Source organism: Solea solea, chromosome 7 (assembly GCF_958295425.1).
Source record: "Solea solea chromosome 7, fSolSol10.1, whole genome shotgun sequence".
In the NCBI taxonomy this organism is placed as follows: domain Eukaryota; kingdom Metazoa; phylum Chordata; class Actinopteri; order Pleuronectiformes; family Soleidae; genus Solea; species Solea solea.
The window spans coordinates 26,042,580-26,164,475 of record NC_081140.1 but is presented as its reverse complement, the minus strand read 5'-3'; the positions used below and the strand labels follow the sequence as shown (position 1 = coordinate 26,164,475).

At 39.3% G+C, this 121,896-nt stretch overlaps 7 protein-coding genes across 16 annotated transcripts; 4 read left to right on the top strand and 3 right to left on the bottom strand.

Annotated features, from left to right (window-relative positions):
- Positions 1–2,038: 2,038 nt before the first annotated feature.
- LOC131462276 (olfactory receptor 52B2-like) lies at positions 2,039–2,977 on the bottom strand. Its single transcript, XM_058633332.1, has one exon. The coding sequence runs from the start codon at positions 2,975–2,977 to the stop codon at positions 2,039–2,041; it is 939 nt and encodes a 312-aa protein (XP_058489315.1).
- A 6,284-nt stretch (positions 2,978–9,261) lies between these two features.
- LOC131462971 (olfactory receptor 4F4-like) lies at positions 9,262–10,238 on the bottom strand. The gene has a single exon (XM_058634566.1). It carries the CDS (start codon positions 10,220–10,222, stop codon positions 9,287–9,289), a length of 936 nt encoding a protein of 311 aa, XP_058490549.1. The 5' UTR covers positions 10,223–10,238; the 3' UTR covers positions 9,262–9,286.
- Positions 10,239–12,605: 2,367 nt separating this feature from the next.
- On the bottom strand, positions 12,606–20,775 carry chrna10a (cholinergic receptor, nicotinic, alpha 10a). The gene is made up of 5 exons (XM_058633266.1): positions 20,564–20,775; positions 17,834–17,979; positions 17,475–17,629; positions 15,133–15,665; positions 12,606–14,862 (listed from the first exon to the last, which is right to left on the bottom strand). The coding sequence occupies exons 1-5, from the start codon at positions 20,616–20,618 to the stop codon at positions 14,171–14,173; spliced, it is 1,581 nt and encodes a 526-aa protein (XP_058489249.1). The 5' UTR covers positions 20,619–20,775; the 3' UTR covers positions 12,606–14,170.
- Positions 20,776–21,767: 992 nt separating this feature from the next.
- On the top strand, positions 21,768–27,436 carry LOC131462179 (post-GPI attachment to proteins factor 2-like). 8 transcript variants are annotated; one of them, XM_058633185.1, is made up of 9 exons: positions 21,768–22,158; positions 22,667–22,778; positions 23,104–23,167; positions 23,940–23,975; positions 24,909–25,088; positions 25,179–25,428; positions 25,661–25,767; positions 26,616–26,724; positions 26,958–27,436. In XM_058633185.1, the coding sequence occupies exons 2-9, from the start codon at positions 22,771–22,773 to the stop codon at positions 27,086–27,088; spliced, it is 885 nt and encodes a 294-aa protein (XP_058489168.1). In that variant the 5' UTR covers positions 21,768–22,158; positions 22,667–22,770; the 3' UTR covers positions 27,089–27,436. The 8 variants fall into 8 exon arrangements, with proteins under 8 accessions (XP_058489168.1, XP_058489169.1, XP_058489171.1 ...); XM_058633186.1 differs by having other exon boundaries at positions 21,770–22,158; positions 22,504–23,167; XM_058633188.1 differs by lacking the exon at positions 23,104–23,167 and having other exon boundaries at positions 21,777–22,158; positions 22,667–22,774.
- A 705-nt stretch (positions 27,437–28,141) lies between these two features.
- stim1a (stromal interaction molecule 1a) lies at positions 28,142–61,075 on the top strand. 3 transcript variants are annotated; one of them, XM_058633564.1, is made up of 14 exons: positions 28,142–28,389; positions 30,703–30,836; positions 36,315–36,445; positions 39,690–39,804; positions 41,619–41,730; positions 42,412–42,527; positions 46,374–46,551; positions 53,702–53,879; positions 53,987–54,154; positions 54,511–54,611; positions 55,971–56,200; positions 57,036–57,116; positions 58,494–58,896; positions 59,287–61,075. In XM_058633564.1, exons 2-14 carry the CDS (start codon positions 30,716–30,718, stop codon positions 59,795–59,797), a joined length of 2,445 nt encoding a protein of 814 aa, XP_058489547.1. In that variant the 5' UTR covers positions 28,142–28,389; positions 30,703–30,715; the 3' UTR covers positions 59,798–61,075. The 3 variants fall into 3 exon arrangements, with proteins under 3 accessions (XP_058489547.1, XP_058489544.1, XP_058489545.1); XM_058633561.1 differs by lacking the exon at positions 57,036–57,116 and having other exon boundaries at positions 28,143–28,389; XM_058633562.1 differs by lacking the exon at positions 57,036–57,116 and having other exon boundaries at positions 28,145–28,389; positions 58,494–58,557.
- A 3,906-nt stretch (positions 61,076–64,981) lies between these two features.
- On the top strand, positions 64,982–79,838 carry si:dkey-24p1.6 (protein sel-1 homolog 3). Its single transcript, XM_058633471.1, has 23 exons — positions 64,982–65,123; positions 66,637–67,123; positions 68,100–68,226; positions 68,313–68,434; positions 68,536–68,651; positions 68,747–68,808; positions 68,889–69,021; positions 69,112–69,238; positions 70,468–70,605; positions 71,174–71,370; positions 72,628–72,807; positions 72,927–73,046; positions 73,949–74,089; positions 75,012–75,074; positions 75,174–75,347; positions 76,494–76,621; positions 76,882–76,965; positions 77,067–77,157; positions 77,695–77,782; positions 77,887–77,996; positions 78,749–78,876; positions 78,970–79,072; positions 79,541–79,838. Exons 1-23 carry the CDS (start codon positions 65,067–65,069, stop codon positions 79,634–79,636), a joined length of 3,072 nt encoding a protein of 1,023 aa, XP_058489454.1. The 5' UTR covers positions 64,982–65,066; the 3' UTR covers positions 79,637–79,838.
- Positions 79,839–87,116: 7,278 nt separating this feature from the next.
- Positions 87,117–101,946, top strand: apbb1 (amyloid beta (A4) precursor protein-binding, family B, member 1 (Fe65)). The gene is made up of 14 exons (XM_058633472.1): positions 87,117–87,271; positions 88,838–89,508; positions 91,863–92,068; positions 92,155–92,211; positions 93,031–93,116; positions 93,208–93,274; positions 93,601–93,747; positions 94,452–94,579; positions 95,592–95,706; positions 95,817–95,895; positions 95,975–96,055; positions 96,159–96,274; positions 97,029–97,205; positions 98,448–101,946. Exons 2-14 carry the CDS (start codon positions 88,860–88,862, stop codon positions 98,601–98,603), a joined length of 2,064 nt encoding a protein of 687 aa, XP_058489455.1. The 5' UTR covers positions 87,117–87,271; positions 88,838–88,859; the 3' UTR covers positions 98,604–101,946.
- The last annotated feature ends 19,950 nt before the right edge of the window (positions 101,947–121,896 follow it).

The window sequence follows — 121,896 nt, the reverse complement described above, 5'->3', positions numbered from 1 at the left end:
AATAACAAGCAAAAATACGACAATTACCAGACAAAAATATAATATTAAGCAAAAATACGACAGTTATCAGACAAAAATATAATAATAAGCAAAAATACGACAATTACCAGACAAAAATATAATAACAAGCCAAAATGATGAGAAATGATGTGTGTGTGTGTGCTTGTATTTGTTACCTCTTTAGGACCATGCAGAAACATTGGCCTTGTCCGGACCAGTTGCATGATCATTTATTTCTTTATTCCTCAATAAATTGAGCAATATTTTTTTTTTATTGTTGGTGCATTTGGTTTGTGTTTATATTTGATCCCTTGTTCTCTTTACAGCTGTGGTTTATATCCTATAATATTATTTTTCCCACTTAATTAGAATTTGCTCATAAAACAACTTCTGCCCTCTCTTCATATTCTCACAGATTTTTTTTTATTATTTCAAACCCTGAAATGAACAGCTGCAGATAACTCACAAAAACAACGTAACGATGAACATCTTGTAACTTGAACAACGCGGTCTTCTCAGATGTTACCAGTGGAGGGTGCTAGATGGATAGATAGATAGATAGATAGATAGATAGATAGATAGATAGATAGATAGATAGATAGATAGATAGATAGATAGATAGATAGAATTATAGAATGATTGATAGATAGATAGATAGATAGATAGATAGATAGATAGATAGATAGATAGATAGATAGATAGATAGATAGATAGATAGATAGATAGATAGAATTATAGAATGATAGATAGATAGATAGATAGATAGATAGAATTATAGAATGATTGATCGATAGATAGATAGATAGATAGATAGATAGATAGATAGATAGATAGATAGATAGATAGATAGATAGATAGATAAAGTATAGACATAGATAGACAGACATACAGATAAATAGCTAGCTAGACTGAGTGACTGACAGATAGGACCAATATGACCATGTCATTACTACCTCAGACTCACATTTGATGTGCCTGTGTCAGTTTAAAACAAATTACAAGGGAAATAAATTGTCAAAACATTTTTTCAGCTACTGCTTATTGGATTTGGGAAAAGGTCTAGATACATTTCCCAACCTGAGTTTGTAATGGAAGTTTCCAGCATTACAGTACCATAGACATGGAGTCAGTAAATGTTGAATGGTTTATTTTGATCAGTGACTCAGTCATCTGTCATCCATATCATTGATCCTGCAGAAATTCTTCTTCCTTTTAAGCTTTATTTAAAAGAGACGAAACGACCCAAGGCTGATGACTTTCATTCTGCAGTTCATTCTGAGTTTTTAAACAAAACAAACATTTCTATGAACACTGGATACAAACACTTACAACATATTCAAACCAACAAGATAATAAATCAAACGGCCAACTTTGGGTCATAATCTGTCAATAACCTCACACAACCATATTAAAAAAAAAAAAACTGAACTATCCCTTTATTAATGTAGAGTCTACACAAAATACGGAGATGGATGGAGCCTTTTAAGAATTTACGATGATGGACGAAACAGAGCAACACCACCAGAAATCATGGGGGCAGTGTAGAGTCAATTGTCCAATCAATCAGGAAAAAGACAAAGCAAGTTGTCAAAGGTCATCGTGGACGTAGATACGCATTTTGTAATCAATCTGTCCATTTTGGATCACGCACAATAAAATAACCTCTTCAATGGTCGCCATGTTTGTTGAAGCCTGCAACTTGCCACTACACACTGCCCTCTAGAGGAGAAGTATTGTGTAATGTCCATAATGTCAGAACCCCTGGATTTAATCCAGGCGGTCTTAATTTGGACAGTTGTTTTAGGACTTTTTTTTAATCTTAGGCCAAATAATCAAAAACCCAAGACAAGGAAAACAGAAAAAGCAACAGAAAGTACAAAGACATCGGTCCAAACCAAGAGAGCTTGGATTAAATCCAGGGGTTGTGACTCAAAAGACGCATGGACGGGTGCAGTGTTAGTGACAGAGACAACGTTTGGGACGTAAAACTCATGAAAATGGAGAATAAATGGGCCTTTAAAGGTGGCTTCTTTTTTTTTTACAACTTGACACCCACTACGTTTCTTTTTAGGAACATTCTAAGGCTCTGCTTCAGTTCTGCTGATTTCAGTCCGTAAATGATTGGATCCAAAAAAGGTGGGAACACGAGGATGGACACACCGAGGAGCCTCCTCACGTACGGGTTTGCGTTCACAATGCGATGAGAGATGAGCGTCGTGACCGAGTTGATCTGAAAGATCAAGAAGACGATTAAGTGCGTGCCGCACGTCTGGATGGCTTTCCTGCGAGTGTCGGTCTGGCTCGTGACGAAGCACACGTGCAAGATCTTCACGTACGAGTACATGACGACAGCCAGCGACCCGCCCTGAACCACGCACATCATCATTAACCCGTAGATGTTGTTGACGGTCGTGTCCTCGCAGACCATTTTCAGGAGCGACGGATTGTTGCAGAACAAATCGACCACATTCCTCCGGCAGACTTTCAAACGCATGAGCAGAAAGAACAACACGCCGATGACCAAGAAGGTAATCAGCCACACGGTGGTGATAATCCTCACCAGGTTGGGTGGCGACATGATGGTGTTGTATCTCAAGGGGCAGCACACAGCGACGTAGCGGTCGTAAGCCATGGCGGTCAAGATCAACATGTTTCCCGTGCCGTAGAAGTGGATCAGGAAAGCCTGGATGATGCATGCAGGCTTGTTGATGAGTCTGTCTTGTGTCATGATGCTGTAAATGAAGTGAGGGAAAAACGCCGTGGCGCACACCATGTCGCTGAGCGGCAGGTTGAACAGCAGGATGAACATGGGCTTGTGTAGCTTCTTGTTCAGAGCGATGGTGGTCAACAAGAGCACGTTGAAGAACGTGAGCAACACGTACGTCAAAGTCCCCAAGAAGAACATCGGGTAAATGCTGGCGTCGGGTAAAGCCAGTGTCTCCAGCGTATAAACAAGAGGAGAAGAATTTGTGGACATAACTTCTGCTTGTCCTCTTGAATCACAGATGAGGGGATAATTTGCACCTGGAAAGAAGGAGGATAAAAATGGTCAGTGACATCCAACAAACACCAGAGACTCTCCCTGAGATAACTCAGAAATCTGGTTTCTCTGGATCATTCTGAAGGACTTCATCAGCCTGTCACTGCTTTTAGCTTTCTGTCGTTTGATTCTCTAGTGTCTGTTATTGTTTTATTCAACTTTTCCTGTTGATTCAGAGTTTTCCTGTTGATGTGTGTGCTGCCTCTTGGCCAGGACGCTTTTTGAAAAGAGAGTTGCAATCCCAATGAGATTATCCTGGTAAAATAAAGGTTGCGAAAGATTAAAAATAGAAAATCCGAGTTTACATACAAAGTCAATGCACTGTTGTTGTGCTGCCTTCTTGGCCAAAGGTCAAAGGAGATAATGGACCAAAGTGTTTAATACAGAATAATAAATAAAAGGCATAAAAGCTCAATACATCTTAAAAAAACAACTGAGAAATAAAACATGGGTAAAACAAAAGTAGCAGATAATAATCCACAATAGAATCTGATGAAATAACGTCAGCAACTTCAATGGTGTCAAAGGCCAATGAAAAGAGAGGAGATTTAAAAACAAACAGGGAGGAAAACATCCAAAAATAACTGAATAATCTGAATCAATACCTCTGTGTGTGTGTGTGTGTGTGTCTGCATGTGTGTGTGTCTGTGCATGTGTGTGTGTCCACCTGCAGGACAAAACAAACGTGTAATGACATATTAATGACAATATATTGGTTTGTTTGCAAATGCATGAATAACACATCAGAGAAATATAATAAATTAAACTAATAGTGCAGTTGAGTTAGAAATAATATCAGGTACAAACATTACAAGAGGAAAAAAAATGTATAACTTAAATACAAAACAAAATAAAGAAATTCATAAAATGTATGTATAATGATGTCATCAAATCATCGGAGAATTCTTCTTCTCAAAAGAATGTTCATATTTTTTTCAGTAAAATACTGAGACATTTCTGGAAATGTGCCCAATTTTGTTTTTTTTCATTCAGCAGAATTACACATAGAAGAATTTCCTCTATTTTAGATTTAAAATCCTCAGTTACAGAGAAACTCAAGGGCAGGCACCTTTACATTTTATAATTTCACATATTTTATCAAACTTTTAGTTTTTTTCCGTCTCCTATTATTATTCTGTACGCTGTTTCATTTATGGATGGGTTTTGTTTGAGTTGTACATTTTTAACGTTTCTGACTTTAAAATGTTATTTTGTTTAGATTTTGTGTCGGAAATGTGCCGTACAAATAAAGCTGCCTGACATCATGACAGCATTTTTAAATTCAGTTCAGTTTTTGGTTGTTAATTATTCATTGAATGTATACATATGTATATAAGGTGATATGTATCAAAGATTCTAAATTGATTCAAAAGTTCCAAAAGATCAAATTCTTAAATGTAGCTTGAATAAATCCTTATGTTTACATTGTCTTTTTCTAAATATAAAAACTACATAATCCAAACACTTAACTCTGATTTGAGCTCAATCAACTCAATGAGCAGCTCGATATTCTGATTTTGAATCAAAAATCGATGTTACCCTAGGAATTGGAATCAGAATCAGAATTGTGAGGTTTTGTAAGATTTACACCTCTAATAATCAACATCAACACATCACACAATATTCAGAATTCTTCATCAATTCTACAAGAGAAATCCCTTAAAACTAAATGTGTCCTATAAAACTAAATAATAAAGACTATAGGTGCAGGACAGAAGCAGATAAATAATGAAAAACAAGAAGTGTCCACACTCTACTTTTGTACAGTTATAATATATGGCCAAAGATTTTTTTAACTCTGTATCTCAAATATTAATAAACATTTACATTATTATTTTAATGTACAAAATAAGCGTATACTGTAAGTGTGTGTGAGGATACGTGTGTGTAAGTGTGTGTGCTCACCTGCAGCTGAACTTGTGGCGTGACTCAAAACCCACGTTTGAATTTAAGCACACGATAGAAAAAACACTGACACGTCACTCGAGAGGAATGACGCACAAGAGTTGTGGAAAAAAAACCTTATATGTTGTAATTATATTTTCAAACAGTTGTTATTAAGAATTTCAGACTAAATGTTAGGATTAAACAAACTGTACTTTTTACCCTTCAGCTGGTTTCCGTGTAGATTAAGATCTACAAATAAAGATACTGGATGTGTAATGTTTTATTTTTTATGAATATTAATAACAACAACAATTGTCAAAGGAAACATTTACTCATACCTATACACACAAATAAATACATTTTCAAAAATGTATAATTTAATCCCAGTCTTTAATCTGTCTTTTTATTCTTTCCAGCATCCTTTTCTAGAAGCCACTCATATTTCAAGATTCTACAACAATTGTGGACTTTTTGCAGCTTTAAATATAAAAGCTTTTCACAACATCATCATCATCTCTCAACAAAATAAAAACGTTAACCCCTTAACACCTAAGCCTCAAAATGTCCATCTGGACTTTTTTTAAGTACCATAAAAGGGCCAGAAAATGAATTCTCTAGTGTCTGTTATTGTTTTATTCAACTTTTCCTGTTGATTCAGAGTTTCCTGTTGATTCAGAGTTTTCCTGTTGATTCAGAGTGTTCCTGTTGATGTGTGTGCTGCCTCTTGGCCAGGACATGAGATTATCCTGGTAAAATAAAGGTTGAGAAAGATTAAAAATAGAAAATCCGAGTTTACATACAAAGTCAATGCACGACGATGCTTCTGTCGCTCCAAGAATTCGCATTGAGACAATGATGTGATGACCAATCAGTGTTGAGATTCTCAACTGGTTAGATGCTGTGTTTAATTAATCTGTTGTGTATGATAGTATAGAATATAGATAGTATATGTCTGTGTTGTTGTAATCTGTGACTGTTGTTGTGCTGTTGTTGTGCAGAAAATGTCCTGTGAGTCAGTGCTTTTTGCCCATTTTTCCAGAATAACTTTCAATATCTGGCAGATATTTACAATTTACTGCATGTTAAAATAGTGTAAACTGTAGTTGTACATGAACACCAGATTTTATGTATTAAATTTGAAATGTGAAAAGTATAAAAACATATTTAAGTTCAAGTTCAAGTTCAAGTAGTTTATTTGTCAAATGTACTATATGTACGACATACAGCACAGATGAAATTGCAGTCCTCTCAGACCCACGGTGCAAACAGGCAGTTACATAAGTAAACATAAATAAACAATCAACAGACATAAACTAAACAATCAACATGAAGAGAATCTTCTAAGAGAAGATAAGTTGTTTAAAATAACATTTGTATGAGTTTTTGTCTCAATGTTGCAAAAACAGGACAAAAAAAAGGAAAATATGTACAGGCAGTTTTTCCAACTCTCTCCTCTCTGGCGAAAAAAGTTGAGATTCTCCGGCTTCCTGCAACAGCGCGAGTGTATACCATAATAACCACACGTTGACTTTGACGTGCAACTTCTCAGTCTTCACAATCGTTTTTCCGAGAGCACAAACCGTCGCGTAATTACAGTCGCGTACATTTTGCTTGTGCAGAACGTTTTCTTCTACGCTCGATGTTCAAGGGTTAATAAAAATGTATCTTCAAAATTCAAATTTTTACACAGACATTTATAAAGACATTAAAAAAATGTTCTTTTCTTTTATTTTCCTAATTTTCTTCTGTACCAAATAATATAGTTAGAGTGCAGTTGTATAGAAATGAACACCATTCACATTAATATAATAATCACATCATACTTTATCTAAAAGCTCTGTACATAATTAACATCAGAGAAACCCAACAGTTCACACAACGAGCAAACACTAGGCATCAATGGAGAGAAAAAAAAGAAAGGACAAGAAAGAGATGAGGTACGGACAGAATAATAAATATAAGTCTTCCTCTTGATAAAACCCATTTCCTCAATGCTTCATCTCAGCTAAGATTGGATGGATGGATGGAATTCTAATGGAAAAGTTCTCACGTTTGGCTGAAATATTCCTTTGTTTATTTTTTTATTTATTAAACTTTTACACTTGTGGTTCTCAAACTGTGGTGCGTGTACCACCAGTGGTACGTGCGCTTCCTCTGGCGGTACTTGGAGTGAAAAACCAGAAATACTGTTCTATTGTATGGACCAGGGTATGTGATTAGGAAATGACACAAATAACAACAAAACAATGATTTACAGTCACTTTATCTCTCGCTCCATCTTAATCTAATCTCACTTTACCAGTGTGTGAAGTATATGTGAGGAAGAGGAGGATGATGTGGGAACAAATCTGCCTCCTGCTCGACTTATTCTTTGTACCGCTGTATTTTAACCTTGGTGATAATGGTGTCACTGGGAGAGAGAGAGATCCATATTTTTTATATCACATACAAGAAAGGTTAAAAAAAAAAAGTTGGTACTAGAAAGTTTGAGAAACCACTTGTTTAGACAAACTTTTTTAAAATTATACAATATTTTTGAATTGAATTGCTTAAAAAAGCATAAAAACAAGCTCATTATGGTGTGATGATCATAAGGTAAAAGGAACTAAATGCTGACGATGCACAACTTTATTTGAAGAGGCTGAAAAATAGTCATTATTGGTTAATCAATTCAATTAAATAAGCAGTTATTGTCAGGAAAGACCAAACAATGCTTAGTCTTTCACTGTGTGTGTGTGTGTTTATGAACAAATTTGCTTTATTCAAAATTGTGATACTGTTAATTTACGAGAATATTAGTTTACTATACTAAGGAAATATGCTGTTTCTTAATTTAAGTTTATTTTAAATAAATCAAATGTGTATCAAAATGTGTTTCAGAATGTCAGTATTTTATTTGTGCGTCACACTTATATTCTTCAAAATATACACATTTTACACTTGAATAAATTGCAGCACGATGTATTTACGTTGTACACATGAGGTGCATTTATTTACAGGAAAACAACAAAGACAGGAAAATGGGATTAAGAGAGGAAAATTCACATTCTTAGAGAGTTTAACATGTATATATAAAAGTGTTATAATGTAAGAAAAGGTTAAACACCAGAAGAGTGAAGCGTCAACACACATTAATTAGTGCATATATATTAGGATATATCTGATATAACTCAGAATTATTCACCACTGAACTTAAAATCAACAATTTACACACCAACAGTAACGTGAGAGAGGAAAACACACGATAACCTATTAAAAGTTTCATCTTTACAACAATACAACAATCTTAAATTTCATTTTAATTGTATTTTCAAACAGGGTTTTGAATTTTTTTTTACTTCATTTCAAATAAAATGAGGAAATGATGTGTTTCTAAAATCAGAGTTATTAAAGTTATTAAACCAGATTTTGTTTGATTTCCTTTAACTTTGATTGTTTTCTTTGGTTGGTGTCATTTTTTTCTTTTTGTTCTTTTTTTAAAAAAAAAGAAAAGAAAGAAACTGATGATTAAAGACAACATATAGAAAATAAAGTAACATTTGTGCTCTCTTTTGTGTTGAAACAGGTCAATTATTTTGTGTCGAACATTATTTTATTTTAACTTTATTGTATTTGCGTTTTCTTTATTTATGACTTGGCGCAGATGATATCAGATTATTCTTATCAACATTTTCGATTTCAGTTCTGAAACAAACCAGATATGTTTTTTCTTTCAAATGTCAGAATTGTTGAGTTTTGCTGAAATAAACCTTGACTAGGTTCTGTCTTCGTAATCTCAGTGGGATTTAACTGAGAAAAGACTAAATTACAGGTTAAAAGTGTATAAACTTCAGGTAGAATTATTCTTGATTTGGCCTGAAATTGAAGATACAATTGTTATACTTCCTCAGGTTTTGTGAATTGGTGTTTTCTGTGTTTTACACATTAGATTTTTGTACTGTTAATTTCTTGACACACACTCCAAATTCTTACATTAAAAGTTGTATCGGTTTAAATCCTGTTCATTATGAGAGCGTCAGACAACTTAAATCATAAACACTCCCGGCTTTGTTAACACTTTGTTAATATCACATGTTTTTCATATCTGACGTGCATTTGAGGACAGAAAAACAACAAAAACAAAAGTTGAGATTTTGATCATCCAGTCACTTGGTTTGAGTGTTTTTTTCAAATAATTCAAACAAATTCTCTGACTGTTCAGTGAATTTTCAGAGGAAAAAATCATTAAAAGTGATTCATTTTGGTTTGTGGACATTATTTCAAGGTTTGTGAGATGTTTCTTCAACATCTTCTGACATTGTGCACACACACACACACACACACACAGTACATGCTCAGTTCATGTGCTTCGGCACAGATTTAAAGGGACACTCTGTTTTTCATGACTCTCAGCAGAGTCTGCCTGATTTCGCTCGTGTACAGCCCGTACACGATGGGATTCAGGAGCGGCGGCACGAGGAATATCAACATGCCCATGATCTTCTGCAGGTCAGCAGAGACGTTCTTGAACCTGTGCGACAGGATGGTAAACATCGCCACCACCTCGAATATGACCAGGATGAGCAGCTGCGCCACGCACGTGTTCACCGCCTTCATCTTGGCCTCGGACCTGCCACTCAGCACGCACGTGAGCAGGATCTTCACGTAGGAGAACGCCTGCACGGACAGACTCACGGCCTGCATGACGGCCGTGTTGAAGAGGCCGATGATGTTGTTGACCGCCGTGCTCTCGCACGTGAGCTTCAGCAGCGACGGGTTGTCGCAGAACACGTTCATCACCCGCGTCCTGCACCGCGGCAGCCTCGTCTGCAGCGAGAACAGGGACACGTTCAGGACAAAGTCCAGGCCCCAGACCAGGGCCACGATGCAGACCAGGACGCGGGGCGTCATGACGGAGCTGTAATGCAGCGGCATGCAGATGGCGACGTAGCGGTCGAAGGACATGGCGGCGAGGATGAAGAGGATGCCGCCGCCGTACATGTGGAGCAAGAACGCTTGGAGAACGCAGAGAGGGTACTGCACCGTGTTTGTCTCCGTCAGAATGTCGGACAGCACTTTGGGCAACATGGCGGAGATACCGATCAGGTCGTTGAGGGGCAGACTGAAGAGGATGAAGTACATGGGTTTGTGGAGGTTCCTCCTCGAAACGATCAGCGTCAACAGCACCAGGTTGCAGATGATGCTGAAGACATAGATCGTGATGCCGAGAAGGAATATGGGATACTTCGCGCCAGGTGGAATCAGAAATGGATCCAGGTTCAACTCTGAGATGAACCACAAAGATTTGTTGTCCATGTTTTTGGTTTTTTTTCTCTTTTCAGATTAGTGAGCAGACATTAACACAATCATTAGATATGACAGGAGAAACACACAAATACAAACACGTGACTGACTGCAGCCCTGAGTGAAGAGCTGAGATCGGCTCTGCCCTTCCTTTATTTAACGTCACCACGAGCTCGAGCTGTTTACGTCACCGGCTGCCTCAGGGACAGTGAGATGAATGATGGATGAGAAGGTGATGGATGTCAGGATCAATGAAAATAACAATAATAACAATAAATGATGTTATAGTGATAAAAATCTGGATATTAAAAGAAATGTGGAGTTACTGATGGTTGTAGTAACAACCATCAGCTGAAGCCCAGTTTTTTGATTTTGTTTAACCCTTTAAGACCTAAGCCTCAAAATGTCCGTCTGGACTCTTTTTTTTTTTTTTTTTTTACCAGAAAATGTCCTGTAACTAAGTGCTTTTTGCCAATTTTTCCAGAATAACTTTCAATATCTGGCAGTTATTTAGAATGTACTGCATGTTAAAATAGTGTATTAACAATTTTAAATGAAGAGAAACAAAAACAGTACATTTAAAACAGTTTTTGTCTCAATGCTCAAGATGCTGATGTGCAACAGCGTGAGTGAAATTACCGTAATAGCCACATCTTGTGCTTTGACGTGCAACTTCTCAGATTTCTGAAGCGGTCAGAATTTCTACGATAGCACAAACCGCCGTGTAATTACGGTAATGCAAAGTCAGCCTGTTAGCGACTTTCATACTTATCTTTGATTTGATGTTATAACTTGGCTGTTTTTTAATTACATGTCATATTTAGGAATATGACGTGCCATGGGGCCACATGGTGGAATAGTGGTGGGTTTTCTCAGGTTGTTTGGTTTCCTTGGACTCTATAAACTGCCAATGGATATGAGTAAGTGTGAGAGTGGACGGTTGTTTGTCTCGATGTGGGACTGGTAAACTGTCCAGGGTGTGACGCCACCTTTCGCCCTTAGTCAGCTGGGATTGGCACCAGCCGCCCCCCGACACTCATACGACACACGGTAGACAATGAATGGATGGACGCGTGCCCTTGTACAAAAACTCACATCAAGATCTTTGGAAACTGCGATCTGACCAAGTTTCAGCGGCGTAATAATAATAATAATAATGATATAGTTAAAACCACATTTTCACATTTTGTGTTCCCACTAGCCCCACAGACAGACGCCACTCACACCTTCCTTTTACCAGTATGCAGGTTAGCGCATCAACCATGGCAGTGGCCCAAACTATTTATGTTTGCAGGAAGAGCATGCAGCAGGTTTTTGTCCCGTCTCTATTCTTTTTTTCATCTTCTTTTTTATGGTCAATCGCTCCACGAAGATAACCTGCAAAGCCAGACATCCTCACAGTGACAAATGACAATTGTTCTTCCGAAACAATTTCAAATTTTATCCCTAAACGTGTGTGAAAATGGACGAAAGTTGGCACGCTAATCAGAACTGGCGCAAATTTTTATAAAATAATGGAATTGTGAAAAACCAATGCAAAATGACTCAGCAACACCCCCTCATGTCAAACACCTATGGAGCGGGCCGAAACTTAGTTTCGCCAAATTTGGTAATGTTGTTCAGCCTTCGACTTAATAGGAAGTTGACCATTTTGAATTTGGTGTCAATCTCAGTGTTTTGCAAATTTCGTAACTGAACAAACTCTTCTGAGGGTGTTTATTGTAGCGTGTAGAGGGTGTTAATTTATTAATTAATTCATGCACCGTTTTTTATTGTAGCTCTGTAAATCAAGTCAAAATTAGAAGTCACATTTTCAGACCGCAATGTATTATCACTTTCCTTTATAATAATAATAATAATATGATACTTTCTCTAAATGAAACATCGCCGTTAAAGGGCCACTGCAACAATATTATGTAACTGTTACAGTTACATCAGCTATAGATGCATCATTATTTTACTACAAAAAATATTAATGAGTTCCACCGGGGTGTGACTTAATAATATGTTATTAACTGTCTCACAGTCTAATTAATCCCTGGACAATTAGCAAACCTCTGGCTGATAATGAAGATAACTTGTTTTTTCCCTCGTGAAGAGTGTGTTTTTAAACGACACCCACAGGAGGCCGGTGATGTGACTTCCCATATCCTCACTTTGATGAAATGTTTAATGATATAAAACATTTTAATGTCCATATATTAAACCACAGTTACTGCGACAACATGGTCTTTGCTGAGAGTGTGTCCCCTCTTAACAGCTGCTTTGTTTTATACATAATTAGATTTCTGAAATGCATCATTAAATTAAAAACAGTATGTTAATGTGGTAATGCTTTTTCAGATTTCTTTTCAGAGGAAAAAATAATAAGCGAAACAGCTGAAGTGGCCACATCAGGCCTTTGGGAACAAGGACGTTGTTTATATTCACACAAAGGCCTTGAGGACATTTGGACATTACAACTAATCATCTCCCCCAAGAGAAACGGACGTAATGGACCCTTGAGTGAATTAGTTAATTGATTTGACCCTTCAGGCCACACTGTTGGTGTAGTGGCTAGCACTCTTGCCTTTTCAGCAAGAAGACACAGCGTTCGTCTGTTTGCATGTTTGTGTTTTCTCCAGGTTCTCTGGTTTCCTCCCACAGTCCAAAAACATGCTGATTTGAGATTTTTGTTCAGATGCGGATTGGATCCACAAACCCAAGAAATTCTTGCATTCATGCAGCGCTAATATTCAGTAGCACAGCGCACTTTCTGGTGAGTTATTGCTCGAATCTTGAATCTCGAATCATCAATGCAATCATTCCATGCTTTAAGAACCAGGATGTGGCACAAAACAAAAATGAGATTTTATTCACACAACTTTCTCGCCATGTTGTTACTCAACATAAGGATTTTCCACAGATCGTCTTTTCAGGTCCATTGGTCTGATTCAGTTGTCCTAATGTGATAGTAATAGTATTATATAAGATAATACGTTTACCAAACAGTCTGAAAAGCGATTGAAAATACAGTCTTGCTGATTTATTTAAGCATTATTGTTAAAAAGTCCATTTTGCAGCATAAAGGATAACACAGAGAGAGAGAGAGAGAGAGAGAGAGAGGGAGAGATACGCAAATGCTTGTAATCCAGGGGATTTAAGAGATAATCCATGTCAGTCACACTGAGACCACACATACAGCTGTTCCCTGGTTGTACAGTATTTCTCAACAATGACTCTTCTCTAAAGCTGTGCTTCTTTCACTGATTATTGTCATGACAGAGTAATTGCACAGCATTTTCCACCTCAAAATATACATGTTCAAATCATTAACACCCACACTCACAACCTGTTGAGAATATTCAAAATAAAAGCTCAGAATTATACAAAAAGTATTCAATTAATACAGAGTTTCATGGCTGAGCCTTATGACAAGAATTCAACTAAACTCAAACAAGACAGTTATTGAAGACTTAATCTACTCAGGACTGCAGTTGTGAAGTTGGGGACATGTCCTCTAGAAAAGGGCTGCCCTTACTTTTTCCCTTGGAGAGGCAATGCATTGTATTAAAATCCAGGCAAGTACCTGAATCCCAGGTTAAATAACAACTTTACATTGTATGTTCCAGAAAAAAACCTGTATTAATCTACTTTTGGGTACATTTTCAATGTAAAAATGTATCGTTTTTAATGATACACCAAATTAGAGAGATCACAATTTTGTACAATTTCTTACAAAACCAAACAAAATTGGTACGGAAACTGAAACATCTCTAAATTAATTTATTTCCAATTGAATCAAATCTGTACCTTGTGAATCTGAATTAAATTGATTCAGGAAATCAGTAGCGAAACCTAGCCCAGATGGCTTTACACAAATTAAGTATTGAATAAATAAAAGCATTTGAAATAACTTAAATTAAGCATCAATTGCATTTGTGGTTATCTTTAAAGACTCACCTCTCAACAGCTCTAGCGTTAAATTGCTTTACCCATGATAAGAAGGCTCATGAAAAACACCATGATGAAAAATATCCACATAAAGAAGCGATCTAAAACTTTGGCGACCTTTTTCCACTCCCCGGTTCTCTTCTGCGTGGCCCTCTGATCCCTGTAGCAGTTGGCAATGTACTCAACGTTGCGCAGCAGCAGTCTTTCATTGCTTTGAGTGTTGCACGATGCCTCTCTTTCTTTCAACTCTCCGTCACTCACGCCTCCCTTCCCGCACCTCCTCTGACCTGCCGAATCGCCGCAGTCCATGCTCATGAAAATGCCATTTTTCCAAGTGCCGTAGTGGTCGGTGGGATTTTTCCCCATTGACCCTATCGGACTGATCATCTGCTCCATGTCCTCCCTCTCCTCCGCGGGCTCCGTCTCTTGTCCTCTGTCTATTTTGAAGACACAGTCCTCTCTGCCTGGTCCTGCCTGTCCATTCATGGTGACATTGGTGTTCTTCAAGGGTGAAGCCTTCTGTTTTTCTGGCTGCGGTGACATGCAGTTTTCTCCAACTTCATAAACGAAGCACATCCTGGCCATGTACTGCAGAATGACAGTCTTGGCCCACTTGGGAACAGGCTTGGCATCTGGACCACAGTGGTGTATGTTCATGATGAAGATTGTCAGGGCAGTAGAGGCGGTGATCATAGTCATCGTAGCAATGTAGTACTTTCCTGCAGAAGAAGATACATTTATTCGCAGAAAAGGACAATGGTAAGAACAAATTGTGCAGGACAGATGAGAAGATGCCTTCCACAGATAAAAAGTACACAATCATACTTCTACAACTACAGCAAATGACAGATTAGGAGTTTCAGATCAGAACATAACACAATCTGTACACAATCTGATCACCTATAATGTTATGGAAGTTAATACTTGGTCTGAACAGGGTCAGCAAAGTCAACACATGTTGGGATTCCACCCCAGTTCATTACCCTTACCGATCAAAGGTACATTCTCAGAAGGCGGCATGATCTCTGCCACCAACAGCTGAAAGACCGTGAGGGCCAACATGACGGTGACTCCCAAAGACACCTTCTCTCCAGAGTCAGCGGGCAGGTAGAAGCCCAGTGGAGCCAGAAAAGAGATCATCACGCATGGTATGAGCAAGTTGAAGACATAAAAGGAAGCTTTTCTCTTCAGTATTAGTATGTAGGTCACATCCGGGTAAGGGTCAGCGCAGCAACCGTACACAATCACATTCTTCTTAGCCGGCATACCCAACACCTCCCACTCTACATTTTCCACCAGGTCGGAGAGGTCAGCGCTGTCCATTGCGTTCAGGATATCCAGCTGGTTTCCATTGTAGGTCCAGGAGCCATAGGTGAACCTGCACTGCTGAGAGTCAAAGGGGAAGAAAGACACGTCCACTTTGCACGAGCTCTTGGTGATCGCGGGAGAATCCCACATGATCTGGCCATCGTGTTGAATTACCACATTGGTGTCCATGGGGCCAGTGAAACGATCATCTGCACTGAAAGGCAAAGCAAACTCATCTAGAAAAAGACATTAGAACAGCTTTGTTCTCAGTGATACTAGTCTCTGGATACCAGTCATACAGGGATCGTCATCCCTGTACAATCCAGAATCAAATTTATACTTACAAAGCACTTAATAATCAGGCCCCATCATACCTTAGTGAGCTGATCACTTTGCTCCTAAAATGTAGGCTTTCTTGTGGCTCCCAGAATCGTTAAGAGTGGAATAAATGGGAGGCAGAGCCTTCGGTTACCAGGCTCCTCTCCTGTGGAACCAAGCTGTCAGTTCGGGAGGTGAACACCCTCTCTTTATTTTAAGTAAGACTTAAGTAAGACTATTTTTTGATAAAGCTCATAGTGAGTGCTGAGTCTGGGGAACCTGAACTAGTCTATAGGCGTAGTCTGCTGGGGGAACTTTGTCTGTGCATATCACATTATGACTGAACTGTGCCTCCTCATTTAGGGCTCATCAGGGCTGCGGGATCCAGATCCAGACCTGATGCTATATTTTTATTAGTAGTAGTATTAGTAGTAGTAGTAGTAGTAGTAATAGTAGTAGTTGCCTGTGAGTCCTAGGCTGCAGGATCCAGATCAAGTTGCAAGGATATTACTAGTAGTAGTATTGTTATTTCTACATGACATTATAATACTATTCATATATAATAATACATATAATATAATATAATATAATATAATATAATATAATATAATATAATATAATCTTTCCACGAATGTCAAATGTTTGCTGTTACATGTCAGCAGATTTGTTAGCTATGTTTGTTTTGGGAGTCACGTTTTTGTCATTTCCCGTTTTATTTTGGTGAGGGTTTAGGGTTTTCCTGTTGGTCTGCACTTCGTCTACCTTGTCCTTGTCTTGTCTGATTACCTTGAGTGGTTGCACCTGGTCCCCTTTCCCCTTCTTAAGTCACTCATTTCCCTTTGTCCTTTGTCAGTGTGTTTTTCGTCTCCATGTTCTTCGCTACCTTGTTCATGCTTAGAGTGTAGAATCCAGTTGATCTAGTTTATGTTTCCATGTTTATAGTTACGATCCAAGTTGATCTAGTTTTTGTTTTCTGGTTATAGGTTTGTTTTTTCGCCTTTTTCTCTTGCCTTCAGCATTCTTTTTTGTTCATGTTATTGAGGGAGCAATAAAGCCTCATTTTTGATTTCTCATGCATATTGGATCCAAGCTCTGTAGGACAAACCCTGACATTTTCTCATTGTGGGAAGTGTTGGGTTTCTATTTTTCTCTATTGTAAGGTTTCTGCTTTACCATGTAAAGTGCCTTGAGATAATGTATGTTGTGATTTGTTGCTATACAACTAAAGTTTGATTTGATGTGATATAATAGGAGGTGGAGAATGATTCAAGGGAGTGGCAGAATCAGGATACAAAGGCACAAGTTCACCAACTGAGGGAGGAATCAACACCTTTTGTAGAGTTGAACTCTTACCTCAGCGTTTTGTCTGCATTTTATATATTTCCAATAATGATAAATGCTTTTACTTACATATTGTAATACTATACCAAAGAAGTTATGGTGTTGGTCACTTTTTTCTTTTTACGAACTCTTCTTCTTTTATATGTGTGTGTATGTATGTATGTATGTATATATATATATATATATATATATATATATATATATATACATACATATAAATGTATATAAAATGCGGACAGAGACCTGGACACTCCCATGAACAATGACTTCAAGGACTGTCCAGCTTGTGCCTGGTACACTGACCCATCAGAGCCACACACCATGACCATAATGAAATGATTAACCCAATACCAGTCCGACCTACTTGTTATATAGGACTATATCAGGTCTCCATACATAACTACTAGGTATACGGATGGTATCGAGTCCATCATAATCGTCTTTGTCCCATGTGAGGTGTGCATCAACCCACACTTGCCGTATCCATAAATATGCGGTCAAAATTTGGTTTCGCTCATCCTGTAAAAAAATTGATAAAAAATAGATATTAGACGTGAACAGAAATACAATTAAATAGCATAGAGGCATTAATGATGTAATGCCACCGTGTGGGTATCAGCAACAGGACATACAACATTTTCATAACTACAGGGACTACAGGTGGAAAATAGCAATCTGAACATAAAAACATAAAGTCTGGTGTCATCTGCGTATGTGATTTACCATGTCGATAATTTGTGAGAGCGTAACCTGCAGCGTTACGTTCAGGATGGTGTTGGTGTCCTCCGCGGGCCTCAGTGCACTTGTGTAGTTGGTGAATAAATCGTTCAGGAGCTTCTGGGCATATTTGCCATGGGCACACAAACATGCTAAGATAAGGGAGGAAAAAAGAAAATCCACATCCATGACATCACAAATCATCCATGTCAATTATTTAGATTAAATGTACATTTTAAGGAAAAAAATGATGATATAAATAATAATAAAATTACCATAATGTGTCATCAGAGCTTAAGGAAACACAATGTCATTTTTCATCAGTTGGCTGCAAACTCAGTTTACGGACATAAGTACATGAAACTTCCTAAACAGGACTAAAATGTTGTTGTTATTATGCATATTTGAAATGTTACTGGTGGTGTTAACTGCCTGCAGTATACAGTTTTTTACAAGACTGCTTGGGGTTGTTCTTGTAAATAACGTGATAATTCTCCGCTGCTGTTTTGGAGCAGATGATGAAGTGTTCATGTGATGAAGTCACAAGAACACTGTAAATAAACATTGTTATAGTAGTAGTTTTGGTTGTTGTTTTAGTAGTAGTTTAGTTGTGGTTTTAGTTATTGTTTTAGTAGTAGTTTTGGTAGTTGTTTTAGTAGTAGTTTAGTCATAGATCTGGTAGTTGTTTTGGTAGTAGTTTTGGTAGTTGTTTTAGTAGTAGTTTTGGTAGTTGTTTTAGTAGTAGTTTAGTCATAGATCTGGTAGTTGTTTTGGTAGTTGTTTTGGTAGTAGTTTTGGTAGTTGTTTTAGTAGTAGTTTAGTCATAGATCTGGTAGTTGTTTTCGTAGTAGTTTTGGTAGTTGTTTTAGTAGTAGTTTTGGTAGTTGTTTTAGTAGTAGTGTTGGTTGTTGTTTTAGTAGTAGTTTAACAGTGGTTTTGGTAGTTGTTTTAGTAGTAGTTTAGTAGTAATTTGGTAGTTTTAGTAGTAGTTTTGGTAGTTGCTTTAGTAGTAGTTTAGTCGTAGATCTGGTAGTTGTTTTCGTAGTAGTTTTGGTTGTTGTTTTAGTAGTAGTTTAGTAGTAGTTTTAGTACTTGTTTTAGTAGTAGTGTTGGTTGTTGTTTTAGTAATAGTTTAACAGTGGTTTTGGTAGTTGTTTTAGTAGTAGTTTAGTAGTAATTTGGTAGTTGTTTTGTAGTTTTGGTAGTTGTTTTAGTAGTAGTTTTGGTAGTTGTTTCATAGTTTTAGTAGTAGTTTAGTAGTAGTTTTGGTAGTTTTTTCGTAGTTTTGGTAGTTGTTTTAGTAGTAGTTTTGGTAGTTGTTTAGTAGTAGGGAATTTCCAGTTGGCCACACACAGATGGTGCACTGACTGATCCTTTCAGCTCAATAATCCCTTCTGGAAAGGGCAACCAGAACAGGTATGGTGGTAACAACTCGAGTGTCTTTATTAAGATTTATTTCACACACACACACAGTTAGTGGTAGTTAGACAGCAGGTCGTACAGGTTCTGATGATTAGTAGTAGATGATTAGTAGTTACTAGTTTGACAAAGACACATACGAAGGTTAACGTATAACAAAAGAGCTTTGATGATGCACTTTGATGACAACAATGCTTTGATACCAATTATAATAATAAATAGATAAATAGAGTGATAGTTTTGCCTGCTGCTGGAAAGTTCTACACTGATATTTTATTCCTCTGCACAATCCATACTCATCACCTTTTGTCCCTTATTTCATAGTGACAAAGTTGGCAACCCTCGCTGGGCTTCTTCATGATGATTGGACAAACTGTCTGAAAGGCGGAGTCAGTTGTTGATTGATTGCGTTGCAGAAACAGACACAACAGCGGAGCATTTTTCTGCCTCAGTCCTGTGTGGATTTTGTGATGAAGTCTGCAGACAAACAGCTGCTCGTTGTGCGATAGAGGCCATTTTCATTTGTACATACGCACTGTAAATAAAAAACACTTTTTAAGAATCTATGTACAGAATAACTGGGCCTGAAATGACCTTCCCCTGTTTCAAAGACCTGCAAGTGTAACACAGTATAACATCAGGTATAAAGTCACCTCTTGTTTCCTTGTTTTAAATTTCTTTGGTCACCACATTCTCCAATGTTCTAAATTAACTATACGCCTGTACATGCATGTACATGTATATTTCCTTTAAATTTTACTATTTCTTCCTGGGATTTTCTACAGTCAGCTGTAAAAAAAAAAGATCCTTCTGGATTATGTGTATGTGATGTGATAAAGTTCAGAGGGCGAGTGGAACGAGAGGCAGAGCATGTGGCAGGCGTGACAGATGGTGAACCAGGATGAAGAGGATGTCAGGGTTGATTGCCCGTCTATAAACCTCTGGAAAGAGATCATCAGGCAAATCTGACATCATTCACCAGCAGCAGTGACTTCCTCTGACATGTGTTGCTTGAATACTTAATCCACTGATCATACCATAACATGTGAGTGAGGAGTAAAATGAGCCTGAGCAGGGAGCTTACACATTCACATACTATGAAGAGGACAATAAAGGTGTTTTTTATGTTGTACATGGGAATTAAACATATATAACTTAAAATTTACGTTCAGAGAACATGATGGGATAAATTTAGACACTATACGATGAAACTGGATTAGATTTCGGAGAGAAATTCATTGCATTTTGGGGAAAAGAGAAGGTAAGAAGTTACAGTTTGAAAACAAATAAGGATAAAAAAATGAAATGCCAACTTACTTGGTAAAACACTGACACACAAAAGCAAAAGACACAGAGTGTGGATTCTCATCATCTTCTCCGTCCACAGAGCATCTGAGCTGCAAGTTCAATTCAAAACATATTTTTAAAAAGAAAAGAAAAGAAAAAAAATAGGACAATTTTAATAAAATTAAAGTTTGATTAATTTTCTTTGTATAAATCAGTCAGATTGAGCAGTGACCCGGCCACTAATGCAGTAATATGTCTGTGATCGAGTCTCATCTGAACAGAAGAACAAGAGATTAATGTGGGAGGCGGGGCAACACACACACACACAGTCTGGATTTCATGATTTAAGAGACATTACATTGACTTACACTCCACATGTCTTCACAGTACAATGTAACCATTTACATTATGGGGACTTGATCTTTGTCTGTGACTGCGTAAACAGATGTACAACATGAGTAATACCAGAAACACACACACACAAACTTGTTTTTATGTTTTAGTGAGGACACCTAGCCCTTTACCCTTAACCTTTACCATCACAACTACCCTTTAATCCAGGTCTTAACCCTTAAAAAGACAAAATGTCCTCACAAAGATATATTTGTAAGTTTTTTGGACCTCACAAAGATATAAATGCAAGTACACACACACTTGGTTATATTTAATGGCGATAATACGAATAAGAACCTATTAGCTTTATTTATTTATAATGACGATGATGTTTTCTTTCCCTTAAATGACATTATTCATGTTCCTAAAAATATTGAATGTGCGTATATAAATTATATAGAGATGTATAATTGAGGGAGGCTAAGTCATCTTTTCATTCTGTGTGTGTATAGGGATATTATTTATCTCTATATTATTCCTGGTTTGTGCCATTGTTACAATTTGTATTTGTTATTATTTCATAAACAAACGTTTAAATATTAATATTATTCGTCTGTTTGTGTACATGCATGAGTTTTTATTTTCCATTTGACCTACAACTTTGATTGAGGCTGGTTCTCTTAATATGGAGCTTCTCATGTCATTCTCTAATTATTACGGAAGGGGATTGGGATTTTGAAAACAATATTTACATTTAGAATAAATACATTTATTTATTCTCTTTATTCTCAGAATTCAGGTTTTTTTTTACATTTGGCCCTAATCCTCTTCCGTAGATTATTGACTGGTGGCCAATAATATTTATTGAATTTGAATTTTCGATATTTCTGGTAAAGAGACAGCATTTATTGACGCACAAACGCAGCAGCAGTAGCGTGCGTCCTTCTCTTCCGGCTGCTGATGCTGAAGTGTCCTCTTGTCTCGCTGTCTGTCTGTCTGTCTCTCCTCTCTCTGTCTCACACGGAGGAGGAGGGAGAGGAGGAGGAGGAGGAGGAGGATGAATCGCTCTGATTACCAAGATGTCGAAGGAATCTTTTGTTGGAGCCGGAATTTTATCCCCAACCACCACCATCATCATCATCATCAGCAGCAGGAACTAACTGACATCATTATTTAATGTCGTAATTTTATTGTCGTAACACCGCTGTTACCATGAGGCCAGTGGCGGTCGTTTGCGGCAGCAGCTGCTTGTAAACAACAACAATAATCAAATAAAAACAAAAGGACTGCAGGTAGGTGGATTGTCTTATCTTTTGAAGCCACTAAGAGATATGTTTTCGCTATTTTTTGTCTAAATTGGATTATTGGCATAATAGATGTACTGTACACATGCATGCTAGCTGTATATCTACACTTTATGTATACGTAGGCCTACGACGCACATTTTTGGCCCGGCCCAAAAAAAAAACAATATACATATTAATATATATATTTTTTATAAATCATTTGTATCGCCCACGACGGTAATTGAGACACGAAACGCGGCTCATTGGTTGAATTTCTTGAAGGACGTTGCGCTAGTCCATTGAAAGCTCTCAGCCCTCATCTCCCTCCACGTCCCCCTCCCTCCTTCCCAGGTAATTTGCTGTTTGAGTAACGGCGGAGTTGGAGCGAACGAACGAATTATGGCTAAAAAGCGCAAGGGGGCGCAGCGAAACTCAGGGAAAAAAGGCTCAAACGCATAAAAGTTGACGCCACAATATGCACTAAAACTACGTCTCTATTTGCCGCTACAACAAGTTCCACCGCTGCAGCGGGTGCAGGACCGTCGACGACGGCGTCATCATCATCATCCAGTGCAGAAGCAGTCCCATCGAGTGCACCGGGGGCTGTCGGAGTGGCACATGTGCAAGTACCTTTTTAAATAATACTATGAGTCGACTTGGTGTCCAACTTACAGTTTTATTTTAGCTTGCCATAAAGTTATAATTTGCATGTGTTACAGCTTACAGTTATTATTATGTAATATTAGTGAAACATTGCTGTGCAGAAATTGATGATTAATCATTGTTAGGTGTATGTTCTTGATCTTTATCTTGAGGGTTATGTTCTTGAATGGGGGGCCATTCAAAAAATTCACAAGCAGGCTGTTGTCTAGCTCTATTTCTTTATTTTAGTCATTAGTCCAGTTATAATGCAATTGATGTGTATCACTCATTTGTTTTCTTCTCTTTAAGGCTGCCCTGTCCCCCAGGGATGTGCCTTTCAGTGGTGTGCACTTCACAGGCATTTGTCACATGTGTGAGTTACTATACTGTATACCAGGGGTCTCAAACTCAAATGACCTGTGGGCCACTGACTGTCTCGTCTGGCCCAACTTTTTGGGGAAAAGCAACAGTTGCGGTGGACGATATGAGCTCAAATTTACATATCAATATGCCGCGTTGATTCCTTTTTTTTATATGTACTCTATTGCCTCGTGTGAGCTTTTCTGTCTTTTATTCATTATTCTGTACAGCACTTTGGTCCACTATGTTTGTTTTAAAGTGCTTTACAAATAAAGTTGGATTGGATAATTTCAAAATATATGTGCTTGTTTTAATATGGAACAACATTCGCAATAAAAAAACAAAATATTTATGATGCAAAATTAATCTATTAAAAAAAAAAACATACAGAAAGGACTTGTTACAACTTGATATTGTTTGGAGGGCCACATGAAATCGATTGGAGGGCCACATGTGGCCCCCGGGCCGCAACTTTGAGACCACTGCTGTATACTGTTATTATGTGTTCTTGCTGACATCCACCTGGATGGTCATATAGCCTTCTACGTTTACAGAGTGACTGTAATGAATGCAACCATCTATCTATAACTATTATTGCATTATTTTGAAGATACCAATACTGTGAATATAAATGATGCTGTCTCATTCTCACTGTTCTATTGATCCACCTGGCCTCTCTTTCTCTCCCCTTAGGGCACATTTGGAGTGATCCTTGATGTGGAGTTTATTAAATAGTTCTTATTTTAAGCATATCTGACCTCACCTCTGCTTTCTGTCTCCCTCAGAGCACAAAGGTCCATGCAGCCTTGGTCTCAGCATATGTGAGTCCAAAATAAGCTATTATCTCTCTGTTCACCTAAATAATATTTAAACTTAACTGATCCCTGTTCTCTTTCTTTCCTTTGTCTGCCTGTCTCTGCGTCTCTCTCCCATTCTCTCTCTCTTTTTCATACTTTCATACTTTAAGGTGCCATTTTGAGGAGGTCTTTATTGTATGTATGGCCTTAATGTAGGCCTAATTGTCTTATTTGTTTGTATAAACAGTATATTTCATTAAAAAACGAAAAGACATTTCTCGCAGTGTTTCTTTGACAACCACTTTTCACTTCAAGATGGGAATTTTTTTTTGAAACAACACAATGTGCGCATATATCCTCTAGTATGTCATGCAAAAAGGCCGAAAACATGACATACCAAAAAGAGACAACTTTGAGGCTTTATTTCTCAAAAATTATACAGTAAAATAGTTTGATAATGGGTGAGGGAGTAGTCAGCATGCTCCTAAGGTCAACTGTGTCAACCACTGTCAGAACGTATGGGCCATTGTGTTGTTATTGTACAGTAAAAACCAATGTCTTAAAATCAGCTCGATTGATTGCGCTTGTATCAGCAACGTCTTATTTTGAAAACCGGAAGTGATCTTGCTCGGTATCAAACTAGCGATGATTCTCAGTCGACTCCCAGCATTCACCGTAAGTTCGTCTACATGGGCGCGCTTAAAAACGTTGATGCGGATGGCTTGACCACGCGAAGACGAATGACGGCTCACTTGACCGCAGTTAATAAACGGTCTTACAGTTTTCGTCAAATACACATTTGTGTGCCAAACAAACTCAAGGCAAATTATGAATGACATTTACAGAACTAAAGTCTCTTGATTCTTGATTGTTAATCATTATTCCATGTTATTGTATTATAAAGACAGAGGTACAGATATTTAAATGTTGTTTTTTTAATACATATTTCTCCTTCAGATTGAGAACAAGATGCTCCAAGGTTCAAACATCTTGGGGTACGAGAGGCCTCTGGTCATCCGAGTGTCCTTCTCCACCTGTGTGCTGTCCACCGTGTTCCTGCCTCTGCTTGGACTCATCACGTGTCTCTTCATCTCCTCCGTGTTTCACTTTGATGACTCCACTGTCACACACTGCCAGGTAATGTCCTTGGTTGTTTTTTTTATCATAACGAGTTTTGTGATGTAAGAAAGGAGTTAAAAAAAATCGTTCCTGTGCTTTTCCTCACAGGTTCCAAACTACCTGCCGTCCATCAGTGCCTCGATAAGCCTGAGTCCCGAGGGCCACATATGGCGCTTCTGCATCGGGCTGCACTCGGCACCGCGGCTCCTGGTGACATTTACATACTTCAAGCTCTACAAGGCGCGTTTCGCCTCCAAGTTCCCCGAGAGTCCGCTCAGCTGCCTGAACCTGGTCTTCTCCATGCTTGAAAACCTTGGCCTTTTGCTCCTCACATACGTGTCGTCCAGTGAGACATACTGTGAGTCGTCCGTGTGTTGTTTTATGTAGTTTTACCGTCCACTGTAGAGACGTTTGGAATCAAAACCTGAACACGTGTCTGGTATTTTTTGGGCATATTTTATTTGAGAAAATGCAATAGGACAGTGTGTAGCACAAGGTTAAGAAACATAAGGCATTCTCAATTGTTTCTATTTTTCTATCCTGGCTTGGGACCTCATGGTCCCTCTCACCTGTCTGTTTTTGTTCCTCAGTCATTCATAAGGAAGGATTTTTGCTGTTCATCATCAGCTCCCTGATCTACATGCTGATCACCTGCCGTCTGTGGAAAAGTATCAAGAGGAATTCACTGTCTCCTGAGGTAACGTGATGTTTAAAACTTTGTCTACGTATACGGTATATGTATATGTGTATATATATGTATATACCATATATACTGTATACGTAGACAAAGTGCATTAAAACGTTAAATTTGAAATCTTTGACATACTTGAACTTGGTGTACTAGATGTCACAGTGGCTAGCATTGTTGCCTCACAGCAAGAAGAATCTAGGGCCTTTCTGTGTGGAGTTTGCTCGTGGGTTTTCTTCAGGTTCTCTGCAGGTTTATTGGATGCTCTAAATTGACCACAGTGTAGGTGTGAATGTGAGCGTGAATCCAGGGTCGCCTGTTCATTGAAAATATCATTTTGGTCAAAGAGCTTCTACATACTGGTGTTTTAATCATTACAGAAACAAATTAATTTAAGGCAGCTGTGGCTTTGTGGAGTGGTCTAATTCATTTGTCTAACACTGTATATAAACATGGGACCATTTGAAAGACTGAAACACTTTGTTCTGGAAGTGTTGAAGCCATTGAAATGAACTTAAATTGTAACAAAATGTAAGATGAATTGTGAAGTAATGTGTCAAGGCCAACATTGACTTGATCATTTATGGAATTTGATATATTTTGACTTTTTTGACACCAGGTTACCTAAATTTTCTCTATATGGAGCAAAAAAATGTTTGAGAACTTACTTTATGTTTGAGGTTTATGCTGGAATTTTTTGTCAAATTACATCTTTTCCCAGAAATCCCTACAGGATGAGCGTTTGAGTGTGTTTCATGCCATAATTTTAACAAATATAATTGAATATTGTTCATAAAATCCGTGAAAATCTTTGTCTTTCTGTCGGTTAAATAGATGTTTTTTTGTTTTTTTTACAGGATGCCAAGTCTCACCGGTGGAAAGTGCGTTTTCTACTTCTCAACGTTTCCTGCTGTGCTTTCGCTGGATTCTTTTACTGGAAACACAACATGTACTGTGAGTCAGGGAGTAAGTATCAAAAAAGTTTACAGTCATTTTATGCAAATTATTTTTGCAAATTATGATTGTAGTAAAAGTACACAATTTATTTAGGAAATGTAGTAAGAGTACACAATTTAGTTATGAAATGTAGTAAAAGTACACAATTTATGTAGGAAATGTAGTGGAGTAAAAGTAAAAATTGCTAGCAATATAAATAACAAAGTACAAAATACAAACCCTGTTTCTTCTCCCTGTCACAGGTTACACACTCTTCGCCCTCTTTGAGTATCTCATCGTCTTCACCAACATGGCCTTCCACCTCACGGCCGTGTGGGACTTTAAGAGCCGTGAGGTCATGGTCATTTCCTCCTCTGAAGATAAAACCTTCTGACTAGAAACACAAGTACTCAGTGTTAACTGTACGACCACTCGACCTCCTGGTGATAACAGCCTTCATTCCACTGCTCACGAGGTCGAGTGGGACCAAGGACTGTTCCATATTTTCCCCTGATGACGGCTCTCGAGTCCTCAAAGTGTAAACGTCAGATTTACAAACGTTCTACCGGAGAGTTTGTTTCCGTTTTGTTCAATTTAAGTGCTTTGTTTTTAAAGCCACTGTGTCTCATCTGTTGATGCCTTCACCAGGACACTGTGTGTTCAACTTTCAACTTTTGTTCAACTTTCAACTTTCGTATCAAACACAACATGTGTATGCCAAAATAAAGTGACAGTTCTTTCACATGTGCTTGGTTTTATTTTGAAAAACATTAAAACAATGCAGGAAGTGAACAACAATGAAAAAATATGAGTTTTAACATCTAGATTAATAAACATTGTATGTAAAAATCTCTTAACATATGGAAAAAAAAGTTAAAAATAAAAGGTTAATGTGCAAAAAAACCAAGCAATTTTACCAAGCAACATACTGCACAGGTGCAGTATAATTTATTCACCCACTAGATGGCAGACTTCAGCAATTTGTGTGGCACCCAGTACACACTCCAGACGCTAGAGGGCGACACGTGCCGATCATCTAAGGGCCACAGTGATGCAGAAAAGAGCTTCTCCCAGCGTTCTGTGCCCTCTGTTGGGTGGAGGAGTCGACACTTATCTATCTATCTATCTATCTATCTTGTAATATTATTAGAAATCAATAAAACAAAGGTTCAGTAAATATCAATATTATGTTTATATGATTAATTTTTGCATCATAAATACGTTTATATTGTGCACTTCTCTCAAAACAAACACTCTCATTTTGAAATTGTGTGAAATATCATCCTACATATTGTGATTTCGATGTATTTTTAATCAAAAAGTGGATCTTTTTTATCCACTTGACTGGCCCTTATTTGGTCATTACTGCATCCAGACTGAGGGGGGGCGGTAGAGTGCACCGTGGAAAGGTGCAGTCGTAGGCTGCCACATTAAAGGAGCAAAAGAAGAGCGTCCCTCTTGTCTCGTCGTCCACATTCTGCGGTTGTTTCGGTTCAGTCTCTTCTCGGTCGCTGGGAACGAGACGAGTCTTTTTCTCTCACTCGCTCTCTCTCTTCGTCCATCGTCGGGAGGAGGAGGAGGAGGAGGAGGAGGTGGAGTTCACTGTGTGCTTCAACTCCGGGGGAACCAGGCATCTGCTGCAATGTTGACACGCAGCTGAAAGGACACAATCTGCTGGCACCGATTACATGACAGGTGAACTTAATTTTCCTTGTCGTTATTTTGCGTCTGTCATTATGTTATTATTACGTGACACAACTACAGTAAACGTGCATTGCTTGACTTGCTAACGTCCGCGGTGGCTAACATACGTGTGTCGACACAAACGGATTAAACATGACAGTGTGAATGTGAATGTTTTCTTTCAATTTTTATGATTACAGCGTTGTTATTCTCACATTTTTGTGATTTTTTGATCACCTCGTTTCGTAGTTATGTAGCCCGACATAGTTAAGCTAGGTGGCTACTAGCTAGCCGGGGCTTGTCACACAGACATAGACGCAGGACAAACCAGACCAGGCTGCTCTTTACTTTTTCATAATCTAATCCGTGTTTTTTTTCTTATAGAAGACAAACAGTATATATCACATAGTGGTTGTCTGATTTTGGGGCTGTTAATGTAAAACATCTGTTTCTGGCAGAATGCTGCTCGGGAGTCAATGCAGGGCTGGACGACATATGGAAAACAGTACTATTACAATAAAAGAAGATATGAACAGACGATATATGTATCGCGATACATGTCAGGCAAAATAATATCGTTTTGTTTTTTGGATCTGAGCTAAAGTTAAATTAACAAACGCTAGATAATTGTTTTAAACATCTTTATGGACAGAAAACAGTAAACACCTGTTAAATTAGGGGTTCTCAAACTCAAATGACCTGGGGGCCACTGATCAAGTGAAAAGAAAAGTCAAAAATCTTTTTGTTTTGCTTAAAATTATATTAAGATTTTCCATCCTGATATCACAATAAGAATATCATATTTGAGATTTTCAAAATAAAAGTGTTTGTGTTGCTATGGAACAATGTGTTTTTCACGATAAAAATTAATCTACTAATAAAAAACCCAATTTAAATGCCTCCATTATAACTCAATAATAAGTGAGTTAAGACACATTTCACACATATGGAGTAAAACTTTTGCAGAATTTTTTTAAGCATAAACATTATATTTATATTAACAAAACCTTTGTTTTATTGATTTATGATGGTATTATAATAGATATAGTTATTGAGGTGGTGCCTAGCTTTACTGCAGTGTTCTGTATCTTACCAATTTATCCACAAATATATATTTTTTTTTCATTGGAAAAATATGACTCCAATGTACTTTTAATACTTTTAAGTTTAAAAAAAACACTGCTCAAACACACTTTGACATCTTGCACACATGTACAACTAAATGTTTTTCTTCAAATGTGTGTGATGTTTCTGTTTGTCACTTCCTGTCCACATAGAAGTTTAAAACCCCACATTTAACTGGTTTCTTCAAATTTCACACAGGCGCAAATCTTATTCTTGAATAAGTTGTTACATATTATGATTATTACTCTCACCAACACATTTCAAATTGTGATGTTTTTGTCCCCACCGCCAAGCAAACTACATAGTTATTATGGTCAGATTTCTGCTTTGACACAGGATTGTATTGAAATTATGAAAGAAATGTGGGAAATGTGTGGCATTGAGAAACTGAGCTTGTTGGTTAAGTTGCATTTTTAGTAATTTCCACTTATTTTGGAGTAAGTTGACACAACTGCTGACATGCAACTAGGATTCTTCAGTAGGTTTGTTGTGAAAGGTTGAGCTTCGAGCATTTGTTGCATAACTCTTTCTCTGTTTTAATGTTGAATGATGGGTTATTCATTCATGAAATGTCTCTGGATTCTATAGTTTGTCCTGGCTCAAATTAGTAATACACTCTTGATTTTATAATTTTATTTATTAGTTTGTTTTTGTTATTATTTATTTCAATGTAATATTTTTTTAATATCCAGATCTGTATCTGTACAGCACCTTTCACAACAAACCTAATGTGGTCAATAAGAGGAAAATTGAAATATGTTGTTGTGCAATAAAAAAATAAAATTTACTACAGAAGACAAATAAAATAGTTTATTCATAGTTTTCAATAAAAGTATTATAAGTCACATTATCTGGTTAAATACAGGTTCCACAAACTTTCTCAGCCTAAAGGCAGCATTAGTGAGCTCATGACTGTGTATGTTTATCCGTTCAGGACGTGGAGGCAACATTTGAGAGGTGACGGCATGTGTCTGCGGCTGCTGCAGAAAAAATCTTTTATGTAACAAACCGGGTCCCCATGTGCTCCAAGCCTATTAATGCTGTTTCTTCTCCCTGCGAGGATGTCATATGTTTAAGAGACAAAGGAGCCGCATTGTTTTTCAGTCGTTTTAATTGATCAAACTGACCAGAAACGCAGCATTTCTGTCATGCTACACTTTGGCAGGAATCCTGAGTAGCTCTGTTGTCTTTTCTTTACAGCACACCATCAGTCATGGAGTCTATCAAATCTGTGACCCTGTGGATATTTTGCTTGTGTCTCTTTGGGAAAAGTTTGACTGAAAAACCAAGTTCGCCCATGCCGGACAGTCCAGTCGTAGAGAATGGGATGTCAGGTGAGTGATCAGTCATGCCACTAAATTGTTGCATAATTTTTATTTTATACACCTCTCGCTCGGTTGACCCACAGACACACTACAGGTTGGCAGTGAGGGTACTAATGTTGGTGCCACATCTTTGTGGTTGTGCAGGCACTAAATGTAGCCGTGCTGAGAATAGTACAGCTGGCATTCTTCAATAAGACCTGTCCTCCAACTTTCATCAACCCCCTCCCCCCTCCCCCAGTCAAACAGAGGATAATTTGTCTAATGGTCTGTGAAACAAATGAGTAAGTGTGTAAATAGTTTGTAGTCAAGATGTTGGATTTAGGTTAGTATATTGTAGCGCAGCAACGATGACTCGATTACTAATTAATTGCCAAGTATTTTGATTATTGATTAATTGCATAGGAGTTTTTTTTTTTTATATATATATATATGTATATATATATATATATATATATACATATATATATACATATATATAATCAAAACAAGTTCTCAGATTTTGCTTCTTAAATGTGAATATTTTCTGGTTTCTTTGCTCCATTTAACAAAGTTAACAAACATTGAAACTGAACCATTTTTGGATTTGAGAACATCATTATTTACATTTTTTTGCAAACTTTCTGACATTTTATAGACCAAACAACTAATCGATTAATCAATAAAATAATTGATCAATTATGAAAATACTTGTTAGTTGTGGCCCTTTAGCAGTGGTTCCCAAACATTCTACATGGTGACCCACATTTAAAGATGGCAAACAGTTGTGACCCGAATCATAATACCAATTGTCACAAGTTTCGCCAAGAGATGTTTGTTGCTTCTCAGTTTTAGAGCATTGTTATCGACTGGTATTGCTAACAGTGGCTTGCTCAGGATATGTTTGAGTCTAGGTTTTTTTTACCGACTTATCTCTGGAACGTGGTGAGTTCAGACGCGACGTCACTCCCAGCTCCGACTTCCAATGTTGTCTGACTCTTGGTACTGAAGGTGGCTAGCCGAGGTTAGCAAAGCATTGTCTGTGAAAGTTAACTACGTAGTAAGCTCTATCCAGGGTCTACCCCACCTTTTGCCCTATGTCAGCTGAGATTGGTACCATCGGCCCCCGGGACCCTTATGTGGAGGATAAAGTAGCAGAAGATGAGTGAGTGAATACTTTCATTGGTTAGCATCTGTGCTGGGAGGTTGCATAGCGTGATTTGATCGGATGATGTTTGGAAAGTTGAACATTTCTCAACTTGTGCCACACTCAACACAGAGCAAAGCAAAGCCACAGACTCGCAGTGCAGTTAGGCATGCAAATCCAGCATTAATGAACAGTTGTGTGCTCCTACATTGTGGATTTACACTTCTAAACTTATCATATGAATCTCCAAAATTCTTAACTACATCACCGAGTGTTGATGCTTTATAGCGCTGAACTCCCCAGCTGACTGCTTACACAGTTACAGTTACTGACAGTAGATGCAATTAGGCAGGCATGTCTTGAGCTTCCAGTCAGTCTGTAAATTATATAACCTCCATCTCTGTGGGAACATATGACCCAGTTAAGACTATGACTCAAGATTTTTTTTAAGGTTTCTAGTGAAGTTGTACCTGTTTACACGTTTTAGTTTACTTTATTAACTGCACTGTCGACGAAACCCCCTCAATACTGCAAACTTGTGCGGTTGTCATCCCTTGTTGGTTCTGCCACAGAGTAGTTTTTAACAGGCAAGACATTGTCCAAGTTGCACAAACATTTTCTGCAGTTAAAGCAGTTTTATTATCGTGTCGCAACAGTCCAAAGAGGCCACAGTGTGTGGGATAGAAAAGATTCTTGACAGTGATTTTCAAAGCCTTGTGTGTATTTATTTATTTTTATGATAAATGGACATAGTAATGGAGCAGTAATGAAGTTGAAAAGTTAAGGAGTTTGGTCCTCATCTAAGTTGAGGAACAAAGAATGACTTGTATAACTTTTAGCTCTTAAAAAAAAAAGCAAAAAAAAAAAAAAGTAGGCAGACTGGTATGTAAATATCTTATCTTGTGTCTCTGGAGGTTTGCAAGCCAAATGAGAAAAGGGGCCAGTGGGTGTGTGAGCGTTGCAGGTGGTTTGCTTTCACAAGGTTAACTGTCACTCTTTGTTGAATGTGAATGAGTGAGTGCGCGTGCGCGTGTGTGTGTGTGTGTGTGTGTGTGTGTGTGTGTGTGTGTGTGTGTGTGTGTGTGTGTGTGTGTGTGTGTGTGTGTGTGTGTGTGTGTGTGTGTGTGTGTGTGTGTGTGTGTGTGTGTGAGTGAGAAAGTAGTTGCCATTTTGGTATGTGGCTTTGCAGGTTCTATGAAACTGAATTGTTTTGCTTGTGTGACTTAGAGATGTGGAAAACCTCACTATGCGGAAGTTGGGCATCCATGCGTCTCACTTCTGGTTTCATGTTTTCATGTGAGCTATAGAAATAGTAGCTATTGTCAAAGCGTGTTTTACATTTTCTACTTTGTCTCGCTAAGTCGACCTGTCATTGCTATAAGAATGCGTGGATTGAAATTTAGTTGATCAGTGGGAGGGGGAATTATGCCATAAATGTCAGCACAATGCAAACAGGATGCTTGCAACTGAATATACATTGTTTGGTGAGTGATGACTAGTTAGTGATGACGCAGTATTAGTTCAGATGCACAGAATGGAGCTTGTAGTGTTTTTTTTTTTTAATTAGTTAAAAGGTGGCACAGTAATTTAACAATTTTAGACTAACCTATCAAAATAAAGTACTCAACTGTTTTACTTTTTCATAAAACAGTGTTATTTCAACAATATGTGCATAAAATAAACATGGTTGTTAGTGGTTTGTTTAGAAACCAAGTTTACATCCTGTTGGGAAGTGCAAATAATTCTCCCACGCTGCTGAGCAAAGACTGTCCTCATTAACCATTACCTTTCCTTTCTGTGGGTGTAACCCTCTGAAACTAGTATAACAAAGTATACAGTGTTTGACAGATGCTTTGTGCAATATTTTATTTCTTTAGAAAAATAGTCTGTTTGATTAATAATCACAAATTTCCAAGTTGTGTCCTGGCAAAGGTATGAATAACACGCGATATAGACTTGGCAAGTCCAAAAATATGGTCGCAAGACAAGATTTTCAAATCAATCGATTAGGAGTCAAATTTTGTCTTTATTTATTTATTTATAGTATAGTATAGTGTAGTATAGTATAGTATATTTAGTGGTACCCCTACAATCCTTATTTGTTGCTTGTATCTTGATAAATAACTAAATTTGCAGTTGGACAGAAATTGTTTTTCTTTTACTTTTCTCAGATTTTATATTTTCTGGTTTCTTTGCTCCACATAACAAAGAAATCAAGAAAACACCATTATTTTGGTTTGTGAACAAAACAAAATATTTGAGAACATCATCAATCCAAGATTTAGGAAACACTGATCAACATTTTCTGTCATTTTATTGGCCTAAACTAATTGATTAATCGTGAAAATAATGGACAGAGTAATCTATTATGAAAATAGTCGTTAGTTGCAGCCCACCAGACAGAAAACGATAAGCACTCATTCAACAGAGAAATTAACAAAATAAATGTGTAGACAGATTTATATTGATTTTGAATAAACTACACTACGCTACTCTTGAGTTTACACCGATCACATAGTTTGAATGGAAGCTCACAGTAAACCTTGTGCTGCAGTTAACAGGTAGCCCCGTCATGCCCTGTCACACAGCTCCTCGTAGCGTCTTCAAAACAGCATGACAAACAAGTATTCCCTCTGATTGGGATTGGCAGCATTATCTGTGATCTGTGACAGAGGATGTGTAATCCCTCAGGAAGGAGAGGGAACACAGAGGGCAGACGGCTTGTACTAGATAAGTCTAGTACTTACCAAAATTCTCCCACACTACACCGCTCCTCCGCTCCCTTCACTGGCTTCCTGTAGCTGCTCACATCCGCTTCAAGACTCTAGTGCTTGTGTTCCATGCTACAAATGGATCCGGTCCAGCCTACATCCAGGACATGATCACTCCGCTCTGCATCGGCAAACCGGCTTGCTCCCCCCTAGAACCAAACCCTAACCCAGTGGTTCTCTATTATTTTTTTGTCATGCACCCCCCAGAGGACAGAAATGTTTTCACACCCCCAGATTTGAAATACTATTGAGAACCTGATCATTTTTATTTATTTATCTGTATAAACCACTGTATGAGTTGTCCTGCCCTGTCCATAGTGTTTCTGATAATATGATATGATATGATTTGATATATAGTTAAATAATTTCAGTTGATTAACTGGCATCTTAATTAAGTAATCGGGGTACGTGGACCCTGGCTCTGACAGTGGTTGACGGCTCCACGGCATGGTTTTAGCGTTGTGGTTTTTTAATAATTAAAACAAGCTTTCTGATTTTTCGGCTTCTTAAATGTCAATATTTTCTGGTTTAGTTGCTCCATTTTAAAAAGAAGTACAAACTGAAATATCTCAAAACAACACGTCTGAGAACATCATCAGCACCAATCAACATTTTCTGATAGACCAAGCAATTGCTCGATTAATCGAGAAAATAATCTACAGATTAATGGTGTACTAAAATAAACGTTAGTTTTCTTTCTCCTGAGAATGGGGGTTTATGTGGCTAATTAATCAGAATTCATAGCAGGTTCATGCGTCTAACTATCAGCCTTCAAAAATCCGCTATCTTCCATCGATAGACCTGTAGACCACCGTATCTGGCTTCTTGATACCATTCCCACATTGACAGAAAGACCTAATATTAAACTTGCAGCCAAGAAATGTTACAGTTTAGTAATCTTAGTGAGAGAGCGCGAGTGTGTGGGCAATGCAACCCAGACAGAGGACTTTGCATCTTAACTTTTCACCAAGAAGCACAAAAGGTCAAAAGACATGACCCTTTGTAGCCATCACATGATTAGTGGACAATAAGAGAGCTATAGTAGCATTGACCCAACACCACTACTTTTATTGAAATTGTTTGTTTCCAAAGCTGTAAATACATAGAAATTAAAAGGAAACAGCTTACATTATAACTAGATTAGTTACTGTGGTTGTTGGAGCTGATGATGTTGTGGTTGTTGTTCTTGTATGATATAACTACACATGGTACGATATAAGCATTCCCCGTCACGATTACCTTGTCAAAAATAATCAAAAAAATAACTGAGATTCATGATATTGTTGTGACGACTGAATTTTTTTTTTTATTCTGTCGTTACCATCTGTCTGCACAGAAACATGGCAGGCAGGTTACCTATTTTTAGTGAATAAATCACAAGGACTGTATGCTGTTGAGTTAGACGTGAAATATTAAGGTTTTTCTCTATTCATGGTCATCTAGATATCAGTAATTCACCACAGTTAACTCATTGTAAGTGTTTTTTATCATGATAAGCGATGACATCCAGATAATACTGACCATACTGTGGTGAGCCATGAGTTTCAAACCTTTCTTGACACGCTTGTGGTATGATTGTGTTTTTCTCACCAGATTTTTGTCGCATCGATGACTCACTGTGCAAGGATGACAACGCACTCCTCAGCTTCGAGGCCATCCGTAGTATCCACAAGCAGATGGACGATGACGCCAACGGCAATGTAGACGTGGCGGAGACGGATGGCGTAAGTACCAGCCTAGAAATTCAGCATCAGCACGAACCCGATGCTCTATTGGTTTGCAGTCAGCGAGGTGGTCAGAAGAGGCTTACAAGAATCATCCTTGTAAATCGTTTGTCATCGGACATGTCATTGCATTTGCTGCCAAGATGGCAAGTGAATCATAGCCCTGCTAAAGCTGGCGTTGGGCTAAATGGGATTCACCACAACTGGCAACTGTGTGGTGGACTAAGTGATGTTGCCACATGACGTTTGCTTTTTTAAAATGCTTGAAAAATAGTGTCAGGTACTTGTCTTTACAGTACACGGTTTCTTTCAAAGACACAGGCTGTAGTCCTTGAGGAGGCCTTTTCCTCTTGATCCTAGTCTCGATGTTGTTCACTCCATGGCATGTGGTTGAGGCCACACCAAAGCCAGCAGCGTCATGGCTGCAGCCTTCTCTCTGCTTTTAGAAGAGGCACTTGGCATGCAAATAGCCCCAAGGCAAAGAATCAAATGAAATACACTCATATCTGAAGTGGCTTTCATCTGAGAAATGTAATCAAGGCCACGTCCATACAGGAGTCCTGTTTCCTGCCATTATATGGAGAATAAAGTGCATTGTTGATTTCTTTACAGCAAAGATCAATGTGTATCCCCCAGCTTTTAAGAAGGATCTTTAGGCCTTAGTCATATTATACAGGTCCAGTTATACACTAGAGCTGCAACTACCCATAATTAATTAACTTTATCATTAGTTTGGTCCAAAAAAATACGAAAATGGTAGCCTGTCTAAAGGAAACCAATAATAAGACGCAGTTACTTGTTTTTATTTATTAAAAAAATAGCTCTTGATTCATTTATGATTCATTTATTTCATAATTGCAGCCCTAATGTACAGTTTTTTCAGGAGTGTGATCTACTCGACCTGCAACTCAGACCAACTTCCTGTAGTGAAATCTTACCACACAACTAAGAAAGACATCATGACCTAATATTGTCTTCCACACGTTGCGTGAGTTGTCTCTTGTAGGAGGGCAAAATGTGTAGTTTTTTTTTTTCTTCGTTTTGTTAGTTGGAACGGAATTAGCCTACAACATGGTGGGTGATGTACCGTGTGGGCCCTTGGTGACTCGTACTTGACTTACTGCTACTCCAGTTGGGGCAGGAATGGAATCTAGAGCAGCACACTATGTCAATTTAATGTGCTATGGTGTCTAGTGTATGGAGAAATTTCATAAATTTGTCTGAATGAGGTTTTGGTTTCAGGGGACGGGGGCCTTGTGATGGTACTCAGCTTCTTAGTTGTTAGTTTGGGGCCTGTATACACGACAACTGTACATAGAACGTGGTAGTTTGGTCAGTTAGGGCCACCATGAAGTTAGAAAATTGAATTCTATGTCATGCTTGATTCACAGCTTTTTTCAGAGATGTTAATGTCTCATTTGCTAGTTTCAGGCCTATTTCAATAAAAAATGATTTAAATATTATCATTTTATAGTTTCCATTTGGATTAATCAATCGATTCACCCATAGAATGTTGGTTATTCTTGCCCAAACTACAAAACGATCTTCTCAAATGTGTTGTTTTGTCCACGGACCAAAATGATTTAGTTTTCCCATTTTTCCCAAAATCCCATTTAAGAAGGGACACTAATCGATTGTTAAAATAGTTTCCGATTAATTTAATTATTGATTAATAATCGAGTAATTGTTCTAGCTTAGTTGCCGTTTCCGAGTCTTTTTTTCCAGCTTTTTAACTGAGATTTATGTGTATATGTTTAAAATAACATGCATTGAATTAAGTTGCAATTCATCTAGCAAGCAAACATCTCTTCGATATATCTGTTTTACATGGTCAAAATATTATATAGTTTGAAACATATTTCTGCTCTTGTCACATTGGGAAACCTCCACCAAATATTTCACTTCTTTTGGTTTTGCAATGATGTCACACTGCCTTTCAGTTGTTGGTGAAGAGTGCACAAGTTGTGAGAAACAATAACTACTAGCATGAATGAGGACGAAGTTCAGTCCTGTTCCAGCCCATTAACTTGTCAGTGAATAGTGGTCAGTTGTTTTCAGGATGTTTTTTAGGTAATATTTTGAGTATTGTATGTTCCTTTCACAGTGAGTGAAGACCATAAATACACAAGCCACAAGAACTGCATTTCTGTTTTTATGGGGCTTATAAAACCTATTGCATGTCCCTAATCTAAATCTAATCTAAAAATACATTTTACAAAACTCACTAAAGTCATTTCATAAGGGATGAGGTGATGTGATATTCAAAATTGATATTGCCCACTGGTCAATCACCAGATATCAGTTAAAAAAAAATCACACAACACAGCCACATGTGTATACTACCGTGTATGACTGCTATGACATGCTTTAGCTCCTCTTGGACAACAATTCTCATGATTCAAAGCTGCTTTATGACATCATCAAACCAGATTTAGGTTATTGTTTTGATTGCTAGCAGTAGAAATGAAGTACTGTGTGTTTAAATGATGTAAAAACAACTCTATTGGACCGGTATATTATATATTATTTTTATGTTGGCTTGCGAACACTATTTAGTCTTTTCTCTCTAAGCCTACAAGCCTAGTTCAGCTGCTCAATTACGCCCCTTACATGTACGTACTACGTAGTGTTCTCCCACCCACTACGCATCACAACAGACATTTGAACGATTGTTTTCGCTAGTTTTTAGCGGCACCAGCTGTTGGCCCCAGATTTCGGCTCCAAGTGGACTTAAAACACATCAGCGGCTCGTTGTTTACCGTGTCCGACACTGAGGCTCTGGTCTATGGGTTTCTGTTGTACACTCTGGACGCCGGGTTTCAGCTGTCAGCTGAGCGGCGAAACGTTGAGCTAGCGAGCTCACGCAGATAAACTGCAGATTTCGTCTGAATTAAAACACTATTGTTTGTATCTGTTATAAAAAAAACTAAACTAAACCTAAATAAATCGTTGCTGGTGATTGGTTAAAAGTACACACTACCCGTTTTGTTCAAAATATCATTATAATATCGCATATCACCATTAGAACCAAAAATATGGAGATATGACTTTTGGTCCATATCGCCCAGCCCTATGATATTGGTGTTTGTATCTGACAAGAAAAAATGGCATTGAACAGTTCCTACATTTGCACACACCAAGTTGACTAAAACTAACTGGCACAGCAGGAATAACATAAGGAGAAATGCATTTTAGTGTCATACAGACTGTTTGTAACCGCTCAAATGTCCTTGTCACACTGCAGTTCCTGAGAGAAGATCTTAACTACCATGACCCGAAGGCCAAGCATAACAGTTTCCACGGGGATGACCAGCTCATCAGTGTGGAGGACCTTTGGAATGCGTGGAAAGGCTCTGAAGGTACAGCTTTAAAGCTTTCTTCCTTTCAAATCATCTCTTTATGCATGCGTCTGTGTTGCAGCCAGTGAGTCCTGCTTTATGAATTGTTACATTCCACTATGCTGACTGTTATTAAAGCGCTCCATGTGACTACGATTGACAGGCTGCAGGAACTGTTATATATAAACAGCTATGTTCTTCTCAGTGGGTGTCTTCTCTTGTGGTCAGTCATGAGCCCTGCTTGACCTTATCACTTGCCCTACAAAGGGGCTAAGCAGTTGATAAGAAGCCATGTCGAGCAAAGTGCAGAGAACTTATCAGTTCCTGCCAGTGGCAGAGCAGACCTCATCAAGTCTGTCAGCACAGAATTCTCACCACCTTGTGCCGATCAGTTCTGCTTCCCCATTGTGTATGCCACAAGAGCACTACTCACAAACGCTGCTGTATCTGGCACTTGTGTTCTTTCGCACCCTTTCCTTTGGCTGCCTTTCGATCATTGTTTTCTCACTGTGCCAACTTGCTCAGTCTGTGAAGGGTTTACCACATCATTTTTTTTTTAAAATGTTTGAGCAACACCTTAACACAGAAAACATACACGCACACAGTTTAGTCCGTGTTTGCCAGTGTTTGCTATTCCATAGATACTGTGTATAATATTCAGGATATAGATGAGCATGAACATACATTATATCAACATGACGTGTCAAAAATTTGCTTCTCAAGACACATGAGGTTATTTCTGATATTACTCAGGAGAGATGTAACCAGCACTGTCACTTCGGTTACATTGTCTTGTCATGCCCTCATTACCACAAAAACAACCCCCAAAACCATCACATGTGCTCTCAAGGGAAGGGATGACAGTCCTCTTGCCCAATGATCACCTACTTTAAATGACCGTATCTTAACACGATACCATGACAGCCCTCGATGCAACCTTTGTACTAAAAGCTGTTCAGTGTGTGCCCATTTTTTAAAAAAAAATTTAAAAAATATATACAAATCTTTTTATATTCAAACTATTGTCAAATGAGTCCGCACTGTCCTGATTGAGCCTGTCCGCTCCGCATGAATCTCTGTTTATTAGTATAGCAGTGTTTAGGTCTTATATTGCCTGGAGGTATGCCCGCGCTGCACACAGGAAGTGGTTACTTTTATGTCAAGACAAAGGGAGACAAGATGGGTGCAAACAGAGTTTCAGAGGTTGATTCTATTGCTAAAAAACCTGGTCATTCAGCAAATTGAAAGGATTAAGACCTCTTGCCCCTGTGCTGTTCTGATAGTATTGCCTGACAGAGCCTGTTTTCAGGGACGTAGCATACAAATAATATTACAAACGTTTCTGATCTTGAAGTCCAAACTGAGGCAGAATCATAACATCAACAACAACAAAAATTACCAAAGGTTAGACACAGCACCTCAAATATTTGATTGGCCTCACTTGCCTGGTGTCAATGACACAGAAATCACCAATTCCTTGGTCTTCCTTGGTGCTTTGTCTGTCTTGAGGGCTCATGTGGCGAAGAACTTTCTTCTTTGGTTATTAATTGGTGGATTGCTACCCACGGTTGATTTCGTATCCTGTTGCAATCTTTCAGTTCTACCAGTGCTATATCAGTGTTGGATTCTGGGAGTTCTCAGTCACTTAATGTTTTTGTTCTCAAGAACAAGTTAAACACACAATCAATTAGATCAACTGCTTTTGCTCAAGAAATCCTCTGTTGTACTTGTTTAGGTTCAACAATCAAGTAAAATGGCTTTAAAAGAGATTTGCTGTGGATCAGAGGTAGAAGTGAGCTAACCATACACTCATTGTTTCTTTGCTGTTCCCCCAGTGTATAACTGGACAGTGGACGAGGTGGTGGAGTGGCTTATCACCTACGTGGAGCTGCCACAATATGTGGATGCATTTCGCAAGATGAACTTTAATGGAAGTACCATGCCAAGGTAAGTGACTTTTCTAACCTTTTTAGGTCCAATCAAGACCTACATGTACAAACTCTATCTATTAATCTATCTAAATGGAACGCTTCAGGGATAGTGACTGACGTACCTTGAAATTTTCTCTGTGTATTTGTGTGCAGAACACCATTAACACAAATGACTTGATTTTTGCTGCACTAGCTTAAAATTACATCACACCCAGTTAAGCTGCCGTTTTTGGACAGGTCTATCTAGATTTTTTAAATTACTTATTTGGCTTTATTTTAAAAAGGATGTAGTGTGTATCTTTTTGTAGCACAAATCTTCCCTTTTATGAGTGTTTTATGGATTAGTTGATTTAGAATAGCGGTTCCCAAACACTGGGTTGGGACCCATAGATGGGTTGGTGATGAATATTTTTTGGGTCCTAAAACAAAGTTGCAGAATTTTTCCAACCATTAATAGTTGTTTTTGTAAATGATGAGCATAAAATGATAGATTTGTTGCTACCTTGTGCACAAATTTACTCTTGAGTCACAATAGTTTAGCATTTTTAAAAAGTGGCTCCACATATAGAAAGTTTGGGGAGTAGAATGTTTCCGCGTGGGTTATGTTGCATACAACCCAAAATAGATCACAACCTTTACTCTCACTTCCTTGTTCTTACAGAAATAAATGAATGAATGAATGTCTGTTCTCTTTCAGGCTTGCCATTAAAAACGCCACTCTGACTCTGTCTATTCTGAAGATTTTGGATCGTAGCCACGTGCAAAAGTTGCAGCTCAAGGCTTTGGACACAGTTCTGTTTGGAGCACCTCTGAGTACGTGAACTTACTCTTTTTATTTAATTCCTGATGGAGCTCTACTTCATAATCTCATTCATGCAACATCAGTGGTTTGTTCCAGACTCTTCCCAACCCTGAGTATGAGATTTCCCTCCCATTTTATTGGGTCTGTGTGTTTCGCTCGACACTTTGCCCTCATGTCACACACCTGTGAACTGTTCTTATGTTAACATGTTTTGTTGTGCAGTGTTGGTCGTCACCATCTCAGTTTAGACGTTTCAGACCATAACATCATCTCCCTGTTACTTTCTTGATTGTTTCAAACCTCACACTGACCACTTCTAATTCCTGTGCTCCTTTTCCCTAAAAATCTTTTCCTCTTCAGTTATATCAACAATATTTTCCACTATAAAAACAAACCAAAAAGCAGCAGCACAGATATACAGTAGACACAAATAAACAAGTGGTCAGAATGATAAACGGTCCGGTAGAGCCCTCTGGAATACAGTAGTGTGTAGCTGGTTGCCATGGAGATGACTGAAACCCTCAGCATGAATTCAAAGTGTTGTGTGACTCATTTAAAAAATGAAATTGCTCAAAAACTCTCAACAGAAAGGAGGTTCAGGATGAAATATTCCCTTTTCGAGGAAAGAAATTGTGTGTCTCTCTCTCTCTCTATCTATCTATCTATCTATCTATCTATCTATCTATATATATATATATATATATATATATATACATATACATGAAGCAGACTTGTTGTATTTTCTGATGGAAATCATTGCTTTATTCAAAGCAACATTTTAAAACACTGTTTACCTCACCCGGTCATCTGCCACTCACCTCTTTCATCAGCACACAGTTCCCAGGCTAGCCAACGATAGCCATTGCTTGTTTGTTTTTGCGTACACAAACACTGTAGCAACTAGGGGGGAGAATCCACTTTGTGAAATCGATTCCAAATATAATGTACCTTTTGTATTTAAAGGTCTATCATTTGTTGGGCATTTGTGCTGGGTTGCATCAACTGGTGGTGAATGGTTAAAATGCTAAGTTTTCCTCAATTTATTTCCCCAGTTATTGCTTTTTCATAAACGTTTTAGAAGAGAATTGTGATGCACCTCCTAGTACCAACGCCTCTCCAGTTAAAAATCAAATGGTACTATGTGTACGACTAATTTACTGTGAAATGAAAAAATAAATGTCTGAATGGTGGCATCTTAGAATGCCATGTTGGTATAATTGGGGTTGCTTTGAATTTCCATGGAACGCAGCATTACTCACTGACTTATTCATTATCTTTTGTCGACCCACATTATACGTATCAGTGAAAGATCTTGTTACCACCTGTATTGGTTTCAAGGACTGAGGAAGTGAGTTGACACTACTGTGTATTCCAGACACACCCTTCTGCATGCTGAGACAAACCACTCTCTGGTTCATTGGTATCACAGATCTGTTCCAGGTTGTTGTTGTTTTTTTCTTCTCCTTTTTCTCGTTAGATCACCATTGGTGATTTTTGGGAGTGTGCGACACCTCCCTTACCTTCTGTCAGTGCTTTATATCCACTGCCATTTATTTTTCATGAATAAAACATAGGCCGTAACGGTTTCATCTGCGACATAATCCTTTCTCAGGGAACATTTCCTCTGAAAATAAAGTGCACAGCAGACCGGTGTGTAGTGGTCTGTGTCTGACATCTGTCATTATGGGTGTTTTGTTAGTTCCATCCGAAAAAAAGAAAAAGACATCAGTGAGGGTTGTCTGGATTTGACAGCCTCTCAAAGCCAGTGAGCCCCACAATTAGTCTGACTGACCCACCGTGAACAGCAGCAGGATTTTAAGACACATCTCACAATGGTTTGACCCTCGTCCAGTGGACAGTTGTGTAATGATTGACCCAAGCTCAGTTTGGCTCTGCGCTCCCAGTTCTCCTGGTTAATTAAATGTCACTTCATGGTCTCCTGGTTTTGTTGAACGGCAGCAGGCGGAACAAATTACAAGGCAAAAATGTATTTCCTTTTTTAGACAGACTGTGTGGTTGGAGCAGTAACTAGAATCAGGAGAAGAACAGTGCATAGTTTTAGAGAATTATGTCATCACATATAATATTTTTTTTCTTTTCAGGCCAATTAATTGGGCCGTTTCTTTGGTATTTTTTAATCACTGGCACATATAAACTTTTATTTAATCAGTTGATTATTCTTTATGTAAACATGCACATTGGAAACAGGTATTTTAGGGTTGGGGATGAGTATTCGATAATTGGCTTGATTATATGAAGTCAGTCAGTTACTGTGACTATTCTTAAAATATCGAATGTTTTATCAATGTTTGCATTTATAAATCCGAGTTTAAAACAATTAATTCATCAATGAGCTTTGATTTAAAATGCATTGCTGAAAGATAGACCATAAGTGTTGTTCAATTAATGTTTTTTTAAGTTAAGCAATTTTGTGAATTATGTGTCGTTATTAACAAAAGAAACGGAAATCGGCCAAACAAACTTGCCAAGAAAACTGATTTCTCAAGGGTTGGCATCAGCTTTAGAAAAACCCACAATGGTTGATCTTTAATTTATTTTAAGCTCCTGCACCAAGTCAGAATGCAGAATTAAGGCAAATATGCTTTTCACTTAAATACCGTAGGGCCTATTTTTAGGTAATTGTAAAGACGTATTGATCTGCACATACCTGCCAATCTGATTCAGACACAGCTGCAGTGTAATGATGACATTATTCTGACTTGTTCACTAGAGTGAAGTAGAGAAAGGAGCAGTGTTTTACTGTCCTGTTTTTACTGGTTTGTTATCATGAAACAATAGCAGGTACAGCTGCTCTGAGCTACTTCACTCTGATGAACCTGTGTTTGTTCTGGACTGTATAAGCAAGTCCATATGAATTTACACACGGGCCTCCTGTGTGATCTTTTAGCACAGCCACACACCACAAATGCACAAAACGTAAAAGTGCATTTTCACGACAGGAACTGGGGACTTAACCGGGAACTAGGTGAGTTCCCCAACACAGGGCTTGTAGTGTTGATGTCTGAAAATGTAAGAGTTTCAGGTGCTGTTATGTAAAACGCAGGTGACTTAAGTGTTTAAGACTTGGTGGAGGTCTGTGTGTTTTAGCCGGCATGCCATTCTGATGTGATGTAAAAGACATTCACCTCTATCAGTTATTCAATCCTAATTTTACTTCCTTTTTGTCTCACTCCAGGAAGTAGACGTCTGGTTTTTTGACATCTCTTTCCCGCTCACCCGTTTGCAGGTTTTGCAAAAACTTGCCTCACTGTGAAGCTTGCAAGGCTGAAAAAAAAAAAAAAAAAAAAACTCAGCGTCTGTGTCAGTCGCTGCATGGCCGTTATCTCCCGACTTATGAAGGGGACTTTATTAAACTCAGGCTTCTGGGTTTAATCATAAGATAGCCTTGGGGTTTTCTAACTTATCTGAGGCTTCTTACATGTAGTATACCTGCTCTCTCGCAGCTGTGAATTATTTACAGCATGCCCAGTGTAGAACTAAAATGTTATAGTTGCCACTGTTTGTTTGTTTTTTAGTGTGTGCATGGTCTACTTTGGTTAAGCAGAGAGAAAATGGCTGTCTTGAGCTGGCTTTATCGTGGTCTCTTGCTTTAGACCCCTCTCACCGCAACCAGGAAGTTCTGCTTCTGTCTGACTAGTCTATTTGTGTCACTCTGCAAAAAAACAAAAAAGAACACTTGCAGAATGACGAGGCTACACTCATGTGCGGGCTTCACACACCACATCCTGGTGAAGCTTGTTCATGATCATGTCCTTCAGTTTAATTCCTTCCTGTTGTATCTGGCCCTTTGTGTCAATGTAAGATTATTGAAAATGTCTTTTGTCTTTCCGTCGCAGTGAATAGACATAACCACTTGAAGGACTTCATGCTGGTCGTGTCGATAGTCATAGGCATGGGTGGCTGCTGGTTTGCCTTCATCCAGAATCGCTACTCAAAGGACCACATGAAGAAGATGATGAAGGACCTGGAGGGCCTGCAGAGAGCTGAGCAGAGTCTGCATGACCTGCAGCAGAAGTGAGAGCTTTTTTCCCACCACTCAACACAACAAGCTATTGTACTCTACACACACACACAGTATTGTGCACATGCACCATTAGTCTTGGATTTCCCACAGGAAACACAACATTAAATATGGCTCAGCATATTTTTTGCATTCACTTTTAATATATTTGCGTCCCTGAATTTATTTGACACAACCTCTGCACTAACTTATACTGACGTTAAGCCAAGGTATTTTTCTTCTTTGACACCGGGAATGTTTCCATGCGCAGTTACTACAGCATTAAATAGGACGCCTGTTCTCGTCCTCGTGTGCAAGGTAGGGGTGGGTCAAAATATCGATTTGGTGATATATCGTCATATTTCCTCGTTTCCCCGTTTTCTTGCCTTTGTTTTCTTCGTCTTCTATTATTTCCTTTCCGAAGAACTGCCGTGCTTTGTCAGAGCAACTGTACATATACAGTTTTCTGTAGGGATGGCACGATAGGACTATTCCATATGTAAAAACAGTACCAATATCGTTCCAATCCAGTCCTATTGTATTTTACCTTTTAAACTACAAAGCTGTTAACAGCACATTTGTGTGATTTACCACTTACATCCAATACAAGTTATTCTCCAAGTGTATTATCTGTTTATGTTACAGTATGTACAGTTTTGTAAAAGTCCAGTTTAAGTCCTACAAAAACACAATCATTCAGTTGTTTGAACTGGAGTGTGTAAGAGTAATCTCACTTAACTGAAATAGCACACGTTTTTCCCCCAGAAGTCATATTTGACTGTTTGACAAAGGTGTATTTCCTCTGGTTTTACATAACACGTGCAATCATTTAAAGGAGGCAAGTTGCTGCAAATCCTTCCAGTGTTTTATAATGCTTCAGTGTCTTAGGTATTTTTCTCCACAGTCATACGTTATTCACAGGACTTCACCTACAAAACCACAGAGTTTTAAAATTAGTGATTTGTGATTCCCCGGACTGAACTTTACACAAATGAGTGTCAATGAATTTAGTTAGAGGAGGGAAATTATATATGTATAAAGTGTTGTTTAATTACAGCTTACTCTGTCTGATGTCAGGATATAGCAGAGCAGCAGCGGCAGCTAAGAAATAACTGCTGTAGTGTGTTTGCTTCTGTTGCTACCTCACATTTGTTCCATTGTCTGACGTGCTGTTTCTCTTTTTAAACTAATTGTACACAGTATAGTGAATATTGGCTGCAGTAACACAAACTTTATGTCATTCTGTGATGGTGAAGAGATGCCATCCTCCTCCGCTCAAAGGGCAGTCACTTCCCCCGCTCTCACTTCAGCGGTGATCGTACTGTGAGCTTTGTGAAGTGATCGAAGGCATGATTTTCAAATACAAGGAGACAAGACGAGACTTGTAAGCGTTCACTTCTGACATGCAGTACTTCAAACTCACACCTGGTCTGTTTTGGCTTGGTGGGCATCATCCGGCTGTTGCTGCCTCAAAGATTAAGTCTTATGGAATTATAAAGCATCCCAAATTTAGCCAGGTGTATATTACAGCTGAGAGGAGTGTGACTAATGATAACTGAAGTTTCTGAGATAAATCTGATTTATTTTGGTCTTGTAATTCCGCGAAGAATGCTGGGAATGTGGTTTTAAACATGCGCCATCTCCTCTGATTCCTTTCATGGATGTTCAAACAGGTTCATGTCATACAGGTTAGTTATGTTTTTGTCTATGTAAAGGAGAAGGAGAAGGTACTTTGGGGGGGATGGCAACTGGTCATGACGTCAGCCTCCAGAATCATGATTTGACCTGCAACCAGGCTCCTATTGGATGATACCAGCTGTCAATCACACGGGTGTTCACCCATATTTGCTGTACTTTCCTCTAAAGTGGATCCTAATTTACAAAATTGCCATCATGCTCTAGTGAAAAAGAGCCCGAAACAGTGATTGTGACCATTAACTCATCAGGAAATCTATTTGCTAATGTCATGAACAAGTGAGAAGTAGAAGCTCATTTTCCCACAGATTCCCAGTTAGATTTTATTGTTTATTAAATCTATTCTTGCATCCTGAACTGCGTCAGAACAGACCATAAAGACCACATCCATGTCTTTCATACGTAATATGCTTGTATAATAGAATAGGATAGAAAGCTTTATTGTAATTGCGTATAATACAACAATATAATTGAAAGCTTTCCCTGGTCAGTACATAACAAAACATGCTATTATTAAAAAAAAATTTAATAAAATAGAAAGACGGCCACAGACAACAGTGGTTAACTGAAAGCATGTCGGGAGGACACTGTTCCTCAATTTTGCAGGAGCAGGGTTTTAAATGGACCTGTAGCACTTGGATTTAATGTAATATTAAAGAAGTTGTATGTAAATCACGTCAACGTTCAGCTTTTAAAATGTTATTTGAGAGATTGGAGAATGTGGCTGCCAAAGTACCAAACCCAAACATAAACAGAGTTTGTAGCTGCAGCTAATGATTGTGTTCTACTTTGGTTTACAAAATGTCAAAAAAAAGTGTTGATTATCTCAGTTTTTCCACAAATATCAGTGTTGATTTGTTATATGGAGCAAAGAAAGGAGACAATATTTACACTTAAGAAGCTGAAAAATGAAATAACTTGTTTTAATTATAAAAAAAACAATTATCATTTAATAATCGATGAGTCATTGCAGCCCCAGCATACAGACTGCACCATTGTTGTCAGTAAAGCCAGCATTTCAGTTTACCACATTTAATTCACCTCTGATGACGAATCATTCTCATTTTATGACTTAATAATGGGCATTTCTTACATATTGTCCCTTTTAATACCATTTTATGCACAGCTGCTTTTATCAAAAAGTTGCCTTCATGTTCACACAATGGGAAAAATAAATATGCATTATTATGTTAGCTTTAGATCATTTATATATTAAAGTTTTCCATTGAATTTGAACCTGCCATTGAGCCTATAGGAAAGTTCAGAGTGGCCAACTTGGAAAGTGTTAAATCTCTGGGGTGATGTGATGTTTTGTTTGGATTAAATATCGGGGAGAGGCTCAGTCCCTTTCGACAGATATTTGCCACATGATGATTGCATAACATTCCTGGCTTGATATTGGAGACATTGAACAGGGGATCGCTGCTGTGTTAAATACAAGCTGTTGTATTCATTAAAAAACCTTCGTCTGTTTTACCGTTTTTTTTTTTTCTTTTTTTCAATAGTCATTCGTGTGTCATGTGACCGTTTTTTGGGGAAACAGGTTTTTGTCGAAACATGAGATGAGGCATAATTAATGAACAGTAAACACAGGGTAGAGAATCTTGTTTCCTCATTTTCTGTTAAGCAACACTTTTGTGTGATTGTTGTCGGTTATGAATGTATCATTCAGGGTTCCCACGGGTCCTTGAAAGTTTGTAAATTTGACAAAATTGCCCTAAAGAGACATGGGTCATTGAAAGTGAATTTTGTGCAAGAAAGAAGTTAAGTTGATATTAAGGTAAATGTCTCCCTTGCTTGTTATGACGCCACCTACTGTTTCATGCCCCACATTTCTTGATCGAGTAGAGTCATAATCACTAGCTGTGTTGTGGACACTGTCCACTGTCTCTGTCCACCGTTGACGTAAGATTCCATGCAGAACAATGAGTGAGTAAAGTTATGCAAGAGAGTGCAAATGACATCACATCTTAAGATGTGTCAGGACACTGTCCTTGAATTTGATGACAACCAGGGTGTGGGAACCCTCATCGTTCTTTGTTGAAGCGGCACAATTAGGGAGTGGGAAGTACATTTGCGGCAGTTGCTTGGTGAATGTTGACCAAAAAAAGCCATCGACTGCTCTGGCGGGAACAACGTGATCAAACAGTGTCTCTCTGATAAACTGCAAGGTCACTCTGCATGTGGATTTATATTTCGATCAGTTGCGAAAACACACACCTGCCACTGTCAACTTTAGAGTCGGCTCTGACATTTCTTTCTTTGCTAAACTCAATTCTTTTCTGCTGATCAAAACAAGAGTCTTGAGTGTATCATAACAGCCAGTTTTGTTCAGAAAAGCATTTATTTCTGACTGATCCCAATTATGATATAATTTTAGAAGTAAAGGTTCAGATTACGGCTGCAGCTAATGGTCAATTATTTTCTTGATAAATCAAGTGATCATTTTGGTCCTTAAAATGTCAGAAAATGTTGTAAAAAGTTATTATTTGTTATGTATTTTATATTTGGGTTATTTCTTTGTTATATTGAGCAAAGAAATGAAAATTATGCACGTACAAGAACCTGAAAACTCACATTTCTGTTATTTGTTGAGTATTCTAATATTCTCGAATGAAAGTAATGCAGGATCTGCAGTGTTGAGCTTAGATGAGCTGTTTCAAGATGCGTTCAAGGAACGTTTTGTTAATGTTACGTTGTCAATGAAAACTGTGACGTTTGTGGTGAATTGAGGGGAGCGGGTCGTTAACTGTATTTGTTCTGTTGGACAAGAAGCTCATTATAAGGAGATGGGTTTTTAACCTTATAGTGATTGATTTCTTGTGTGATGTTGACATCAGGGAAGTATGAGTTTGAAGGAGAAGAGGCTCTGTTTGCTCTGCAACAGGAACTTTCTCGCTCCTCAGGTTCTCAGTTCATTCCTCTTATAGCTGGAATGCGCACAGAGTGCCTCCACTGGGCGATTCGCAGGTTCCTACCGATCACTGCACATGTATAGTACAGTATAATTCCTTGTACTTTGCTGCAGAGATGACACGCTGTCGTGCACACCTGAGTGATTTGGACTACATCTGTATGCTGAAGACACTAAAAACCCTCAACAGAGAGGCGATTACCATTAAAACGTCCAGAGAGTGTTTATCTTCTTTAACAATCAATGAACCTGACTTTAAGGTAAAAAAAAACTATCTTGTTAAAACAAGAGAAACGGCTCAGATTTTTTTTCCTCCTCCTGTGGCACTTCTACACTTCCGTAGACTTTTTTTTATTTTCCAGTGTGCAACTGTCTGAGCGACATGCTGGCATCAGTGACGGGAATTGCACAGACAACGTGGAACCAGATCTTAATTCTCGCAATGTGGCTGTGGAAGGGATATAATGTTAAACCATATTGTAGGTCAATGTGACTAGCCAGGAAAGACCCGAGTCTCTTATAGTACATGATTTAGGAGGTGAAGGAGCGAGAGGTATGTCCTCTGACTGTGGACTCACATTTCTCCCTGATCCCTGCTGCCAGCTGCTCTCTTTCCATACCTTCGAGCAGATCCTGTGCTGGTGGTGTCGAGTGGCCTGTCCTCGTCATGTCTTCCCTGTTGGGAGACGGTGGGAGGAGACTTTGACTAAAGCCTGGATTTCCTGGTTGCCTTTTACAGCAGTGTTTAACCCTGCCTCTCTCTCTCTCTCTCTCTGGTGGGAGATGGTGTTAAGCATGACTGCTTATTAGTATGTCGGCAAATGCTCAGTCACCCACATTTGGGCTGTCTGCAGAAAGACGTCTTTGAAAGGAGAAAATGACCGCCTGCTCTAAAGTCTGCAGAGACGATGTGTCTGTGTCCAGTGAGCCCTGCAGTGCAGGTCAGGTGAAACATCACTTGGCTTCTTCTTCTCTTTGTAGCTCTGCCAGCGTTTTCAAATCGTAGCTATAGACGGGCAGCGGTCAGGGTCGAACGCATTAGCAGCCACATTTTCCACAGCTAAATGTCTGGATCAACTTTCATTCCCCTGCCCTTCTCTGCTGCCTCTGCTGTTGTGTTTATCCTGGCTGGATAAGGAGAGTGCTGCTCTCTAATGACTGAGAGATGCTATTGCTGTCTGACCTTGAGAAAATAAACTCAAAAAAGATTTGTGATATTTGGACTTGTTCTGTGATTAATGGAATAGATCGTGAGCTGCTTGGTTAAGCGATTATTTCCATTTTAAGTAGTGTTACCTGAGAGCCCCGTCCCATATTAGGGTTACAAACCAATTTGTAAAAACGCACACGCACTACATTAAAATGGTATGTGTCTAAGCCCGGATGATTATGTCATCAGTGACAAACCTCTTTTACAACAGTGGACTGTTTAAAGATGAGAGTCTAAAAATATCCCTCGCTCAAACCATGTATGTTCTGGGTATTATGGGAGCACAGAGTACTGCACTGTACTCTTCTAAAGTTACATGACAGCTGTGGCATTCTTGGCTCCCGCTGCCTCTGATGTCAGTGTGTTGTCCGTGTGCTGCCGAGCAGCTGACCGTGGCTCCTTTGTGTCATACATGTTAGCCATTGTTTCCGGCGACGCGTGACTGATGCAAGTCCTGCGTTCCACACGGACATGCTTACACTTTATGGCTGTCCACAGACGCTCCAGAAATATGGAAACACAGAGGTGTACTTGTGTTTATGGCCATCCCACCATCTCTTTTATTTTTATGAACTTTAAACCCATTTGGTTAATTTCAGCTTGTCAACAAGAGACATAGATTGAAGTTACAATAACGGACCATAAAAACATGATATGTGTTAAACTGTTTTGCTTCCCTCTCTGGGTAAAAGTGTCCACTTTAGATCTATCATCAACTTCCTCTCTGCTTTTATTCCTCTGTATTTTAACTTATCTCCATCATAGACCCTTGTATTTCTTCTCCTTGTGTTGGGACATTTTTGAAAAGGGGTAGTGAAGCTTATTAGGTTTGTAACATTCAGCATTTCTGCTTGCATATTTTGTGTTAAAAATGAAAAAATGTGAATAAACTGACTGAACCACTGTGCCACTATACAATTCATGTTTTAATATATTAAAGTTCTTACTTTAAAGGTTCAAACGTTTAGTGACGACATCTAATGGTGAAACTGCAGATTGTGACAAAAACCAAGGACTCATGACATGGCCTTTGCGTACCAGATAGGATGTAAACACTGTTTCACAACTCTTTCCTGTCTGTCATTTACATAGCAAGCTTCCACCTATTTACACAAAAAACACACACTCTGGCTGGCCTGTCTGTTCTGCTGCTGTAGAAAAATGGGACTAAAGCATATATAAAAGGCTTTGAAGGCAACAAAATCCAAATGTGTTTTATTTTAAAGTGATTTCACACTTAAACAAACATACTTATATGTAGTATATTCAATATCTGCCCATTAACTCTCCTGATGCACACAAACGGAACTAAAAAGAAATGTGTTTCTGCTGTCTCTGTCCTCAGGCTGCAGATCGCCCAGGAAGAGCACCGTACAGTGGAGGTGGAGAAAGTCAACCTGGAGCAGAAACTGAGGGATGAGATCAACACGGCCAAGCAGGAGGCCCAGCGACTGAGAGAGCTGCGAGAGGGCACAGAGAACGAACTGAGTCGCCAGAAGTATGCAGAAGAAGAACTGGAACAGGTACGTTGAAAGAGATGTTTCCTGTGCGGTGTTGCAGAGCTTGTGGTTGTGGTCGTGTTTGCGTCAGTGTGTCAGTTTGTCACCGAGTGTTTGACATTTGTTGTCAGGTCCGAATGGCTCTGAAGAAAGCTGAGAAGGAGCTGGAGTCTCACAGCAGCTGGTCACCACCAGATTCTCTCCAGAAGTGGTTACAGCTCACCCATGAGGTGGAAGTGCAGTACTACAACATCAAGAAGCAAAATGCTGAACGGCAACTCCTGGTCGCCAAAGAAGGGGTGAGCATTTGAAAAAAAAAACTTGAAAAAAATGTTTTCAATCAATTGAATCAATGTTTTGGAAAAAAAATACTGTTACTTCCTCACTCTGTCTTCAAACTTTCATAAAAAACTTGGAATTAACCCTCAAGAGGCTTAATTTAGCTAAATCACACAAGAAATGATGAAATGAGAAAAAATGTCGGAGAATTGTATTGCGTTAAATCGTATCCTATTTAATTGTTAAATTCAAAAAATTACATTTCCTGAATTGTATCTTAACCCTGTTGAACATAATGTACGCTACAGTACAAGGATAATGTGTGTTTAAGATGTCACTACAGCTGAGTGAAATGTTTGTTGACGTGTTTGCACAGGCAGAGAAGATAAAGAAAAAGAGGAACACTCTCTTTGGGACTTTCCACGTGGCTCACAGCTCCTCTCTGGATGATGTGGACCACAAGATCCTGGCAGCAAAGTAAGACTATCTCACTTGCAGCATCTTATACCAACATAATTATTGTGTTTACTCCTCAAAATGCCATAAATGGATTAAACAAAAGGCACAACACAGATACTGGAGAAGTTTTCAGTGTAAATGGTGTTAAAATGGATGATGTATTTAGTATGTAGATATTTTTGGTTGCTGTAGCAACTCTGTAGAGCCTTTTGTTGAAGGATTGCATACAATTTGTCTTGCTTTTGTGTTTGACCTGTATTTTATAAAATCGCAGATTTTTCTGCTCCTTCTCTCTCCCGGTGAGTTCTGGACATTCTCTTTCTGTTCTCAGCCCCCACATCGCTATACCATGTACACATATTGAAAGTTAAATCACATTCAACAAGACTTTCGTGAATTCCAAGTTGCTTGTATATAAAATTTAAAGGGAATATATGTCATGTTATATACATCAGTGACCTTTAGCATTTAAATTGGTTACTGCAATCCCAATGCAAAACATTGTAGAGCATGGTTGCTAATGCTTCTGAAGCAAGGAAATAAGGAGATGCAACCTGTTCCAAGGCAGCAGCAACAGCAAAGGAACCATCGAGTAAAAGTTGACCTGATGATCGCAACGCCCTTTTTTGTGTTCAGGAAAGATTGAAATCTCTGCCTAACAAGGCACCACAAGGCCAAACAATTTATTTTAGCCAACATTGTGCTACTGTATACTATTAACCAACCGTTATTTAAGTACCAAACCTTCAGTTTTGACCATTTCCAGTTGATTCCCATTAATTCCTGCTTAATTTCCATGCATGGACAACGGAATATTGCAGCCGTACTTGCACTAAAAGAGGAAGCTGGAAAAAGTCTGTTTCAATATCAGTCATTCTGTTTATTGAGAGGCCAGAGCTCCAACACTGATGACTTAACCCTCTTATGAATCATGATAATCATGCCGCCTGGGTTTATTTTGATTTTATGGCTGTAGAATTGTCAAAGGATCTTGAATGACTGAGAGCTTCTGCCCCTTTTTTTCCAAGATAACTTTCACTTTCTATATCTGGCAGTTATTCAACCGTTTAGGAATTACGGAACTGAGAAGTTGACGTCACAAATGTGTGACATGCCAGTTGAATCTCGTCTGTGCTTGGACGGTCGTTCCGTGGAAGTACCGAGGGGCTACCGTAATAACAAGTATATGAGCACAAAGCTCCATTTCTCTGCTTTCCGGTATCCATTCATCCACCTTCTACCGCTTTATCCTCTACCTGAGGGTCGTGGGGGGTTCTGTGCCAATCTCTCATAGAGATTACGGTAACGAGAAGTACGCATGCCAAATCCTGTCGCCGACAAAGTTTCTAATAACCCGTTGATTTCATCTTTCTTCAGACAAGCCCTCGGTGAGGTCACGGCTGCGTTGCGGGAGAGGCTTCTTCGCTGGCAACAGATTGAGATCCTCACGGGTTTCACCATTGTCAACAACCCGGGCCTGCCCTCGCTGGCTTCATCCCTCAACCTGGACCCCACCTTCATGGGCGGCAGAGCAACGCCGCAGCACTTCATCATGTCCGACGACATGGACGACTTGGACGAGGATATCATGCCCGGAACTCTGCAATGTAAGGGTTCATCATCTGAATCTGTCGGCCCTTCAGTGGGGATTAGCAAACGAACCCCTAAACTTTCCAAGACCCAGCCGGGGAAATCCAAAAATTAGCCCTCATGAGAATTTGGACCTTTATTGCCTTTCAATTCCATGAATTAATCCCCGTGTCCTGCCCAGTGATGGAGGACAGTGATGGTCGCATGTGTCTATGAATGAGAGTTGTTTTACATCTGTGTAATATGTACCATGTAAAATCATATTGTCTTGTTCTTTGACACATCATTCCAGCTGAATGCCTTTTTTTTTTTTTTAATTGTTCTCATTTTGGATAAAAAGAAAAGTGTCGATTATGGCGACTGAAGACTCTGGAAAAATGAACTGTCATGAAAAATATAATTCTTCATGAGTACAAGTGTCCGTGCTGACCCATTTGTAGTGGTTGTGTCCTCCTTAAATGTGTCCTACAATCTGCTTTTTTGTGTCCAACAGTGGGCAGTGTCCAAATTAATTTTACTTCCACACACATAAATATGCCAAAGCTGGCAGTGAAATCCTCTTGGAAACACTCATCTCACGCACATATTATTATGCAATTGAGAGAACCAACACACATCTGATGACCATAACACTCTGTCGCATTCTTGTTACGGGCAAACGTTGACAGTTAATAGGTTTGGGTTTGAAAAATTGCAGGCGAACGTTACACTGCAGAGTCCGTTTGCAGCTGCAATAGTGAGTAAGTCTTTCAATCAACATTAATTGCACTCCCTATCTCACTCCCTTCTCCCCCCCCTCCACCATCTCTCTGGCATTTGGCTCCCACTGCTGTTTCATTGGCCTAACTGCAGATGGCACCAGACTGCTGGAGAGGAGAGCCAGTGACCTGTGGTCCGTCGGTTCAGACTGTCAGCACTTGTGGAAACATCCTGGTTGGCCTTTTTGTTTATGCCCCAGTTCAGTTCTGACATCCCTTGTCACTCCCTCCTTGTCTCACACCCACATCAACATGTAATACTTCTTAATTGGCAGAACGCTGCAGGTAGACCCAACTGAAACCAAACCAAACCAAATCCACGCTGAGTTGACCTGAGAACAGTCCCGACCCCGTCACAGTTGCTTGCTTGCCACGTTTCCTCCCTCTTACTCCTGTCACCACCCAGTTCCCCCCTGTTTTCTCCACATTGTCACATGTGTTTTTTGTTAATGGACACTTCCCCTTAGAAAAGAGCTATTTGTTGTACTGTTTTTGTCTCATTTAAGGTCCAGTGTGTGAGAATGTGTGATATCTAATCATCACCCCGACACTCATTCTTCATTTTTTTTTTTACCCTCAAAGTGCGTCAGAGAACTACAGTGGTTTTGCACTCCCAGAGAGGGTGTAAACATTTCCGCAACTCTTTGCCACTTTCTCTTTCTTTGTTGGTTTACTCATCGGAATTATGTCGGCAAATCCTTTCACTGTAAACATAAGCTCTTGCGCTCACATAGTAGGCATAGTACTCGCTAGTTGGCATAATAAGCTCTCGTGTATGAAGCTCTTGAGAGTTAAACGTAGTACGCTCTAGGGTAGTAAACTTTGGTACAGTAAACGTAGTGAGCTCTTGTGAAGTAAGCTCTCACGTAGTAAACGTAGTACACTCTTTCGTACTAATCTCTTGCGCGTTACGTGTAGTTAGCTCCGTAAATAGCTCTAGCATGGTATGCTCTAACATTGTAAACTCTTACATAGTTAGCTCTTGCGAAGTAAACCTCATAAGAGCTCACGTAATCGACGTAGTACTCCCCCACATGGTAAACTCTTGCGTAGAAAATGTAGTAAGCTCTCAGGAGTGAAGTTCTAAGTTAGCATGCTGTCACGTAGTAAAGTCATGTTGTAAACGTAGTAAGTTCTTGCATGTTAAGAGTTGTTAGCCCTCCCATAGTGCACTCTCATGTTGTAAGCTCTCATAATATGTAGGTAACTCTCGCGTAGTGTGCCATCACATAGAACGCTCTCATGTAGTAAAAAGTCAGCTCTAAGGTAGTACACTCTCGCATAGTAAACTCATCGAGTCAGTTCTAAGGTAGTAAACTCTCACAAAGTCAGCTCTAATTTAGTACATTCTCATGTAGTACGCGCTCGCGAATTCAGCTGCGAATAAACCCTTGCCACGTGTTATACATTGGACCTTAAATCTTAGCTGGTAACAATAGTAGAATGACGTTGTTGTAAGCAAATGTATCCGAGCACCAGAGTGTCTTTGCCTCCATTTTCCGTCAGTCGTTGTGTGATTGTTGTTGATAACGCTGTTGTTTTGTGCCCACAGCTCCCAGTATGATGTCTCTGCGCCAACGCCACATTGACCCCCAGCTGGCCATGGGCTCCCAGAGGTTGGTAGAGAGTTGTGTGTTGGCGGGGCAGCAGGGAGAGGGCAGATCTAGGGCTCCATACAGGCAGTCGCGTAGCCAGTCTTTTGGGCATATCGACTATGTCCCCATGCCTCCTTCTCTGTCCTCGGCTGTGTCTCACCCTTCCATCATCTGTACCGCAAACCCAAACTTGCAGTCCCTGTCCTCCTCTTCCTCCTGTCTACCCGGCACTGTGGGTGGCGGCGTCGCCTCTCATTCCTCCCATTCATATCACGGTTCTTTCCAGCCCATGGATCCCATTCCAGATTTCATCTTCACTGACGACACCAAAGCTCACTCCTCACGCAGCGACAGCCTGGGGTACACGTCTCTTCCACCACTTTCCACACGCATGAGCGTGTTTTTTGTTTTGTTTTTTTCACTTCTTGACACCCTTTCTTCTTTTCTACTTTGAATCCATGCTGTGATGCTTCTTTAGTTTTTATTTATTTCGCTTTTCATGTCATGGCACCTGATGCAGCATAACAGATTCTATGCATTTGCTCTTTTTCCCCCCCGCCCGCCTCAGTGTTCCTGCTGCTCTTTGCCTGCTCGACTAACACGTGTGGAGTTCCAGTGTCCAGACTGTGCCCAGCGTTTCCGTGGCTTTGCAGGCATAGTCTAGATAAACCCAAGCATGCATTGGCGTTTATTTTTTTTAATCTTTTGTCTATTTTTTAACTTGTGCTTTGTTTTCTTTTTACCTCACAGGGACTTAAATCGCTCCGACTCCGACTCCTCCCTGTCCCTCTCTCAAGTTGGCGATCGGCTCGCTGCCTACAGCTCCAAGGGCCACATAATCAAGCCCACATCTCTCATGTACGGGCTGTCCGGCCGTGCGGAAGATTCCGTCTCGCTGCACGCTTACACCCCTAACGGAGGGAACCGCATACAGGAGGGCAGCCCCGCCGAGTTCGCCGCCGACAGCCCCCTACTCATGAAGAAGTTGTACGGCATGGAACAGTCGCCCAGTCCGGGAGACGTCAACAGTCTGACGGAGTCGTCCCGCTCCCTCAGCCCCAACTCCACCGAACCTGACACACCGTCGCCGACGGGAGGGCAGCTCGGGTCTGCAGCGTCCAAGAGCAACAGTCGCATCCCGCAGCTGACGTCCAAGAAGAGCCCGCTGGAAGAGGACAGCGGCTCAACGGGAGAAGACACAGATTCCACTGCCAGCCGCAAGAAACACACCTTCAAGATCTTTAAGAAACCGAAGAAGTAAGGGGGCGACGTGAACTACAAGGCAAATCAAAGCTGTTAAAGACTGTATCTGTTTTTGGAGGAAAAAAAAAGAAGTTTGGGTCAGGGTTTAGTGAAATGATGCATCGTCGTGTAGGTATGTCTTGGTGTAGGACGCCTACTGTGAGAAACTGGACCGTGGGAGCAAGTAGCCGTTCCGTTTTATCTGCGTCAATGTTGTGGGAGAATGGGGTAGATTTGTATATTGGAATGTATAGAATTATTTATTCAGCAGGAAAACTCGTGCCAGTCTCGGAGGGAAACTGGTCTCCCAGGTGTTGTTTTTTCCTTTCTTGTTCTAAAAATCTATAACATTTTTTGCATGTCTTCTCTTTTGTTTTGATTGATAACGCGAATGCTTAGTGTTTGCTTGGTTCTCGTCGTCGACTTGCGTAGACAACACTCGATGTTTATTTGATTACTACCTAGCCACCTTGCCTATGAATCCAAAGTGAATGCACACCTTTTTGTTTTTACTTTGTTTTTATCGATGGTTACACGTTTTCTTGTCTTTTGTTGTCGTCTTGCTGGCAGAACAAAGTAACGCGTTCTGGAAGTCCTCTGGAGAAGTGGAGTTAGTGTAAGATTTCCCCCTTTTTGGCTGTCGAAAATGGTGTAAAATGGTGAAAAAACAACTTGGATTTAATCTACAAAAGAGGGTTTGGGGCGAGAGGTAAATCTGTCGTCACAGATTGACCATGAGATTTTAGTTAGGGGGCTTTTGGGTCTAGGGTTTTTGTTTAATATAATGGTTGAATTTAATGCCAAAGCTTATCTTTAATTACATTTTGGGGTTGATGGTAACAGTATATGTTATATCACTGAACCAGGAGGGAAGACAAGTGTTAGAATTTTTTTCAGATAAATGTCCAACAAGGATGTTGGTATCTATTTTGTATTTTCCCAAAGCAGAAGTGCTACCAGAATCAGAAATGACCAAAATCTTAAACCTGACGTACACTGGAAAATATACTAGATGTCTATCAATTACCTAAATGCGTTTTTTTTTTCATCCTTTTAGACTTTAAAAAAAGGAAAACCTCTTACAGAAAGGAATACAACACTTCAATTTAATGACTCTGACGTCTATGATTTCCTATGATCCTGTTTCTGGTTGATTGTGTTTTAATGATTTAAGTGGACGATGAAAACTTCCCGGCAGTTTGTCGGTGAGGGCTGGGCGCTGGTAAGGGCTAAACTACAAGGCGAAAGTATTTGCTCTGTATGAATTAAAAAAAAAAAAAAAAACAAGAAAAAAAAATTGTGTTACAACCATGTCAACTTCTCCGTTCAACTTCTGTGGAAGCTCAACAAGTTGTGGAGGCAGGAGACCAATCATGTCCATGTGCCAAATCTCCTTCCGTTTCAGGCCTTTGTATTTATTGTGTGTTTGGCCATTTGAGCCTCATATTATATACAAAAAAACTACACAATATATACTTTATATCATGAGTAGGGCTCGGTATTGAACTTCAATATGTTTGGGGTGTCAACTGAACTTCGGGCTTGGTGTTTTTTCATTGCGTTTGTGGCATTGACCAAATTTCGGGCCGGGTATCAAACTTCAATTTGTTTGTAGTATCGGCCGAATTTTTGGCAGGGTATGAAATGTCAATACTTTTGTGGTATCGACAAAACTTTGGGTTCTTTTAGGTATTGATGGAACTTCAGGCTGGGTTTGTATGGTACTTCACTTTGTCTGTAGTCGAAGCTTTGGCAGGCTATCAAATTTCAGCACTTTAGCGGTATCGACCAAACTTTAGCGTTTACTAAACTTTAGGGTTTAGTGTTGATCTTCGATATCTTTTCTGGCGTTGGTAGATCTTCAGGCTGTGTATTGAACATCAATTTGTTTGTGGTATCGACCAAACCTTGGGTTTCGTGTTGAACTTCGATACATTTGTGGGATCGACAGAACTTCAGGCTGGGTATTGAACTCCCCTTTGGCAGGCTATCAAATTCGAGTACGCTAGTAGTATCGACCAAACTTTGGGTTAAACGTTGAACTTCCAAATCTTTTCTGGCATCGGTAGAACTTCAGGCTGGGTATTGAACTTCAGTTTATGTGTGGTATTGATCTAATTTTGGGTTTCATATAAGATTTCAAAACTTTTGTTGTATTGGCAAAACTTCAGGCTTGGTGTGGAACTTAAATTTGTTTGTTGTATCGACCAAACCTTGGGTTTAGTGTTGAACTTCGATACATTTGTGGGATCAACAGAACTTTGGGCTGGGTATTGAACTCCAATTTGGCAGGCTATCAAATTTCAGTACTTAAGTGGTATCGACCAAACTTTGGGGTTTAGCTTTGAACTTCAGTATGTTTGTGGGTTTGACAGAACTTCGGGCTGGGTATTCAGCTGTGGTATTGACCGAATTTTGGGTGTCATATAAGATTTCAAAAACATTTGTTGTATGGGCAGAACTTCAGGCTTGGCTTTGATTTTCCATTGTGTTTGTGGTGTTGGCGAAACACCACAAACGCACTGTGTATCAAACTTCAACATGTTTGTGGCATTGACTGAACTTCAAGCTACGTATGAAACCTAAATTTGTTTGTGTTATCGACCGATCTTGGGCTCTGCCGTCAAACTTCAATACATTAGGGGTATCGTCTAAAGTTTGGCCTGGGTAATGAGCTTCATTTAGCTTGTGGTATTGACCGAACTTCGGGTTTCCTATGGATTGATTTTCATTGCGTTTGTGGTGTTGGCTGAACACCACAAACAGACTGGGTATCAAACTTCGATACAGTAGGGGTATCAGCCAAACTTTGCGCTGGGTAATGAACTTCATCTAGTTTGTGGTATTGACCGAACCCTGGGGGGTTTCCTATCGAGCTCCAATACATTTTAGTAATGACTGAATTTCAGGCTGGGTATCAAACTTATAATAATTATTTGTCAACGGCAGTTAGCATGCAGCATACCGCTAAGCGCTAAGTCTCAAAGGTTTTACCGTAATGTTTTTGTTGGGTACAACTGAGGGATTGGTATCAAATTCCAGGTATCGATCGATACCTTATCAAAAAAACAAAAATACCCAGCTCTAATGGGTTAGACACTGAATTGTCCACACACACAATTTCTGTAATCGTATCATCAGTATGTTTACATCTGTTACAGGTAATCCCTCTCCTCGGATTACCACGGCAGAGAACACAGTGCCAGTTTTTGAGTATCGGCGGCTTCGTAGGAGCACTTGAACTATGCATCAGTAGTTGTAGGTGATTACTAAAGTAGTACGGACACCATTATGGAGAAGTCTTAGCGGTGCTCCGGATCAATGAACAACCAAAAAGTGCTGCAGAAGACGAGTCGGCCGTCCCCAGCCTCGTAATGTAACCGGTGGTTTGGATGTGAAAGACACGTTAACAATGTCACTGAGAAGAAACCAGGTGTTTAAAAAATAATAATAATTTCCTAATGGTACTTTTATAAAGTGTTTGTACCTCTTTTGCACGACAGAGCTGTAAATGGATTATGCCATCTGAATGTGTGCAAGTCTAAGTGTGTGTGACTGTGTGTGTGTGTGTCCGTCTGCACCCAGCACAATGCACTGTAACGTTGATGCATGTCAACTGCTGTAACGATAAAAACCTATATTGGGTTTGAAGAGCAGCTTAAGCTCTTGTTACTCCTGTTTTTTTCTTTCTTCTTCTCCTTCTCTTTGTCTTCACTCTGAGCTTCTATTTATGAAACACACACAGTATATTTGTACAGAGAAAATGATAATTTTGCATCTTCTGTGATGGTCTAGACTTTTATTGAACTCCTGCATGAGAGCAATAAACTATTTTGAATGAAAGCAGTGCTGTTTTTCATACATTTTCACAACGATTCTAACAATGAACGGCTATTTTCTTAATTATCTATAAATACTGAGTGTCTATAACTGTCCAATAGTGTGCTTGACAGGCTTCACACTTGATAGGTGACTTACAAAGAGCACCAGTGTGTATAGTGCCGGCTTTGGTGGTGTTAGAATAAGAATTGTAAGAGATATTGGTCGAAGTGGATTATTCCAGCTTCTCCCTTTTAGAGGTCGTTGCAGTGGATCATCTGCCTCCATCTTGTCCTCTCGCTTGTGTCCTCTTCTGCTACACCAGCTATCCTCATGTCTTGTGTCACTTCATCCACAGACCTTCTCTGTGGTCTTCTTGGTTTCCTCCAGCTCCATCTTCAACGTCCTTTGTCCAATGAGAATTTCTCATGAATTTTTTAGTTTTTTGGGGCTGTAATTGTATTTTTCTACTCTACTTTTTCTGTGCTAGGTTCAGCACTGTTTGGAAAAGAGACACGTGAGATTTCTGCTCGTCTATTAATCACATAACTGTTGGAACGGTTCACTTGACGGGCTTCAAACTCGGCAGGTGACTCACTAAGAAATGCAATCATACACTCAGGGTTCCCACAATCATAAAATTCCTGGAAATGGTTAGGAATTAAGTGAATGTGTGTATATATGTATATGTATATGTATATATATATATATATATATATATATATATATGTATACGTTGTACATATGTATATGTTGTACGCAAGTGTGCAGTGGGTAGAATTCCCTCCAGAATCTTGGACACTGAAAAAGATGAAACTTCTAAATTTGTTCTATGGAGGAAAAAAAATCCCGCAACTAAACCAATTAGAAACCAATTTAAGTTAAAAATGATTAGAATAGTTTGTTGTTAAATAAGGAGTTGATTAATAGTCAATTACCATCAGCAAATAAATTAATCATCAGCTATTTTGATCATCAGTTAATTTTTTTCCCACAATGAATCTTTAAAAAGCTTTTAAACCTTGTTTTTAATTTAACACAAAATGATAAGTCAGTTGTCAAAGTTGGTAAACAATGCACTTATTGTTTCATAACTGTAGGGGCTCTGGGTATTTCTCTACATATCACTTTCAGGAAAACGTTTCAGTCGCTTTGAAACTGTAGATTTAAAGGTTTTTTAAACGAATCTCGAAGATGAAGGTGAAAAATAATAAATCCAAACAGATGAATGAATCACATAGCATTGATATGTTCATTGAAAAAAATAAATAAAAAGCTAAGCTCCTCCCTCACTAACTACAGTGTGTGTGTAAGAGTTGGGTGGAGGGATGTGCAGGTAAATATTGACCAAAGCTTCAACAGGACTGAAGGTGGAGCAGGATGAGGTCCGGATGTCGAGGCTCCTCGTTTCTCTTTGGCTCTTAAATCTTTCTTTTTTTTAAGGGAAATATTAATGAAGAGTCTGGAACATGGATTTCCGCACACTGTTCAAATACCTGTGTCATGTGCTTTTCCTCGGCGTGCAGGTAAGAGCTGGTTCCACTTCTTCATCCCTGGGAACATCTCTGCGTCCTTCTGCTCGTAAAGTGTAAGGATTTTATGACATGAAATGATGTGACTGGCTTTAGTTTTTTTTACATGAAATTGGACAAATACAAATTAAATCAAGGTTCCTGTTAAGTTAAGTTAAGTATAAGGGGAGGTAACACTAAATACTTAAGTCACTTAAGTTTATTCTCAGTAAATTTTACAAACTCCCATAAGCAGAACAGTTGCGCCACTGTCTAAAACTGAGTTTGTTTGTTAGAAAAGGAAATATTTACACAAGCAAATACTGTACTGTTCCGGAAGATTCCACAATTAGCACGAGACAGGGTGGAAAGTCGTGGTTCACCACTTTGTCAAAAGACAAACAATTGACAGTTGGTTCAGAGATCATGTTAATATAATTTAGATCTTTGGACACACTGCTGTATGTGCGTGAACATCGAGGCCTCAATACTGAGGGTCATACAGTATAATACTGCATATGCTGTTTATTATATGTAAATGTCTCTTCTTATGTGAAAGTCTTATCCTACAGTTTGTCCTACATCATCATCGCCATCAAGGCCATTCTTGTATGAAGTTACCTTATTAAAGAGTTATTAAAAGTAAAAGTACAATTATGTTACCAGAAAATGACTTTGGTAGAAGTTAAAGTCACTTTTTTTTAATAATATTACTTAAGTAAAAGTAAAGTTTATGACATTTACTGTACTTAAGTATCAAAAGTAGTTTTTTTTTATATAAAATGTAGTAAAAGTATTAAAAAAAAGCTCTATATAAAAGAAGCTCTATATAAATACAGACCATAATACCACCTCTTCTTCTGATTTAATTTGGTAGTAACGAGTAACAAAGAAAGTTTGAGGAAATGTCGTGGAGTATAATTTAAAACATAGCTTTGTTATGTTACAACACTGATTTTAACATATTTTATCCAATCCCATTTTATTCAATCTCTTGTAATCTCATTTTAATCTGCTGCTCTGACTCTGTAAATCTCCCTTTTGTGGACTCTCTTAACTTATCAAACCTCATGTAATCACATCTTAATTTCTGCTTTAACATTAAACACTCTTATTTTATTTAATCTAATTTTATCCCATGTCATCCCATTTTAGCCAATCTCTTGTAATCTCAGTTTAAGTGCTGCTGTAACACCGTAAATGTCTTATCTATTTCCTCTTATTTAAATTTATTTTTATTTCAGCTCGTCTGAGCTTTTCCTGTTTCATGTCATCTTAAAGTATTTTATTTATCACTTTAATAAGAACTAATAAATAATTTCCTCTTATCTTACCTCACCTTTACTTATCTTCTTTCATCTGATCTCATCAAACCTCATGTAATCCCAATTTAATTTCCACTTTAGCACTGTAAAAACTCTTAGCTCATTTTATATCATCTCATTTTATCTTATCAAATCTATCAGTGTGACCTCTGACTCATGGACGGAGCATCTCATGTGTGTCTGTGTCTTCTCTCCGAGTCCAGGTGACCTGGGCTGTAGACGAGGTGACGTTGCTGAATCCTCCACAGGAGCCTCGTCCACACCACCCTCTGAAGGTCCTTTACTCCTGCGATGAAGAAGGAGCCTCAGTGCATCTGGACTGTGTCGTCGTCTTTGACACTGGCGTCGTTTCCACACTGCGGCTCAGGCGGTGGCGCTGCGTCCCCGGCGACGCTAAAACCAGGACTGTGCGGCTGAACCTGCCGGACTGGCTGGTGTACCAGGCTGATGGGATTGTTCCAGACTCTCAGTGGGTGTTGAGCTGTATGCTGAGGGCCTCACTCAGGTACAGCAAAGATGAGGATGATGAGGATGATGAGGATGATGTTGCAGCTCAGGCTGTGGCAGATTTGCAGCCCAGGCCTTTTTTCAGTCGACCTGTCAAACAACACCAACTCTGCTTTGACTGGAGCCAAGAGATGCAGCGATTAAATCAGGGCTTTTTAAGGAAACAGTGTCCTCTGGAGAAAGGTACGGTGGATTTAAAGATGTGATATGCAACATTTCTGCAGTAAAGAAGACTCTTAATCCATAGAAATACAAAGGGATAAATAAGAAAGTGTTGAAATGTAATTTCCGTCACCTATTTAATTAATTTCACCATCTATCTATCTATCTATCTATCTATCTATCTATCTATCTATCTATCTGATCTGGCTGATAGCAGCTAGCAAACTACAAAGCTAGCTAGATCTATCTATCTATCTGATAGCAGCTAGCTAACTACAAAGCTAGCTATATCTATCTATCTATCTATCTATATATATATATCTGATAGCAGCTAGCTAACTACAAAGCTAGCTCTATCTATCTATCTATCTATCTATCTATCTGATAGCAGCTAGCTAACGACAAAGCTAGTTAGAGCTATCTATCTATCTATCTATCTATCTATCTATCTATCTATCTATCTATCTATCTATCTATCTGATAGCAGCTAGCTAACTACAAAGCTAGTTAGAGCTATCTATCTATCATCTATCTATCTATCTATCTATCTAGCTATCTATCTAGCTATCTAGCTATCTATCCATCTATCTATATATCTATCTGGTAGCAGCTAGCTAACTACAAAGCTAGCTAGATCTAGCTATCTATCTATCTATCTGATAGCAGCTAGCTAACTACAATGCTAGCTAGATCTATCTGTCTGTCTGTCTATCTATCTATCTATCTATCTATCCATCCATCCATCTATCTATCTATCTGGTAGCAGCTAGCTAACTACAAAGCTAGCTAGATCTATCCATCTATCCATCTATCTATCTATCTATCTATCTATCTATCTATCTATCTATCTATCTGATAGCAGCTAGCTAACCAATATGCTAGCTAGATCTATCTATCAATCTATCTATCTGTCTGTCTGTCTGTCTGTCTATCTATCTATCTATCTATCTATCAAACAAGCTCTTAATCTGGATCAAAAATTGTTTGTGTTGTTCAGAAACCGTGCGTCTGCTGTCGTCCATTTTTGCTTCGACTGGAGAGAACTTTGGCGTCACCAGGACGTTGAGCCCTCACAGCAGCGACGTCCTGGAGAATTTACGTTTAAAGGCCGTCTTATTCCCGTGGTGAGACGACAAACTTCTCACCAAGCTGTGCCGCGTGGGTCAAACTTAAATCCAGTGTTGTGTAAATGTGTGTTTTTGTTGTCCAGGTGTTTGATCTCCATGTGGATATTTGTGAGCAGACACTGCCAGGACGCCTTGTGCGGAGTGTTTCATCACATCGACTCTGGCAATAACTACATCACACCCACTCTGCTCCTCACTAACTCAGGTCTACTCTTTATTTTCAATGTATTTTTGTGTCAATGTGTAAAATGAACTTGTGTATGTGTGTGTTCATATGAGTTAAAGTGTCACACGGTCACGTTACAGGTGAGCTGCACATCCAGCTGAGTGGAGAGTCTGGACAATCGTCCGCCTTCCTCTCCATGTTCAAGGTGCCTCTGAGTGAGTGGTGTCAGCTCAGTCTGACGCTTCAGGGGAGAACAGTGAGTTTGATAATGAGGATTATTTCATATTACTGCATGAAAATGTAAAATAAAGGTTGTAAATAAATAACAAAATGGTGGCTGTCGTATCTCAGGTGACCTTGTCCATGCTGTGCATGGGTCAGCAACAGAGAACGGCCGTATCTAAAGAGTACGAGTAAGTCAACACGATTTACTCACTTTAAATGTCTTAACAGAAATGAATAAAAATGCTCTTTCGTCCCTCGTGTCCTCCAGGCTGAGACACGCGATGAGACTGGACGACACGGAGGGATATTTTGTGATTGGAGGAGGGAAATTTGTCAAAGGTGTTGAAGGATATTTTGGACCTGTGGTTTACTATCGTCACAGAATATCACATCACAGTGAGGTAACGTTCTGTCTGCACTGTTTCTCTTTATATCTGCTCTTCCTTTGTTTTTTAATATCGGTCCGTTTTAATGAGTTCTCTCCTCTTCAGTCTGACGCTGTGATTCCAGACGTGATCAGAGACGTGAACCTCGACACATGGACACAGACGTGTCGAGCGTTTCGTCTGGAGATAAACACAAAGATCAGTGGCTACGCTCTCCACGCCAGACAGTCTGGTAGTATACATCCATAAATATGTAGTTGTACTATAGCAGCAGTAATAATAGTAGTAATAGTATTGTAGTAATAATAGTAGTAGAAGTAGTATAGTAGTAATAATGGAGGGTGGAGTGGCTCAGTGTTTAAGACCGGTACCCTGTGTGCGAAAGACATCGTGGTCGCAATGGTCGCATGTTCAACTCCACCCCTGGCTGATTGTACTCAATTCCATTGTAAGTCGCTTTGGATAAAAGCGTCTGCTAAATGACATGTAATGTAATGTAATGTAATAATAGTAGAAGTAGTAGTAGTATTAATAATAGTAGAAGTAGTAGTAGTAGTAGTAGTTGTAGTAGTAGTAGTAGTAGTAGTAGTAAAGTAGTGATAATAGTAGTAATAGTAGTAGTAGTATAGTGTTAATAATAATAATAATAATAATAATAGTAGTAGTAGTAGTAGTAATAATAATACTAGTAGTAGTAGTAGCACTAGTTGTTGTACTAGCTGTTGTGGTAGTAGTATTAGTCTAGTAGTGGTAATAATAGTAGTTAAGATTAGTAATAGTAGTAGTAGTAGCACTAGTTGTTGTGGTAGTAATATTAGTATAGTAGTGGTAATAATAGTATTAGTTGCAGTGGTAGTAGTAGTAATAATAGTAGTAGCTGCAGTCGTAGTATTGGTAATAGCAGTATTAGTATTAGCAGTAATAGTAGTATTAGTAGTAATAGAAGTAGTAATAATGTTGTAGTAGTAGTTGTAGTAGTAGTACTAATGGTAGTAGTAGTATTAGTATAGTAGTGGTGGTAATAATAGTAGTAGTATTAGTTGTTGTTGTAGTATTAGTAGTCGTAGTAATAATAGTAGTAGTTGTAGTAGTAGTAGTAAAGTAGTGGTGGTAATAATAGTAGTAGTTGCAGTAGTAGTATTAGTAATAGTAGTAATAGTAGTGGTGGTGGTAGTAGTAGTATTAGTATAGTAGTTGTAGTATAATAGTTGTAGTAGTCATAGTAGTTGTTGTTGTTGCAGTAGTAGTTGTATAGTAGTGGTGGTAATAATAGTAGTAGTTGCACTAGTAGTATTAGTAATAGTAGTTGTTGTAGTAATAGTACAGTATAGTAATGTAATAGTAGTATATAGTAGTAATAGTAGGAGTATTTGTAGTTGTAGTAGTAGGCTTCTTTGTCCACCAGATGGTGCTACAACAACTATGTCCTCTTGAGTATAACTGTCAATGATGTTTCTCCAGAGACTTGTCCTGATGTTTTTCATGAGTGGATGATGAAGGACAGACGTCCATCACAGTCCCAGTGTGAGCAGTGGGAGACAACTGTGCCCCGAAGACGACGAGCAGCCAAACTGTCCAAGATATTAGTTTTTAAACATGGTAAGACATAGATATTTGTGTGATTAAGGCACCCATAGGCAGATTTTTATTCATATTTTTTATTTTTTATTTTTTTATTTGTGTTCCTCCACTGTCCTTCCAGTAGACGGCGCCCTAGGCGACGGTCTCTATGGCAGTCAAGTGAAAAAAAGTTGAAAGAACAATGTTTATCATGATATTTCACATAATTTCAAAATAAAGGTGTTTGTTTTGACAAATAGTTCACAAGATAAACATGTATATGATGCAAAATTAATATATTAATAAAAAAAACAGTTTGAATTTGAGACTTCTGATGTAGATACTCAATTAGTTAACTTTTTATTAGATTTCCTTATTTATCGGTTTGATAAATGAATAATAAACCTAATTTTATGATGGAAAAAAATCAGCAAATTTGTTTTTTTACTCAAAAAATCTCTCTGGTGACTTGTGACTGTGGGATTTACTAAAATGTGGCACTTTTGGCCTCTGGTTGAAGGTTTGAGTAAATTTTAATGACACAGGTTGAATTTGTGGTAAACGAATGCACCTACTTATCATGGTTATGGTTTTGTCTGTCTTTCAGGAGGAAAAAGAGTGAGTCTGTCCTCTGTGGGTCGAGCTCTGTTCACGTTATCTCTGCGTAAACTGGACAGCGTTGCAGCGGTCAGCAGGGTTCTCCCTCTGCTGCTGCAGGCCGGCTGTTTGTCTGACCACAGAGCTCTGCACATGGCGTCTGTGCTCTACAGCAGCGGCTTCGGAGTCAGGAAACAACTCAATAGGGTCAGTGTGTGATATTTTTTTTTTGCTTTTCCATCAGTGATAGTATAGACTTTGGTTCCAAGCGAGCTGAGCCGATACTAAAATGTGACGTCAACAGACTGATTGTCGTCACGGGGAGAGTCGTGAGTGCGACGTCCGACACGAGAATCAAAGCTGAACAATGCCGAACTGTAGATCAGTTAAAAAAGACTTAAAAATCATGAAAACGTGTTCATCTAACAACGTGTAGCAAAGGAAATGTCTAAAATCTCAATATTTAACACAGGAGTCTGGTGTATTTAGCGACAGCAGTGCTGAAAGCCGACGATCGTGAGCAGGATCACGACCCACTATGCCGTATTTTTACATATGGAACTTTACCTGCTCATAGTTATTACCATCTTTACATAAACATGACAACATTCATAATACATAGAAAACTTAGTCTGATGGTAGTGCCGGTGCCATATGAATAATTTATGTATATCAAAGTAGTTTCAGCTCATGGTTGATTATGATTTGGATTAATATTAGTTTTGATGATTTGACTGCATTTAAAAGTGTTAGGTTAGGTTATTTAACTGTTATTTAATTCATATTTGCACAATATTTGTTGTACTCAAGCATTGGTATTTCATTTAAAATGACACAATTTGATTCTTATGGGATAGGAAATATGAGCACCTGTAGCTTTAAAGGGATCAGGGTTGAAGTTCAGTGAAGGTGTGGGGGTACATCAAAAAAAAACTGTAGACAGGAAGTTGCAGGAAGACAAACTGCCCATGAAAACTAGTTGTATTACTTTGAATCATACTTTATACAGTATACTATGATTTTGCAGTATTTATACGACATAAATCTTACGTAAGTATTAGTATATTTTATTGTAGTTGTAAAATATACTGTTGTACGTTTGTTGTACTGTATATTTTCCTATTTAAATACTGCGTTGTACTGTCATGCCCCATTAGTTATGTCATAAAAAAGTGTATTACAGTCTTTATAATGATGCCACTTCACAGTAATTATGTTTATCACGTGCCTAACTCTTATGGGATTTTCCTGTATTTGTCATATCTACAATGATTTTACAATATAACACAAGAATATGATGTTATATTGTGTATTATCACAGTTAAAACCTGTGAAATAATACTTTCACAGGTGATTTATTGTGAAAGTTACTTTTATATCCTGTTGAATCCTGGAAATTATTTATTCTTAAGTGATCAAATGTCCACTTGTATTTGTCCCTCTTGTCCCCGTGTTTGTTGTCAGGCGTGGCGTCTCTCTCTGTTGGCGGCTCAGGACAAAGACAGACTGTCTCTCCTGCGTCTCGGTCACCTGCATCACCAAGGACTTCACGGTCTTCCCGCAGACATTGACGTGGCGTACGCTTATTACGCAAACATCGCCAAACAGACAACGGTTGACCGGCAGAATCCTTCACCAGAGCAGGTCATTTAAAGAAATGTACACACATTTTATTTAGACCTGAAATCTAATCTAATCTAATCTAAGTCTCATCTACAGTGTAGTTTGACAATGACATGACTTTCTGTCTTTTTCTCTTGCAGAAATTTGTCGAGGCCGTTTACTTGAACAACGAGGAGGCACTGAAACATCAGACCAAAGAGAACCATCATCTGTTCCAGTGGCTGAAGCATGAGGCTGGCAGAGGAGTCACTCAAGCTGAGGTACAAGAAAAAGTCCCGTCATAAAGATTAAGATTAAGAGTTCATTTTCTTACAATATCTTTGTCATTGTGCAACAAAAGGAAGATGTAGAAGTTCTGTCAGTGTATACTGTTTATACAAACATGTGGTTATTATTATTACACCTGTTTTAATTCAAAGCACAGAAAAACATCTCTGGATTATTATATCTGCAAATTAAGAAAACACGTGCACACATACAGTACATAGTAGATATTACATATTGTACTGCAAATCAAATTTATTATATATACACAGAAGAGGAATGTTTTTGGAAACAACATTTAAACAATAAAAAGGTCAGAATTCTGAGATTAAAGTCAGAATTGAAAAAAATGAAATAATTCTGACCGCTGACTTTTTTATCAAAATTCTGACATTAAAGTCAGAATTATGACTAAAAAATAAATAAATCCTGATTTTGATCTCAGAATTCTGAGTTTAATTCAGAATACAGAATTCTGAGAAGGAAAAAGTCAGAATTCAAAGATTTAATCTCAGAATTCTAAAATAAAATTCAGAATTCAAAAATGTAATAATTCTGACTCTAATATCAGAAGTCAAAAACTTGTGTAAAACTAAAAATTTTATTGTTACTTATTATATTATATATTTGACAAATAACAAACTCACTTAGTATAACTTAACGTCTTAATCAAGAAATAATCATGAACTTTTCATTTTATCTGTTTTTCTGTTTGTTTGTTTTTTGTAAAACAGTGAGTTTGAAAATACACGGTTAAAGAGCTTCTACATTCTGGTGTATTAACCATTACAGAAATGGATATTTTAAGTGTGTCTTCACAAAAGAATCTTATCATTGGGTAAAAATAGAAAGAGATTATGTCTTGAAGACATGCAATAATCCAGCATTTGTCTTGCAGCATGCAGTGGCTCGCATGCTGTTCTGGGGTCAGCAGGGAGTTGCTCCTGACATCAGCAAAGCTGTGAAACATTATGAGAGGGGAGCGGTTCAGTGGAAAGATCCACAGTCCATGTACGACTACGGCATCGTCCTGCTGCAGGTCACTGTTCACACAATTCATTCACCCATTCATGCACCTTAAAAATAAAGTTACGTTAATGTCCCTTGAGCCCAAAAATGTCTCCATAAAAAAATTAAGCTAAAAAAACTGTATAAATTATTATTATTATTATTTAGTTTTTTTTAAACTAAAATCAATCTTTTCATACATATAAAATATTAGTGAATTATTATTATTATTATTATTTTTTACCATTTTACCATTTTGTCATGATGCACCTCCATTTTATGGCCTAAAAACACAATAAATTATTTATTTTAAATGTACAAACTGGATTATTTACGGTTTGATTATTGCAGCCTGGTATATGTGACAGATTAGCAGCAGAAAAAAATGAAGCTATAGAAATAGTATAAATTATTATAATTATTTAATTTTATTTTTTAAATGGTTTAAATCAACATCAGTCATTTTCATACGTATCAAATATGAATGTTTTTTGTTTTGTTTAAAACTTAAATTGTCAAGTTTTGTCACGATATACCTCCATTTTATGATCTAAAAAACACAATAAATTATTTATTTTCAACATACTGGCATATTGCTAATATTGAGCACAAAAATGTCTTCAAAAATTAAGCTACAATTTTTTTTTAACAACATCAGTCCTTTTCATACATATCAAATGTGGATTGCCATGTTTTGTCATAATGCACCTCCATTCCCTGGTTTAAAAAAAATATTTTAGTCAAATTTAATGTCATAATTGCTGATTATTTTTGCCCAAACCTGGAAATGATGATGTTCTCAAATGTCTGGTGTTGTCCACAAACCAAAAATGATTCAGTTTTCATGATATTTTTTGTCAAATGGAGCAAAGAATCCTGAAAGTATTCACATTTAAGACACGGAAAACTCACAGAACTTGTTTTAATTAAAAAAAAAACATATTTCTCTGCAGGGACGCGGAGTCAAGAAGGATGTTCCAAAAGCTGTCACGTTCCTCAAGAAAGCAATGGAGCAGGTTATTTGTTGTTTAAATGTTAATCACAGAAACACGTCTGTTGTCAGTTTTGTTCTTTTTGTTTTCTGTGTGCGCGCTGAAATAATCTGTCCCCTGCAGGGTTTTGTTCCCGCCTTCAATGCTCTGGCCTGGTATTACGAGACCTTTGAGCAGGACTATGAAAAGGCCGTGCAGCTGTGGGAACAGGCAGATCTGCTACAGAGTCCAGACGCTGCTCTGAACCTGGGGGTGATGTATTTACAGGGTCTCTATCCAGGAAGAGCCGCCGACACGGTCAGTTCAACTCTGTTTACTCACCGAAATCACACAGAATATCACTGAAAACCACAATGTCGTCAAAAATAATATGCTTTTAAACTGTTTTACTCTTATTCCTTTTATTTACTTACTTTTATTTTAAGTTTTATTTGTCGTATTTTTATGCTTTTGGAATTTCAGGGCTCGAGGATAATTATTATTTTCATAACTGATTAATCTGTCTATTATTTTCTTATTTGGTCCATAAAATGTTAAAGGTTAAACAAAAATTATTCAGTTTTAATTGTCAGTTTTTTGTCAAACGGAGCAAAGAAAACAGAAAATATTCACATTTAAGAAGCTGAAAAATCAGAAAACTGATTCATCAAATATCAAAATAGTTGAAACTATGTTTAGTGATTGATTTACAATTAATTGATTAATCATCACAGCCAAATGTATTTTATAGTTCTTTTAAAATTGATTATTCTTGTTTTTTTTAATTTATTATCCATATTCAAAGAGCAGCAGGGGTTGTTCTTAAATATTAACTTGACCTTTGACCTTTCATTTGACCTCATTCCCTGAAGACGTGAACATATTGATCACAGTTACTTCGAAATATGTTTAAAAAAAAAAGTGCGTAACATGTAACATAAGAATGTGTTGGTTTTTTTAGTGAACGTTATTAAGTGGAAAAACTAGAATTTTAATCAGATTCTAATTTTATATCACAATGTCCTGGAATGACTGGAAAGATGCAGGCGCCCCCTTGTGGTGGAAACAACTTAAACAGCTATTTCAAGTCATGTGTAACAATTATGCCAATTTAAGATAATAATACAGTAATGGAAATATCAACTTATTATCAGTGCTTTTATTTGTATTTTAATGCCATGGTTCTCAACCTGTGGGACGTGTACCATCAGTGGTACGAGAGCTTCCTCTGGTGGTACCTGGAGCAAAGTACATAGAAAATGAAACTAATATTAATAAATAATAATAATTAGAGCCACCTGATCGCTAGCTATACCTGTGTTTTAAGTATATGTGAGGAAGAGAAGGATGATGAGAGAATAAATCTGCCACCTGTGAAAAGTCTGTAGCTTATTTATTTGCTCGACTTACTGTATTTACACCAGTGTATTTTAACATTTAAACATTGTTTTTTTCTCCACACAGTTCATGGCGTATAAGTATTATTTGAAGGCAGCAGAGCGAGGTCACATCAGAGGAGCGTTTCTCCTGGCAGAAATGCGGAGCACAGGTTTACCAGGCTTCGTCAACAGACGTCCTGCAGACGCCGTTATGTGAGTCACTGACTCTTTTGTTTTTACAGTGAAGGTAAATCTGAGGTTTTCTTGTCTGGAAACTTCTCTTCTACCGCTTTATCCTCCACATGAGCGTCACTTTTGCCAGTCCAGTCTGTACATCACAATAAAAAAAAACATTTAAGATGCATTTATTCAAGTAAATAATGTGGCAAACATAATTACTACCGCCACATGTCAGCTGCGGTTCGGCTCCAGCTTGACGTGTACCTAATAAAGTGGCTGTTAACTGCGTGCAGGTGGGCGAAGTGGGCGTCGGAACACAACGGTTACCTGGGCAGTGTCTTAAGAAAAGCCTTGGATTCGTATCTCATCGGCGACGTGTAATTATCTCCTGATTTTTCTCTCCATGTACAAAATACTTCTAATTATTATGATGACGATTATTATGATTATTATTGTCGTTATTATGGCTTTTCACCAGGTTCAGCTCACTGTTGTATTACCTGATGGCGGCTGAGTCGGGATACACAGTCGCACAATTCAACGTGGCGTACATCTGTGAACAAAACCCGGTGAGTTATACAACATTTTTACGTTATATACGCGACTTTACAGTCATTTAAACTTTGTTTTCTCTTCTTTTTGAGAAATAAAGTTGGGAAACTTAAAATAAAAAACGGGAATATTTCATTTATTTATTCACTTGAATCTTTATATTAAAGATTTTTGATATTAGTGTTTTTGCACATGAAAATATCCTATAACTGTAACTCATCATTGATTATTATTCATTAGTGTTCGGTCCATAAAATGAACCTTTAAATTAAAGACAGAGAATATTGAATATGATTGTTGGTATTAAGGAGAGACTGTTTTTATATGTTACATCACACCTTGCACCATTTTTACACAGCGGAACCATAAATAATAACATTTATGATAAAGTAAGACTAAGATTTAAGGCGCAGGAGATACAAATACAAACAATCAAAAAAAGCACATGATAATGTACTATAACTGTATTATTGTTAATTATTACATATTATAATTTTGTCTGTTGAAAATAAAATAAAAATAAACAAGTATTATTTTCATTTCCATGTCAATAGGGAAGTTTTCTGGATCCAGGTTTTGCCTCTCTGTGTATGTGCAGATATTATAATCTGTCGCTGCAAAGTCAAAAACCAGACACTTACGGTAAAAAAAAACCCACTTTTGTTTACGTTTAAACTTTAATTTGCAGGTGATTTGAAAATCACAAATTCAAGTGATTTTTTTTCATGTGACCCTCGTCTCCCCAGCTTTTATCAAAATGGGTGACCTGTTCTACGAGGGTCAGGTCAAAGGTCAGAAGGACTTGTCGGCGGCAGCAGAGATGTACAAACAGGCAGCGCTGAGGAAGCAGCCACAGGTCTGTGTTTCGTACAAAATCACCGCTCTGACAGCGAGTGAATGAATGCGCATTTTAAAAGGTGATTTCCTGTGAAGGTAAAAATGTGTTACAACAGCAGCCTCTAGTGTTTAAAATGGGCACTGCAACAAGAGGAGAGCGAGGGCTCATACCCTCTGGTTTTCCTGAACGGAAAATCACTTCAGAAGAATTGTTTTCTTATAGAAACGATGTCACTTATTCTAGCCTAATACAAGATAACACAACCTCGAATATCTACGGTGGCCTGGAAGTGCAAACAAATCCCCAAAACAAATCAACAAAAGCCACAATTCTGACGAAAAGGGAAACATACATTTTAAAAAACACAATTTTACAAGATGCAAAACTTACAATTCCCCAAAAACAAATGTTTCGATCTTATGTAGCACCACTTCCTCTCAACCTGGCTTTCAAAATAAGAGCCACTCTCTTTGTCCTTTTTACTACTTTTTATGTCAAACTTTTGCAATAACGTTCACTGTATGAGTTAATTCAATAAAATAAAATTAATGTTTTAATGTCACTCCATGTTTATTTGTTAAATTAAATATTATGTGTCTTACTGTCAAAACAAAAAACAACTTCCGGGTCACTTGCAGTGTTTGGTACGATCCCTTTTTCTTAAGGACTGTGGCTTTTATACAAGTTTCACGTTTTTTATCCTGATTCAGATTCAAATTTTTTTCTTATAGTTTGCACCTTTAATTCCCACTGTTGTTCTTCTTCTGCAGGGATGGTACAACCTGGGCCTCCTGACAGAAGAAGGGTACAGACTCCCTCTGTCACTGCTGACCGAGCTCGGCCTCTCAGATTTGTTCCTGCTCGACCAAAGTCTGCTTCTGAGTGTTTTATACAAACGGTTTGTTGACTTGTGTTTGTGACGTGAAAGTGCAGCATCACATGAATCTGTGAGTAAATTGATGTTGTTTTATTTTTTTATTCTGTCATAAAGATGCAGAGACTCAGAGGACACGGACTCCTACCTGCCGTGCAGCCTCGCCCTCTTCAAGGTCCATCTTCAGTTGTTCCAAAAGGAACATAGTGCTGCTATTAAGGTCGGTGTTAAAAGCCTTAATTACATTTTCTTAATGTCTATAATGCACTTTCTATTTTATCTTTTTTATAGTGTTATTGTTACATTTGTTCTATATTGTACTTTCACATCACATGGAAATGCATGTTTATTATTTATTTCCTTTGTCTTTACTGTCTTTGCTGCTGTGACTGAAATTTCACAAATTCAATCTGATTTAAAAACAATTTAGTGCTTTTTGCTCGGGCGAGTTAATATAGTTGGTTATGATAATATCATTATTGCCTATAGTTTTTTTTTTAAATTTTCTCAATAACAACAATAATTATAATAATAGAGGTGTATGATGATGATGATAATTCACAGAGTGCTGGTGAAGATGTACCTTGTTATTTCACCTCACTGACTAAATAAATAAAACACCAGCAGGTAAACAAACACATCACTGCAGACGTGACCGTGGTCTTCACTTTCTCGTTATCGCCCACAGATCTCCATCGCCGTTGCCATGGTTGCGGCTCCAACAATGTTCTTGCTCATCCGCGGCACGTTCAGGAGACGAGTTCTGTCTGCGGCGGAGCCGTGAGTCTCATCAGGCTCCACAGAGGACAAAAAGAAACTGCAAAGTCACCGTCCACACACAGTGACGCGGAGATATCTCGTCATCAAACACACAAAGACTGGGATGGATTATTATCACAGTGATGGATTGAGCTTGTTTTATTTAATCTGAAATGTTTTGTATTGTTTAACTTTAAATTAGCTCGACTGAACAATAAAGAGCCTTGGTAAAAGTGCTGTGTCATGGTGTTTTCAGTGATATAAATAGATAACGATACTTTTTTTTTAGTTTCAAACTAATTTTTGAAAGATTTCTTTTCATGACAGGTGGTCTCATAAATGTGTCAAGTGCTGAATCTTGTTCTCTTTGAGGAGAGCTGCTCCGTTTGTCACTACACTGTCGTGTAATAAAGGCTGCTGTCGTTAACTGCGTCGCTGAGACGAAGATGAACGACGAGTGCTGCGGGCCTGACAGCTGTCGCCTCACCATGAGTCTCGTCTCGTCTCGTCTTCCTTTTTAAGAGCTGACAGAAGAACAAATGAAATTTCTTCTTGTCTTATTCACACGGGCGTCATATTTGACTCTGAGCTTGGTTTTAATCCACATGTTAAAGCAAGTAGTTAAAACAGGTTTTTATCATCTTAAGGATGTCGCCAGATATCTGCCCAATTTCTCTCAACGCATGCTTTTATCTCACACCATCAGCTACTCCAGAACTCTGCTGCTCGTGTGTTGACGAGGACCAGAAAGAGACTGTGTCTTGTCCTTCCTCTTTCCTCTCCTCTGTCCCCCATTTTTCCTTTCACCCCAACCTGTCTAGGCAGATGGCCGCACATCTTTAAATCTGGTTCTGTCAGAGATTTCTTCCTGTTCAAAGAGAGTTGTTTACCCCCACTGATGCCTCTAGTGCTTGGTCATTGTGTGAACTGTTGGGCTTTCTCTTCTCTCTATGATATTGTAAAGGTTTCTGTGGGTTTTCTCCGGGTTCTCCGGCTTCCTCCCACAGTCCAAAGACATTCAGATTTGGGGATTAGGCGCATTGGACACTCTAAATTGACCATGAGTTTGAGTGTGAATGGTTGTTTGCCTGTGATGGACTGACAAACTGTCCAGGGTGTGACCTCGCCTGTTGCCCTATGTCAGCTGAGATTGGCACAGCACCCACATGACCCTCATGTGGAGGATAAAGCGCTAGAAGATGGATGGATGAATTGATCCCGGTTTCTTTCTCTGTTTGGGGGTGTGGGTGTGTCTGCTCCCAGAGGATCCTCCCCCTCTATGGACCTTGGAAGATGATTGGATGATTACGACACACCTGCTTCTCATCAGCTCATCTACTCCTGCTACAATTTAAACTGAGAAAAACTGTGGAAAACTGACCAGTTTTTTCCTATAGCATTTCTATTCTTACCTTGTTTTTCCTGCAACTCATTTTCTGCTCTATCTTCTTCAGTATGAAGCCTCTGGTGAATTATGGCCACACCAACGCCTCTGGACTCATCACCGCTCAGTCATTAACCAAAGTAGGAAGAACCAGGTTAGATAGAAGAAGATTATGACCTGGATGATTGGGAGAACCTTCACCAACTTCTTCATTCTTCCCACAGACGGATGAAGACATCCTGACAAGCCAGGATCAGCGTGTCAGACACCAAGTTCTCCTTCCAGTGTCTGTGGCAGGATGTAATCGCCTGCGTGGGTGGCCCCTGAGGGTAGGTATCAGTCATACGGCACAGATCCTGAGTGACAGCAGAAACCACACGGGCTCCAGCGTGAATGATGGATGCCGGTTCTGATGGAGGTGGAATCTACAGCCAATTTTCCCCACAGTGAAATCTGAGCGAGGTGGAAACACAAACTGGTTATAAAACATGAAAATAACCGGGACTGCGACTTTTGTTGTAGTGAGAATTTAATTTCACAGTAGAGTGCATTGAACAAGATGAGTGTGGCTGTGTGGGATAAAGGAGAGATGTCTCCTTCGGTTACCATAGAAACAGCCTCCACACAATATATGTATTGTAGGTCTTGATCAATGGAAGTGGAGCAGAGAATAATGTTGTTGATTAGTACAAGAAGCCAAATCTTGTTGTAGCAATGCTGAATTAATTTCTTTATTAGAATACAACCAGAAAATATGTATGTATTTTTTAAATAACTTTCAGACAAAAAACAGCTTCTACAGTTTAAAGTGTCAAGTATTTAGTGACCTTCTATTACACTTGCTTATTATATTTTGAGGTTGGCAGAGCTAACAGTCTTATATGACATCTTATAACTAAATTCTCTTTAAACTCTCTCTAAAGGTGTCAATTTGAAATGGTTCAGAAGCAGCTGTTCTTGACTCAAACCCTTGGAAACTTCAATGGCTGACACCTCAGGCAACATTTTGAGCAGAGCCTGGCGGTGTACCACAGGGATCCATTTTAGGTCCGATATTGTGGTGATCTCTGTGGTGTCATCTGGAGACACAGCATTAGTTAGTGATGACACACAGCTTAACATTGCTGTGTCTCCTGTTGACTCAGGACTGATTGATGGCCTTCACTTCTTTTTTTTTACATTACATTACATTACATGTCATTTAGCAGACGCTTTTATCCAAAGCGACTTACAATAAGTGCATTTAAACATTTGGGTACAAATAAGTGCTAGAAGTAAGTAAGAGCTTCAAGTAAATCAAACTATGAAGTGCTAGTCATAAGTGCGATACATTATTTTTTTTTTTTTTTTTTTTTTTTTTTTTTTTTTTTTTTTGTCGTCGTCGTTATCGTCTTAGTCGAGGTAGAGTCGGAAGAAATGTGTTTTTAGTCGGCGGCGGAAGATGTGGAGGCTTTCCGCTGTCCGGATGTCGATGGGGAGCTCGTTCCACCATTTGGGAGCGAGGACAGTGAACAGTCTGGAGTTCTGTAAATGCCTCTGCGATCCTGTCAGTGAGGGGGCAGCGAGCCGGTTTGCCAATGCAGAGCGAAGTGGGCGGGCTGGGGTGTAGGTTTTGATCATGTCCTGGATGTAGGCTGGACCGGATCCGTTTGTAGCATGGAACGCAAGCACCAGAGTCTTGAAGCGGATGCGAGCAGCTACAGGAAGCCAGTGAAGGGAGCGGAGGAGAGGTGTAGTGTGGGAGAATTTTGGTAAGTTGAAGACCAGTCGAGCTGCTGCATTCTGGATGAGTTGCAGGGGTCGTATGGCACACGCAGGGAGACCAGCCAGGAGGGAGTTGCAGTAATCCAAGCGTGAGATGACAAGAGCCTGGACCAGAACCTGTGCCGCCTTCTGGGTTAGAAGAGGCCGTATCCTTCTGATGTTGTACAACATGTATCTGCAAGATCGAGCTGTTGCAGCAATGTTGGCAGTGAGGGAGAGATGGTCATCAAGTGTCACACCCAGGTTCCTTGCGGTATGAGACGGAGTTACCACAGAGTTGTCGAGGGTGATGGTTAGGTCTGTGGTGGGAGAGCCCTTTCCTGGGAGAAAAAGAAACTCAGTCTTGTTGAGATTGAGTTTCAGGTGATGGTCAGACATCCACTGAGAGATGTCGGTCAGACAAGCGGAGATCCGTTCTGCTACATTTGTGTCGGAGCTGGGAAAAGAGAGGATGAGTTGGGTGTCGTCGGCGTAGCTGTGATAGGAAAAACCATGAGAGAGAATAACAGAACCAAGAGAGTTGGTGTATAGAGAGAAGAGGAGAGGGCCCAAGACAGAACCCTGAGGGACCCCAGTAGCTAGAGGACAGGGTTCCGACACAGATCCTCTCCAGGTTACTCTGTATGTTCGGTTTTGAAGATAGGACGAGAGTAGGGTAAGTGCAGATCCTGAGACACCTAGTTCTTGAAGGGAGGAAATAAGGATCTGGTGGTTAACTGTGTCAAACGCTGCAGAGAGGTCCAAGAGGATGAGCACAGAGGAGAGAGAGGCAGCCCTGGCAGTGTGGAGTTGCTCAGTGACAGCAAGGAGTGCAGTTTCGGTCGAGTGACCTGCTTTAAAACCAGACTGAAGAGGATCAAGAAGGTTGTTCCGGTGAAGGTAGGAGGAGAGTTGATTAAAGATAGCACGCTCCAGAGTTTTGGAGAGAAAAGGAAGAAGAGAGACAGGTCTGTAGTTATTTACTTCAGACGGGTCAAGGGTGGGTTTTTTAAGGAGGGGGGTCACTCTGGCCTCTTTAAGAGAGTCCGGAAAGCAACCAGATGATAGAGATGTGTTAATGAGGTGGGTGAGGAAAGGCAGAAGATCAGAAGCAATTGACTGAAGAAGGTGAGAGGGGATAGGGTCAAGGGGGCAGGAGGTGGGGCGGGCAGAGGTTATTAGGGAAAGAACTTGATCCTGAGATAGAGGGGTGAAAGAGGATAGAGAAGGAGCTGAATTAGTGGTTGGTAGAGAGGTGAGATCAGGAGGTGGGGTTGAGAAAGAAGAGCGAATGTCATCTACTTTCTTTGTGAAGTAGTTGACAAAGTGAATTGGTAGAAGGGAGGAGGGAGGAGGGGGGGTGGGGGGATCAAGGAGGTTAGAGAAGATCGAGAAAAGTTTTTTGGGGTTAGAGAAAGAGGATTGAATTTTAGTCTGATAGAAAGATTGTTTGGCTGCAGAGATAGAGGCAGTGAGGGTGGAGAGAAGAGAGTGATAGGAAAGCAGGTCGTCAGGGAGTTTTGATTTCCTCCATTTCCTTTCTGCTGCCCGTATCGTGGCTCTCTCAGTACGCACTGAGTCCGACAACCACGGGGCTGGGGAGGACTTACGAACCCGCCGTGAAGTAAGAGGACAGAGAGAGTCAAGAGAGGAGGACAGAGTACAGAGGAATGTGTCTGTGGCAGAGTTGGGATGCATGAGGGAGAAGGAGTCAGCTGAAGGAAGTGCTGATAGAACAGTTGAGGAGAGAGAGGAGGGAGAGAGAGAGCGAATGTTGCGACGGACAAGTGCAGTATCTGATGAGATGAGATCATCAGATTGGGAGAGTGGGAGAGAGTAGGAAATGAAGAAATGATCAGAGACATGAAGTGGAGTTACCGTGAGGTCGGAGGTGGAGCAGTTTCTGGTGAAGATGAGGTCAAGGTGGTTGCCAGCTTTGTGAGTTGGTGGAGAAGGAGCAAGTGAGAGAGAAAGAGACGAAAGTAGAAATAGTAGATCGGATGACTTCTCTGACTGGATGTTGAAGTCACCAAGAAGAACAAGTGGTGGGCCATTTTCTGGGACGTTTGAGAGGAGGACATCTAGTTCCTCCAAGAAGTGTCCCAATGGGCCTGGTGGACGGTAGATGACAATAATGATTAGTTTGACTGGGTGAGTTACAGTTACAGCATGAAATTCAAACGACTGTGAAGAGAAGTGTGGCAGTGGGTAAAGAGTGAAAGTCCAGTTGGGGTTGATGAGCAGACCTGTCCCACCACCTCTTCCAGTGGATCTGGGTGTGTGGGAGAAGGAGTGGGCGGAGGAGAGAGCTGCAGGGGTGGCTGTGTTGGAGGGTGTTATCCAAGTCTCAGTGAGAGCAAGGAAGTCCAGGCATTGCTCAGTAGCAAAGCCGGAGATGAACTCAGTCTTGCGGGTAGCTGACTGGCAGTTCCACAGGCCCCCTGCGACAAGGTGTTGGATGTGTGTGGAGCGGGTGGGATAGATAAGTGAGGACAGGTTACGGTGATGCTGTGAGTGATTGTGAGGTTTGTAGTATCTATGAGAAGAGACATGAACAGGAATGGAAAAAAGGCACATATGGTAAAATAAAGGTCGAAAACACTTGCAGACAGGTACTTAGCCCCGTTAGCCTCCTTGTTAGACTCCGGTTTAGACTCCTTTGTCTTTGTCTTCCTGAGTCTTCGTCTGAAGAGTCTGCCGCTGAAGCTGCCGCTTCAAAGTCAGTGCTGCTTCTTAAAAGATTAGTTGCAGCTGAGTGGCCACTCCCTGATTAGGGGCTGATTAGTTACAGCTGTGTTGGCCACTCCCCTTTGCCAGTGAAACTTCTCACCTGGTGATGGTGATGGCTCAATAGAAACTAGGTCAAAGCAGCAACAATAACAACTTTCTCTTTGACCTAGCAGACAAAATATCTTTTACAAAACTTTCACCTTAATTAAACAGACAAGTGAAAAGTCACAAAAGTCAAGCAACCAGCTACATACAATAGCAATTATTGAAATAGCAACAAAATAAGAAAGACCTACAGAAGTGATACTTAGCTTAATTCCAGTAGTCCTATGAGATACCCAGATAGTCCAAATGCACACTGACAAATGCTGGTTTGGGTCTGGTTTAAATCTTACTCAGCTGTGTTGGCCACTCCCCTTTGCCAGTGAAACTTCTCACCTGGTGATGGTGATGGCTCAATAGAAACTAGGTCAAAGCAGCAACAATAACAACTTTCTCTTTGACCTAGCAGACAAAATATCTTTTACAAAACTTTCACCTTAATTAAACAGACAAGTGAAAAGTCACAAAAGTCAAGCAACCAGCTACATACAATAGCAATTATTGAAATAGCAACAAAATAAGAAAGACCTACAGAAGTGATACTTAGCTTAATTCCAGTAGTCCTATGAGATACCCAGATAGTCCAAATGCACACTTGATGTCATTTGACATCAAGTCTCAAATGACACACTTTTTTCAACTCAGTGATTATCAAAAATTATCCAGTTCAGTGATTATCCAAAAATGTAAGGTCAAAACTGATTGATCAAGGGCACAATATGGTTATAATCTTGATGAAAGATTTAAAAAAAATAATAATATGGGGGTGAGGTGGCTCAGTGGTTTAGAGCGGTACCCCCTGTGTGCAAAGACATCATGGTCACAAGTTCAACTCCACCCCTGACAGGTTGTACTCAATTCCCTTGTAAGTCGCTTTAGAGAAAAGTGTCTGCTAAATGACATGTAATGTAATGTTATGTAATATAATGTAATAATAATAATTATAGCCCGAAGGGTGTGTAAGCACCTGGTGGCCAGGCCTTCGCCCATGGGGCACAGCTGGGCCAATCCCAAACCACATATATGGGCTCATCCCCCTGTGGACCCAACACCCACAGGAGGAATGTGAAGGGTCTGGTGCTATGTGGATTGGTTGGCAAACCAAGGTGGCAGATACTTGATTAAAAAAAACTGGCATTTGGGACATGGAGCATCACCTCTCTTGGGGGGAAGGGACTGGAGCTTGTGGAAGAGTTTGAGAGATACCGGCTAGATATACTGTAGTTGGCCTCACCTCAACACATAGCGTTTGGCTCTGGATCCCAAGTCCTCCAGAGGGATTAGACTCTCTCTCCTTTGCTGGAGTTGCTTAGGATGAGAGGTGGAGAGGCATGCTTTCCAGAAAGAAGGTGACAAGTTGTGGGGGCCTGTGCCTTAGTGAAGCTCGATGTCTAGCAACGCCCCTGCGGGCGCAAGGGTCCGCACAATGCAGTGGGCAGCTTTAATAATAATAATTATGATGATAATAATAATAATAGTAATAATTAATATTATTGTTGTTTCAAGGACTCCGCGCCTGAGTGGCAGCCGCAGTAGTGGGCTCTGGCCGTGACGTCACTCTGTGACGCAGGTTCGCCCTCACTCACCAGCCGAGCCCACTGACAGAAAGCAGACACGGAGAGAAGCAGAGGGCTTTCATGGTTCATGGAAATATGTAGTTAGCTCGCACGGTATTTCGACAACGGGTTTTTGGAGGCGCTGGTAAGTCTCTAAAACAATTAACAGCATAAACTTGACAAATCGCAGCCGCCGTGCTCGTTTTTTCCATTTCCATGTTTGAAGCTAACATTAGCCTAGCCAAAATGACGACGGCAGAGATGGCGGACGATGCCCGTTATTTCCAGCTGTGGTGACGGTGGCATCTGATGAATATCACTGTTATTACCGCGTAGTTCGGTCTAATATGGATTTGAATGGATAAACCATGTGGTTGAATGTAAAATGAGACAACGTGGTCGATATTGACCGGAAAATCGGATGAGAAAAGGGTCGTGATAGCAAGTGGAAGGTGAATCTGCCGAAGTGCGTTTCACATTGCTGCAACAAATCCTACAGTGAAAGTGGTGTCAGTCATGGGCGACCCGGAATAGACGAATAACAATCAAACTTCAGTCTCCAGGCTGTAATGTTGCTAGTTGCTTTAGCGTTCTGAATTGAGAGTTGAATTTTAGCATGTATTGGTAACGCTTCTCATTATACTTTCAGCAGGAACTGTTACACATTGTCACATTACTTTCGAGGGTTTTACAAACCCTCGAATGAATGCGTTTTTCATCTGTAGCCTGCTAGCTTTGCTGCTAGCAGTAATGCTCAAAAACCTCAGCCTCCCTCAGAGCATTTGCATGGAAAGTTACCATGGGTGCAGGCTCTGAGGGTTTGTTTTGTTCAGTGTGGTAGCTTTATATATAGCTTTGTGTTATATAAATATATATCACTAAGACAAATCCATCACTGCCTATCTTCAAATGGATATTTCAGATGTATATATTTATGAACTACCACCTTGTCATTGTATTTACTGAAGCGGCTAGACAAAAACACCTTTAGGTGTAATATATAATGTAACCGTTTCATATTGTAAATACAAAGTGGTACTATATTATGGAAACAACACTAATAAAAAATGTAGCTTTTGGCTTAATACGATGACAAATTAAAACAGCATTTCTGTTATTTTAATGTTTAAAGAGCTTCAGCTAAATCAGTGTTTCCCAAACATTCACCCACTTTTTTAAGACAGTGCAAATGATCGTGACCAAAATCATAGTATAAATTGTGGCAAGAGAAAATATGTACTTGTATATACATAGCAACTAACTAACGCTGTTCTTCATTTTAACTCAAGTGTACAATTTAACACAAATCTTTTTCGAGACCCAAAAACAATTTTTTTGTGTCCTGATCCAGTCTTTGGGAATCACTGAGCTAAATTTGGACATGGGAAGTTGGGTAACATGACAGTTTGTTAAAAGTTGTGTCGAGAGTATTGCAAGGTATTTGCAAGCAGAGAGGACGTTTTGAAGACACAGTGAGGAAAAACAGCACAACAGCTTAATTTAAAGAGTTTGTAACATCATAAGGTGCAAAACGGATCAGTTCATAGGTCATATAAATTGATGTAGTGGTTTGTATGTCACTGTTTTTGCATCATTTACAACCAAACACTGTTTGTATCAGTTAAATGTTAGCCCTTAAGGACTCTGTAGGAAAAGTGCTTTGTAAATAAATTGTGATTAACTGATATCTCTTCACCTCTTCCCCAACCAGAACAGTTGCATGGAAAGTTACCATGGGTGGCCATGATGATGATGATGATGTGCCATATGTTGTGAGTAAACAGAAGCAAGATGAAGAGCTAAAGAACAAGCTGAATGACAGCAGCAGCCACTGGTGTGATCAGGAGTCCACTGGTAACAATGCCAAATGGGTCAAAGAAGGCCAGAACCAGCTGCGGAAAGTAGCTGAGAACCACCAGGACCAGGACCACAACTGCAATATAAGCCAGAATGGGAACAAGGAAGATTTCCCTCATCTTAACACCACTCAGGAAGAACAACAGGGAAACGAGGAGCAGAACAAGCCTCCCAAAATAGCAATGACCCCTGCTCTCAGTCAGGAGGAGTCCAAGAACATCCTTAATGAGCCACTCCTCATCGACACTCTGGAGTCCACAGAGGAAAAAGATGGAGAGAGAGAAGAGGATGGTAAAGAGAAGGAAAATAAATCAGAGGAAGACGAGGAGACAACAGGTGATCCTGAAGATGAGTCTGTGGTGGAGGAACAGAGTAATGTGGAGTCTCAGATGGAGGGCAGTGTTGGTGGGGGAAATGCCTGCCTCCTCTTCACCAACATGAACGGGACACCCAGTGAGGAGGAGACCAGCTGGCCTGCAGTGTCTCAGCATAACACGGCCGACAGCTCTCCAAATGGCAACAAAGGTAAACACTGAACAGTGCACAGGGCTTGATGTGTTCAGGCTTCACATTTATTTTTTTTACAGCCTTATACAGGACTAAAAAGCACCTAAGGATGCTCCAGATTCACGGTGTAGCATATTGCACTCTGGTGTAACTGCTGCCAACAGAGGAATATGCGTAATACTAGAGATTACCAAGCTTTTTGATTACAAGGACCAGTCAGCAGTCATCATATTACTAACTGATCAGAGCTGATAGTAATCTACCACTAATGTCATTCTAAGATGTATAAAGCAAAGTAAAAGAACGATCTAACCACTGGGGGAAACACAGAGAAATTAACTTGCTATCAACTTAGGATGGGCATGAGTATTTGCTTGCAAGTCAATCAATTACCATGACTATTCATAATATATTAAAAATATATATATATATATGTAAAGCTAAAAAAAAAAGAAAGAAGAAAAATGCTGTATTCAAATAAAATGTGCTACTATGAGTGTCAGGCCCAGTGGGTTTCTAAACATCCAGTCTGCTGCAGAGCCTTGTTATGGTTTGGTACTTTTTAAATTCCCTTGTGATATATTATAAAAGGCTTTGACATTTCTAGGTTGAACAGAGAAGAAAAATTCATACAGGAACCTGTGCTTTATACTTAAACTTTGGGTTTACACTAAATCGTTCACACAGGGAAAAAGTCTACTCTACACATGCTGTGCAGACTCAGATTTACACTTTTCAATTACTCTTAATACATAGCGCATCTGTTAGTGGGTCCTGCACATTTTTCACAATAAAGTATTGTTAGAACCCCCCAAAACAAATAGAATGAAGTAAAAATTAAAATGCAATGTGCTTTGACCTCAAAACAGGAACAGAAGGTGTTGTCGTGATGACATATGTGACAGATAGAGATGCTAAAACTGTGCTGAAAGATTGTTTTCACTGTCTATTTTTGCTGTGAGTGCGTGGCTCGTGTGGAAAATAGGCAAGAAATCTATTTCCAGTGTGGAGGCTCCCATCAGTTAACATGTTATTAAATCAAAAGTGAGATGTTCCTCATCCAGTGTGAACCTGGTCCTCAGGATGTGCGTGACGTCGGCTGTGAAAATTGTCTCTCTCTCTCCTTCTTAAGACAATCTACAATCAAACATTTGTTTTGTCGCAGTCTAAAGGAGCGCGTATGTAGCTCTTCCTCCTCCGTGAGAACCTGGACAGACCTCACGGAACTCACTCAAGAGACTTGATGAAAATTGGGCTGTGACGGTGTTGAAGAAGCAGCTAAAGAGAAAGAAGAGTTGCCAATGATTTTCTGACACGGTTCTATTCAACTCGATATTGATTGGGATAGGGTACTTTCAGTTACAATACAATAAGTTTTGCTTGGACTTAAAAGACTCTGAGAACTAATTAGTGCAGTGGTGGATACACTTATGGATTGGAAACACTTTCCTTTCCCTTTTCTTGTGCAGTGATGATTTTGGATTCAGCCAAGCATTTTGGTATCAAGCATTTTCATAAAATTGACCGACCACATTGGTCCATGACACCAATGTGGTCGGTCAATTTTATAGTTGTGTGTGTATATATACTATACAATGTCATGTATAGCAGCTGTATACAGTCAAGTGCGGTGTCTTTTACTACTTTAATTTGTAAAATCTATCTTATCAGCTGTCTATTGTTAAATTACCCTGGTTATGTTGTAGTATGTAGTGAAGAACCTGATCTGGATTAGGTATAGATCAGAATAAATCTACATCCATGTTTCCAGTTTTGTGGAGATTCAGTAAGTTGGGGGAGGGGGGAAACAAGGCTTTGTCAGTGTCACTTACAACTTCCGCTTCAATAAAATACAATAACTTCCGCTCCTTTAATTCCGAGTCAGTTGTCGCTAAGGGAATGTGAGTGATTAAAACTTCTGTTATCAATTGATAAACACTTGCATTGTCTTTTAGTAGTTGTTTCAGTAGTTCTTCAGGGATTCAACATGGCCTAAAATGAAATTTCACCATCATGAGGGGACAAAAGCAGAGCATCCTTCTGTGCACAGCCTCTGCTAAATACTAAGACACTGACTGTAGAACATCTCTACGTCTTTGGCTGACAGCTTGATGACCATGCATATAGTCAATTGACATTTTCTTTCACATCTGATGATCTGATAAATGTCTTTGGTTCTGCCTGTCGAGACTGAAACACTGTCCTTTAGATTTCAATCTAAAATGGAGCCTGAGTCACTAAGAGTGCAGTTATAAAGTTAGGCTTCAAAAGAGTTGTTAAATTATAAAGAAAATTATATTAATAACTTTAATTTCTTCCACCACACATTCAACACTTAACATGTGGTTTTTCATTTACTCCCTTTCCTTCAGAGTCCTTCTGGGACTCCAGTGCTTTTGAGACGGACACAGACCTGCCCTCAGGATGGATGAGGGTGCGAGATACATCTGGCACGTACTACTGGCACATCCCCACAGGCACCACCCAGTGGGAACCTCCCTCTCCCCTCGGTAAAGTCGGCGACTCCATGATGTCCTCCAGTATGTCCCTGGAGACCACTCCCTGTGACGAACCCGAGGTGAGTTTCAACACTTATGTTTTTTCTCGTCCACAGACACAGACTGTTATTATCATGATAGTAATTACTTCTGTTCCATTTTCCAGGAATCCTGGGCTCACCTCTCCGGCACAGATGAAGCAGCTGGTGAAGACCTGTGGAAAGTAAGTCTTCAAAATAAAAATTATTCTGCCCTTGCTACTCTGCTTCGGAAGTTCCGTTTTAAAACTTTACCCAAAAAACACTGTGAAACTAAGCATACAAAAACATGCTCGGAAAACACTGTCAATATGTTAGCTTCATGCTAACCTTTATGGCAGAATACATGCACGTGCCAACAGTTAGCATTGTTACATACACTCAACCCCATTTTTAGAAGGAACTTTAACTTTTGATTACATGAAACCTAAAAGTACTTTCAGGCAAATGTTTTTCTAGGTCACACAATGGAAAATAAGTGACTGCACAGGTGTTATTAATTTATGTTAACTTATATTAATTATTGGTACATTTCTCAAATTTGTATAATTTCCATCAATATCAACATTACTAAAGTTCCAATATCATATTTACCCGCTGTGCAAACACACTTATATTTGCAGTTACTGTATATTAAAAAGTTTAAGTCTACATTTAATTGCTTTCTTTAACATTCCTCAGGAGTAAAACTTTAAATATTCGACTCATCAACATGATTGTCTATGTCGACAGATTTTAAACATTTTTATCATGATAACATTTTTGCACTTATCACCCAGTCCTGTTTTCATTCCTTCAAAGATGAAAGCTCTAGATTTCTTTATCTGTACGCCAGCCAAAATCAGCTGATAATGTAGGCGTTTTATTTCGTTGTGAAGCCTAAACCAAACTATAATTGAACAATATGTGGCCATGCTCCTCATCTTGACACAGGTTGTAGCTGATTTTCTTGTGAAATTACAACTTAATTCTGTCCCTGGAATTTATATTCTTTTTGATTTCAGGAGGAGGAGGAGGCAGAAGTTATGTCTGATCAAAGTCTAAAAGAGTTTGAAGGAGCAACTCTACGCTATGCATCCATCAACCTGAAGTACGTGCTGTTCAAGCAGTTTTGATGAGTTGTTAGTGGCTGATAGTTCACTGACTTAACGTTACTGAATTTTCTACTCTTCTTGCCGTAGCTACAATTGCGCCCAGTCCGAGGAAGATGAGAAGTTCACTCCACTCTCCACCGATATAGAAACTAAGGTAAATCAGTGTTCTTGCATTTTCTGAGCATACTGAATGTTAAAAGTGCCTTTTTTCCAGGGTAAGAATGTGAATCTGTTCCATAATATTTCAGAACTCTCACACTTAAACGTACAGCTGAGCGGGCTGTAATTGCAGGTGGTATTAATAGTTTATGTGGAAGCTGAAGTTTTGCTTAGTTTACTCAAACAAACGAGAGATGAAGATGAGGCCTGAACCTCTAATCTTCTCCTACAGTAACTTAATGTCTCTTCGCCTTCTCTGTGCAGTCCTGCTTTGTCCTAACGTGTTGCATCTTTTTTTCTTTTATTATTATTTCCCCCCAGTGTTTTGCGGTGCGTTCACTGGGATGGGTCGAGATGTCCGAGGAGGACATGGCACCCGGCAAGAGCAGCATTGCTGTCAACAACTGCATCAGGCAGCTCTCCTATCACAAACACAACCTCCATGACGCTGCTGGTATCTGGGGAGAGGTGAGAGGATTCTACACTCCATTTTTCCAAAATAACTATCACTTTTCGATGAGGGTTGCAGGGGTGCTGTGCCAATCCCAGCTGACATGGGCGAAAGGCGGGGTCACACCCTGGAAAAATCGCTAGTCCATAGTTTTTGAATTTCAAAAATCACAAACGGTCTAGGATCTACAGTAACGACAGGATGTTAGCAGATGTTTTCTAGAGGCAGTGTCATCTGTCAAAGTTGTTGTCTTGCCTGCTACACAGAGCTACACAACCACTGACCAGAAAGTCTCTCCAAAAACACAATGTTTGGACGTCTACTTACTTGTTTCTGCCCAAAATCGGGTTTCTTTCATAGAACAATGTCCCTAACAAAGACACTTTTTACTCTGTTCAGTTGCATAGACTGTTTTTAATACTGTCTTGCTTGTAATATCCCCATTTACCACTTGATGGAGCTCATGCATGTTCCTACAGAATACAGCTTCAGTCATTGCAGGAGCTTTTTCTGTGAAGTCACAGTGTCGTCGTCGTCGTTGTTGCTGCTTTATTGTGGTGAACATGTCGACTGCGGATACAATAGTCAAAGCACAAGTTTAAACAAGTGTCTCTGTATTTAATGGTTGTACACAACCACCCTTTAACTCCTGAAGTTGACAGCAGCAGCACAGTTTATAAGTGAAGCTGCTCTTAGTAAGAATGTGCGTGTGTTGTGACAGGGGAAGGACATGCTGATGGTTTTGGAGAATGACACGATGAACTTGATCGACCCGCTGGGCCAAACTCTGCTTCACACTCAGCCCATCGGCAGTATCCGTGTTTGGGGTGTAGGCAGAGACAACGGCAGGTCAGTATCCAGTAGATCCGTCGTGGAGACGGAAGATTGACGCACTTTGTTTAAACATGGTGATCAGAAATGGCTAATGAAAAACAACAATTATATAATCAGGTGATGGTAGGTTTATTTAGAAAATTATAATGTCACATTTAACACACTGTATCTTTAAAGGAAACTACTTGAAACTATCATGTAGTTGTATTTGTTGTGTGATATAGGGCTGCAACTAAGTATTAATTACATTATTCAGTGAACCTGTTTGTTATTTTGTTGATAATTGATAAGTAGTTTTGTCTATGGGATGTCAAAAACAATATTTAATCGTGTTTCCCTAAACTTTGAAATGTCAACATTCTCCATTGACTTATTTTGTCCAAAGAGGAGCGAATAAACTGGAACATATTTGTATTTAACTGTAGTGGTGGATTAATCAGTCAATTATTGCGGCCCTTGTGTGTTAGTACTCTTTTTCTTTAATTTATAGTTCACATTTTCATTTTATTGGAGCATTAAATATTTACCTTAAGAGGTTTATTTTGCCCTCAGTCAAGGTATTTTTTCCTCCTGACAAACAGCCCTCTCTGAATTCTCTGTCTCTTAATCTGCATTTAAATATTTATTCCTATTTTAAATAATCGACAGCCTCCTGCTTTACTTTCCTGAAGATACTGAATGTCAGGGCAGTGCTGCCCTCTGCTGGATTATCGTTAGGATTACACACAAAAATAATAACACTCCTGATGTGTCCTGTTTTTGTGTTTTACCTGTAATCCTGCAACTAACCATCATGTCTTTTCTTTCATGCTGCATTTTCCATCATGAACAGGGAAAGGTATATTTCACTTACTTCTGCCAATTGATTATTTTTGTGATTTCTATATTTGCAGTGGTGTGTGTGTGTGTGTGTGTGTGTGTGTGTGTGTGTGTGTATTTGTTAAAAGTAGCGTCACACTTTTTTTTTTTTGTTGTATTAATAATTCAATATGTGACTCTGACCTTTCCCATCTAATTTCACCTGCAGGGATTTTGCATATGTGGCTCGAGACAACTTGACCCAAGTTCTGAAGTGTCATGTTTTCCGTTGTGACTCGCCTGCCAAGAACATCGCCACCAGCTTACATGAGATGTGTTCAAAGGTCAGCCGCGATTTGGATTTAATTTTGTTTCGTAATGAATTTGGTACACAGGGACAGGGCTCGGGCATCATCAGCCATGGATTTCTAACTTGAAACTTCAACTTTTTTAGATAATGATGGAGAGAAAAGCAACTAAGCCAGGGTTCGGCAGATTCGGCTCTGACCGAGATACAGTCATCCCTATTCAAGGTACTGTTAACGGGCTTTAATTTAATGTCATCATAGCTTGTGGAAAGATAATCTAATGTCTCTTTTTGTTTCCTAACAGAGTTCCCTGTACCTAAAAATGAACTCTTCCAGCACTTCAGTGTTTACTACCTTGGTTGTAAAAATGTGGTGAAGCCCGTTGGTAAGAAAGCAGTTAAAAAAAAGATTAATATTAATTATATTATTATAAATATATTTGATTCCAGGCACTTTGATTCCAAACTCTGTGTTTTTCTGTTTCTCAGGTATGGATGTCATTAATGACGCTCTGGAGGTGGAAATTAAAGGCAAAGACAAAAATGATTGGACACCAGTCTCTGTGAATGTTGCACCAGCCACTCTCACAATACTTTCAAGACAGGTAAGCGACAATAAATGCGGTGTGAAGATTTAAAATTGGGGCACACTTAGAATCATATCGCACAGCAGAGATTGCACCATTAACTCTCAGTGAAAACACTTTATTTACACCTTTTCTGTGACTTCTTACTGAAGTTCAGCAACTCTCAAGTTCCCTAAATTTATGATCATCCCTGTAAAAGGGCTTTTTTTAAATTGTTACTTTTATGTGGAGTAAAGTCATAATTTAAAGGAAACATTTAAATTTGGATACTCAAGTTTCATGGCATCTTAAAGTCCAAGCAATCATTCCCTAGAGATGGAACTTCTATGCATTAATAGAAGAATTATCAAAGCCATTTAAAGAGTTTTGTCCAATAAAAGTGCATTAAATATTTTTAAATTAATGGCAAGAACTGTTTTGACAATTTGGACAGTGCTACAAATGAGAAATGATATGTTTGGAATTATCCTTAATTTAGGGTGTTGGTGGGGCTGTTTTCAGAATGTATACATCTATATCTTTAGACAAATTAGGTGTTGCACATGGGAATAAATGCCCTCTCTCTCCAAAGTGTTTCATGAGGTGATGGAAGGAGGATGGAGGAGAATTTTAACGACACTAACCCACACAAAGTTGGCTAAATACGTCATCATTACAGCAGTTTTTTTTCAGTTTTCAGAGTTGCATTAAAAGCCTTTTTTTAATCTGTTGTACTTGACCAATAATCCACTTTCATGACATAATTAACTGTCATTTTCTTGTCCATGTCCAGGATGAGGACGTGCTGTACGAGTGCAGGGTGCGTTTCCTGTCTTTTATGGGTGTGGGCAAGGACGTCCACTCCTTCGCGTTCATCATGGCCGAGGGCCCGCGAGACTTCACCTGTCACATGTTCTGGTGTGAGCCCAACGCTGCCAGTCTGAGTGAGGCTGTGCAGGCGGCCTGCATGGTGAGTCACAGCATTCCTTTTTTTTTTTTTTGAGACTTAAGTTTTTATTGAATGTTTTCCCTTTACCAGTTGTAAAACCAACATATAAAAAATAATTACAAAAACAATAGCAATCTGTCCATGTTTCTACTCAATCAACTATCTTTTCTGTGGTCTGCATTGCTGTTCTTGTCTTGGAATATTGTCCATTTTATCAATTTTTCTTCAAACTGAGCTTCCTGTAGTTGTAGATTTGTGTAGATTTTCTCTACAATCTGTGCCCATTGATCCTGTGTATCCTGTTTGTTGTATGATTCATTTTACTACATTTTTATGGACTTGACACAGTTTCCATGAGGAATTAACATGTGTCCTGGATGCATCTCCTGTGACAACATGGACCTGGCACAGCTGCGTGTTGAATACATGCTACTGTAATATAAAATACAGTTTCAGCTAATTTTGGTTCCCAGAATGATCTAGGAACGTTACCTTTTGCTTGAGGGAATGTTCCCCCAAGGTTCTCCGTTTAGAGAACGTTCTCTAAAGGTTCCCAGAACATTTTCCGAACAATACTTTGTCACAACCTTCAACAACATACAAAGACGACATCCTGAGGACAAATTGCTTTAGCTTTAGGGCTGAAACGATTAATTAAGGAATCGCTTAATTAAGGAATCGCTTCACAACTCAAACGAATTATCACCACTTTCAGTTTGAGTTTTTTTAACAATTAAAATTAGCTCTATGATATTTTTTTGGCCCTAATTGTGAATATTTTGAGAACAAGACATTTGAGAACATAATTTCGTACAACACAGATCAATATTTTTCAGCATTTCAAGGACCACAGCTAATTGATTAATTGGGAAACTAATTGACTTATTAATCGAATAGCTCTACTTCATTTATGTTCTTTTATTATATCTAAAAATGGATGTTAATTTAAGGTTTGAACAGGGTTGATAAATTGGTGCTGTCAGATTTTCACGTCATTCTCTCCTAGAATAGCTAAAGCTAGCAGCAATTTGAATCACACTTGTTTGGATGTGGAACTATATGGAGCAAAGAAACCAGAACATTTTCACAATTTAAAAGCTGTATAATCAGAAAACACTTAAACTCAAACTGATGAAGTGATTATCAAAATAGTTGACGATTACTGTAGTAATCAAATTCTAGTTGCAGCCCTGCACTTAAGTGTTAAGTCAAGTGTTTGCAAAACACCATTCATGCTCTTTTTGTGTCTCCTTTTCTTTTTAGCTCCGCTACCAGAAATGTTTGGATGCACGTCCACCCAGCCTGGCCTCCTGCCTGCCCACGCCTCCTGCCGACTCAGTGGCTCGGCGTGTCAAGAAGGGGGTTCAGAGTCTGCTGGGCAGCTTCAAGAGCTACAGGTCGGGTCCTCAATCCCCCTGAGTCGGAGAGAAGACGATGCAAGGTCCAGTTCCTCACAGGGTCCATCACTATAAAAGCCCCCTCTTCACTTTCACATCTCCTCCTCCTTCTGCCACACTTTCGCCTTATGACCCCTTTCACTTGTCTAGTGGGTAGTCTAGAATGTGGATTTGTTTCAGGGGCAAATGTGTGTGTGACTGAAAAAAACAGCAACAACAAACAAACCCCAGGCATCATTTTAGTTACTCTGCTGGGATTCTTTCAGAGTCTTAACTATTTTTGTGTTTTAACAGAAACAATGCGTTGAATGTTGAATGTAGATGTAGTATAGTTTTACATGCCATTGAAAAAGAGGTGGATAGGTCTCATGGAATTAAGGCCTTTGCACATTTTCTTTATCCTTGTGTGTGATTCATATTTTTTTTTTTTAAACCTGTACACAGTCAATATGAGCTTTCACATCAGAAACATTGCCACTTCTATATTTGATTTAATAATTTAATCCATCATTTAGACGTTTTTAATCCTTCAAATGCCAGTAATGCAATCACTTTTGAATAATTATATTTCATGTTCAGGCCTTAACATAATAAACACAAAAGCACTGCCACCTGCTGGAAAACCAGGATAACTACTTCTATGCCAAATGGAGGAAAATGGATCATTATGTTAAGTAGTGACATTTTTTTAAGTTTTAGGCCAGGATATCGGAATTAAAGCATAATTACTTGGATTGTCTGCTTTCATGGTGCCAAAAATGAATAACCTGAGGCGGACGTTTATGGACTTAAGGTGAAGAACGTAACTAATTAGTTTAACACTGTGTATTTAAGACGTAGCAAAGGAACACGTGTCAAAATTTAAGTTTTGGCAGACAAAATGATTAAGACAAAAAAAGATGATGAAGCATAGGTTGCATGAAGTTTGGCGTTGACTGTTTCCAGGTTTTCTTTTCTTTTTGACTTAACACCAGTTCATGATCAATAGAAATGGCCTCAAACTTTCAATTCTCGTGATCTTTATCCTTAAAGTCAAGCATCAAAGTGAACCGGTTGTAGTCAAACTTGTGCGCGTGTTTGCGTCGCCGCTTATGTGCAAAGGCCACCGGTCGTGTTTCCTGTTTCCTCCTTCGTGCAATGATCATCTCTGACACTCCTTTTCTACTGTCTACAGAAGCTACTGTAATACAGCCACAGTCGTATAGTGTCAAGTATCTTAACACTGTATTTTCTAAAACATCACTGCACCTCTCTCTCTGCTGCCGTAGGTCGTAACAGAAGTGCCGCAGGCGCCTCAGTAGTTGTTTGCCACGTAGTCTTAAAACGTCCCCAAACAATGTATTTTAGTCTTCCAAAGAAACGCCCTACGTCTGTCTGTCACGTAGCGAGCGACCACCTGATTTGAGCGTTGAGTGTGTTCCTCATCACGTTTCTGCATGAACATTTGCAAGTTCAGTGCTAGTGTGCAATAATCAGATGTTCCCGTATGCTATGGTATGGTATGGTTTGAGTGTGTGGCCACTGGAACAGCAGAGCCATGTGGGAAAAAAAAAATCATCCTCCTTGTTAATTATTGATTAAAAAAAACTCTGGGTTTTCCCACAACAAAATGACTGAATAGTACTGTAGAGACTCACCACAGGCTGCATGTTTTCATAGCATAGAGTTGTGGCTGCTTGAGACTCATCAATGTATCCTGTAAATTATCTGTGCGTGTGGTCGGAGGAGGCTGGAAGTCCACGTGTTGTTTGATGTTTACATAGGCATGTCACTCTAGTTAGAGTCGGTGTTTATCACAAGTTAGCAGTAGAGATTTAGACTTCCTGTCGCTGAAAACACGAGAGCGGTTTGTGTATATGACAAAACTAGAGATGATTTCTTTATGCAGTGGTGCACATTTTTATTTTTATTAGTATTTTTTTTTTTTGCCCCCTCAGCCACATTTTTATGTGTGTGGGGGCCCACCCCCCACCCCGGCCGCTTCGGTTAATGTATTTTTTATCGTTTCACAGAGCAATGTAAAAGACTTGAGAAGATTTACACGTTACTAGCTTGTTAGAGTTACTTTTTTATAAAGACGAAATGCATTCATTAGGCGAGTTGTACTTTATCTATGTCTCTGTGATCAATTCTGTCTGTAGCACAATAGTTATAGTCATATTAAAGAAGCAGTTAGTAAGATGTTTTGAAAAGACACTAAAAATAGCTGCAAATGAAACTTTTACTGTTTTTTTTTTAACAACTTAATTATTTTAGCGAATTAATTCCTCATACGATGTTACGATGTTTCCGTTTTGAGATTTTCCCACTCTGGGAGGCGTCGTCTTCGTGTGGATGGAAAAACACCTCTCGGACAAATAAAAGTTTGCATATTCACCTAAACCCGTTTCCGTGTGGACGGCCCCTCATTCTCCTCTAAATTGACTATAAATTTGGGGTCCAGTTGCTCGCTTTCCCTTCACTTTATCTTGATTCTATGATTATAATTTTAGCAAAAGCGTGCTGTGCTTGTAGTGGTACAAGTCAAGTCTATGGAGCTCCGCCCACTCTACTCCAGTCGCGAAAAAATTGAAAACCCACTCAATGTGGCGTGGGTTTCTCAGAACACGTCATAATCGAATGAATGACCAACGTCATTATTTGCAAAAAGTTCTCTTGAAAAACGGCATTTATCAGCGGTTATACGTCAAAAAGCTGCGTATCGTGTAGACTACACTACACCTGTAAGTCTATTAATCTTGAATTACTATTTCTGTCTTGTTTGGTCGCGCTTCTCATGACTGCTGCTCACACGCTGGAAGCTGTGTACAGGAATATCTGCCAATCAAGAGTCAAAGACCCCGCCCCCCTTCTCACGTCATAATCCATGATTGGGAGTTCGAATAAGTGCGGAGAACACAGGCTTCCTGGACAGGAATGTTAGGCGCACCAGTGCGACCAACGGGGGGAAAAAAGTGTAGTCTCAATCCAAAGATTTACGTACAAGAAAAATAACGATTGTAAATGACTGTGTTAAATCATAGATTCCTGTAGTTTAGTTATAAAACTAAAACTCTTCCCAACTGCCTCTTTACATGTGTATAAATGAGAACACTAATAAAAAAAAAAACTACATTGACTCGTATAGATAAATATATATATATATAACACGTCACTCACGTCAGTTGTCAGTTGAAATTATAATTATTATTGTGCTTTTTTCTTTTTTTTTTCTCCTCCTCCAGTCAGTGGCAGCACTAAAGCCAGACGAAACATTCAAGAAACATTAGCAGATTAATTTATTTCTGTTCATGTACATTAGGTGTATAAAAATGTAATGTATATAAAAGTCACTGCACAATAAATGTGAACATATCATAACGGTTGATATTGTTTTTTTCTCCTTTTTTTTGACAAAAGTGGGTGTGATCCAGTGTTGCCAGCGTTGACTTTCTAAAAAAAAGGCCAAACGTACAATCATTTGGCCGTAGTATTGAAACACGTCGCAAACCTTGTTGTGACCAATCTTCAAATGACAGTGTTAATTTTAAATAAATATAAATAGTAAATAATTTTGCTACTAAATGTACTATTCTGGCACTTTCACAAGTTGTTTTAAGTGTGTACGATAATTTTGTCAAAATACAATCATTTAAAAGTCACAGTACGATATTTCTGTATTTTCCATCTGGCAACACTGGTGGGATCGTAAAAAGTCTCACTGAATTCTCATGAAATTTGTTAACTGTTCCATCCGAGTGACTTCAAACTAATTTGTCTTAATATTCTCAGCAGTTTGTTTTTTTCAGGTTGTGTGAAGCCCTGACGTGTCTCTGAGAAGATTGGTCTCCAAAAGGTCTGGAAGCTGAAAATGTCTCTTCAGGATTGTCTCCTTTTGGTTTTTTCCCCATTTCCTCTCAATGGCTTTATCTGTCACCACCGTTCTTTTTCCCATTAAAATGTAAACGAAGCCCCACACACACACATCCTGTCTGGCTCTTTTGCATGTGCTGACATCAGTTTTATCATATGTATTGACAGACCAGCCGCACAATACATGAACTCCTCCTCCTCTTCCTCCTCCTCCCCCAACGAGTCATCTGTTCACCTCATATCTGCACCGCTGCCCCCACCTGGTGACTTCAAAGGAAGGGAGGGCCCAGTTATTGTTTTGCTAAGAGACGCCGCGGAGATGAAAGACGAACCACACACTGGTAATAAGCACCTTCACCGTCTCCACATGAACGTTGCGAATGTCAAGCCAGCGGGTTTCCGTGGAAAAAGTCACACAGATCGAGACCCCGGCTGCCTTTTGAAGAAATAATTCACAGGACTTTTTGGTTTCTGTTTGTGAAAATGAAAGGTTTCAAAGTCGGCTTTGTGTGTGTTTCACATATAACAGCTCTATATTTAAAAAATAAATACTTCTGCTTCTTTATTAGCGTGTAAATTTCGCTTACGTGGTCAAAAAATCCTGTTTAATCCTGAGTTTAAATGAGTTTTTTAATTCATTTTTATCGGCTTTGAAGAGCTGTGTCTCACATCCATGATACATTCAAATACTAAGCAGGTTTTCTAGTATGGACTTTGTTTACAGGTAAGAAATGAACAAAAATAAATATCACTAACTATGAAAACGAAGCACAAAGTAGGAAGAGGAGCTAATTAGAGTCTGGAAGTATTTGTTGAAAACAGTAAAACAGTTCTAGGGAAACATCCAAAGACGAAACATAATCATAATAATCTTTATTTATGGAGCACTTTTCAAATTCTACATAGCAAAGTGTTTCACGAGGCTGCACCTACAGTCATAAAACAAAAAAAGTTGGGAAAAATATGTTGTTTTTTTGCCGTGTGTAATAGGCTGTAGCTTCTAAAATAGTTATTTGATTTACTCACGTCCTGTAGTTTATGGTGTTAATTTGACTGTGTGCTTATATTAGGGGTTTAATTTGTGGAACTCTTAATTATATTCATATATTTATACTAAAATGTGTTTTTGCTTGTTAGAGTCATAAAACAGTTATTTTATTTGATTTTTCCAAGTCTAGTGTTTGTGGTCATTATTTTACTGCCAGGCAAATATACAACAAAGGACAAGGAGGGAGCAAATTAAAGCCTGAAATGTTTGTGGACTGTGATAAAACAGCTCCGGGTGCACATGTGTGGACACAGAACAATAATAATATTAACTCATAAAGCACTTTTGATCATAAAAGAACTAGAATTCTTTCGAAAAAAACCCCCCATGCATTTAACACGAGAACTTTTTAAGTGTCAACATTGCAACGTGTTTCACTGGTATTTATTTAACTTTATGGTGAATCAGGGAGCTGTGGTTTGTGCTGCTGTTGAATTTAATTGCTATTGAACATTTCTGTTTACCTCTTTAATGTCAACAGCAGGAGACGACAACTGTCCTGAGGGTTGGACTTATCGCAGCGCTGTCATTCTGTGACTACAGAGACCACACAGTACTCAGGGCTTGTATGTCATTTTTTATTAATATTATTATTTGCTTGAATCCTTGCGTTTCACCTCTGTGTGTCCCGCGTGAGGACATGGGAGACATGATTGTATGCAGTCCACATTCGCCTGGTGCGTCAATCACAATTTCCGCCGGTCGGCCCATGAAGAAACTCATCACAGTCATAATTATTCCTATAGACTAATCATGCGTTTGTTTAATGGAGATTTATTTTGAGTAATGAATGTGTAGCGTTGTGGAACATTGCTTTTCCTCTCAGTGTGGAGGAGACGACACACGTGTGTGTGTATGTGTTGTGTTTGTTGCCTCTGTGGGATCTTTTCTGGCATAAACACGGACCTTATTTCTGATGAACTGGTTTTAAATTTAGAGTTGTGGGTAGGTTAAGGTTAGGGTTAGGCGGTAACTGGTTATGATTAGTAGTTAGGAGCTAGGTAAATGTGGCCGACGGCCAATTTCATCTTCAGTCAGAAATAAAAACCCACGTTTGCTTCCTTATGCGAAAGAAAATGTGGACTGTTCATATTTATTGTGTGTCATTTAAATTTTAAGAATTACTCCTTCTTTGAGCTCAACATAATCAAGTAGTTACTTTTGTCTCCATGACAACGGCAATGTTTTTATTATTATTTTTCAAACCAAAAATTTAGTTTACGTTCAATCACTTCTAGCAACAGAATCTCACTTGAATCAGTTCATATTTTTTCACAACAAAAGCTCTGAACTCCAGATTTGTTAAGACCGGGTTTTAGAGTTGGGCTTAGGGCATTTAGTTGTGATGGTTTGGTTTAAGGTAAGGTTATGTCTATGAGGTGTCCTGTACAAGAATGTGTGTGTGTGTACATATAAAATATATACAAACCTATCTTTGTGGGGACATTTTGTCTGGGCTCCACAACTTTTAAGTGCTATTTCAGGTTTAAAACCTTGTTTTATGTTTAGGTTAGGCACTTAGTTGTGGTAGTTATGGTTGGGATAAGGAGCTAGGGGAAGCATTATCTGTATGAGGGGTCCTCAATAAGTTATAAAAACAAGTTTTATATGTGTGTGTGTGTGTGTGGTGGGCTAATCACCAGGCTGGATAAACTTCAACCTGGAATCAAGGTCTGAGACAGGTGATGGAAATCGATGTAGAGCGCAGCGTTTTCTGACTTATTCATATTGCAGAAAATTCCTCTTCACTACAAAGCTCCTCGCCTCCTCTGCTGCCTGTTACTGTATTGCAGCTGTGCATAAAGTGGATTTTTTTTGGTTTTTTTTTTTTTTTTTGCCTGGGGTTCTGCTGTGATCTGTGCTTCTTGGTAATCAGGTCCGACGCCACAGTGTGCCGAGCTTTGGTCAGGGCCACAGCCAATCAAACACGACCGCGGGAGATGTTTCAAGGCACAACATGTGGCGCTGGATCCACTCCAAAGGAGAAGCTGGAGGAGAGAATAATACTATTTTTTTGCTTCCTCTACAGGGAGGCTCATAAGAGATGATTCCACAGTCTGGGAAAAAAAAGAATCCATAATGATATGAGGTACATTAAAAAACATGGAAAGGCAAGTGAGGGAGAAATGACGGACAATACTGATGCAAGACAAATGTTGGTACAGTCTCTGTATTAATGCTCTCAGCTATTCACTGGGGATTAAGCAGCACAATCTCACAAATGTTCACTATTTCATCCTCGACCAAATAACACAGTGATTGCTTTGCCACAGGGAGAAACCTGCCGCACCCCGCTTGTGTCTGGATAATCGCTTCACCAGCGGTTCTCCCGTGATTCCAGCAGCTCAGCGGTGGTTCAGTAACAGTTGACTAGACACACCAATTCCAACAAGAAGCGCCGCGTTTACGGCTCCGCTGCGCCATCGTCGCATGCAGAAGCGCGAGATGATGCGCGAAAATGTCAGTCTAGAGAAGAACCTGAACCTTTGTTCACACATATTTTTTACATTTTAAATGAAAGCTGTTGTGCATAGTTTAAAAAACAACAACAACAACCATTGGCCACTGTATAGCATGGGGTGCCTCAAGGGTCAATTTTAGGACCAATTTTATTTTCTTTGTAGAGGCTTTTCCTCGATGACGTCATATCGCCACCTCTCTTTTGCGCTTCATTCGTTGTCTTGCATTTGGCGATTCTTTGACCGTAAATAATTGAACACGGAAACAGTACAGCAATATATGCGTAAATGTGTACGTCGTCTTCTCTGTTTTTGGTGTAACGTTACAGCAACACCTACAGCCCTGGCATATGTACTACAGCGCTTTGAGTCGTACAAACGATGTAACAGTATTTGTGATTTTCCCGTTTTACCTTTAAATAAAATAGATAAGTTTTATTGGTGAGAGTTCTTCTACCACAGAGTAAACTAGCAAAAGCTCTGCCAAGGTCACTCCGTTTCCATATTCGACTTATCACCAAAATCAAATCCTTTTTTACTTGGCTTATTAACTACAATCTCCCCCAAAAAATCATTCAAATTCATCATATACTTTTTGAGTTTTGCTGCTCAAAACCAAACCACACAAAAACAAGTAAATCGAGCCAACTGCAGGTCAAAATGTAATATAATCTTACAATATAATAATGGCGATTGACATGTAAAAAGATTTTTTAACTATTACTGTATATTATCAGCAATTTAGCGTTTTATAGTTTGTTGTGTAATATCTAAGTCTTAAAAGCTACTGTAGCTGTGATAAACTGGGCCTGCAGTGGAGTTAAAGTCAGTATTTATCTTGATTTGAGGTGAAGTAAAGTGTCACAAAATGTAAATAATTGTAAAATGCCTAAACAGAGTAAATGTCCTTTACATTTACACCACTGAAAACTATATTTTATCAAGGTTTACTCCCACACAGAGGGGAAAAAAACAGTCTTGTGTGTGAATTATTTATGCAGCACTTTAACCGTATACAGAGATTAGAAGAAAGAAGGTCATAAAAAAACAATTCAGATAATCTATAAACATAACGGAGAAGTGGATTTGAAAATCATAAATGGAGAAGAAGAAAAAAAAAGTTGATAGAGTTGTTTTTCCCTTCTTGAGAGAAAAGATAGAATCCGTTTCCTTACAATGAATAATTACACAGTTGGTTCCAGACCTGTTTGCAAGGAATGCATTAATGGAAATGTGCCTTGTCTCTCACCGGGATCTTAATGTACTCACTGACAAGTCCTTTTGTTCGGGGACAAATATACAGAACTTCACCCTCTCAATCAGTCACTGCTGTTTAAGGTTTTCAAATTCTATAATGGAGTTACTGCCATGAGGAATCACGCTGTGTCACACTGAAAATGATTGGTCTAAAAGTTACATTTTGGTGCTCCCTGGACTCTGGAATTGTTAAGCGTTGAGATGACAGACAACATTCACAGTGTCTATGTGTTTGTGTGTGTACTTGTCTCCTTAGGACATTTTCTTGCAGAAACACTGCCCTTTTCAGGACCAGTAGTCCTCATGGAGACCAAAACCTGGTTAAGGGTTACGGTTAGGCATTTAGGATATGGGACGGGGGAATGAATCATGTCTATAAATGTCCTCACTCAGAATACGTGACAAGAATATGTGTGTGTGTGTGAGATGATTGGGGTTCATTGGTGTTAGCTGAAAATGACATGTCTCATTACACGTCAGGATCCGACGTTCACAGAGTGCCGCGGAGGTTGTTACAGACACAATTGTCTGGTGGCAAGTCATTAACATTTCATATTAGTTGTCAGAGGTTTAGATCTCATTGCTTGACATTTTGGGAAATAAGCGTATTTACTCTCCTGGTGAGTGAGATGAGACGATTGATAGCACTTTGCTATGGGATCAAATACGTAGCCACAGGAGCTGCTCTGCTTAATTTGTCCTATCTTAGCTCTGTTCAACTTAGCTTAGCTAAGGTAATGGTGTGTTCCAGTTGTAGTCGGAACTTCTGAGTTTCTAGTCAGAGGAAAGCAATCACACAAACCCCAAAATAGAATTAACTAAAATGGCTGTCTCTCACCGTAATGTGGACATGTCGCTACACAGTTTGTGAGTAAAATAATGTGTATTGCTAATAATGCCCCCCCCCCAGCTTCTCAACTGACCTACTTCCAATGTAAATTGAACACACCACTGGTTTAGCAACGACTGGAAACAAGGTAAAAGTTAGCTTGTTGACTGTCTAGTTAAAATATACCCACTAGCATCAATAGAGCTCAGTCATTAACATGACACCATATCCTGTTTTTAAAATTAACCATATCAACAGAAAAGTAGTTATTTATCAGAGGTGGATAGATGGATATGGGATGGATAGATAAAGAGCTAGCTAGCTAGCGAGCCCTATAGATAGATAAAGAGCTAGCTAGCTAGTGAGCCCGATAGATGGAAGAAAACCTAAAAAAAAGATAGATGGGTAAAGAGCTAGCTAGTGATATAGATAGATAAAGAGCTATTGTGGTATATAAATATAGAACTAGCTAGTGTGATAGATAAATAGCTATTGTGATAGATAGATATAGAACTAGCTAGTGTGATAGAAAAGAGCTAGCTAGTGATATAGATAAATAGCTATTGTGATATATAGATATAGAACTAGCTAGTGTGATAGATAAAGAGCTAGCTTGTGTGATAGATAGATAGATAGATAGATAGATCTAAATAAAACAACCCATAAAAGTATTAGAGATAAAAATACAAAAAAATGTAAAGTTTGGGCCCCATAGGAGACATTGAGGAAGTGAAAAAAAAGAGCATTTATAGCTAAATGTATCTGAAACTTTAGCTCTGTGTTGTTGCAGTGGATTTTAGTCCACACAGATATAAAACACTTGTCTTGCAGGTTGTAATAATTAACACTGAAATTAATTTACTCGCAGACAAGTCTCTTGGAGAGGACAACAACTTCCAGCCTGGTCTCCTGCGAGTCTCTCCACACCAAACTGACGGCTCAGACCCTCCAAACGCACACTGCGGTAAATTGCATCATTACTTTGCAAATTTGCTCAAGCAATCAACTCGATCTCGCTCGGGGAACCCGTCAGACAACAGGAATGATTAGAATCCTGGGTGGCTCGCCGCTTGTCACTTGGGACCGAGGTGAGAGTGGAATTACAATGAAGCCTGAAATTGCGTGTTATTGTTACTTCCCTGTGTTCCTGTCCCCTTTTCTCCATCCTTCCTTCGCCTCATGCCCGCGTCTGTCGCTTCTATTCTATCCTTTGGAGATGTGCTAACAAGGTGTGACCATTGGAGACAAAGTCAAAGGTCAGTTGTCTAGAACGGGAGACGAGAAATAGCTCATGTGCCGCCTTTTATCACGGGAGCCGATCCGCCATCACCAGAGTGTAAAAAACCTTTGATTTGGAAGATGAAAATATGCAAATTATTGTTAAAACCAAGCAGGATCAGAAGCAGAATTTCCCTACATTTTATATGTAACAGATCAAGTAATAAACCAGTCACATTATTAAGAACGATTTATGCCAATGGCAGCTCAAACTTTTTCCCTTACAGGGTGAAAATGTAAACTTAATTTATTAATCAGTAGCAGACCATCTTATTGTATCTTATTGTATGAAGATGCAAGTAAATACTACAGCGTTCTCAAACTCATGGCTCGTGGGCCACATATGTCCCCCCAATCGATTTTATATGGCCCATTCATTATCAATTTATGGGATTCTGCAAGAACATGAGATACCTGAGATACCGTGTTCCCAGGTTTCATAATTAAATACCAATCTAGCTTTATCATAGTTGATAAGTTTTATAAGGTGCCTCCATTACCTTACATGTTAGCTTTTAAATTGCAGGTAAATCAACTAATTTGCTGCTTAACTTTCTCTTACAAATGTGTTGGAGAACCTGTAAATCCTTCATAGTTGGCTGCTCTAAAAATATGGTGGTCCAAATTGGAGTGGAGCTGACCCTGCTCCTGAGGCTCATTCTGGGATAATGAAAAACGGCAATTCATGTAATCATGTGATGGTACACTTACAAAAAATATAAATAACATGCAACTATTTTATCTTCAGTTTCTGCCAAATTAAAAATGATTTCACCTGAGTCCAACTGTATAAAAACATGCAGAGGTTAATTGGACACTAGGTGTGAATGTGAGACTGAGTTGTTGATTGTCTCTGTCAGCTGGGGTTGCTTCCTGTGACCCTCATGTTGAAGATAAAGCGGTACACAATGGAAAAAATTATTGCAAAGTTTGTATTGAAATCTCAGCAAGGTTTGCATTGATGGCCTTATATGCACTAAGAGTTCACAGGAAGTGATTTAAAAGAGAAAAATCTTTTATCATACAGTATTTTTTCAAAGGGACTCAGAAGGAGAAGCAGATTATTTGAGGTCCCTTTAGGTTTTGGACCAAATATGTTCGAGTGACCCCTGGAATAGCGGCGAAAAGCAGAGGGCAGCAGCAGCAGCAGCAGGCAGCTGTGGACTTGCTTTATATTTATCAGTTTCTCCTCACATGTTGCCGTGGAGAGGAGGGTTAGTGGGGGTGGAATGACCTGACGGGAGCCGAGGGGAGGAGGAGGAGGAGGAGCAGGCTGTTGATTCTCATTTCACCCTCCCCATCTCCCACTAGGATTGTCTGAGACATAGATAAATACTGCCAGCACTGCCATTTATAAGCTGTGCAGCAGACACAATTTCACCCATTACTTGACGGACTGAAAAGACCAACAGTCCCCAGCATGCAGAGCATTCGGATTCCCACTGCCTCTGCTTCTTTTATTGACACGCTGTTCCAACGTTGAGGGATTTGCTGACACCCCGGTAAAATGGAGAAAGGAATAAAGTTGTTTACTTTATTTTATGTCGCAGCGTGACATGTTTCACTTTCATCATATTGTTAAATACATGTCACCATAGACGTGGTTGTCTCTATGGAAGCTCTTTTTCATTTAAGTCTAAACAGAAACACAGGCGCAAAAAAACAATATACATAGTACATAAAAATAAAGAACACAACGTTACTCAAAAAATGCGAAATAAATGTAATGTAGAATTATTATTGGTTACTTTGTGTTCTTTTTATATTGCAGTTTCAGCAAGGTGATGTTTATACATATATTCTTGAATAACTATTCTTGTTGTTGATTTTGTTAATTGCACAATATTTCTTTATTTATTTGCTCAAACAAAGCAAAATGCAAGCATCCAAAAAGAAAATCCAAAAACGTGGATGAAAAGAAAGAAGAATCTTATATTACCTGCCCCTCTAACGCAATACGTTAATAAGCAAATCATAATATATATAATATATGCAATATAATACAACAATATGAGGCAGACAGTAATAAAAAAAAGTTGACACACAGAAAAGAATAATGATAAAAATAATAAATAGCGAAGGGGAATATAAACAACCATGGTCTTTTCAGACAGCCAGGGGTGAATCAGCTTTGACTATATCTTTATACCACTACTGATAATAAAGTTGATATGGTGTCCATGTCAGTAAAGTAGAGTTGCCAATTCAAAAAACAAACAAACAAAAAAAGAGAGATAAAATATTACCAAACTATTTCAGCATAAGAAAATAGTTTATTTAAGTTTCTTGAGTATTTATTGTTGAGGTAACCCGGGTAAATTGTGTTAGTACAATTCCAAAATGTGCTGTTAGGTTTTACAGTGTGCAAGGCAATGTCAAATGAAGCTTTTGGAATTTCAATGCGTTTTGTGGTCTGGTGCCATGTACTTGGCTGAATTGATATTTCGGTTGACAGGCAGTTGAACAGGTGTACCTAATAAAATGGCAGGTCACTGTTTGGTGCCTGGTTGTAAGTCAAAATCACACATCACACACCACTGCATGATGTCACAGTGGCCAAGAATCAAACAAGCATATATATGGTCTTTTAATGAGATTTGGTTGAGAGGAGCCATGAGGACCTCTTTTATATTTTGGATCAGCATCACATTATTGATTTCCTGTGGATTAGGATAAGAGTTGTAATCTGTCCTGCTGTGAACACATGAATACAAAGTGAAAACAAACACTCTCTTGGAAACACTCCTGGCCTGGACGCCGTTTTTTAATACTTAAAGGCTTTGGAAACAATGTTTGACATTAAAGGTGATGTCTGTGAAATATGTACCACAGCAGCCTTAAGCTTTTTAAGGGATTTCTGGGATCCCAAAAACACAAGTGCAGTTAAATGAGCAGAGTCCAACCTGTTCTCCAATTAAAACTTCTTACTAGAAAGTTGGAAATTCTGACTACAATCATTTGTCACCATTATCAGTGAGGAAAATATTTCAATTAAACATGTTACCTTAATCTCTGGTGACATATTATGATCATATAATGCCCTAATATAATACATTTCTTACATATTTCACATTTAAATTACAGATACTAAAAGCAGAAAACAGGATCTTTAATGCTCTTTAAGGCTATTTCTTTCTGTGTCCACTAGTTTTTAAACACCACATGTTTTTTCCTCCCCAGACTCATTCAAAGTCAAATTACTCCTTCAAGGCCTGCCAGTAATATGGGTTAATTGTTCTGGATGGCTGGATCACATCCAAGCAGTTCATCCAATTTCCATTTAAATTGAGCTACCGGAGCGTGACACTTGGCGACGCCTGGCTCAGCGCTGTTGCAGACAGGCGACACCGGTGCACTGCGGGCTGAGATGCAGAGAGACCCGTTTACGGATCACATTGCAGACTCTCCGGTGGCTCGGCTCGCAGCAAATCAAACGCATTCTAATACCCTCTCAAAAAAATCTGTATATACATATGTTGTTGCTGCTGCACAGTAAAACAATGGAGGTTCCTTTTGTGACATGAATAGCCTGAACTACAGGCTACTCTCCCTCAACACTCAGTTTGTTTACATATGTATTAAAAGTCATTCTCCATCTAATATGCAGCGATTAACATGATCCATCTCGCCGTTTGCTGTTTGTTTTTCTGTGATGTAAAGGTCAACAGGAAACTGATTCAATATGCACTAGCTTATAGAGATACAGTGCCACCTACGGAGGCGGAGTAAGGCGTACACGGTCTATGAATCAATTTTCTCCTGTTGTTAGCTTCCTTTCCACTTTCTGTGTCTATATTTGAACGTCTCTCCTCTGCAGACCCTTGTTTCTCTTTTCCTCTAGTCAAGACATTTTTGAGAGGGGTACCAAGGCTTTTTTTGGTTCCGGTGTATTTCAACCGGAGAGTGACGTTACCAAAAACATAGACACAAACATATTGTTAGCGATACCAGTCAGTAACAACCCTCTACATGGTACTAGATACTGTAACTCCTAGATCAAGTCCCATGATTCCACACTCCTCTCTGAAATCATTAAACTAGGTATTTTGTTGTTATTGTTTTGACTTAGAGACGCCTAGTGATTTTTTTTTATGTTCAATTTATTGCTGTTACATTTTAACTACCTGTACTGCTGTCACATTAGAGTTATTCTAGATAAATGTATAATTATCTTTATTTTCCACAGATGAGGAAATTTGTCTTTGGCTAATTTAGAAACAACACATCACATAAATCATAAATAAACTGATCAAACAAAACACAGTACAGATTATGGACATATTTCAGTGTGAATTGTGTTCAAAAAAGGAACATGGCTGTTTCATTTGGTATAAAAGACTTTTCTTTTGTGAAACTATTTCACTCCGATCCTTCTGCTTTTTTATTTTTCAGTTGTTTCAAGGATAAAACAGTTTCTTTGTTTATTTTATAATGTGTGAACTGATTATGGGCCTAATTATTTCCTCACACTGCCCTTGCCTTCTTTATGTCTTTGTTTTCCCCCTCCTCTTCTTTTAACTGTGTGCACAAAATCAAGGCGGTGTGAATAAACCATCTTTCATTACGCTATGCTAATGAGGGAACAAACTCTTTGTAAATTTGGGGGGAAAAAAATTATCCATCAAAAGCGCCGCACGACTCTTTTTTTCTATCGCCAAACTTTCTTCGTTCTTCTGTGGAACTGGAAGTCAACACGCCCCCTGCTGATTGCACAATTACATTACAGGATGTGGCGACTCAAATTACAGATGTGCTCTGATGAGGAACACTTTGGTCCCACATTTTCTCTCTGAATTTGAATTTTTATACGACCGCCACTGTTGAACAGCGGAGGCTGATAATGTCATCTGTATCACGAGAAAGAGAGTTAGTTTTTCTCCCTGTTGTATTTTGTTGACTTCAACTGTTTTAATTCGGATCAGTTCTTGCGTCTTGCTTCAATTCAGTGGTATTTCCTGATGTGTCTTGTTTGCCAGTTACCGTCACCTGTGTTGCATTAGTTGCACCTGTGTCTCATTTTCTCCTCCGCTCGCTACATCCTCACCACTCATCTGCCTGATTGTCTCGTCTTTCAAGGCTTTCTGACCTTCGTCGTAGACTCCTCGTCTTTGACTCTCAGGGGTTTTTTCCTCTCCGTGTGTTCTTAGGTCTCTCGTAGCTGCCTTTTTTATATTCCAAACACTGTATCACTTCATCAAATTTGTATTTTATTTACCTCAGCCCTGTGGGTGTTTCTCAAAGTCAAGGAAGGATGATGCTCAAACTGCTGAATTTCAAGGATGTTACGTCATCAAACTCGGGGCAGGATGCTTTGAGTCTTTCCCACAGAGTTTTTTTTTTACTAGAATGCATCTTGTGTATCCTCTGTGAAGCTCAAGTACCCATGTTTTGCCGGGTGGAACCTTCTCAGTTACCAGCTGCATTTTTGTGTTTCTAGTATGCAAGGAAAGGAGTCTTGATTCATCTGTGTAGGACCCAACATGTAAGGATCCTTGACTGTGTGTTGGCTCTGACTTTAAATTGCACGTTATAGGTTCAAGGTTAACTTTAATATATATATATAGCTGTAACAGTTAAGGATAAGGGTAATGCACTAGAAGAACAAGCTGTGGTGAGATCTGACCCTGCTTCACTTTAGCCGTGTTTCCACTAAGTGGAACCATGCGGTTTGGTACAGCACGGTACATATTTATTAGCGTTTCCATTAGGAATAGTACCAAAAATAACCAGCCCCAACTATTCCCTTGGGGTACCACAATAACATGGTACAGTAAGGTCTGGGTGAGCTTGTCTATTCTCATATAAAGCTTGACGTCTTTTTGAGACAAACAGCCACAAACTGAGCAAGAAAGAAGCTGGATGTTCTCCACTGTTGTTGCCGTTGTGTCGCTTTCATGTCATCGTTCATTGTCGTCACACTGGTTCGAAGTCACGCTACGCAGCCATCGGGCACTGTTCCCAGTCCAAGTGCAAGCCTGATCCAGGGCTTAACCATTCCAAACTGTACCGATTTTTACATGTGTACACTATTTACGATTGCAAGACTGGAGGACGAGGTTGAGGTTTCATAACTTTTAAGCCTTTCAAGCGAGGATTTCTCAGTTTCATAGCAGCAACACTTTCACTTCCTTTCTGGCCTCTTACCCATTTTCAGGTCAGTAGCCAAGCCCACCCTGCTGGTTTGTCTCCCCAAGAGTTAAAGCGGAGCTTTGCAAGTCTGGTCGCTTTTCGGAGTACACATTTTTACGACACTATCGTAAACATTCAAGCCTCCATTGTCTTTATCTTCACTGTTGGAAGTGGAGCCATGTTCATGCTGGTCCGCATCCATTTTCCATGCTTATGTGGTTTTCTACCACCGTTTAAAAAAGGCTGATGTTTACTCGTGTGTGGCCCCTCGCTCGCTCGTTTCCTCTTCCTCGCTTCCTCCTCCGACCACGTTTTTTCTCTGCTTCTTTTTCGCCAACTCTGCCATGATGAACAATTTGTGTTTCTCGCGAGACCTCCTGATTTTGAGGACTCCGGGTCGGCGGCCCTGATTTTGCAAGGCTGGTTTTCCACTAACAGACAGTAGGGGGCAGTGGAGACAGCCCCCGATCTCCCTGCAGCAAGACATTTATCCATCACAATAACTCCCGGCCTGTTAAATTATGGTGAAAATCCTGCCAAGGATATCAGATATGGGTCTCTTTGGAGAGGCAATGGCCCTCCAAAAAAACAAACAGATTATATGGGCAACATATCATATTTGGGCATCAAGACCGGCAGTGTAAATGCAGCCTTTGTCTCCACACATCAGCGAGGCTGCGCTGCGCTCCGTGGATCAGCTTGGATGGCTTGCATCAGTCATTCTCCCGCTCAGTTTAACTTCCCATAAAATCCACACCATTCTGCCGCATCGATTCGTTCGCTTCAAGAAATGGGCCCCATGTCACACGTATTGTTTCTAGATTGAAAAGGAGTTGGCCAACATCTGCTGTAAATCATAAACTCCCATTAACTGGAGGGATCCATCCACACACACCGGCTCTTTCTCTGTCTCCGTCCCGCTCCTGGTCCTGGGTCAAACCATTGTCTCTCTGGTTTCATTTTCAGGATATTTTCTGCAACCCTAGCAGACCGTCCATCACTGTCTCCACCGTCAGAGGGAGGACGACTCTGGTTTGTGAACACAATGATGTCAGGTGCAGCATTAAAACGTTTAACCAAGTGGAGGAGCAGCGTGACCCCCAGAGGCTCGCGCCATCACTCGGGTCTGGATGAGCAAATAGAGGTCAGATAACACTCCAACACATTTTTGTTCTGGGACTCTAAACGACACACAAGGTGGGGAGGGAGGGAGTGAGGGAGGGTCAGAGCCACAGGCTCAAATTTGACATATTTCATCGTTTTATAGTTTTCTCTTTAATTGAGTTAAAGGGTCAAAAACATAAACATTAAAGGTTATCTCTTTAGTGAGATCTAACCATTTCATTTTAGTTGCTGTGGTTTGGAGATTTTTGTCCTTAAGGTTACATTTTGGTTTGCTTTCCTGAAGACGTTCTGATTATAAATCAAAAATATATAAATCTCAACCAAAATAGCATTTTATTCACCGTGTCTCTTTGCTGAAAGTACAGAGATTTATTTGGAAGTGTGGTTGTATGGGATATTGACAAAGTTTTCTCCTCATAAAATGTACACCTGCTACAGTTTTGTGCTTTTTGCATGAAACGATTCCGTCTTTACGGGGGAACTTTGTTTTTGTTTTATGCCGTTGTGGCCTTTAGTTTCAAACTTTATAAAGTTAGTCATCTTTGCATCAAAAACACAAATTGAGACAATTTCCAAAACATGTATTTAAAAAAGATAGCATTATTTGTCTTAAAAACGTCGTACATTGTAGATTTAGAAGACGATACATTTGTATTTATGTGAAAATACCTAAAAAGAATCTGTCGCACACTACAGTGTGTGTGTGTGTGTGTCTGTCTGTGTGAAAGGCAAATTTTAAACCAAAGTCAGGTTCTGCCACAGCAGCCGTTCCCCTTGAGCTGCCCTTGACTTGAACACACTGAGCCTGAGGCGGTGGGCTGAAGGCTGGGCTTCCCCCCCCAGGCTCCCCCTCCCCCAAGGACACTCTGTGGGCTGCCTTCCTGACTGTCTGCCTCTCGGAAAAAAAAATAAAAAAGAGAGAGAGAAAGAAAAGCATGTCCATACACTTCTATTGTTCTGAGCTCTGATCTTCACACAGGTTGCTAAAACAAAGCCCTCTTATTAATATTTATAGCTTCTCTGATGGGACGGGATCAATGGAGAGAGGAGAGAGAGAGAGAGAGCGTGGCTGAATAATCATCATCATCTACCTCCAGCCTCTCTCGCTTTCTCTCTCTCTGAAGTGGAAGTGATGTGTTTTAGAGACGAGTTCATTGTGTGAGCGGGAGATGGCAAGGAGGAGGAAAGAGGAAAATGCCCTCGATATGTGTTTGAACGTGAGATTATCTTTGAGCCTCTTTGTGACACGCTGATGTTATAGGTTTTCTGTGCATTAATAGATACGTTCAAGCACTGGCCACTTTATTAGGTACACCGGACATACTATGAAAATGGCAGCTGGTGTTGCCTTCTGCTGCTTCGGGAACCGGGTCGTACTGCATGCGAACACGATCAAGCTCATTTTCCATTCCAGTCGTGGTGATTTCTCCCCAAGAGTTTCCCCTCATTTGTATTTCCTGGAATTCTTTGAGCGCTGACTCATACGTGTGCGGGAACCAGTGGTTTCAGTGGCTACCGTCTCTCCTTTGACCAAAACAAGAGCGCCTCCAAGTGGTTAGCATTGTTGCCTCACCACTTCAGATCCCTGATTGACCAAAGGTCTCCTCCCACTGTCCAAAAACATGCAAGATTGGGGAATTAGGTTAATTAGACTCTCTAAATTGACCTTAGGTGTGAATGTGAGAGTGAATGGTTGTTCGTCTCCAGGGTTTACTCCCGTCTTCCATCCTATTTCATCTGGGGTTGGTTCCGGCTCCCCGTGACCCTCATGTGGAAAGTAAAGTGGCAGGAGATGGATGGAAGTGTGAAACATAGTTTATAAAATTGACCTTATTTTCTGTTGAAGACCTGAAACTCGTGACTGATATCATCTACCACTCAGGACAATGTTTACTCACGGCATAACGGGATGTTCATGCAAAAGCAAGTCTAGCTTTTCAGCATTTTGGGAGCCCTGAAACACAAGTGAGTGAGTGAGACAATCTCAAAAGGCCACGCTTGTGGAAAACAAATACACTACTTTGGGAAAGCGATGATGTCATAATCCCACCTCTCTTGCGTTTGCATTCACTGTCGCTTCATCATCGTCATCTTCCTCTCCTTGTGTTTGGAGATTGTTTGGTTGGGTCGATTGACGATAACCCCGACTTTCTTCACTCTGTCTCCTCTGTTTTTCTGATTGTATACATTTCATGCTCAATGTCAAAAGAAAAAGATTGTTTATGTTTCGTTCTCTTTCCGTGTGGATAGAGCCTCAATGAAGAAATAATTTTTTCCTTTGACTTCCATTCAAACTGACGTCTTGTTGCCCCCTGGTGGCGGCTCAACTGATTCTTACTTCCTGGTTGGCGTCAACCAGCAAACCAGATTACTGCATCCATTTTTCCACGTGCTACGACACACTCTCCTTCACATTTGCCTTCATAAATCTAAGAGCATCCTGTCCTTCTGCACTGACATCTGTTTTAAAACCTCGGCGTATGTTTCCTCGTTCTGTTTGACTTTCACATGCCATCATTTCATCTCTTTATTCCCCCCCCAGCTGTAGATGTGTGAGCGAGCCAGAGATACGAGTGGATTTGTTACAGACCTCTGGTGTCTTCATTGGCAGAGCCCAGCGTGGTGGATCTCCAAGAAGAGGGAAGAAAATCTGACAGAGACTGAGACGGTCTGCTCTGCGTCAGGTGGGCACGCTGCCTAGTGCTCAGTAAGCGAATTAGGTGGGCACCGCGCCCGACACCGCCTCCTCCTGACTGACAGTGGCCCTGCTGAGCGCTCTTTAGCTGCACAAGGAGAAAGTTATTAATCAGACATATTGGCTTCTTCCAGCTTTCCTTAGCTGTGCAGGAACAGCAGGAGGAGGAGGAGGAGGAGGAGGAGGGAGGTGGACGTGGATGTGGGGAGACCTGGCTCTGGTGATGAATGCTCTCACTTCGGCACATTTCAAAAGTACAGTTTATCCATGAGGAATGGAGCAGCTTGTACATTGGGCTGAGGGGAAATTGCCTTTTTCCTCTGACCTGCAGCCGGGGGTTGCCAAGGTTGCCCTCCGAGGTGATGAATACGGCGCAAATTAGAGGAAGAGGCCTTTCAATCTCGAGAGCGACGCTTGTAAGATTGTTTTCCATCTTTGCTCTACAGCCTCTCTCATTTTTCCTTAATCTTACTCTCCGTTTTCTTCCATTTATTTATAAAAATATATACAGTATATATATATATATATATATATATATATATATATATATATATATATATATATATATATGTATTTCCTCTCTTCCTCTCTTCCTCTGCCACACTGTGGCGGGAAGCTACCACGGGTTGACGGGTCGAGCTCTGGGAGGTCGAGAGGTCGAGGGCGGCATTCGCAGATTGTGGCACAAAAAAGCTGACTCAGCACAGCCTTCAACGCAGGACACAGTGTGCGGCAGGAATCGTGAGGCCGTGCAGAGTCACAACCTTGGACCACGAGCAGACGTGTGTGTGTGTGTGTATGTGGGGCATATGGTGTTTTTGCCCGAACAGGATTAGACAGAGCTGCCCATACATTATTGTGAAAGTGCAGAGCAGCAGATATACAGTCTTACGTCACCACTAACCAGGTTTAATGACCATTAATTCAAATGTTTCTGTCTCTTTATGAAGACACAACTATAGAAATGATAGACAATTTCTGGTTCTTTAACAAATACTTGTTTTAAACTCTCGAAATGTGTCATTCAGCCTGCATCGTGAAAGTTTTTGCAACCAGGAAGTCACAGAAACTCACTCAGTCAGACACTTGACCGTAGCACTTTTCGAGCACTGCAGGCTAATGCGTCACCTGGGCTCATGTTAACAAATGACGGATTTCATCATGATGGAAAAATGTGAAGGTTGAGGTTGAACACTGGGAACCAGATATCGTAAAATCACATAACTGACACACCGTACCGTCAATAACCACTTGCAGGTACATCACTACATCTATAGTATACTATACATCTATCAAAATAAGCTTCCGCTTGGTGTCTGACGTCGACACCTCTCGCTGTTCTGGTGCTGACGGCGAATTGAAGAGCTGGAGGCCTTGAAGCGTGTCTGTGACAGAGAGGTGCAGCTTTGCCGCTGGTACAGAAGAAGCGAGTGCTTGCAGGGTCGGGATATCCCACATTCAGAGAGTCTTGTTGACTTGTGATCACTTCCCTTGGAGAAATGTTCCGCCGACTAAAACTCTAGCCGAAGCAGAGCTGGTGATCTGCAGTCTCAAGTGTGGCAGCAGGACAGCGGTTTCAGCCTTCAGAGCAATGTTAAAACGGTCACTTCGATACGAAGACACAGAACCCAATGACATCCTTCGATGTGTTTGATTATGCTGAAGTGAGCAAGTCCAGTCCAGACCAGGAGGAGTTCATTCAGGACTACAGAAGATCAGTTGACTTTGTCTAACCGAGACATCACGCTGCAGAGTTTTGTGGTATTTTTTTCTTCTACAAACATCTTGGTCTCCAGGTAGATATCATTACTTTTCTCTTGGAAAAGCCAGACACAGCACAGTATTTACATTATAGACCACACTACACCACAAAAACTACACCAGGGACTTGAATCTCTGAATCACACGTGAGTGGAATAACAACAGTGAACTCTCTGAGCAGAGACTGATGGACTGGTTTAAAAATACATGATTCCAACTGCATGTACTTGGCCTGAGTCGTGTTGCTCTGATATTAATACAGTAGTGTGAAAAATCTACTGAATCTGTGTTAACGAAGTAATTGCACATATTTATACGGAGCGTTTAGCAAAAAACATCCATAAACACGTTTTTATCCTCCACAGACACTTGGCAGGAAGATCTCAACTTATTATTAAAACTCTGCAGAAGTCTATTTTGAGCAAAAAAAGTTTCAAACCTCAGGTTGAATTCATAAAAATAATTGAATTTTCAGGTGCAGCCACAAATGTTATGATTTCACATGACTTATGCTATGTTCACACCGAACACGATTTGTCGCGTCGCTGGAAACATTTTGAACATTTTATGACGTGATGGCAGCGCTGGCAGCTATGGAGCCCCAAAAGGGAGAACATTGAGGTTGAAAAAAATAAAATAAATAAAAAGATACTTTCATTTGTACGTTTTTTGCGAGATCTCGCAAAGTTTATGCGAGATCTCGCAAAGTTTATCCGAGATCTCGCAAAGTTTATGCGAGATCTCGAAAAACTTTCAGTCATTCGTTCATGTACTTCTGGGTCAGTTCCAGGGTTATTTCTGTGCTCGCGGTGCACATTATACACTCGCTCGCTGGACCGCTTCTATGCGCACGGGCAAAGATTTTGACACTTTGGAGGCGGA

Bases quoted from the DNA above. Each gene is read 5' to 3' on its own strand.
- LOC131462179 (XM_058633185.1), top strand. The intron at 25,089-25,178 runs GTAATGTCCTTG...TTTTCCTCACAG, and splicing joins CCACTGTCACACACTGCCAG to GTTCCAAACTACCTGCCGTC. The intron at 26,725-26,957 runs GTAAGTATCAAA...TCCCTGTCACAG, and splicing joins CATGTACTGTGAGTCAGGGA to GTTACACACTCTTCGCCCTC.
- LOC131462276 (XM_058633332.1), bottom strand. From the start codon at position 2,977: ATGTCCACAAATTCTTCTCCTCTTGTTTATACGCTGGAGACACTGGCT.
- stim1a (XM_058633564.1), top strand. From the start codon at position 30,716: ATGGAGTCTATCAAATCTGTGACCCTGTGGATATTTTGCTTGTGTCTC. The intron at 53,880-53,986 runs GTACGTTGAAAG...ATTTGTTGTCAG, and splicing joins CAGAAGAAGAACTGGAACAG to GTCCGAATGGCTCTGAAGAA. The intron at 57,117-58,493 runs GTTGGCCTTTTT...TTGTGCCCACAG, and splicing joins GCACTTGTGGAAACATCCTG to CTCCCAGTATGATGTCTCTG.
- si:dkey-24p1.6 (XM_058633471.1), top strand. From the start codon at position 65,067: ATGGATTTCCGCACACTGTTCAAATACCTGTGTCATGTGCTTTTCCTC. The intron at 68,809-68,888 runs GTAAGTCAACAC...CGTGTCCTCCAG, and splicing joins GCCGTATCTAAAGAGTACGA to GCTGAGACACGCGATGAGAC. The intron at 70,606-71,173 runs GTAAGACATAGA...TCTGTCTTTCAG, and splicing joins GATATTAGTTTTTAAACATG to GAGGAAAAAGAGTGAGTCTG.
- chrna10a (XM_058633266.1), bottom strand. From the start codon at position 20,618: ATGATGAGAATCCACACTCTGTGTCTTTTGCTTTTGTGTGTCAGTGTT. The intron at 15,666-17,474 runs GTAGGTCGGACT...TTTGCCTTTCAG, and splicing joins GATATAGTCCTATATAACAA to TGCAGATGATCGTTTCACTG. The intron at 14,863-15,132 runs GTAAGGGTAATG...CTTCTTCTGCAG, and splicing joins TGAGAATGTACCTTTGATCG to GAAAGTACTACATTGCTACG.
- apbb1 (XM_058633472.1), top strand. From the start codon at position 88,860: ATGGGTGGCCATGATGATGATGATGATGTGCCATATGTTGTGAGTAAA. The intron at 93,117-93,207 runs GTACGTGCTGTT...TTCTTGCCGTAG, and splicing joins TATGCATCCATCAACCTGAA to CTACAATTGCGCCCAGTCCG. The intron at 95,896-95,974 runs GTACTGTTAACG...GTTTCCTAACAG, and splicing joins TACAGTCATCCCTATTCAAG to AGTTCCCTGTACCTAAAAAT.
- LOC131462971 (XM_058634566.1), bottom strand. From the start codon at position 10,222: ATGGACAACAAATCTTTGTGGTTCATCTCAGAGTTGAACCTGGATCCA.